The sequence below is a fragment of the Semicossyphus pulcher genome, unplaced genomic scaffold (assembly GCF_022749685.1).
Source record: "Semicossyphus pulcher isolate SPU_LCO1_2020_fin unplaced genomic scaffold, fSemPul1.0.p SCAF_12, whole genome shotgun sequence".
NCBI lineage: Eukaryota > Metazoa > Chordata > Actinopteri > Labriformes > Labridae > Semicossyphus > Semicossyphus pulcher.
Genome location: NW_027211626.1, coordinates 21,711,313 through 21,855,491, shown reverse-complemented (window position 1 = coordinate 21,855,491; position 144,179 = coordinate 21,711,313). Strand labels below are relative to the sequence as shown.

Below are 144,179 nucleotides of genomic sequence, written 5' to 3'. Positions count from 1 at the left end.
CACAAAGGAAGGTAACTCAAACCAGAGAAAGAGGGGTAACTCTAGCCTGTTTCACAGAGAGAGGTAACTTAAGCTCTCGGTCAGTTACCGTAGTAACAGACTCTATGAACCTAACCTGGTCGCGAGTTTTCTTCAGGAAACTCAGAGTTTCGCTCTGTCTCCTCCCTCTAGAATACAAAAAACCCTCATTCGACTTCCTCATTCATTCAGCCCGTCTCACGCGTGTGTTTAAGCGGTTACCGAATTAAAAGAAGAAACGTTGCGTCTCTGTGCTGCTCTGACCGCTTTGCAAAAGTCTTTTACATTTATGATAAAAAAAATCAAAAGACGAATCTGTGTCAAAGTCATCATTTTTAGATTTTCCACCACCACCGTCGAGAGCACTCAAATTAGACGCCGTAAGTTATTGGACCTTTTTTTTTTTTCAAACTAACACAATTCAGTTTAATCAACATGAATTATAATGTATGTGAAGTCAGCATCATGTTAGGGATAAAGCTAATGCACATTAAAACAGCCACTGAATGATGTTTCATTAGTTTAATATTTAAAATATGATTGAAGTGCTTCCATGTATGTTTTTTTCTCCTGCTGGATTGCTCCTAAATTAATATAAATTTTAGCTTCCGGTCGTGATTAAGTATTAAATAAATAGACCAGTTCAAACTTGCAAATTTACTCGAGCAGCAGTTTCTTCCCACACCGCTTCTCTCTCTTTTGCAGCTGCAGCCGTGCTACTTTATTTTTCTAAAATCACGCTCGTATTCGCTGAACGAACGTAGAGGATTTCGAGCTCCGCTGGTGTGACGTAGGAGGACCTCTTTTTGTGTACCGTTGCCATGGTGAATCGTGGTATCGGGGCTCCATTAATGCTGGCTTTTTACAGTCAGCGTGCACGCACTTAACTCCGGGTGAACCTACTCAGAGTTGATTGAACTAACTCTGATCAGCTGTTCTGGAACCGAAAACTCAGAGTTTCCTATCTCAGAGTAGATCAACTCAGAGTTCAGGGTTAGACTCAGAGTTTGTTGAACCTTCTTTGTGAAACGGACCCCTGTACAGAGATCCTACTTTACTAAATTTGCTATAATGCACACAAACTGTGTTGAAAATTCTTTATCATGAGTAAACCCTTGGGATGTGTCATCTCGTTTTCAAGGGGATCCATATATACAGAAATGAACAGTACAAGCAAAAGTAGACGGGACATTTAACAGAGGTCAAGACAAGAAACAACACAAAGAAAAAACAAAACAAAACGAACAAGACAAAACAAAAAATATCTGATCGTGATGAGGCATGAGAGATGAGGAGATCCTACTTAAGGCAAAGCATGAACTTGAACTGGACAGTAATAAGCACAGTAAAGGCAGAGATGTACCTGCCGCCACATGCTCCCTGCGTCTGCCTGACGCGCCGCCCGTGCACGCCCCAATAAAACAACACAACGCGAGATGCAGCACGCGTAAGAATGGCAGGGGCAACACCGAGGGGATGTGACGGGGCCAAACTGCAGGAGCATTTTGGTAATTGGAGGGAGGACGATGTGACCGACAGCTGCTCTGATCTGTGGCATTATTTATGGAAAGCTTAAATTATAGACTTCAGCATCTGCCTCAACAGGATTCAGGATTTACTCTCCGTTATTTACAACTAAAATTTTGCCCTTTTTTTCTTTATGAATGACATTTTGACAAAATCAAATTTAGTCAATCTGAAGTTTTCAATCATGTTTTTTCTTCAGTGTTTTTCAGTTACAGGAAACTATCAGTCTGTGAAAACCATTTCTCCTGATCCAGAGATAATGTTTTATCATGTAAAGATCATTAAATATTTACTCCATCATTGCATAAACAAGGCATGAGGAATAATTATCTCCGTGTTTTTGTAAATTAGTGATGGTACGTATATTTTCCTGGGCAGGATGGAGGCATTATTTCCGGTGCTCCACCAGGCAGCGTGCAGTACAGAGCATTAATATCACCATCTGCCCCGCGGGGATTTACTGCGGTTTACTGATCAGGATTTTACAAGCTGTTTTCAATAAACATATTCCAACATTTTCAAACAACACACCGCCAGCTCTTGGTTTTCTAATACGTCCTGTGAAATGCAACCTAATGCGTCTGCGGCCTGAACTGAAGGCTGGATGTTGGCGTGTTTTTGGCTGTAATTACAGTCGTGTTCCCAGTTCGATCGACTCTTGTTTCAAAGTGCTGCAGGAAGCAGAAGCAGCAGCTAAACGGCTGTAACAGAGGAAAGAGCGGCGCTGCAGATTACAGGCTGATCATGATCCATACGGCCCACAGTTTTACATATGTTGATACCTGTCAGCATAAAACCTTAAACTTCAGGTCACGTTTAAGAGCCAATTTATGATACATTATTAACACTCACCAGATGAACGCAGATCACTGGTGATGTTTTTCAGTTAAAATTTCAGAGATAAAGGGGCTCATTTTACGACAAGGCCTGCTGAATAGAAATCTTATTGTTTTTTCATAAAGTTGTGCAGATTTGAACTTTAACAGGGACTCCTTAAGTGATTTGTTTTGGCTTTCAGAAATATGAGATATATTTCTGCAGGTTTCTACTCTTGTCTTTCACTTCTGAGCCTGTAAACGCCTGAGACTGCAGCAGAGTACAGCCTGGTCACACCAGGAAGTGTCAAGCCTAATCGGTCTTTGATACAAAGTTGGTTCTAGCATCTTATTAGACGTAATGACTTTACTTGAATGGCTCAGTATATACCCTACTATATTTTCAAGCAGCAGTGCGCCACCAGAAGCATTGTTAATCGTTCAGCATGTTCACAGTTTTTCTTTTTCTTTCAAGATTCAGGAAAGTCTGTTTGTGTTGGCACTCAGGGGCAATGGTTAAACGAACACAGGATATTTCCTCCTGAGTAAAACCATCAGCGCTGATGTATTTTAGGTTACGTGTGAAGTGTCACTTACAGCAGGTATGTAATCTAACCCACATCTTGACTGACATTACGAGCATTCACATTTGCACCCGAAGCACAATCTTTTGTCTAAACTCAACCAAGCAGTTTTCTGCTCAACCCTAAACAAACTCCAACCATGTCATGTCAGAAAGACGCTTCAGCGGGTCTTCATAGAGGGCAGGAACATACAGGAACAGACACATCACCAGGCTTGGGGAGTAACGGAATACCAGTAACGGCGTTTTGTAATTAGGATACAAAACAAGGAAACTGTATTCTGTTACAGTTACATCCTTAAAAAAGAGGAAATTAGATTACAGATGCATTTATTAAAAATGGTGATTACTGGAAGGATTTTAAAACACATCTTAAAATGAAGACGATATAATACCAAAGATGCTCTGTAACATGTGGCGTCTCATTTTTGTCCGTCTTACCGTCTCTGATAATACAATGCACCTGCACGCACACATTACGACACTTCACGACACACAAGTCTCACAACACCGCTCCTCAAAGTTCATCAACAGTCACTGGTTGCCATCAACAGTCTGTGGTTGCCATGGCCTGTGGTGAATTTTTTTTTTAACTTCCGGCTGTCATCATCCAGGGACTCGACATCTAAATTAAAGAAACATTTACAGCTAAGACCAACCGCTAACGTTAGCTGCACAGAATTACAGCTAAAAATGTTACCTTTTTAACAGGTAATTAGTCACTGTATCGGAATACATTTTTAAAGTAATCCCAACACACATCCCTGCACATCACTTAGTGATCGTAAGGACTAGAGGATTGTCAAGTGCTTGACAATAAAGGTCTAAGAAACACTAGCATAGCTAACCACTTTAGCTTCTGCTTATTTCAGACGTATTGTTTAATAACATACACCGCAACCACACAGACAGGATGTGATTTAATGTACGTGAAGTTTGACTGATGAATAATTTCAGTATATTGCAGATAAATGTGTCTATTTATTGAACGCAGGCTGTGCTTTAATGTCCGCCCGGTAACTGATGAGTCATCAGAGGAAGAGGGAGCGTTCACTGATAATCAGGCATCTGGAAAGCATGACAATCAGAGAGCAGGAAGAGCTCAATCAATGAGACGAGACACAAACTAACGTGTATAACTACTGTACATGTGCACACCATAAAAAAAAACATAATCATATGCAGGAAGTACAAACATGGAAGCACACTAATGAAGACATCATGCTAACCCAGAAACAGACTTAATGACATTCAGTAAATATTCTGCTGATGTGTAAAACAGTATTACTGCAGATACACAGACGGCATGGAAACAGTGAAGTAGTTTCCTGTCGGTTAATAATCAGAACGAGCAGCAGGAGATCAGTTTCACAGGCCGGGTCACATGATCACAGACAAACCACTTCAACCACCAGTCACAGTGAACGCAGCGGAAACACGACTGTAAACGAGCAGATTCATCGTAAAGCTGCAGCTGTCAGAGAGAATCACTTCATCATCATCTCTGAGCGCAAACAGGAAAACACAGAGCACATTTTCCACAGATTGATATACCTGCGTGGAAACTTCAGCTCTCATCAGACCACATCACAACGAGTGATTTCTGTAACGACCGCTCCCCCACGTTCAGATCAATTAACTTTATTGATCCCAGAGGAAAGGAAGCCGAGCCCGAAGGAAAAAAGTTCCAGCAGAGGGATGGTGAAAAAAGTAGTCCAAGCTGTACCAATATAAAACATGATCAGTTTAATGTACGATTTTATTTAAAAATTAACAGTTGGATCAAAAGTAGGCAGACATAAGGAGATAGGGATGCAGTATTTTTTAAAGTCTAAATTTATGCTTTCATGATCGTTTACAAGACGAGACAAGCAAACAACTTTTAAATGTTTGTTTTTTCAGTGGAGTTTGGATCCACTTTTTTCTGATGCAATGACAGGATGACAGGAAAAGACCAATGCTGAAAGGGTTTCATGACTTCTTGCTTAAATTACAAAATTCACCTGCATATTTTAGTGAATTATGTCGCCTGGTGCAAATGTTGGTCTCTCAGTGTAAATACACATCTTTGCATTGACTTTAGATTAGTTTAGTTAAAGTTATAATCTTAAAGATTTCAGTTTTGTTCTCTCTGGCGGCACCTATTGTGAGAAACGGTGATTGTTGACTCTTGATTTTCCTCGCTGACGGTCGCTTTCCTTTTCAGATTGTTTGCTTTCATTTGAGCGTCAAATTTGTTTCTTTTTCTTTGTATTTTCACTTATTTTTGAAGTTGTATCTGTAGTCATCGATCTTTTCTTTGTTTGTTCAGCCATAGTAGATTACTGTTTACTCGCAACACATGCAGAGACCGGAAAAAAGGAGCCGCTTAGCTCCGCCTACCCTCTCTGGCAGATGGAAAATGCGTCACTAACTGGGCGCCGCTTGTGATTTTTCCAACTTAAGTCGCCACAGTCTGTAATACTGCAAAGGCTTTCATCAGTGGGCCATAGGCTCAATCACCATTATGTTACCTCATTCGGCGATCACTTTAATTGCACTACTTGCAAAATGTGCTTTCCATTGGGTCTGAACTCATATTTGATTGTACAGGCTTATGATCTATTTTTCTGTTGTGGCCTAACGTCTATGGAGACGTACAAAAAAATATTCAGGAATGAGTTTAATTTTAACAGCTGTTAACTTCCCAGTATGCACTGTGAAACACTGAGAAATATAAACATCAATGTGCCTAAAATATTTAGAACACCTTAAAGAGATAACTCTTACTGTCAACAAATCTCATGAAAAGACCAAATGATCGTATAAAGCTGATCGACCTCCACCTCTGTGCCATAGAGCTCCACTGATAACAACCCATCAGTGAGCCACCCTGCTGCACTGAGTGACATGCTCCCTCTGCACCACAAACACACACTGTAGTTAATTTTGACTCAATCCCACATACAGCATCCTGCTGCCCCAAATACTCACCAGAGCACCAAATGTGCATTAATCCACTGCTTAAAAAGTCCCAAACAAACGCACTACTTGCTCCTGTGTGTTTAATAAAAATTACAGCCAGCAGCTGTTTTGGGGAATGACTGAGCCTTTTGTACAAATGAAAATATATATGTGAGGCGAGCTGAGAGCATGCAGGGACAAAGCATCTCACTGATAATATAAAACCATACTTACTATCATACAACCTACATATTGTAGGTCAGTATCAGTCTGTTTACTGTGAATTTATCAATAGGACTTATGTCAGCACAAACATGTGGATAATATGGCTTTACTTCCATGAATAGTCTGTACAAAACAAAAAGCATAGTCAGAAAAAATAATGCACTTAGGATGGAGGAGTGCCACGCAAAAGGGTGATGATTCTAAAGGGGACCATTTAAACATGCTCTGAAGGGTTCATGGATAAGTCTGCTTCACGGTACCTCGAAAGTGATGCAAAAGGTAATCGCAGGCGTCTGTTAACTTTTTGTTAAATAAAAGTACACCCGTTCAGCTGCTCGTTAACGCAAATATCAAATCAGCCAATCACATGGCAGCAACTCAATGCATTTAGGCATGTAGACATGGTCAAGGCCGAGCATCAGAGTGTAGAAGGAAGGTGATTTAAGTGACTTTGAACGTGGCATGGTCGGTGGTGCCAGAGGGGCTGCTCTGAGTATCTCAGAAACTGCTGATCTGCTGAGATTTTCACGCACAACCATCTCTAGTGTTTACAGAGAATGGTCTGAAAAAGAGGAAAACAACTTCGGCGATGCCCGAGCCAGCTGTAAACGTCATCGGAATTTTTGCAAACTCACTACTGACTACTAACGTTAAAGGTGATATGTAACTTTCAGAAAATCCTCATTCCTAGCGACACGGTCGGCCGTTGAGGGAACTGCAGTCAACCTTCTTGTGTGGACATTGCACGCATCAACAAGCCAAAGATGCACGAAACTGAGCATGCTCAGTCTAGGAACTCACCAGCTCTGTTTATTTTCCACTGACGAGTCGTGTTCATAGACCCGTATGATGTTGACCGGCATCATGTTGTCCAAAATCAACACTGTTTGTCATAATACCTAAGTTATAATACCTTAGTATCATGTTAGCTGGCGGAGTTATTTGTCAAGCTAGACTGACAACACTGACATACACACTCGGGTAGTATTTTGGTAGTCATAACGTTAGCGAGCATGCTAAGGTTAGCCAACTAGCTCTAACATAAATACACTGCATTACTCCGGCATTGTGCTTCGTAACCAAACGGCAAATTACGCAGACGAAACAGCAAATCATCACAAATATCAGCTAACATTAGCCAGGCAGGGCAGGGTGGCTGGAGAGAGCTGGGATGAAGCACTTACTGTGAGAGAAAAAACGCTGCACCCAGTGAGAGAAAAAAGATGCACGCGGGTTTTGTTTCTATGACAACAATAAGTTGTGGGTCTGTTTTGATCCCCAAAAGCAATTGAAGGTCTCCATGATTCGCACGCCCTGCCGATGTTGACTTTAGTTTTCCCCCTGACGTCGATCACATTCCTGTTTGGTCAGACAGGCTTCACTAGATAAAACTTATTTTTGTTTTTTATTCTTGTGTGTACTTTGTGTTGGTGTTGTTGTTGTGCCATTATCCAGCTCCATTTCACAGCTTGCGTTGTCTCGTGCTGTAGAGGCGGAGAATGAGCTCTCAGCAGAGGGACTCGGGAACGTGCAGATACGTCACATCTTCTTGGTTTCCCGGAAAAACCGTCTCGAGTGCTTTACATAAAAATCAGCCCGCAGGTTGTTGGGGGCAATGGAGGAAGTTGGGGAAGGTTTCAATTTATCAGTTCCTCTACTGTCCCTTCACATATTGGCAATAAAAAATGATATTTGATTGATGAATGGATGTGAAATTTTACATATAGCCCCTTTAACGTTACCACTACTAATTACTACATTTCACGCTCATTTTCACTTCCGCTTCTTCTCGCACTGCTCTGACTACTACAATACTTTAACTGCTGTTAATACTGCTGCTGACAGCACTACAAAGCTTGTCACAACAGATCCTGCTGGTACTTTACTGCCCAGCTCAAGAGACACAGACTCCATCAACACTGAATTCTCAAGAACAGGAAGAGTTGGTTTGACGGACAAACGTGGTCTGAGTTACACAGTCTTAATGTACGCCTGGGAATGAGGACAAGTTTATCTGTCACACACACACACACACACACACACACACACAGATGTTCTGTATCTCAGCCTCAAGGGACGGAGACACATGCACGGTTGCTCATTTATGCGCACACGTTTGCACATGCTTACACACACACACACACCCATACACCCATTCATACACACGAGCGTAAAGGACGTCCGTACACATTCGCTTAGTCACACACACAAGAGTATGCACACAGTCACTCCGGGACGTGCAGTCATGCAGACAAACATGCACAAAGTCACAAATTTTACACACAGTCTTTAAAACTAATCTGTACATACACTGTCTCGCTCACACACACACACACACACACACACACACACGTCGTGATGACACACAGCATGTCTTATTTAAACAGCGGAAGATTTTTCGGGAGAGAAATAACAGATGAGTCCTGTAGGGCAAAAAACAGACCAACACCCGACACACAGCTAAAAATAACCACTGATAATACAACTGTTCACACTGCAACTACAGTGTAACATAACGACACTACGATCAATAGAAATGAAGCTAATTTCAAGCTCATTGTGAAGTCTGGTTAGCCTAGCTTAGCATTAAGAATGGAAGAAAGGGGAGTTACGTGGTTTAATTATGTTATGACCTGCAACATTCACCCACCCACCCGCCCACTCAGCACTTCTGTGGACCATTTGTGTCTGCACTGGTACAACTGCACAGAAGCTGCAAGCTCACGGTCATGACATGACTGCATATCGTCATGGCAGCGACAGTTGTTAGTGGACAGCAAGCAAGGACACAGCAGCAATGGTGAGATCGGCGTTATAACTGGATTAAATCACGGGTGCAAGGTTACTCCAAACACATTTTTCAGGTGAAGTTCCACTTTGGTGAACGCCAAATTTGCACCATTTATCTTAGACTGAGTAAAAACAATAGAGGAAGCTGATGTATTTAAATGGACCAACAAACGTCTATAAACCTGCTGAAACAGTCCTCATAAAAAAGGAAAGTGTTCACAGACAGAGAGTTAGACCATAACATGCCACGGGAGTAAAAACACCACTGTTGATAAAATATAGGAGGAGCTCAGAGAGCTGTTGTGACTGACATTAGCCTAGCTGTCTGTTAGCTTGCTAGCGTCAGCAGTTTAGTTCACTTGATTATTGGTTGTTCCAGTGCTGAAAACATGAAGCCAACTCCAAAGTTCCACAACTGCAGTTCCTTGATTGACCACTTGAGACGAGCTCCAAAAGTGAGCCCATGCCCATAGAGCCCCATGTTCAAATGACCAACTTTACAGCAGAAATAAACATGTTTACATGGTTTTAGTTTCTAAAGCTCATTCACAGGCATGACAACTCTGAGAGGTGAATTTTTACATAACTTGTTTGATTTCTAGTTTTCTTTATTCATATTAGCACTAATAAGCAGGTATTGGTGTCTGGTCTGCACTTAGCATGGCTGGCTTGTTAGCTTTTACTGTGTTTCTAAAAAGTAACATTGTTATTTGTGTCAGACCGTGCATGGGAGTCGTGCCTGCAGAGAAGATGACGGGAAGTGGTGATGAGAATATGAGATGATTTTAAGTTTCCAGTTTTGTTTCGTTCACTGGCTCTTCAAAATGATTTCTAAAACCTTTCTTACGTTTTTATGTGAAACAAATAACCATTTCAGTCTGCTACCACCAGAAATACAATAGGGTATTTAAGCTGTGACGGCTGAGGGACGGCTACAGCACCTGTGAAACAATCTAATGTCGCTAAGCAACGATTTGTTCCTGACTGCTGCTGGCAACGGATAACATGTCTATAACAAATAGGAAAAACTTTCAAATTAGCGGGTATCTATAACACATAAACTAGGGCTTTCAAAGTTCAAGCGATAGCGACTCGTTAACACACATTACCTTTAACGCCACTATTTATTTTGACGCGCGATTAACGCACACACATTCTATTATTATGATGCTCCGTCCGTCCCATAGTTTGTGAAATCAGGAAGCGATGCAGCCGTAACGTTGTGGATAGCAAGCAGAAACTAACCTCCGTGAGCAGAAATGGATAAAGAAAAGGGTCTTTTTAAATGACAAGTTCAGCCTCAAAGCCGTGTTAGATGGCTCTCTGGACAAAAGTTATATTTTATCAGTTGTATTTACTGTCGATGTGAACGGAGTTACCACCGGAGTACGTCCAGTCTTAAATACCACTGGCTGGCCAAGCACACAGCTGATGCAGAGAGCCCCAGGTTGTGACAAATGTCTTTAAGTGATTCAACTTTGACTAAAAGTATGTTATTTTTATCTCCTACTGCAGACTCAATGACTTATTACTGATGAATGTTACATTCAGGTCAATATGCCGTCTGTTGTTTGCCATGTTATGCTTTCAGCATATTTATTGAGCGTGCAGAACCTTTGAGGTTATTCTGTAGAATATTCTGGACAGTATTTGTCATTGTTTTGGAATGTTGTAGTAATAACAAACATACATTTGCATAAAGGAATCATATTTGTCCATTCCCATGTTGATAAGAGGATTAAAAACTTTTACAACAGGTAAAAAATGTGCGATTAATTTGTGATTAATCGCGAGTTAACTATGGACAACCATGCGATTAATCACGATTAAATATTTTAATCGATTGACAGCCCTAAAATATACAAATAATCCATACAACTACTGAAGGTAGAATCCAATATAAACAAAATGACAGTGTCAGATACGATAAAAAAGTTATAATTACCTGCTTAAACTCTGTACCGTTCTACTGACTACGGCAAACCAGTCTTTCTCCCGAAGTAGACAGCTGGGCTACAAGGACAGGAAGTGCGTAAAGTGGAACTTTATTTTTCCCAATGCCGTAGCCGTCCCTTCAACTGTCCCTAATCTTATTCTGTGAGGAACTCTGTGTTTTCAAATTAGCCTCTAATTTACATAGACTCTACAGCATATATAATGTAGCTTTTGCTAGCCCCTTGCTCTTCTCAAGCTCCATCCTCTCGTTCAAATATGGTCCCTTCTGGATCTAAAACAAAAAGAAGATGGCGACTGCTAAAATGTCAAATTTGAAGCTTCTGAATGGTTGTCAACGAGCCATTGGTTGGCATCACAGTGGCTCAGTTTACATTTAAAGACAGCCTATGAGTCATCCTCTGGAGAGCATGAAGGTCATCACCATCCATCTGAGAAACTGTGGACATTTTTAATAGTGGACCTTCAGACCGACACAAACACACTCAGAGAGACTCAAGGTCACGTTCACACAACTGTGTGAGTTCACACAACACAGAACTCACATTCTTACACCCAAGAATTAACTCTGCACACACACACACACACACACACAAACGCACACACATATGTAGACTTATGGCTCGTTGCCAGAGTTTCCAGTCCTACCAGCCGCTAATGACCAGTGAAGCGCTGACCACCAACGGACTGTTCATCAAATCAGAACTGACTCAAACAATAGACGACGCTGCTGCATACAACACCCCCAACACACACACACACACACACACAGAGTTAGACTCAGGTCTAATGAAACAAGATGGCCGCGGCTCTTGCATCAACAGAGAGGTCATCGGGTGTGTGGAAGCTGTTGGAAACAGTTGGGTTAAAAAAATGAAAAGAACAAAGAGAAAAGGAGCCTGTCGGGGTGAGAGGGGAGGAAAGGAATGAAACCGCACACACACACTTACGCACACACACATACACATACATACACATGTACGCACACACTCTCCTGCGGTGTGTTTATGGGCAGGTGTCGGCTCTTTTGCCAGCAGAAGAAAGCGAGGGTCGAGGTGGAGACACAAAGCTGCTTCCAGCCTGCACAAGTTTTTAGTTTTACAGCAGATAGACAAAAAACTGACACAAAATGGCCGCTTTGGTTGACGATGCATTATCGCCATGGTAACGCTGCTTGAGGTAGGTGAAACTGTAGCTGTCTGATATCTGTTTGTATTTATTTTGGATGGTGAAAGACGTCCTGCCTGCTGAGGTTCTGTGTTGTGTCGAGCCTGAGTGAAACGGTGTTCTGAGGTGCGTTCAGGGTCAACTTCATGTTGGACCGATCGCTTCCATCTTAATCGTCTTGCAGTGCAGGATTGACTGTTGCTCTCACAAGCAGTAATCAGCTGTCGACGTCTGGTTTTTGCGATGCATAAAAACAAAAACAAAATCTCGTAATTTAATTTCTTTCTCAGAAATAATAAAACATGATGAAAATCTGCGCTGCGATTTTGTCACTAACTGTCGCTAACTGTTGAGCTACGATGAGTCAACCATGTTACACGGTTATTATTGCTATATTGTGACATTGTGCAGGTTTAATGATGTTATATTGTTTATATAACAATTACAGCTAACAAGAATTACATGTATCAAATATTACTAATGAAATTTCTACACAATAGCAACACTGTTTACAGTCACTGTTGACTTTGATCTTTTAAACGTCATTGTTATTGTACTGTAAATATATTTATTTAACTCTCTCTATACACCAGGATTTTATTTCTACATTTTCAATCTGATTGGACAAGAAATTTTTTGATTTCTTGAATAAAATCTAAATTAAATATAAGATGTCTGTTTGTTGCTTTTCTGTTGTTTAAACAACGATCAAAAAATGTGGGAAATTATGTCAATGTGAAAAAATACTTAAAAGTAAAATTAGAAATTAATTTATACCATCATGTTTTTTAAATAGACCTTCACAGGTTTCACAATTACAATTAAAAATATTTAATCTGAATTATTTTTTTATTCTTATTTATAAATATCTAACGTACGACGATGTAGCTTCAAAATTACAGGAAATATTTAGAATATAGTTACAACTCTTAAACATCTCTGACGTGGATCTTTAAATTTGTAGTCATGCCTGTTATCATTTCAAAATTATTTTACATACATGTTAACAGGCTTATTTCTGTCAATAAAACACATTATATTTATGTATGTTATAAAGTATATATTCCACCTGTAATGGAAACAGACATGTAACTGTGTTGCCTTTAAAACACAAAATACACAGGCAGTGATGTTTGTTTTTTTAGGTCCTGAACTGTAAAGTATTTAATGATTTAAACATTTCAGCAGTAACAAGACAAATAAAATAATTTTTGCTTATAGAGCTAAAATGTTGTTTTTCCAGCAGAAATCATCACACATAACTAAAGTCTACGACAGGAGTCTGTTGTTTGCTCGGCCTGCAGACACTCAGCTGCAGAGCATCAGAGGAAACAGAACGGCACCAGAAATATCAAAAAACTGGGGCTGAAATTTTCTCCTTGGTGGAAAAAAAATGAGAGTCATGACATGATCTGCTGTGTAATGATAACGGCTTCTGACTGATTGCAAAACAAACTGCACTTGCACTAATAAGGGTGGCGTTTTCACAAAAAAATACATTCTTTTATTTTGACAAAAAAAAATTAAATGGGGTGCAGCGAAAATTTGAAATACAAAAATATATAACAGAGACAATCAGTCTTTATATATTAATTAATACATCTAGATTAATATTTGAGCCAGCAAAGGTAAAAATAAAAATCCTCTAAAGTCTTAAATTTACATAAAAAATAATAAGCACCTAAACATCTCACTGTGTTTGTGAAAGCTGCGTTTGACCAATCCGAACACTCGGCCGAATGCTGTCGTTGTTGTATAAACCTCTGTCAGGTTACATAAATTTGATTTTCGGGGAAGTCGGGGTTCTGTGATGCACTTCCTGGAGACCACCTGTCAATCAAAGGGAGTGGGCGGTCACTGTGACGTCATCCTCTTGTGGATGCAGCTGAGCGGCTGTTTTATGTCACAATCGTTTACATAAACAATTTTCTAGTTTAATACACTCATATAATGTTTTCTTATAATATGAAGCGTCGACATTTAAACATTAATTGTTTCATTTTATTCTTTAAATCCACACACTCTTACTTTTCCTGTCCTGCCCCAGAAGCAACAAACTAACTGCCGTCAATAATTTCAGTTGCAGTAAAAACTCAAGGCCTTAAAAAAGGATGCATGTGTCATTTTATAAACTTAAGTCAAACAAATATAAATCTTTTTTTAAATCTAAATCCTGCATATGTTAAAATTAAATATTGTCCAGGTGTGCAGACAGTTTGAACACATTCATTTGTCGTTTAGCAAACATTTATTTAAAGGCCTTATGACAATAAAACCTGATCCGTCTGTTTGTTTAAGAGCAGAGTTTTCTTTATTTTTTTTGGTTTTATCAGTCTGAATTTTGAGGCTGTAAAATGTGCATTTGTTTTTCTGTAAATGTGAAATGTAAAAACTCAAGTTAAACACACACAGAAAGCATCAGTGTGTGTCCTAAAGCTCTCTCCCTGCTGCCTCACGTCGCCCCCTGGATGTAAAAGAGAGAACACATCCTAATTTTGGCTCAGGAGGTGAAGGTTGTGCTCCTGTTTCTGTGCAGACGTCATGTCGTGTTTTAAATCTTATTCGAGGGAGGCTGTATAATAAATGTAACACAATAAAAATAATATCTTAACTGGCTTCACTGATAAAACTAAATCAGAATATTTGTTAATCTGTAACAAATAAGATTAATTTCTGCATCAAGAAGTCAGAGAGTGAAATGTCAGAAGAGTTTTTAAATGTGCGGCTGGGAGGAACGGAGGTTGTAAGAAGTACAGTTATTATTTGCCTGCAGTTGGTGTCTGTTTATCACTTGTTTGAGTCCCCAGCTCCTCCTGCTGAAGTGCTTCTTACCAACACACTGAGCAACAAACTGCTCACTGTGTGTGTGTGTGTTAGTGCTATCATTAAGGGAACTGCAATGAGTGTGATGTGATGGAATTTAGAGCTAATAAAATACGACACAAAAAGTATTGTCATTGCTGCATCTCGACTATTAAAATGCTGCCTACATGTAAATATGCTAATAATAATTAATCAGCACATATTACCAGCAAATTCAACACAAAGCATCAAAAGTAACTTTTGCTTGTTACATACGACGGCTTCCTGTCAGTGTATTATTAGTATTAGTAACATTACTGAGACCTCAATGTCCAAAAACATATTTTAAAATATTCAAATATGTTGTGCTTCACTTTAAAAATGTTTTAAATGAAGGTGTATTATAAATATAACTGAATGCAAACAATTGAGTTGAAAGCATGCTCTGCTATTTCACAGACTCTGGTGTGTTTCCACTTGTGCTGCCTGGTCATTCCGGCGTGTGCAGGCTGGATTAGTTTTGTTTTGGGACAAATTACGACTTCATAATTCTTATTAGCGACAGAATATAAATCCTAGCATAAGTTTGCACAACTCCAGCCTGATCTGGTCTAATCTGTTAATATTCCCCCGCTGAGATGAGGAGGAGGAGGAGGAGAAGCAGTACACACTGGAAACACTCCAGTTCAGTTTGGAGGTTTTTCTTGACTTTAGTGCCGTACTTTAATAATAATTGTGTGATTTCACGATCAGCCAGCCTCTGAGTGAGATTAAGAGAATATCACTCAGAGGTCAAACCTCTCGGCCGAAATACAAAGGATTCTGGGATCATGTGTGATGGATGTATAGGGTCTAATGTCATGCAGGCTCTTTAAATGTGCAGATTAATCCTGATTTTACGCGTGTAATCCAGGACGCAAACATCATCCAACTCTACAGAGGCCATATACACAGCCGAGGTGGATCTCCAAAAATGAGATTTACACCTTGACGAAGAGTGTGTGTGTGTGTGTGTGTGTGTGTGTGTGTGTGTGTGTGTGTGTGTGTGTGTTTTACAAATACAATAACGCTGCTTTTCCTCACTGTAATCCTTCTCCTCCTTAAATAATAAAACACAAAAATATGCTGAAACGACGGCGACGGCGCGATAAGCTCCTGTAATCTCGTTACAACAAAACCAAAGTCTGAAAACTGTTTTTCGCCCTCGGCGGGGATTTCACACTTGACCTGTTTTGACTCTGATTACTGTGCAAAGCTTTGAAAATGCATATTTCTAAGTTGTTTTCAGTGTAAGATATTAAACACAATCTACCATGAAGTCCAACGCACGACTCTGACAGCTTTAACAACAAAATGAGCTCGCACTAACTGTGTGTGGTGGTGTGGCGTGAACTTCCATCCTCAGACCAGCAGAGAGTCCAGCAGGGACTCTACTGCCCCCTGATGGATCCCACACTGAATAATTCACACGCACACACACACACACACACACACACACACACACACACACATTGATGTGGTCACTCGCAGATCAGAGTGTAAACACAGATTCACACTCCTGCTCTGCTGCATGAAACATTCCTCCCTTTATAAAGCCTCTAAACATCACAGAGATTCAGGTTATCAGTCGAAAAGCAAACAAAGCAGCAACTGACAGCTGATTACCACAATGAACTACAACCTGCAGCACTAATCAGCACCATAGAAGAAGAAATCAGTGCATAATGACTTAGATCAGTAGCATACATGTTAAGCTACTAAACAGAATGACAAAGTAATGTGATTATCTACAGATGAAACAGTTAGTTGATATCAATCAATAATAATGTGCAACAATTTAGATGAAATATAAAGTATTTTTGTGCACAAAATGACACAAGAATGAGCAGGTTTTTTCTACAATGGGATTTTTTCTTTTACATTTTAAATATAAACTGAAAATATATTTTTGTTGAATATTTTATTTTCACATTTTATAGGTTAAACCTTCAGTTAATTATTGGAGGTGACACAGAATTTGTCAGATTAATTTATAATGCAAAATAATTGTTAGACACAACCTTAAAATTGACCCTAAAGCATATTTGATTCACATAACAATATACAGCTGCATAATGATGTAAAATCAGAGTCAGCTGGTGCAGCTTGTTCTTGTGTCTAGATTTTCACATTAGACACTTGTTTTTACACAGTGAAGGCCTGAAGAGTCCTGCTGGGGAAACTCTGGGGGAGGTTTACAAAGTCTCGTTGTTTAAATTTAGAGACCTAATTTGTTTGTTTCATGGAAAGTTGAATTATGGGAAATGTAGGCGCAACAGGCTTCGGAGCTTGACTAGAGTCTACAAAATAAAAGAAGGACATATGAGAATTTTTGTAATGTCATAATGTGATTATCCTCAGGTATGGTCAGATGACTGCTTTAAAACTGCTTTATGGATGTATGTTCGTGTGTCTTTACACACTCACACTCACACACACACACACACACACACACACACACACACACACACACACACACACACACACACACACACACACACACACACACACACACACACACACACACACACACACACACACAAATCAGAGTAGATGTATTGATCTGTACAGTATTTAACCTCCTTACTGGACTCAAACGTCCTGTTACGGTTAATCCCATCAGCAACGCCAGGTGGAAGATGAGAGGCTATCACTTTGTACACACACACGCACACGCGTACACACACACACACGCACACGCGTACAGTACCTCACAGCCCTCGATGATGTAATCCAGTCACAATCTCTTCACTCGAACCTCCTAACCTTTTGAGGGTACTTGTAATCAAACGTGCTGCATACGTATATAAACGTGTATTAAATGTAAACATATCAATAAACTGCTGGCGTCTGATTTTCTGTCAACATAAACTCTTGTGTAATTTTTGACCTCTGTTTTGACACACATACACTTGTTGTCTGATCATGTTTCCTCCCATTAAGCAGCATCTAAAGACACACAGCTCTGCTATGTTGTGCTGCTGTCGGGCAGAAACCTCATATCTTCAAAACCACTACTTTTCAGGAAATATTAAAACATATTAAAATGATGAAATACGGAGATACGAGGTTTCTGCCCGACAGCACATATCCTCTTCACATGTATGTTTAATAAGAGCAAACCTCGGACGCTGCTCCTAAATGCTGCTTCTGGACTTAAAGTGAAGGAGTTTTTACAGCTAAGGCCCCTCAGCTCCTGGAGATCTCACTCTGCACAATCTGTTACTTTGAGCCATAAAACAATTTGAACCATGATAATTATTTTCTACATTTTAAACCAGTTTTATTTATACGTTCATTTATTTGTGTTTTTATATCTTATTGTATTTGATCATATCTTTATCACTTCCTGTAATTTATGTAGTCCTTTAATGTTTTGATTTAGAGTTTCAGTTTAAAACATTTTTACAGTGTAATTGTTATTTGTAATTTTTGTAATTTGTATTGTAATAATAATAATTGTAATTTTTAATTTAACATAAGTTCAGCTGCTAGTTACACATAGAGCTAATTTAATTTTGGATTTCAAATACTACTACTACTTAGTTAGTAGTAGTTAGTACTTATTAGTGTTATTATTATTGTTATGCTGTTATGCTGTTATGCTGTTATTATTGTTATTATTGTTTTTATTATTGTTATTATTATTGTTATTGTTGTTATCGCTCTTATTGTTGTTGTTTATTATTGTTATGTTAAGTATTAGTATTATTATTATGATAAAATGTCAACAGTTATTGTTATTGTTGTGATTATTAATGATACTATTATTCTTTTATATCCTTAGTTTTCTCTGAAGATTCCTTTTAGTTTACATACAGAATATTTAGTTTGGCTTAATTTAGTCGTTGGTGACATTAGTAAATCTAAGGTGCTGTGGTGGTGATCAAACTGTTTCAGCTCTGTTTGTGTTTCTGCAGACGAGCGTTCCCACTAAAGTATCACCTTCATGCTTTGTAAGGCCCTCCATGTTTAACAAGCTGATTGGTCGATCCAACTTCCTGTCGGGAGGTTAAAATTAAAACGCCCAAACAGTAGAACTGAAGCAGCCACACGCGTGGCAGTGCAGTGTGCATGTTAGCTTTGAAACACATGATCCAGCAGGATGTGAAACACCTGCTATAACCTGTTTGTTTCAAAATGGGCTCAGTTATAGTCATGTTCAGGTTAGCTAACTGCTATATGACCCAAAGCATCAGTGCTGTTGCTATGGTTATCTACAGGCTAATATGATAGTGGTCAAAATGTGGACCTGAGGTGTGAACAAATCAAAAATAAGGACTTAGTTTGTTGCAGTGGCATAGCTCAGTGTAGAAAACAATACCTACAATAAACATACACCTTGATTATCTATAAACTGGTAAAACTGTTCAACCCATCAGATCTGTTGTGAAGTCTGTCGCTGTGTATAAATCCTAATATGTATAATAAACTAATTCTTCAGCGCTGCAAAAACAGTATACTGCAAGAATAGAGTATAAAATACTACTAATTATAGAAAGAATAAACATGTCGTGTGCATCAACAACAAACTACAAAGAGCATTTTAGTTGCATCGTGATTTATTTGTATTTAAGTTTTTAGTTTTGTAACTTTAGCAGTGTGAAACCACAACCTACTGAGCACCTGCTGAGGGTGCTTTTTAAGTGTGTCCTTGTGTCTTACCTTAGTTAATCTGCATCTCTACCCCCGTGTGATGATGTATTTTCAGCTTCCTGTCGAACAGCCAATCAGAGAGAAGCTCCTGGTTTCCTCGTTCAGCTGGTGCAGCTCGGTCCATCAAATGATTCGGACGAAACTTCCTCCAGAGTGCTGCTGCTGCTGCTGCTGCTCCACCGGGACAGAGTGAAGACTCACAGCCAGGAAGTCCAAACACAGACACCCTGTGTCACACACACACACACACACACACGCACACACACAGTAAGGAGACCATAGGAATGTGTGTGCGGTGCAGGAAAAAAAAGAAAGAAAGAGGCCCAGGGATGAGAGAGTGCTGCAGCATGGAGAGGAATGTCTCAATGACTGTGTGTCTGTGTGTGTATCTAAACTCGCTGTCTGCCTCTAACTCTGTTAATTAATGCATTAAACAGAGTGTCTTTACTTCTTCAGGTCATAAATGATGTTTCCTCACTTTTCTGCCCCTACAGGCTGCAGTGTTCATTACACACAATTCTCCACTATCCTTTCTCCAAGGTGCACCTGAACGACTCAGATGAGAAATAAGCTTCAGTTATTTCACGTCAGCTGATATCTGTTTAACACAGTTGCTTAAAAAAATGAACTAAACTCATGTTTAATCTACCTGGCCTTACCTTAAAGGTTTGTGCCGGCTTACGTAAGGAGACAGCACTGATGCCTGTCCAGTTCCCGGCCTTGCTTTCATTTAAAGACACTGCACAACAAAAGCGAAGGTGCAATATTTAAGGACACATGAAGACAATTTATAACTTGATTTAAAGATATCTTCAGATACTTTTAGTTAAATACAGTTGGGGAAATTTCTTTTCTTTGGTGTAAAGTGAGAATATCACAATATGAAAAAGATCCCCGACAGACTTTGAGGGTTAACACCTGCAGACTGTTACGTCGTGTGTTCTCATGCAGGAAGGAGAAACCGCCACGTTAAGACCCGTCATATCCAGGAAACACGCTTTATTCTCGGAGCCAACCAGCGGTGGAGGTAAGCAGGTCAAGTTTTGTCCTCAGGGTGGCGCTCGAGGTAAGATTGTGAGGAAGTGAAAGGGTTCGTCCTCCGGGGAGCAGGAATCACAATGTGATGATTTCATCAGCTTATTTAACACAATCCTCCTGTTCCAAAGGAGGCTCGAGTCAGGATTCACCTCATGTGAAACCGACTTTACAAAATAAATGATTGTAATTAATACATACAATTATTATTGTATCATAATTTTTATTTTTACATATTATAAATATTAATTTAAGCTTTGAATTATTGTTGTAAATAGATTTTTCCTACATTTTGTCCCAAAAGCTCCTACATTTTTATTTTTACATTTTGTTGCATACATAAATCTGCAAATATTTTTTTTATCTTGTACAAAAAAACCCAGTTTACATTGTTTTCAGACTTTTTACACAAGCCAGGTGGTATAAACTCTAGTATAAACAATAGACTTTGTGCAAAGTTGATATGTTGCCAGATTTGGATAAATCAGAGTAAAATAGTCGAGTGAAGTTTAGACTGTTTGTACGGCAAAAACTGAGCAGATCTGTAAAATACACATTAGTAATAAAATACTAAATACACTGCAGAATCTAACTTTAATTTAAAAGAGCGGAAACTGAAACTTGTAGTTCAAGTTCAGTCAAAAAACTACAAAAAGTGAAAGTGAACTTGGCCTGTGTGTATAAATTAAACATTACATACACAAGTGTATATGTAGTTAAACACTTATTACTTACAGGAATGGATATTAGACAGAGTAACTCGGTACAGTATGAGTTTGTGTGTGTACATACATGGTTGTGGGTGTGTGTGTGTGTGTATGTGTGTGTGTGTGGAGGTGTTGGGAAAGAGGGGGCTCATCGTTGCCGGCCCCCAACCCGGCTATGGAGACAGTTTGGCGGGCGGCCAGGACTGACCGGGGCCCTGAGACGTCCCAGAGAGTGACCTGGAGACCCGGCTGTCGCGCCGCATGACCATCAAACATACACACACAGAAACACACACACAGAAACACACACACAGAGAGAAACACACACAGAGAGAAACACACACAGACACACGCTGCTACCAATGGGGTTAGTCAAGGGTGGCGATAAGTGTCTGTGTTTGTGTAGCTGGCCGAGTGTCTGAGAGCAGTTTCAAATGGGTAGGGAGAGTGTGTGCGTGTGTGTGTGTGTGTGTGTGTGTGTGTGTGTGTGTGTGTGTGTGTGTGAGTGCGTGTGTGTGTGTAGGGGCAGATGAAGGTAAAAGAGGCACTTTGAGGGTAACTGTCTTATTCTCACCCACTCTCTCTCTTGGCTCCCTCTCTTGGACCCGTCACAACATCACATATCTACAAGCTCATGTATTATACTTACACCTTGTCATTGATTAACTGGAGTTAAAAATAATAATAAACTAACTTAATTATGACTAAAATTTGGTAAATCAGTCCTCTCCAGGAGGCTCCACTTTGTAACATGTTTTATATCATCAGCGCCTGTTAAAGAGTGTGTGAGAGTCCATTCTCCATATAGCATTTACACAGTAAAACTTCTCATCAAACACTCTGATCAACACTGAACCGGACCTGCTGGAATGAAACTATTTTAGAAAGGTTTGAGTTGTTGTTAAATACAGCAAGGGGGTGCTGGTGGAGGCTCAGTGGGTAGAGCAAGCCAGGCGAAAGTCTTTGACGCAGCAGTGTTTGACTCCCGTCTAAGGTTTGACTCCCGCCCTCGGCCCTTTGACGCACGTCATCCCGACTCTCTTCTCCCCAAATGTCCTGCCTCTCTTCAGCTGTCCTATAAATAAAAGCGAAAATGGCCAAAAAAAGAATCTTACCAAGAAAATACAACAAGGTGTCCAATACCTAAAGACATGACCTGTGGAAATGTGAATTAATCTGGAGCCTCTCAGTTTACTTTAAAGTTCCAAGAGGCGCAGACCAGAATACCTCTGGAGAGTACAACCAGTCAATATGAAAAAACTAAGTGTGTTCTTGTTTTAGGGAGCCTATTTTGACATCTGGCCAGGGACTACAGCTGCAAACTAGCCTTTTGGCTGACTCCAGCATATTTACAGAAATGTTGATTAACCTCCTGAGACCAGAGCTTTTGTTTGGTATGCATTTTTAATTTCTCCTGCCTTTTGGGGATTAATAGGACCTAATAAGTATGAAACCTAAGAATTGTCTTTGTGTTACATTGAAAAAGTCCCAGTGTCCTCATGTGAGTACCTTGTCGTAACGGTGTTGTAGCTTGTTGCTATTAAAATTAGTCAAATTTGTCTGCCACATTAAGCTACAACTGTTAATACGCATTAAATAAACAAGTTTCAATCATAAAATCTGAAGAGGTTTTGTACCTGGTTGAGTTTTCTGTAGAGACCGACTGTAACACATTTTGGTCGGGATCACGGCCATCTTGAATGTACACCGATCACTGGAATTTGCTTGTGTGACCACAGGGTGGTGGACAAAGTGTCCATGAATGTTTCGCAGAATTACATATTATGGTGCTGTGAAGCCAAAATGTAATGTCCACGTGTGAGGATGCAGGGTCTCAGGAGGGTATCATGCATTGTACCTGTAAAATAAATATACAAAATAAAATAAAGTCCAGTTCATTAAGTACTGAAATGTAAGCAGATTCAGAATGTTCCACACAATGACTGTCTATATAGACGGACAACGCATCTTCATCTGCTCTGATTGTACGAAATCGATGCCAAAATACCCCCGAGGCGGGCACTGCCGTCTTGAGATGGTGATGTCATTTGGAGCCAGAGCCAGACGCCGGAGCCAGACGCCGTAGCCACTTCCGCTAACCGAAACACACTTAACTTGCTGAAAAAAAACCCCAGCTTCTTGTGTTGTTCTAAAGCAGACGTTCGCAGATATGGAAACGTCAATGACTACAGTGATTGTTTGAGTTACGTCTCCTCTCGCCGTTCCTCCTCTACTCTGCTAATCAGGAACAGATCGGCTGCAGGAGCCGGATTTGTCAAGACAGCTGTCAATCATCCTTTTTACAGCATCAAATAACTAATTAACCTAAACTTGTCAGAAAAATGAACACTTGATAAGAACTAACTATAATGGCAGAAACCATGTTTGAGAAAAATGTATACGAAAAAGACTCAACGGCGCTTAGACACTCCATATTAGATAAATGTCTGTGACGGCCCAACCTGGATCAGGCCTGAAGTGAGCGTGGTTCCCAGGCTAGAGGAGGAGTACAGCAGCCGTGTTTGGTCCGTGGCATTATTCTTGTAAAGATCGATGAGTTTTGGCTTCTTCACATACTTTGTCGCACACTCTCATTTCAAAGATCACTGCAGCAGGGAACACGATGAGCAGATAGGTGATCGACTCAAACGATTTTACAGGTGTAACCCTCCAGCCAGTCTACCTTAGAGGTTACAATGCACAGTGCACGACCAAGCATCGCGTCAACTTGCAGACCCTATGCAAGAGGTGCGATGGCGTCACATGTGGGACACACACCCGCCGGTGGACACACCGCATCAAGCATAAATAAAGCTTTAGACACTTGGAGCAGGCAAGTGTAAAATGGAGATTTGGCACACACAGAAGCAGCCATCTCATTTTTCACTAAAGTCCGACAAAGCCTTAATCACTTGAGGGTTCATCTGAGGACATTCTTTGAGTTGCTCTAAGTATAGTCCCTCGCTGAGACCACGTGGCCTTTGAGGACTTCACCAGGAGCTTTTGCCAACGACATCACAGCTCCCACTATCACACAAACCTCTACATCATTCAGCGTGTTGTCAAGTGTTTATTCGTTTTATTTGTACTGCTGGCTGTGATAGCCAGTTGATGGCTTGTGTGTGTCGTGTCTAGTCTTTGTAGGTTTTCATTTCCTTCCTGCTCTCCCAAACAGCCAGCCCGACCTTCAAACCAAGCAACATTCAGGTCACATTTGCTTCTCTGACCTCTAGGCCTTGTTTACCCCTCATCTCCATCCATGCTCTCTCTCTCTCTCTCTCTCTCTCTCTTTCACACAGTAACACACACAGACCCTCCCCCTCTCTCTCTGCCCTGTGGCTGTTTGCTGTTGTATGGAAACACGGCTAACCCTGCTGCCCTTTCAGTGTTCCTGCAAAACAAACCAACCCACCAACCCATCTGTCCATCCATCCATAGACAGTCGATACATCACCTAGTGTTGATTGGAGGGATGTATGCATGCACACGCACACACACACACACACACTGAACATGCAGACATGTACATCTCAACTAACCATTATTGACTTCCACTTGGTTTTTAAAGCGAGCTGCTCATTGCGTCGCTTTGCTTTAACAAACTGTTCCCATTGTCCTCCAGGCTGAAATTAAATGAGTTACGTTCCCTCCTATGTCACAGCGCTTCAGTACATTCAGCAGTTCATCACAGGGACTGAACCGGAGCGACACATCACTTTCAAACACACAACTCAGTGATGGCTGACATTTTCTTTTCATCTCTTTTAATGAGCAGTTTAAGCACTGATTCAACTTTTAACACTAAGTTAAAAAATTATTAAAATGTAAAATGAACAAGAGGATCTGAATGCAGCTAATAGCAGGATTTGATGCACACCTTAGATCCAGTCATGTGCAGTGAGTGTGTTTTGGTAGACATGTAGGAGGACAAGTCAGGTTGGCGGGCAGGATAAGGTGATTGAAGGGACTTATTACAAAACAGTGACAGCAGCAGATACAGGTTTTTTTGGATGTTAATTCGTCAGAGCATTTTATCTATTGTTTGCTCTCAAAGTGTAAAGAGAAATTCAATTAATACAACAAAAAAATACATTGCCCAACCTAGCTTTAAAACTGTATTTAACTGCATAAAATACCATCGCAGTCTAAGCCTATAGCAGCATAACTAGGGGCTGGTCCAAGCCTGAGCCAGCCCCATCTATAAGCTTTATGAAAAGGAAGTTTTACTCTTAATTAAAAAAGAAAATTAATAAAATAATTTGCACATGAATAATTGTTCTCTGTCATTAGAAAAGTCATATAACTGCAGACCTTTTTAATTTCTGCATGGACTAATAGTTAGTAAAAGAAGGTGTCTGAGGTTTGGTCTCATTTATTAATGTCTATTAAGAATGAAACATCACAGAATAACATTGTTCCTTCCAGGGCACAGACATTTTTGGGGGCAGGGACTCAAGCTAATAAAAGGGCCCCACCAACATGCACCAATTCACACCCTGATGCTGTCACACGCCGCCATGCAATGTAGACTAAAACTAAAACTATGAAAACCATGCACAACGTTACTTCCTGCTGAAAAATTAATTGCACATTTGTAAGTTGCCCTGCATGACAGAGGAAACGCTAGACTAGATCGATTGCTAGCGAGCACAGACTACAGAGGCTAATAATGAGGAAATCACAGCCAAGTCCTACTCACCCACTTTTTTTTAATGGATAACATAAAAAGTAAATGTTGTTTTGGTTGATTTCATAATTAAAATAGTGCCTACTGTAACCAGACTGGGGTGGGGCGAGTGATGGGTGCTTTTCAAGACACGTTAAAAAGTTAATTGATTGATTGAGACAAAATCATTTGGGAGGGGGTGGGGAATGGGGAGTGCTTTCTAAATTGATAAGGTATGTTTTTTTGTGGATACTACTTTACATGTCCGTCTTTATATTGGATAGGAAAAAAACTTTTTTAAAAGGGCACTTTTCGACTCCCGCCTTGGGTCCTATCCGTGCACGTGCCTGATTCCATCCTTTTTTTTTCTTCAACAAAGTGGGTTTATCGCATTTATTCACTTTATTTATGAGGTATCTAATTCTTTTTTAATTCATTCATTTTTGTCTGATGTGTTGTATCACCCATATTTTATTGTTGTGGATTATTTACACTTCCTGTGCCCAGACTTGTTGTGGTTTGTTCTCTAGTTATGATTTGTTGTACTGTGTTGCATAATTTGCAATGCATGAACAATCAATGACAAATGTGTTAGTGTGTGTGTATGTGTGTGTGTGTGTGTGTGTGTGTGGCATTAACAGTGGTTTTATTTAAAAAGCACTTTGTATTAAAATAAAATAACAACTGTAAATGTAATTAAGATACATTTACATGCATCGTTCAAACAAGAATGATTGAAAAACAGGAATTGGCTCAAATGCTGGAGTCAGTGTTCAAAAAGCCAAACTGTTTTGATCCCACACACACGCACACACACACACACACACACACTCTGTGTATGCATTGTTAATGGGAGTGAAGCACTCTGTTTGACTGTCAGTGAGCGAGGAGGCGGCGACACGTCAAACAGCATCAGCGTCAAACAAAGCCGAGTTCAAGTTCAGCTCGCTGTCGCCGCCCTGCTGCTGCAGCAGGGACACTGCAGCTCGTCTATCTGACTTCAGTCTAAATTTAGACCCTGTCTGTGACCTTTGACCTTTGACACAGAACATGCAGCTACTGCTGTTTGTCTGGAAAGCTCCCTGATAGGTTAGAGAACGAGTCAGAGGAGTTTAGATGAATTAATGAGGAGTTTGATGAGAAATCTTTAGTTTTCAGTTATTTTAAGTTTCTGCTTTCAGTTGATTTATGGAGTGATTTAAATTCAAAGTCTGTTTGAAAGATCTAGAAAGTTACAGTTGCAATATAAACACAATTTATTGATTTTGTGTTCAAAATAAAGTTTCACATGGAGGTAGTATACTCAAAGAGTCATTTAAAGGACAATAGCGTCCCTACACCGCCCCGCACACATCTGTTCTTCATCTGCTTACACTTTCTGTCTTGCACGCCTGTCTCCATTCCACTTTGTTGCATTTTGCTTCAATAAATACACCAAATTTTCCTACTAAGCCAAGCGTGAAAACATTTTCCAATATTGAGATCAATTTGAAAATTGAGATACATTTTTGTAATGCACAATTTGGAGGACTGTAGCCTCTGTATATGGGATGTGCAATGTAGGTGCTAGGCTACATCTACAACGTGCATTTCAACAGGTGAATGGACATACTGTATATGACAGCCAGCTTTCCTCTTAGTCTGCAATTGAAGGAACTAAAAACACTGATTTCGGGAAAGATCCTGTTTAAATCATAGGTGTAGCGCTGCTCGATCACACCTGATCCACGATCTGATTTTCTTTTTATCCAAGTGAGAAAATTCACAATTCATGAATGATGTTCAAGATTTAAGATCCAATTATTACTAAAGTGCATATCATGTTAAAACAAACAAACAAATGGAACGGTCAAAGTCGTCATATTGACATTTAAAGCCTTGTTTAATCAGCCTGCAGATAGTAACATGCAAGAAAACTTTCCACCTTAAAATCAGCTGTCGGTGCTCGCTACGGTATTTGAGCGGCTGCTAACGTCAACTTGTAAACCTGAAAAGGCAAGACGTCCAAAAAGTCAGTCTAACATTTTCTCATGTGGTTAGTTGCCTAATATATGTAAACCAGAGCTGTCGCGGGGGGGTTGCTGTGCGAACTTGACATGTAAGGCCCTGCTTATTGACATGCATGCACATTAATCACACAGACATAGATATTCCTAGTTCTACTGCACGTGTAATCTCAGAGGAAAACAGCACTACAGCATATTGTAAATAGGAGACGTGGTAGCAGCTTAGACCCGGAAACAGTTTAATGAGGAGGTGCTACGTCACCACTTAACCCCCGCCCACTCACATCCAAAAACAAAAAACTACTCAACGTGAACAGGTAAGTGTTTTAGCGAGCATGAAGTCGCTGAGCTTGGGGAAAACAATCACTCAAAACAGTTTTTTCCTCACAGGCTGCAAAATTGCACTCGTACAGTAGAGAAATGCTGCACGTGAGTGCTGCAAAATCGCTCGCAAAAATAATGTGTGTGTGTTTGACTAGCTTGCGCAACCCCTTTATATCTGCGCTCGCACATTTTGGCAGAGATTTGATGTCATCGTCAGGTCATACACAGCCTAGCCTACTGTAGTGCATGCTGTACTGTAAATGAGGTGGACTCTCCATACGCATAAATGAATTAAGTGAAAGTCACTTTCCTTGCTTTCTTTGCCGCTGACTCAGCAGTAAAATCTTCTTCATCCAGCTTGGATGCAACATGTTTTTCAATTGAAAGAATGACAAGCCCACATGGCCTGTTCTGCGACACTGAGGTGCGCAAATAGTTTTCGACTTTGAAAAGCTTCACTCACCCGATGCCTCTGTTATTGGGATGGTAAATAGGATCCTGAGCGCAGTCTCACAGTTAGGGAATGTTCCTTCAGTCCCTGTGAGGAAGCAAAGTGTCTGAAGCGCTGTTGTCATGTCCTGAGATTTGGACGTGCTCAGAGCATCATTCAGTCTTGTGCATTGTGTTTGCAGGTCAGTCTCCTCCATTTCACGCAGTTTGGTCAGATCAAAAATAAATCCAAACATGTTGCCAAACTCCTGGTCCACTATCACAATGAAGTCGTCCTTTACATCAGCTTGCTCTGGGTCTGGGGTATATTTATTTAGATTTTCATCCTGTTTGTGTTTCACTCGTAATGCTTTGAATGCATGTTCAATGCCCATATCAGGAGCAGTCTCTGTTGCAGTGGCTTTTGCAGACACAAGTCTGGTGTCTCTGTATTTTTGCATGTAGTCAAGTGTAATCATGAAGCACAGAAAAATATTTCGCTCTCTTTGTGTCATTAACAACAGAGTTTTTGATGTTTGTGGCCAGAAGAGAAACTATTTCATTCTGAATCTGAGCCCCGACACAATGTGCACGAGTGTCCTTATTTCTCATGCGCCTGACATGTTCTTGCATAGTGGGATCACATTTGGTAAGCATCTCTATTAACCACAAAAAGTTCCCGTTGTTCTCGTCATAAAGCTTTGCATTTGTTCCTCAAAATGCTCTCATTAGCAAGTTTGGGATGAGTTGTGCAGTTAAACTGTTTACAACCAAAGCAAAGCACAGAATCGGTTTTCTTTGAATAGACAAGTCGATCTCAACGAGCCTTTTCACCACTGGGCAACGTTCTTACATAGACTTTATTGTAAAAGTATCTTTTTCCTTTTTTCCTTGACAGGGCCTTTTCCCACGAGTAAATCAATAGGCCTAGCGTCAGGATGTACAGGCCATTTGCTGGGGTCGCTAAGGTCTCCAAGCTGCGCAGACAATTCTCTCTCACTGTCGGAGGAATGATCTTTATCGGTGGGCGATGGCGGGAACTCCTCTTCCAGCCCAGTCCCTAAAACAACGGGAATTGATTACGTAAACTTGTCATACTGAAACCAACCTGATTATGAATATTTGTCAACCACTTGGCTATTATCGCCGTCCCTCACCTTGGAATTCATCGTCATCCTCGGTGTCCTTGTTCCCGGCCTGGCTTACAAGCTTACTAGCCACACGTTAGTTAGCATTTTCACACCCGCTGGCTTCGCACACTTGCTCAGCCAGAACATCTCTGGAAGTGTTGACAAATTTATCCAGCGATCGTTGCAATGACTTATTAAATTCTTCCTTTTTTAAAATAATTTTTCTTTTCTCAGCATCAGACTGAGTGTATACGAAGTCTGTCGCGCTCTCGTGCGGCCGACATTGATTTCCCTCACAGAGGCAGAATGGTGAGGCAAAGTCGTTCCTCTGAGTCAGCATTGTAGGTAGTAACAGAGGCGAAACGGAGTCTGTGTAAAACAGCGGAGCCGGCAGGGCGGAACAGCACCGTGTGTGTGTGTGTGTGTGTGTTTGTTTACACCTCGCGCACGTTTTGCTTATGCGACCCTGGAATGCGTGCCGTAATGTGTGCACGCAGGTGCACGGTATTATCAGAGACAGTCAGATGGATGGTTTAGAAATGAGACGCCAGATGTTATAGAGCATCTTTGGTATTATATCGTCTTCATTTAAAAACGTAATCCTGCTAGTAAACCCCATTTTGTATGTATCTGTAATCTAATTACCTCGTTTTTAAACTGTAATAGAATACAGTTGGCTTGTTTTGTATCCTAATTACCTAACACCTTTATACTTGTGTTCAGTTACTCCCAAAGCCTGCTTGTGATAGAGACCATAAACTCATTAGGAAAACATACAGACTTCTTTTTGTGTCAGTAGTCGCCCCCTGCTGGTGATTATAGAGAATGCAGGTTTAAGGACTTCTGTGGTTTCAGTTTTGGGATCAGGAGGCCAAGTCCTCTGTGGCTCACACGCAAGAAAAACATTGAAACAGATGAAGGAATAAAATAACTCCGCAAAGGAGCGTGTGTTTGCATGTGTGTGTTTGCGTGTGTGTGTTTGCATGTAGCATGAGCAACAGATTACAGTTGTGTTACTCGCACAGAGAAAATGTAGATGTGGTTAATGTTTGTGTTCTTGATCAGATACACACACACACACCAGCTCCATGATTACAACTGTGACTTTAAGTGCTTCTATTTGAACTCTGTGGATTAGGTCAGAGACTTTAATGTTCCCGCTGGACTCTCAGTGTGTGTGTGTGTGTGTTTGTGTGTGTGTTGGATTAGTCTCTATTTGAAGTGTGAGGTCTCATCTAATCCGGAGGTTGCTGTAAACAGATGCAGTGATCCTGCCTGTCTGAACACAGTGTTCACTGCCAGCGTTACACAACAGACATACGCAAGTACGCACACACACACACACACACACGCACACGCACACGCACACGCACACGCACACGCACACACACAGTGACTTCATTCTGGTATACACGACTGCTTTCGATGCATGATGACGCAATAAAATACTTACATATTAAACATACCTCTGCGAGTCCATTGGATGATACAGTTGTCAGCGTCGTCACAGGCCGCGCCTCCTTTTCTTGTCTGCTCCAGTTTTCACTCGCTGTGACCTCACAAGACCTCTGACACCATTCATGCCATAATCTCACTGACACTTAAACAACAGTGCGTACTATCTGCAATATTTATATGCATAACATCTTAATGTGGACGTCTCATCAGTGTTGATGGTTAATGTAGTCGAGTGAATTATTAAAATCCTTAGTTTGTGCTTTATGGATGGAGAAAGCTGAGCTCTACTCATGGAGCCGTGCCAGCATTGCCTACATGTACCAGGATGCATTGCATGGAGCAGCTAAAGCCTGAACCTCGCATCATTTCTTCAGCGATACTGAATAAATACACTGAATATCTGGTCAGCTTAAGATGGTAGAATGTTATCCTCTGTGCTCGATGTCTGGTCTTGCTTCCAAATTGAAATAGCCTGTAGTTCCTTCAGCACCGTCAAAAGAAATTGCCGGTGCAGGAAGAACACTGCAGAGAAGATCTGCAGCCGTTGTTCCACCAGTACTCCTAACTCGGATAGATGAAGGTCAGGTTGGAAATCCTTTAATCATCAGATCTAAGACACATTTCGTTACACCTTTACAGTAATTTACACAATTAGTTCTGTATAACTGTAAGTATTATATTTATTTAAGCACAAGGATGCTGATTAATTTGTTTTTTGCAAACCTAAATATAAAACAATTTCTCCTCATTACAATTACAGTCTCTAGTTCATCTTGTAAAGGGGGCATTGCATGGGTGAAAAAATGAACTCACAATGCATTTGTCCTTCAAATATTAAAGATGGGGGGCGCTGCTTTAGCTCAGTCAGTACAGCAGGTGCCCCATGTACAGAGGCAAAGCCCTCGACGCCATTGGCCATTGGTTCGACTCTGACTCGTGGCCCTTTGGTGCATGCCATCCCCAGTCTCTCTTCCCCATACTTCCTGTCACTCTGTCCAATAAAGGCACAAAGGTCAACAAACACAATTTGAGTTGGTCCCAACAAGATGAATCAACTAAAGCAAACCCAAAGTATCCAGAGCACATGTACATGTAGGTGATTACTACAAAGACCCAGCAGTGCTTCTGCTCCTTTGTCTTCAATTAAGTGCGTAACATTCTTCTTGTTGAAATTTTGCATGTGATTTTTCAAAATGCTTTTTATAATAAAAACAAGATGACCAGTGTGTTCCACGTCAAATACCTCTTCTTCTTTTTTACTATAGCAGCGTATGTACTGCAGCCGCCCTTACAAAGTCAGCACTCTGCATGCAGTATGCAAAGAGTTTGGACACAGTACTTCCTCATAACATTGCGCCTTTAGCTTTGATTTACATTACATTACAGCCTGTAGCACATCTGTCCGTGCTCTCTCTGCTGCTCAGACGTTTGAGATATTTTGCGCTGAGCAAAGAATTGTGGGTCAGAAAAACATGCTGGCTTGCATACTGCAAAATGCGACCACGTTAGCGGACGTCCTGATATTTTTGACGTACTGCATACAAGTAATGGAACGCACAACATCTTTGCTAGTAGAGGAGTGGATAATGGAAGGTTGCACTCATTTATGGCTGGGTTTTAATACCGTTCAATTTGAAGACAGGTTAAGTGTTTTGCCTGAAATGGGCCAAGTTATCTTTGAGAATATGTCGATGAAACATGGCTAATGATAAAAAACAAACCATTCAATAAGATTTCTTGTTTTCACTGGAGGTTAGACGTCTTTTCTCCTGGCAGCTTTTTTCGGAGAGTAAAAATCTAGTAAATCTTCCATATTTCTTTTAGTAATAAAAAGCATTTTAGTATTTGTTTCATTTTGTGTGCTTTTTGTTCCAAACATCAGGCGAAATAGCTCGTATGGATGCTTCTGCTTCAGGCCATTAACAAAACAGGTCAGAACCCCGACCAGAACCCTGGAAGAGAACCCGTGTTTCCTCAGATGCTGCAGCTCGCCGCTCACCACGGGGCCTCATGTGTTGTTTTGAGGCGGCTGACAGGTCGAGTCAAAACACAGAGAGCGAGGTAGGAAGATGTTAGGAGGAGAGAGAGGACGAGGGCAATGCGCGCAGCTCGGAAAAACCCACTCATGAGGCAGTGAACACAGAGCTGCTATGGGGGTATTTGGGACAAACATGTTTTTATTTCTGAGTATAAATACATCTTAAAATACTCATCTTTTCTTCAGGTTGAGGTGACATGTGTCTCTGCTGCTCATGTGATGGTGTTTTGGTCTTTTGAAACAAAGAGTGAGTCCATTTCATCTGAGTGCCTGTGGGCCAGCAGGAAAAGCACTAATGAGCATGTGCAGTGTGCGGCACAACTAACAAGCAAACCTGGACAGTAGAACATGTTTAGCCTCATGTGCTTGCAGAGCCATTTTTTGTCATATGAATGGGCACCATTGTGGATTCTGGTATCTGGTTCAAAACAGCCATATGTTACCCTCTGACAATGACAGGCTGGATGTTTTCTCATGTTTCCTGTCTGTATGCAATGCTGAGGTCACCGACCACCACCTACAGAACAGATACATTAGACTGGTATCAGTCTGAACGTATCACTCTCCACAAGAATGATTTCCCGAATTGTCAAACAACAGGCTCAACATCTGAGGATGGTTCTTGTTCTTCACGATGGAGAGGAGACTTTTATGAGCCAGAGAACACAGAGGAGGTACTTTTACAGATGAGACCGGCCAACAGAGAGACGGGGGAGAACTTCTGTGGTTGTTGGATGAGTTCTTTCATTTGTTACATATATATAAATTTATATATATTTGTTTAGAGCTAGGGCTGCAGCGTTGTTGCCTCACAGCTAGAAGGTCACTGGTTCAAACCCTGGTTTGCATGTTCTCCTCGTGCATGCGTGGGTTCCCTCCGGGGTCTCCGGCTTCCTCCCACAGTCCAAAGACATGCTTGTAAGGTTAATTGGTGACTCTAAGTTGCCCATAGGTGTGGCTGTGAGCACAGGGTTGTCTATCTCTATGTGTCAGCCCTGTGATTGACTGGCGACCAGTCCAGGGTGTACCCCGCCCTTCGCCCAATGACAGCTGGGATAGGCTCCAGCCTCCCCGCGACCCTGAACAGGATAAGCGGTATAGATAATGGATGGATGTTTAGCGCTAGCTTTCCTGTCTAGCTGGATCATTCGGCGTTGGTTGTGAATATTCTTCAGAAAAATTACTGGTGCAGACGTGGAGCTGTCAGAGTGTTGATGTTTACATTTAGCGGCACTAGCCACCGCTATCTAATGCCATTATTACTCAACGGCACTCGGTGTAATCTATAAGGACGCTCTTTTTTTTTTAAACAGTCAGTCTGTGCTAGCCGCTGCACTTTCTGACACAAACAGCTGACATACGGCATAAAACACGTGAACGGCACTTCATCATTTCCGGCTTCTACCAGAGGCCGTGCTGACTGTCATCTACTGAACGTACACTTACGATTGATAAGTAGCTCATACAACCCCACTTACAAAAAACCTGAACTGTCCCTGTAAGAAAACAACTAGTCAAGTAAGTTACCACATAATTAACAGAATGAATGCTGGGATAAACACATTGTAACCTGTCTTTTGCGTCCTCTCACCAACACTTGTCAGGTCACCTGCTAAGGCCCGGGGGTTTTGAGCCGAGCCGTCCCCGCAGCAGGAACACGGTGACCCCGACAGTGTGAAGCGCCTGCGTCAGAATGACCCAGAAAGCCGCGAGGCAGCGGCACAGATCTCGTTCATTTTCCAGGGATTTTCAGCACAGATTACAAAGGCTCTATTCCCCTATTTGTTTTGTAACAAGCATGTGAAGTCAACACTAATACAAACACTGCAGCTCCGAACTCCAAAATGCCAGGGGACCTTTTTTAGAGGCTTAGGGCCGTTGAGCACATCCAACGCTCGGGGAGCAGAAGCCCCGCTAAGCTCCGAGGGCAAAGTACTTCTTTGATTGTTTGTTGAAAATCTCTTTGAAAAGCCAGCGAACAAAAACAGAGGAGGGATTATCCTCTTTGGAGAGGAAATGAAATTCTTCAGACGAGGCACTTAAACAGGTTTCAGGAAGAACGACGCAAGTGGCTGTTTGGGTGCCTCAGTGTGTGTTGGGGGGAAATATGACCTATGAGCATGCACTACTTGTTAGCTCCAACAGTTCTGAGAATCAAAAGGTTTTATCAACATATAATGAGACTAAAAATTCTGTTACCGTCCCACAAGGCTGTAAAGCTCATTACAGGGCAGAGAGCACAATGGTTTGATATTCTCACATCTGTTCCACTGGTGGGGAAAAACTGTAGTTTGTCCTGAGGGTGGTGCGAGAGTCTATGCTGTAACTACAGACTGTATAAAAAGATGGACGACATGACAGCTCCCTAAAGGTGAAGCCACAACATCTCTATTGGCCCCTGCTGACTGGCTGCAGTATAGGTCATAAAGCCCGCCTCCTCCATGTTAACAGATGAGTCAAACTATAAAATTAAAATACCCCTCAAATACATGTTTTTCAAAGGGACAGGAGGTGGAGATGCATCCTCCATCTTTATAAACAGTGATTGGATTTAACATACATTAAAAAGCACCTTTATACAACTTGTTTAATAAGGCTTAGTAATACACTACAAGGCCAGAAGTAGGCTTTTGTTTTCAGGCCTTCCCCCTGATTTTTTAACCCTGGCTGCAGAGATTTCGTCCAATTCAGCGGCAGCAGGACTGACAGGTGTATCAGACTGAGATCCCCTCTATGTTAAAACAAAGCCAGGCTGCACAGGGGGAACGTGTCGTTTCAGGTATCAGGAATTTAAATCAGAATGAGACTCTCCCCATTCTCAAGAAGTTAGCGTCGGGTTGGCAGGATTTACTAAATTTCCCCCCGGGGATTAATAAAGTACACCGCCTGGCCATTCATTTTTCGCCAAGATCTTGTATTGATGATGGGAGAGTTGGGCTGCTCCGTCTTCTCCAGCACATCCCAAAGATGCTCACCAAGGTTAAGGTCTGGACAGTTTGAGCCTGATGAATCGTGGCATTGTTATCTTGGAATATTCCCGTGCCATCAGGGAAGAAAAAAATCCATTGATGGAATAACGTGGTCAATTTATTGGGTACATAACGTTGCTGAACATCGACCTGACCAACTGAAGCAACCCCAGATCATAACACTGCCCCCACAGGCTTGTACGGTAGGCACGAGGCATGATGGGTGCGTTACCTCCTTTTTTACAATTTGATTTCATCTTATCACCAATCTTACCCACCTCAGGGTGCTGGAGGTGCTCAGGTCATGGAGGGACCATTCAACTTCTCTGCAGAGCCAATCATGTGCTGCAGTCTGCCCGTGTCCTTAGCAGTGGCAGCTGCTGGAGGAGCTGTAAATGGACTCAACAATGGTGATGTAGACGTGCACCATCATTGTCTTCGCCAGTTTCAGTATCCTCACAGGTAGTCCCGTTTGAGTGGCAGATCTAAAGTTTGAAAGCGTATCAGGCAAACAATGTTACACAGGAGTGAACAGACAGGACTGTACAACTATAACAGCAGATGTCCCCATTGAACAGTGAACTGAGCTGCATACGCAGAAACTTCACAGGGTAGCTTTAATTTGTTTAGCAGAAGGAGCCAGAGTTCAAGCGGTTTGTGAGTGAGCATCTCGTAATGTTTGGCACTTCCACAGCCGCTGCATGTAATCATGTTTTGGAACACAGCCCATAAACATCCACCTTGTGAACTGATTAAACTCCTGGGAAAGCTTCCCTCAGAGGGAACATGTGCCAGATCTTCTTCCCTTTGTTACACTTTAAACAAACCCAGTGATCAATGAGTACTGGTCCGGAAGAAAAGGGGAACTTGGGCCTATTAGTGTTTTTTGGAGACCAGGCGGGTCCGTCAGTAACGGGGTCAGGAGCCTTTTGGCCTCCTAACACATTGCGACTCTGCTGGACTCAAAGCTGTCTCCTCGCCTCAGCCTCACACTGCGGCCTGCAGCGTCGCTCATTCATTTGAATATTTTCCGGGCTGATAAGGATGAGCTCGGGCGACGAACTGCGGGCCAAAAGGGTAACATGATTACAGGGGACAAAATAATGACCAGACGCTGCAAAGTTGCTAAAGTGTGTCATACATTATTATGCAAGCGTGGCGGCGTGCGGCTGAAATACAAAACAAGGGACGGGACATTGCTGGGTTTATGCCACAAGAGTCTTCAATGCACTTCCTGTGTAAAGTCTGATGCAGCTTCCTTCATCGTCAATGGTTTGGTTACTTTTCTTTCTGTAAGAGTAAGTCTCACTCAAACCTATCAGCCATGTACATGTGGCATTAAGACAGGCAGCTTGCATCGGCTCTGAGCAGCTTCATGGTGAGGTTTAGTTCGATTTGTAAGAGACAAAATCTAAAAGTAGAAGGTAACGGTTAACTCCAGTTGTCGGATAAAAGCTTGGGAGTAAAAAAATAAAAGAACATGAAAATATTTCTCACACAACAGGAAGGCTGACGATTGTGAAACTTCTTTTGCGTTCATCACTCTATTCTCTGTATTCAAAGAAATCCCTGAGTCAGATCCAATTAGATTTTGAACTGCAGGTAAATAACGTTTATTGTCTTCTATTGTTGGTCTTTCATAAACAGAAGATTATGTAGCAAGTCAAGTCTTCTTTATTACAGCCCCTGCTTCATTTTATAATGTGACATCCCATTTAGAGTAAAATAAATTATATAGCATGGTATGCTTGAGGGCTGTGGTTTTCAGTGGGTCGTGGAGGTGTGCTTGAAAAAAAGTTAGCAAAAAGTTTTATGCTGTGCTTTTATTTTGAAGGATATGGGTTTCCTATGATGTGCTTGCAGTTGAATTGTAGTTAATTCAGTCTCCATGAATCCACTGATTGGCTAACCCCAGCTACAGTTACATTTACATTCTGGAAACCTGATAAGCCCTACAGTAGCTGCATTCATGTTACACTTTGAGTTTATTGAAGCTGAAGCTGACTGACGTTTCATTCAGTCTCAGGTGCAAACTGCATTATTTTAAAAAACTGTAATTTGAGTGGTTGAGAAATTTCACAAATCCGGGTCACGATTTGTCACTAAGGAGGTGGTCGTGGGTCCTGAGGCGAGCCCAGTTGAGAACCACTGCTGTAAGGGCATGTCTACCTTTTGATCGAACATGACACACATTTTGCTTCCTGTTCGATGGCTCTAAAAGACACTCTGAGGAGTCGGATGTTAACTCTTACAGAAAGTATATCTCTTTTTTTTTATGATACATTTTTTAAGATGACTTTTTGGGTGTTTTGCCTTCATATGATAGGACAGTGAATATGGACAGGAAATGTTGGGAGAAGAGAGTGGGGTTAGACTTGCACCTAAGGGCCGCAAGTCAAACCTACTGCCGCTGCTTCGAGAGCTTTGCCTTTGTACGGGAGCGCCTGCTCTACCAACTGAGCTACACTAGCCCCTCTGAAGACCGTGTTTTTGGCACCCAAAATTAGCATTCAAATTAATATCACCGTTACCGACAAATGCAGAAGTACCTTGCTAACCAAGCTTGCGTTAGCTGATAACTTGGCTGACCCATTACCCCGTTACAGCTCCACCCTCTCGTCCAAATATGGTCACTTCTTTCTCTAAAAAACACAACATGGCCAAAACCAAAATACTAACATTGAAGCTAAAGTATCCTTGATGTAAACAAAAAATATAAGATGTTGATTCAGAATATTTCCTAACAGTGTTTGTATGACTGCTGTTGAATAAGCGGAGAAATGTTGGCGTTGGAAATGATGGCGCCTTTTGTCGGTGTTACTTTCAAAGCATTGCCCGTTGATGTTTAGCTGTCGTATTTGGGAGATCTTTTAGACTTCACCTCTCTAGCCTGCAAGTCTAATTAAAGCACCAAACCCTTTACAGATATTTAGCCAAATGCCTGATCTGTAAACTGAAATTTATAGCACAAAATCTATTTAGAAGAAGTCATGTGAGTGTGGAGACTGCAACATATTTTGTTATTAATTCCCAAGAATAAAGAGGATCTCCACCTTTCATACAGTACCTGGTGTTGCTCTACTTACTTGCTCATGAGCTCTGTAAACAGAGATGGGAGTATCGCCTTCACAACAGATGCTGTGAGGTCAGGAGGTCAGCAGTTCATGTCAGGATCTGATGGGCAGGAGAGGTTTCCCATGAAGCCCTGAGGGAGCGAGCAGACTCATCACACACTGAGGAAGATGACTGTGACGACTGCAGAAGTAAAAGCGTTAGAGGGAGGCGACTGAGGAGCTGAAGGTTTCCCTGTGGAAAAAGAGACTTGGATCTTTGTATGGTTTTGTTAGCTCACGTTAGTTTGTTTGCAAACACGAATGAATGACTAATTAGCTTACATAACATCAGCTAATTCATCCAGATTCCTGGCCCTGATTAGGGTTGTAAATTTGCTAGTTTGCACTCATGTTGTGAAGCATCCAAAACCAGATCCATGCACTATGTAAGGCACAGCTAGCTTGCTAACCTTGTAGCTTGGATGCTTACTATCGTTATCAAAATACAAAGTGGATATGCAAGTTGGCTAAGCTTAAGTTTTATCAGTAAGAAACATTTTCTGCCAACTCCACATAGCAACTTAAGAGTTATTTAACACTTAATAAACATGTTGTTTCTGCTGATGACAAGTACTTTAACCTTTTAACTTTGCTGCAGTGACGTACAGGGGAACTGAAGGACTCTGTGACATCACTGCTGGGTGTGGGTACAGTAAAAAGCAACATTACATCCAGCATAAGTCAAACAGACAGTTTCTGACCTGATGACAAAAGAAATACAGCAGCTCAAATCAAATTAGACTGTTACACGCCTGTCAATCAGAAAATCAGACAGCTGTTTTTTTCCAGAAACCAGAACATGTCTTTTTTTAACTTAAGATCATGGTACAGGTTGAAAGATGAGGTGAGATACAACACAAGGAACAATAATTAAGACACTTTTAAATTAACACACATGCAAAATGTCTCGTCAGAGCTGAGTCTCATTCAAACTGTTTTCTCATTTCTCTGACATGTTACTGTACGCCTCTCTGCACTGCATTATACTGGTATGCATGTAGCATATGTATTTTCTACATGTAACAGGCTTTTAGATCCCCTCAACCTGTGACCTGTGGGAATGAATAACAAGGGAGAGATTGCAATGTGACACTCAACCCGAGTTCAGATTGAAAACTAAGGAGAAAAAAAAAATCCCATCACTCATTAACCCAACAACATCTCAGTCAAACGTTCACTCCAAGAAGAGCACAGGAAACTTTCTTAACCACAGTCTCCGAATTTTATCATGTCAAAAAACAAGTCACACAAATGTACTGTCATCAAATTTCCTTCACAAGCCTCGAAATGTGACAAGGACAAAGGCCAGGCCGGGCTGTCGGTGGAAAAGTAAAGATGTCTTCAGAGCTGCTGCTGCGATACAAGCACGCAATTTGTCAGTAGTCAACTGGAGGGAACAATTCTGATCACTGAGTAACTATTGATATACAATAAAAAAAATGCTTAAAACATTCTTGTTCCCGTTTCCTTTATTGTGCAGATTTTAAACTTTCCTGTGTAATGACGCTGAAGTGGACCTGAGGTTTAGGAGAGAAATGTAGAATCTGTGGGCAGGGAGGTGGATTTTTAGGGACGGCAACTGTTCTGGTTTCCGTTTGTAGGCCGAGTCATATTGACCAATCACGTATCAGCAGGCTGTGGCGTATGCAGGAAAAACAGTCCGTGTGGAGAGCGAAAGCAGGCGGAACGTAATGCGCCATAATACCAGCCAGGCTCCCATCAGCGGCTTTCCGACGACGATTTAGCTTCTTATTGATCTCTATAAACAGACATCGGCAGCAGAGCCGAGATTGAGGAAGCGTGAACTTTAAATTACAGAAATGCATATTTGTTTATATTGTGCTACAGTTATGGATGTTTTCTATTTGAGTTTCTAAGAGAGATATTCTGTTGTTTTTATACCTCTTTTTGTTCAAGGTGAGACGCTGAATAACTGTACTGAACGTGTTACTCATGCAGCAGCAGTTCTGCAGACAAAATGGTGAAATGTAATAATCAAGTAAACAATTTAAGAGCAGAGGAAAGACATGTAGTTTAATTCCAAAATTTGATTTGAATCTGGAGGGAAAAAAAGTCGAAATGCAACTAAAACAGAGGGCAGGGGAAACCGAATACATCCAAATGAAAACAGTTGGCATGTGTGGCCATACAAACACTCAGGACACTTTAAGGCAACACTGTGGAGCAGCTGTCTAAATGCTTTCAGCTGATTACAGAACATTTCACTGGGAATTTTAAATCACTTATTTTAACCGTTTTCCACTCAATTTGGTCCAAAAATCTGTGAAGTTCTTGGTAGGATAGCAGAATGTGACCTCTGACCCCGTCACTACTAGTTTCTTGCGATGCGTTTGTGATCGAGGAGATAAAACTAGTTCCACTGTGAAAAAAAAATTGCACTCTAGTCTCCTTTAAATGCCTGAAGGTGAAATTGTAACACTGAATTTACTTGTTGTATTTCCTCTCACCAGGAATGTTGCTTGCGATGTTTCCTCAATAAGTTTCCTTCAAGTGTTTCCTGTTACAAAAGTTACAATTATTATGGACACACTGTTGGTTTTCTAAGGTCCTGATAAAAATAACAGACTTAAACATACCTCACCCAACCAAAGTCCACCTCTTGGTCCCCTTGTCAGTAAAATAAATACCACAACACACCCACCATCGCTCCTCCACAGTCAGGAAACACTCAAGATTTTTACACCAAAACTTCAGGTGAGAATAAACTTTGTTCTCTGAAGTTTGCATCTTATTGTCACGCTGGGACGAACGTAGCGGTGAGTAAAAAATCTCAGAGTTCAGAGAACGTGGCCTCCATCATGAATGAACGTCTTTGTGAGGTTCTGAAGCAGAGCTCTATCCTGCCACAATCAGGGTCTGTATTGTCTGTACTGTGACTGTGGAGCCAGAGGGTTGCTGCTTCCAAACCGGAGTGGCGCCGTCGACCCTCCGTAGGCAGTCCTGTAGCTTTGAGAGGAAGGCACCCCGCCCACACCCAGTCCATACCCTGCCCCCAGACCCTGCGCACCAAGTCCAAGCCCACCGCCAGGCCGCACTAGGCCCTGATTCAGCATCCCCGCGTAGGGAGACGCTCCGTAAGTGAGTCCCAGGCCTCCGTACGGCCTGTGCGCGTGGTGTCCCGGAGTGGGGAGCACCACCGGCTGCGCGTTCCTCCCCGGTGTCTCGAAGGCAAACTCTGGAGGAGGGCTAGTGGGTTTGGAGGGTGTGGACGTCAGCGGGTCAAGCTCTCCCGCGGAGGAGTACATCAGAGGAGGCAGGGAGGAGGAGGAGAGGGTGGTGTAGCCGTCACTAACACCCAGAGGGGGGACAGAGGCGGAGGAGGAGAGGGTCCCGGTGAGGAGCGGTCTGGTCCAGTCGTCTTTAAAGATCTGGACGGTGAGCGTGGAGACGAGCGGCAGCAGCCGGTTGGTGACGTGAGCCAGGACAAGCTGCTCGTTAGCATCGCGTCGGATACGGACGTGGGCGGAGCCAGCCTGAAAGATACAGAGAGGAGGAGAGAGCAGGAAGAGGAGGGGGAGGGGGTGAAAGGTATTTAAGTAAGATGTGCTTTTACATTAAGATTCTTTTAAAGCAATAATTCCAACATTCTTAAAAAAGACGAAGATTGAGTCCTGGGCCTGTTAAGCGTCACCAACACTTCCTGTGAACACAGAGGGACTTAAAGGTTGAGTTTTACAGTACAGTGACATTGGGGACAGCAGAGGATGCATTCAGGCACAGCATTTAGTGTAGGTCACCTGTCTATTGGCAGCATTCAGAGCTTGAGACACAATCACTATAGTTACAGGGCTGGTAACTTAGATGCTAACAATCCTAACTTCTGTTTTCTAAGCACCTCAGACTGTTCAGTGATATTTGTCCTGCATCATTCAGCCATGATGCTGCTTCAATCAACACTACCTATAAAAAAAACAGCTGGTTAAATAAACATCAAATTGACTTGATGACCTTCATCACAGCATGTCTCACCTCAACATTCAGCCTCCAACTCTGAAATCTGACCTTAAAAAGATCAACTGTGCTCTTCTTTTTGTCCTTTTTTGCTAATTTTATCATCCTCATGGGAACATTCAGACCTTAAAAAGGACAGAGCGCACACACAAGTACAAACAAGCACAAACAGGCGCGCACACACACACACACACACACACACGCACACACACACACGCACACACAGAGTCCCCCCGTGAGGCAGAAGTGCAGTCAGGGGGTCAAATCAGTTTGGACAGCTGCTCTGTTAGCAGTGGGCCAACAACCAACAGTTGTGTAACTGCAGGAACATCAGAGACAACAACAGGAGCAGCAGCATCGCTAACAGACACACAAACAACGATAAACGTCAGGGCAAAGGTACACAGAGGACGCTGCTCCCCCTGCAGGCAGCACGGAGAACAACTGCTACTAACACACACACAAACACACACAACATGGAAGAGTGAATCACACTAACATCATTCATTTAACAAAAAGACAGAAGGATTTATTTGCTTACATTAGAACATTAGAAGTCTCTTTCATCTGCATGTTTGGTGTATTTTAATCGGTGTGCTCAAGCACGATATGAAAATGTCTATTGTACGTGTTTTTCTATATCGTCTCTGTCGTGACGTCTCAAAACCAGCTGCTTTACGGCAACTATTCTGTCACTTTGACAACGCTTTCTAACAGTTGACTAGTCACTTAATTACAGCTGGCTACTTTTTTCTATTGTTGAAGTAGTATCGACTAACAAGTTGCGTCCTGCTTGTCCTGTTCATGTTAGAAGCACTCGCCTCTGCTTTAAATCAGTACGGGCATGAGAGATGCCTGTCTCTCCATGTAAACCCCGCCCCTGCATGTGCGGAGTGCGCGAGTGTGGAGAAGGTGGGGGCGCTCAGCTGAGAGCAGACTTCAGTGTTTGCTAGATATTAGCAATAGGACTGAAGACAAGAAGAACAATTGCATTTTACTGCACAGAGAGCGATCATCGTCTTTACATGCTGCTTCAGAAAACACCGTTTTTTATTTGTCAAGTATTTAAAGTAACAATCTCGAACTTTTTCATGTAAATAAATGTCTTTTAAGTCACTCTCTATCGCTGAATGAGGTAACACAATGGTGATTGAGCCTATGGCCACTGATGAAAGCCTTTGCATTTGCAGTATATAATATTATTACAGACTGGCTGTCTGTGGCGTCATTTGCGGAAAAATCACAAGTGGCGCCCAATTAGTGATCGTTTTCCATCAGCCAGCAGTGGTTGGTCTGCCAGAGAAGGTAGGCGGAGCTAAGCGGCTGCTTTTCTGGTCTCTGCAAGTGTTGCGAGTAAACAGTAATCTACTATGGCTGAACAAACAAAGAAAAGATCGATGACTACAGATACAACTTCAAAAATAAGTGAAAATCCAAAGAAAAAGAAACTAACTCGACGCTCAGATGAAGGCAAACAGTCTGAAAACAGAAGTGAGGAAAATCAAGAGTTGAACCATGACAAAGGGAGCCAGCCGTAGATGTCTGGTTAAATCTGAAAGAGTGCTCATACAATTACCAATCATCACCAGTGGGAGGCAGTGTAGAGCACAAAACTTTAAATTGTCGAGATTGTTACTTTAATTCCCACAGGATTATCCAAAAATAGGCTTTACCATGTGGTTACTTCAAATAGACTAAAATTACCAGAAAAAAAGCTGTATCGTTATCGAGAGATGAAAAATCCTATATCGTGGAACAGGATTTTAGCCATATCGCCCAGGCCTATTTAGTTTTTACTGTAAAGCACTTTGTTTTAAAAGATTGTTTTAAAAGATTAAATGAAAAACAGTTGTGTGTGTGTGTGTGTGTATCTTTACACACTGTATGTGTCTGTGTGTTTGTTTCCAACGCTCTGTCGCCTTGAGAGCCAGCTGGGCTTGTTTGCCGTCGCTACTACACAGACGACGACAACGTAACATAGAAAGTGTACACTTATAAAACTGGAGAAAGAGGGAGAGGGAGAGAGAGCGAGAGAGAGAGAGAGAGAACATCTCCGCATGAATGACTTGTTCCTTCTTTTCGTCTGAGTGAACAAATGCGCCGCGGATCGTCACTCAGGACCGACGAATGACAGAGAGGGATGAACGAGATGAACGAGGGAGGGATGGAGGGAGAGAGAAATCGAGACACAAACAAAACAAACAAACAAAAGAGGAGGAAGAGAGAAACGAGGGGGAGAGAGGATAATGGTAGAGGAAAGGATGAAACAGAGAAGCTAGGATGGAGGGGAGTCAAAGAGTCAGACGGAGAAGGAGGTTATGTCACAAGACCCCGAACCTCTCTAAGCATGAAATCCTCCGCCTGACGGTGTGTCGGCTGTACGAGAATTAATTCATTAAAAGTTTGTTAAGGGATTATCTGCCCTCCTCCTGTCTTACTCTCACATCGACAGGGTGAATATATTTGAATGGTAACAGACACATAACACACCCTGGGGTTAGGTTGTTATTGTGAGGAGGACCGGCTGCTTTCTGCTTCTCCAGAGAGCAGATGAAGCTTCCTTGTGCACTGTGCTTGAAGTTTGGGGAAACAGTGTATTAACCTGATTCACAATGACAGCTACGTGTCAATACAATCCTGTTGTAACAATAATTGACTTGACAGCTCATCTGAAAACTTTACTGTATTCTGTCTGTTTGCATTGAGAGATGGAAACGTACCAGAGATCCAAAGCCCACAGTCCAGAAGTGCTCATTGCGAACCTCCAGCACTCCTTCCAGAGTCGACACCTGATTGGACACAAAGAGGAGCAAATAACCAATAAGAATCAACATGTCATAAACATCACATGCTGGTTGTCTCTTGACAGACAGCATACCTTTTCTGTTTTCTAACCCTCAAGTTCTCAAGTTTGCGTTTCGGACAGATTGACTTTGAATTAACTTTTCAGATTTAAATCAGTAAAGATTTTATCTTCTGAGGTTTTGTTTTTGCTTAAGTGGGATGCACACTACAAGATAATCGGGCCGTTTCTGGGCCCAGTTCCCTCCTTCCAACAATCTTAAGCAAAGTCCCGATTTTTTGATGGTTCTAAAGATTATCCTCCCAGATGTTCCTGTGGTGTGAGGGATGTTAAGAGTGATTTAACTTCACCCGATGTGCTCCAAAGGCCGTCGTGGCCGCAATGACATCAAATCGCAAATATTAACATGTTCAATATTTTTACGATCCGTTATCCTGTTGTGTGGGGGGAACCCCGATGACAGCCGAGCACGCACTCTGTGGATTGTCACGTGGAAACGATAGCCAATGGGGAAGCAAGCTGACTGAAGAAGTAAGCGCAATACTCATGGGCGCAACAAACTCTGGTTGTTGGTGAATTAATCTGTTGGTGTGTGGTGTGCTGTTTGGGCGTAATCGTTGCTCTCCACACAGTATAGCAGCAAAACTGTTAAATCTATGATCATTGGGCCAGGCATTACATGCAGCAGTCAATGATGACAAATGTGTGGCTCACCTCTCTGAGCAGTTTGTCCAGTTGTCCGATGATGTGTGAAGGCGTGGTCTGCGAATGAGAAGAGACCACAGTTGTTATCACGTGACCTTAAATGTCTTAATGTGTGACTGTGAATAGAAGACGCGTTGGCCGTACCTGCAGCAGCACTTTGCCGCTGTAGACGCTCATGGGATACATGGTGCCGAAGGTCATGAGAGCGATGGCGACTGCTGACGCCGTGTCCACAGCGTTATAGTTACTAAGAAAACAAACACAGCAAAGGAAAAAAATATCAGTTTAATGTGGACAAAACCAAAGTGTGTTGAGACTATGGAGTCACATAAAGGTCAAAAAGATTTTGAGCTTGCAAAATAATGTTTACAAATAATTTCACAGCCCGTAGTTGTATTTCATGTTTTGTGTGCATGTTAAAAAAATCTTAATTTGTGAATGCTCAAAAAAAAATTGTCCTCACACATTCAAGTTTGTGCACACAGATAAGATTTGCAAATGTGTAAAAAGTTTTTGTAGCAGCAGAAACTATTAGTGTGTGTATTTAGAATTTGTGCCACAATATTTTCAATTTAGAGATTTCACAAAGTCTGAGTTACAAGCTACGAGTTACAAGCACAAATTTTGACCGTTTCTTCATGCCTCAGCTAACCAGCCAATCAGCTCGCCCCACGTTGTCCACTGAACATCCAATTAGAGCAAGCTAAACTGTCCAATCAGAGCACAACTGATGTAGCTAGACTGATTGAATGAGACACAAATAAGACAGAATTGCCAAAAAACACTATATAAGTTGATCTGTCGCTACTATGACAGCTACCTTGGATTTTTAAGTCGGGGTTTCTGGGGTTTTGATCAACAAAATCCAGCATGACAGTATTTAATTTGATCTTTAAGAAAACTAGTGACCCTCACGTTCTGTTTATCAGCTGTTCTGGAAGCTTTTGATCACATCACATGATGTTACTCAAAAAGGTGATTAAACTGTGGACCTTCAACAAAAACTTAACGATGTTGATGACATGTTGTTTTTAATGATCAGGAATAAACTTTGAACCTGAGCCATCAAGTCCAAGAAATTTGTAGTTTTAGCACTTTCATTTGAACTTGAGGAAATTGGTCAATGATGGTGTTGCTTTGTGATATCCTTCAGTAGATATGTGTTCCCACATAGTTATGTGATGTATATTTCGTTGTTTTCCATAATCTGTGTTTATGAAAGCACCTTAATCAAGCACCAAATAAACTCTTGGTGAACTCCCTCATTTTCATAATCAAACTAAAAGATTCAGGAAACAAGTCACAACCCTTTTGCCACCAATTTAAAAAGTCTCATTTTCTGTCCCAGTCTGCACTTTCTTTTCCCACTGGGATGTCTAACATGGGGACGCATTTAAAGTTCACTGTAGGTGAAGACCAGGACAGTTTAAAGTAGTGACAGAAAATGTTAAATCATCCAACCAAAGAAAGACGCCGTGGTCTCAAAATGATTGTTACCAGTGATGGATGCTCGTCGTTTACAGAGAGAGATGAATTCTTACTTGATCTCTATGAGCATGTAGGTGATGCAGAGGGAAAGAGCTCCCGCCATGTTGATCAGGACGAATGGGTTCATACGAGGCAGCAGCACGCTGCTCAGACCTGGAACGATGCCACACAAACTGTACACACAAACACAAACACAAAGAAACCAAAACAGGATTAGTGCACATGATCACCTCCAAATATTCCCAATAAATAAACTCCAGCTCCGAGAAAGAGAAAACAACAACACAGTATTAAATAATCTCATCATGAAGACCTCTCTGCTGTAGACAAATCTGAAATAACTAAGAAACATAACTCACTTCAACTTTAAATGTTAAGCTAAGCTGTGACTTGAAGCATTAACACTTGAGTTTTACATTTTCTGCACATTTGCTGGTTTCAGCTTCTTATATCGGTCTGAAGAAGAAGTTGACAGCAGGATAGAAGAAGAAGACGAAAATGAAGGAGAAAAAGAAAAGACAGCGGGATGATGTCAGACAGCGGTAAAAAGAAGTTAAGAGGTGCACCAGCCACTTTCCAATCCTAAGTACTAATTTGTTTCTACAGTTGTTCTTTAGTTCTGTAAATGTTATTTATAGACTAAAAACTCAGTTCGTGTCAAATTCTGTGAAACTGACATCAAACTGCAGTGAATAAATACATGAATCCTGCACTTTGTATTCTTCAGTTAATCCGATATCGTGATGTATCCTTATGATTGTCCTGCAATATATCAATGATGATATCGTGATATTATCGTTATCATGGGCCACATATTGGGTAACATATACCATGAGTTACTCTGAGATTCTCACCCCTACTAAGAAAGGTTGCTATGTTTTAAATCTCATTTTACATCATGGTAAAGGAGCCCAACAACATATGCATTCAATCTGAGTAAACAAAACGTTTAATACACCAGAAGATGGGATCTGCATTTATAGTTACCGGTATCTCCGTCACGGTAATCCAGGAACACTTTGTGTTCAATTTGATTCAAATAATTAACTTTTGTCTTTGTCAGTTACAAATTAAATCCTCACATGTTGCATTTAAATAATCTATCAAAAACAGAATACATGAAGACAGATACAGATTCTTACACTGCTTTACAGGAAAGAATCGTTTGTGTGTGTGTGTGGCATTATGATCCTTTTCAACTCTTCACATTAAAACACTGTTGCCAGTTTATCTATAATTGCACCTGTTTGAAGATGTGTTGGTCCAACTGTATTTAACTCTCCAGTCTGTAATTTGCAGAACGGTTGGATTCCTTTAAATTTAAATAGACATAATACAGTGGTTGCTACGTGTTTCTCCAAGTTCCCACTAAAATACATGTTTTATATATTTGGGGGTAAAAATACACTGTAATATGTTTGTCCTTTTGTGAGTCATGTTTGTTTCTCATAACTCTGTTTTCATTTGGCGACAGCAAATCCAAAAGTAGATGTGGTAAATAGTCTCTATTAAACCCTACTCGAGTCAAGTGACCCCGAAACAAAATACCAAAATAATAACGGAGGTTGATTCATATTTAAACTGAACAAACCGGCGTCTCCATCTGTTCCCTCGGCCTCTGGAGGATGAGTCGGTTTCCTCCTCCTGCTCTCTAATCTGCAGCTTCCTCGTGTTTATGTTTGTCTTTGGGATTAGGCCTTGAACCCGATCACACCATCGTAATTGACTTGACTTGAACTGGAGTTGATTGGATCATTCTTTTTTGTTTCATTCTAAGCTCCAAGCAAACCTCCTCTGCATACACCATGTTTCAGGAACAGTGACAGACCCTTTACCCTTCACTTTAACTTTACTGCTAATTTAAGAGAAGAAAGTTGGATCGAGAATTTGAACCAGAGAAGATTTTTAAGTACCACCGATTAGGCTCATTCTGTAGCATCTGATGAACATGCTCGTCGTCTCGTCAGCTGTTAATCTAATATTCTTAGGTATAACATTTTTATTTGCCATTGATCAGTCTATAAACTTTTAAAAAATTGTCAAAATGTGCATCACAGTTTGAAATAATAAGAGGTGATTTCTTTCTATTGCCTGGACAGGATTGACTTAAACAGTCTTTGGTATTTTTTCTGGACATTAAACCTATAACGCGGTGTAATGTGATTTGACAACATGAGGTGATGCAGCAGGACGCGGCACATGAAGACGTGACGTGTGGTGGAGTCCTGATGGAGGGTCACGTGATGCTGGAGGTTTAACCAACAGCTGGATGTCTGAGAAGCAGATTTAATCAGCGGGACTTGACTGCTGTTAGTTTAATTGAACGAGGTCACTGAGGACACACATCGATGACTCCTCCTCCTTCTACTGGGAAGAAACAAAGCCTGTAAAATGATTTCTAAAAACAGGCATTATTATTATTTAACGAGCTGCTGAAAGAGGAGTTGATTTGAGAGTAAAAATTCCTCTGATTAATGAATTTACCTTCTGTGCTTCTGGGAAAGCTTTGTGATAATTACTCAAGTGATCACTTTCGGAAGCTTAGCACGGGCCTGAAACCGTAAGTCTGAGTTCAGGGTGTTCAGCAGTGGCATGAGGGAAAAGTGTTGGATTTTTGGAGCTGAAAGCATACTTATGACTGAATGACGACACAAACCAGCAGTGCATTGGAACAAAGACAGCGGCGTATCCTGCGTGGCTTCGACATATCACAATACAAAACTAATCTACCTACCAGCATACACCCTCATCAACCTGCCAGGAGAGGAGCAGCTTTATCACACTAACTACCTCAGGACATCACAGTGACTGCTTCAGTTTCTGTATTCTGTATTAAGGCCAAAAGGATTTTACATGCAAGATTATTGTTCTAAAGATGTTTGTTTGCAGTAGCTAAATTAACACTTTCATGTTTTGGTCTTAAATGCACTACTTTTCTTCTAAGATTGAAGAAGCCTTTTGGATGAGAGGTGAAACGTCTTCAATAACTCCAACCAAGTCCAGGTGCCTTTTGGATTAAGCTTAGAACTATTTGTGATATATTTACACATAGTGTCCTCACTTCTCTGTTATTTAAGGGCCCCTGAAACAGAGACGTTTGGAAATCGTACTGACCACGTTTTACTTTGAAAACTTTGCTGTTGTGTTTTAGTGTGTACCGGCAGAAACAAAGACTTTGAGGAAAGATGACGCAGGCACCTAAACTCATGTGCTTATTGGGTCTCACACATATTCTAAATTTGAATATACTACCGCAGCTGTCTCGTGAGCTCTCATCCTTGCGCGCACTCTCTTGGTTGCGGAGCATCTTTGAATGCATCACAACGTCACTTCATACGTTAATACTGTAAATTCTCAAATAGTGGGCGGGGCCTTTATTTACCTCAGCTGCAGAGGGTACCAGGCTTTTATATGGAGCAGGCTTATGTTAGAGACAGGCCATCATTTCTAATTCCCTCTGTACATGTGGTCATATTTTAGTACGAGGCCTCATTGTTCCATGATCTGCTCTGTTTGCGCTGCTTTTACAGCACCTGATTGTTTTTGGATCAAAGTTAAAGCTCTAAGCTAGATTCAAATTCAACTTGAGATAAATTCCCTTGACGCTGTGTCACGAAAGCCGCTCAGCGTTCACATTTCCCTACTTCCTACTCAGACCTCCGTTCAACAAACGAGCATTTTAAAAGTAGTTTTCTTCTCCTCTCGAGGACAGACCTGACAAAGCTTTACGGCAAAGTTAAGACCCGCTAATTAAAGTCAATCACAAGAAAAACATGTATTTTTCTGTAACAATGCAGCACGTGGAACAGAAAGTCTTGACTGGAAGTCGTATATCGCTAACCGCTCCGGTTAGATTGCACCTGCAGTGACTAAAACAGTCCTCTTAGATGAGTAATCCACAACAACAAAGTGTTGATTTGTAAAAAGTGACATGATTGTATGATTATTGGTTCATATTTGTAAATAAAAAGATAATAATAATTCAAAAATACATTTATGATTTGATTTGACTTTATTTGTCCTTGTCGACCACGCCCCCGGCTATTTATCGAGAGCTGGTTTTAATTTGACTACCGGCTGTTATTTGAGAATTTACAATAATTACCTTTACTCTAGCTGAAACAAGCTAACAACATCCATGTGCCGTGTGGTCATGATGGCGGAGAATTCAAATCCCAGCCCGGTTGGAGGTAGAGAGAGATTCTCAGCCGCAGCATAACAGACAGGTATAGGTATGTTGATTTAAAAGGCATGTTTATGTTTAAATAAATATACCTGACACAGCACAGCTCGCTCGGAGCGCTGAATGTGCGCTTCAGTGTAACCTAATTGTTTGTTTGTTTATTGAGTAAGGTGTAGGAAGCCTATGTTGATCTTTTAAAAGGCATGTTTATGTTTCAATAAATATATCTTTGCACGTAAGTTTGTCTCTCGGTGTATTGGTGTGTCCTCTTGAGGACATACTGTGCAAAAATAGATATTCGAATAGTTCGAACATCTGTGTGTTTTTTAATAATCAAACTTCATTTTCGGCCAACTCTGACAGCACTATTTTACACAAAACAATAGCCTTACCTAACTCAGCATGAATAATAAATGAAAGGCAGTGCTGAGCTTGTTTTTTAGCAGCTATTGTGTCGTTACATTTTAGATTTCATAATGTTACTACTGCCTTTGAGTACAGGAGGCGGGTTATTTCAGGGATTTGTGACAATACCTGTGTCCCGTGCTGCTGTTTGGATGAGAGAACCAGTGCACGTTGTGTGTGTGTGTGTGTGTGTGTGTGTGTGTGTGTGTGACTGGTCAGGTTATACGATTTGTCGGTTGGAAATCTGTTTGAAACTTTTGGAAATTGCTTGTTTGAATGGAGAATGAGAATGGAGAATGAGAGACGGTATTAAAGCGTGGATGTAGCAAAACATTTTTTTGCAGTTTTGTTTGTGTTTTTTTGTTTATATTCGGAAGAGAAAATATCCTAAAATCTAAAAATAAACCGGAATCTATAATTTAAGTTTCAATTAAAACTGAGTCAAAGAATCTTCCTTGAGCTGCCCTCCCTGCATAATAAATGGCAGGGCTGACACGAGTTAGCACTCTGAGCCTAAGTGCAGCTCTCTGCTGGTCTGCTTCCCTCTGCCAACTTTTAGGTGATTCCCAAAAACAGATCAGAACCCGCACACACTCTCTGTAACACATCCGGCTCAGTGTTCCCGGAACAAATTATCGGGTCAATGAATGCACATCCAGGCGGATCGTTCCTGCGCTGATGTCAGATTGAATTTCCAATATGTCAAAGGCCAGCGCTCTGAAGCTGCCGTGGCCTATAGCATCGAGCGCTGTCACAAACATGAGGAGGAGCGCGGTGGCTGCGTGACGCAAGGTGAGCGTCATTAGATAATACTAAAAAAGCTAAATCAGTGAGAGGGATATCAACACGGAATTAATGTTGATGTGATGTGTTCAACAAAAGGAGAGAAAAGGGGAAAGAGACTAAATTCTGGCTCAGATCTGAGAGTGAATGTGACATCTGAAGACTCGTTATGCAGAGACAGACAGTGATGATGTCATTATAGACAGAACGGACAGCCGCTCTTCAGACGGTGAATAATGAAGGACGGCTGGGACCGTGTGACAGCAGCCGCGCTGACGGGGTGTATGAGCACAGGTTGTGATTCACTGCTGGACGCTCTGTGTTCACATACATCCACAGAGCCAGTCAAACACACACACACTCTGTCACACACACATGTGGGCCAGTGGGTTCCCCTCAGCAGATTTAGGATGCTCTCACTTTTTTCCCCCTGAAGACATTGAGATACATCAGTGATGTTGCTAGTTACGCGTCCTGCATCTCTGATGCAACAAAGTCTAAAAGGACCCAGTAAACTTAGTATCCATGCATCCTAGGGACGCGCCTCATCTTTCCCATACAGAATGACACATTGTGAACAACTGTGTTAAAATCACAGTGATCAGTAGGTCAGGCAGATCTGACAGATGTTTTCTACTAAACTTTTCAGATTTGGAATTTTATTCTTTCAATTACAGAAACATTTTGAATATATATTTGTTAATTATAACCATATCAGACCTTACCAATAACCATACACAAGTTTAACACTACAGTTTCTCTAAGACTCCCAGAAACATGCAGGTCTGCTGAAACACTCACTTCTTTTAAATCAAGCCTGAAGACTCACCTGTTCACAGCTGCCTTTTATTAAACTATTTTAATACTTTTATTTTAATAACTATTCTAAATTATTTATATCTGCACTGTAGCTTTTACTCTAATTTTTTTTTTTTTTTTAATATTTTAGCTGTTTTTCTTTACTTTGCTTTTTAATGTCCTGTTTTATGATGTGTTTCTTTTCCTTTGTTGTTCTATGTAATGCACTTTGAATTGTCTTGTTGCTGAAATGTGCTATATAAATAAACTTGCCTTGCCTAAGATGTAATCGGGGACCCACTCAAATGACCACGACGTTCTGAGGACTCACTGCATTGAAAAACCATCAACATCACTGATGCATGCAGAAAAAAGGTTCCATGTTTGGTTCTCTAAGAAACATGTCGATCACATTTAAATCTACAGTGGTAATTTAATGATCTTATGATTTGTGTTATAAATGTATTTAGCACAGACATGTAACACCTTATCTCTTCACTTTGGTCTTTAACTTTAAATAGACTAGGATTTTATTTTCCTTACATTATGAATTGCAACTATAGTTTTCATATTTTCTTCTATTTTTAAAGGTTATGATTTTGGCCTTTTGCCTTTATTTCATAGGACAGTGGATAGAGACAGAAATATGGGGAGAGAGAGTTGGATGACATGCAGCAGAGGGCCAAGAGGGTGGGAGTCGAACCTGGGACCTGCTGCATCGAGGACTGAGCCTCTGTACATGAGACACATTGTTTAACCACCAAGCTAAACCGGCGCCCCTCTGTCCCCGTTTTTTGTATCACTGTGACATCATTTGAAGTCAACTAATTAATCTAAAAGCCTCCAACTGTATCCGAAGCACCTCACGGTGACCTCAGTGCAGATATTATTTACACAAGCATGGGAATAAAACTGTGCAGAGAAACAATGAGAGGAACAGGCAGGAAAATAAATGAAGGGAGAGATGATGAGACAAAAAGAAAGAGAGACAGAGAGAGTGGAGAGTTGAGATTGACAATCTCAGCGATCCTGTAATCCCTCTTGAAGCATTGATATAATTTGACATGTGACCTCATGTGTGTATGTGTGTGTTAATCCAAACATGTTGCAGACAGAGAGCGGCGGATTAAAGCCGAGGGAAAAACAAACATTGTACACTCCGTTTGTCTGTTGGCTCCACACTCGACTGTACGATGAACAGAGAACAAAGAAGTCACATCCGAACATCAAACTTACTGTTGGTTAGACTTCATCATGTATTTTATTTAGAAAGAATGTTTGTACAGCTATGCATGAAACATTTTGCTCTGGGGCCAACTTCTGCAACGATCACTGTCACACTGCCCTAGTGCCCCTAAAGACTGCAAGCATGTGGACACACCTGATTACCCATTAGCGACATCCCTTCACTTACACACATGTAACTACAGTACATGTCACAAGCAAGGTCACGTGACTTTCCTGCATTATCTGCATATAAGATGTGGACGTGACCTCCGGATCTGAAAACTTGAATCCTTCCTAATGGTCAGCAGGGGGCGACTACACTGAAGACTGAGACTAATACTATGTGGATTTAATACATTGGTAATCCATTTTCTTCATGTCTAAATATCTATTTGCAATACAGCATGATTATCATTTGGTAAATGATGCTCCTATTTTGGGTCAAATAAAAAAATAAAGCATGTTTGTTAGAAAACATGGCATTCTTGAGAATGAAAGTCGTAACCATGGTGACCTGAAAAAACGCATTGTTCAGCGTTTCTTTGTACTAATAACCAACCAAGTTAGCTGTAGTGGGATGACAGCGTAAAGACTTTTAGGCTACGTTCACACTGCAGGCAGATGTGTCCCAAATACATGAAACTGTAAACGCTGACTTTCATTGCACACGTTTGTTTACGCACGACAGCGTGCTGCACAAAGGCATGCGGGTAAATACAGGGCAATCTGATATTGGCCACATTTTAAAAGTAATGTGAAGAGCCAAAGAAGAAAATCCCTATCTAAATGGGAATTGAGCACTAAGGCTTGTAGTGTGAAGGTGGCCTTAGGCTATCATCTAACACAAGGGTTATGCGACAGCAACGCGTTCTTGCAAGTATTTACACCCACATCAACATGACTTTTTCCTGATGTGAATATTCAGATACAGAAGTTTGTTTAACAAGATGGAAGCGGGCTCTTATTTGCCTTTAAAATAAAGGAAATCCTAAAAATAAATATTGTTATCGTAAATATTTATCATGGATCCCAAATCTGCCAAAAATTAGCCTAAAACACACTTTCATAAACTCCGATATTTCAGTTTCTTTAAAAAAAAAAGAGATTTGATTATTTAGTAAATAAATAAATAAAAAACGGCTGTCCTTTCTCTCTCTCTCTCTCTCTCTCTCTCTCTCACACACACACACACACACACACACACGTACGTACGTACGTACGTCTCGGGCCTATGGCTGGTGAGGCTGACAGAGCAGCAGGCTTTATATAACCCAGTTGGCCCGCAGACCCTGCTGGGGTTAAGTAGGGACAAGCTATTACCACACAGACAGAAACACACACAAACAGAAACACACACAGACACATTACAGGCAGACAGGCTTCCACACACACATGCACACACATGCACGCACGCGCTGGAAACTAGGCTGGGACGTCCTGTTCATTTCTACCCACGCAGCCAATCACAGCTCAGTTCTGCAGCAGAACTCTCCGGGCTGTCGGCCCGAGTAACCTGTGCACACTGAGCTGCTGATGTGAGCGTGTGTGCGCGTTTGTGTGTGCATGCATACTTTCTGATCTAGATGTGGGAATTCACAGTTTGATGTAATATTCATCACAACAGTTGACACTGAGCATCAGTCTGCTTTGGAGTCAGTCTATTGCGTATATGGCAATAAAAAGGAAGAGGTGAAGGCATCCCGAGGGGGGAAAAGTGAATGATTTTCTTCTTTCCGTTGACTTCATGTTGTCCTCTATGGTAGCAGATGTTTGCTAGACTGTTAATAAACTTGTTACAGGACTCACGATTTACTAATATTGTATGTTTTGTTGGCCTGGGGGATAAAACGAGATGCTCCAGGGATCAGTTGTACCATCAACATGTGACACAACAACAGAAACAGTGCAGAGTGAGAAAATGTGAACTATTGATATTGACTGAAATTAAACATGTTATTGTGATAAAGCGCGCAGCTATATCACAACACACTGTTTAATTACATGGTATAGGGTGTGTTATTGTAAAAAAAAACATAGTACACAGATAAAAGCTGTTGTTCCAAACTACAGACTGTAAACCAAAGAAAATATCTCTTATGTCGTGGGATTTTTCTTGATGCAGTAAAGTTTGTAGATTTGACAAAAAATGGTGCAACAACATAAAGTGAGAGTCCCTTTGGTGTGTATTAATGTTTGGCGTTCAGTTCAAATTAGTTGCCAATAAATTCAATCGTCGATAATTAGTTGGTTACGTCATAATGTGTATTTTCCATGCTGTTTCCAGAGCAGAGTTGTTGAGGGGTGAGCCACCTCGCCTCCTTACTGTCTTGACTGAGAGTTGCGCAACAAAACAGTGACCGGGAAGCGACAGTAAAAAAACATAACAAAAATGGCGATGGCCGATGCAACACCATTCAACCTAAAACTTCTAAAGTCTGGGAGCATTTCACCCTCAACCAAAAAAATGGATACTTGATGTATTTTTAATCTCAGCATTTTTTCTGTCCTTTGGTTTTTAACGGGAAAGTTACAGTAGTAGTAGCCAAATTAGCAGCAAAGTTTAATAAAAGACTATTTATGAAGGTCTTTTCAGGCGGGGGTGGGGGTGGGGGTGGGGGTGGGGGGCCTACGAGCCTACGACGAGCCTATTCATTCATTTTCAATGAGAGGTGAGCGGGCAGGTAGGGAAGCCCGGGCAATCTGACAGGCTGAGCGACTTGTAACGCGCAGTACGTAGTCACCACAAAAAGCCTGCGTAGAGCGCCTGGCGTTTACTGGCGCTTGTCTGCTTGTATATTCACATGAATACTCCGCGGGTACGCAGGCGGAGTGTCGCCCCCCCCATCTGAAAAGACCTTTCTTGTTAGTTCGCACATGCTTCAAAGAACCTCCAACTAAGTATTAAAGCTGATCGCTAAATAAGAGCCGTTAAGTCATTGTGAAATTCATTATCTGATTAGTCGACTAATCGTCTCGATTAACGATGACTTACTGACTATCAAATAGTCGTTAGTTGCAGCCCTACAATGTTTCAGTGGTGTAGGTTGGTGGTGATGGAGTGATAGTGTGGAGAAGACGTGTTCATCTAAAAATGGTACAGGACACAGAGTTCTGTCTCTGTATCTGACTGCATAATAAAAACAATAAATAGCCTGTACCCACACACACACACGCACACACACACACACACACACACGGGACGTCGGGGTAAAAAGCTGAACTTGTGGCGTAATAATTTTTTGTTTATCCGATGTGTCACAGCGGAAGAAAAATGATTGTGCCCTGAAGACGCCTCACATGCCCCGATGGAAAGATAAACATGTCAGAATATCTTTGTCCTCTCTTGCCGTCTTTAACAACATCCTGATGCTTTAAATATAGACTGATTAACATGTCGGATCAGGGAAGTCCGTCTCTGGCGACTCAGTTTTACAGTTAGCAGGTTGTGAAACCGGCAAGCTATGACTGATAGCGGGACATTTAACATGTGAACAATAATAAACATACCAATGCTCTCCAGTGGACAAGTGGAGAAGTTTCTAAAAGTCCTTAAACATTTGAGCGGTATTTGGGAATTTCAGTTTCTGGGAGCATTTTGGATGTTGATAATATTATATAAGTTAAAAAAGAGGTTTACTGAACCTATAAAGACTCAAACCCCTTTCCTATGTGTTTTATTCCCTGACTGGCTTGAAATTCAGCAGAAACCAGAGAATGACAGATTTCAGCGATATTCAATTCTGGTGCAAAGTATCAGCTTGCTTCTAAACACAAATATCAGGTGTCCAGAAACTGCCAATAGTCAGAGTTTTAGGTCCCTGCATACAGAAACACTTCACAGTCTCACATCTGCAAGAAGCAATCAGAGAGGACAACACAGAACACAGCTCTATGAAATGTAAAGCAAATAAGGTACAAATGTGTTTAATTTCCACAAGACAGTTAAGATCATCCGCTACAACATTCACTTTAATAACCCATGAAGAGGTTTAAGATGAATATTCTGTGTTCAATTGTTCTCACACTTCATTTAATTTAGTAAATTCAGTAAATCAGAGTAAGTTCAGATTGAGTAAGTTCACAATCAGATCATAGTTTTCATTTTCATGTTGAGTAGAAAAGTGTCATCTAGATGCTTTTTGCATTATGTGCCTGATATTACACACGTCCCCAAAACTCTAGCGGTCATGTTTGTGATCATGACTAAAAGAAAAAATAATTATCTGTAGGCTTAAATACAGTTTGTCACTTGGACAAAGTTAAAATATAAGTTCAAAATGATTGATTGATTATTTTAGAGCAGGGGTCTCAGGGGATTGATAATGAGCGAAACATTTGAATCAGGTGTGTTGGAGTGCGGAGAAACCTAAAACATGCAGGAAGGTAGCTCTCCAGGAGCAGGGTTGGAGAGCCCTGTTTTAGAGGAAGACCAAACCAACAATTATCCTATTTGTTGAGTGATGTGCTGATCAATTTCTGAATTAATCATTTATTAAATTAAATATTTATTTGAGCTATGAACCTCAGGGAAAAAAAACTTAATATAGATGTGTATATATTAGATGTTTGCATCTGCTCATATTTTTTCAAACAAAATCACAACTTTTATTTCTAAATAAAATTCGGAGATGTAATTTTCCAGCACAGTACAGTTTGACTTTGACTGAAATGTTTTATTTTGTCAGTCTAAAATATTTAGTTTATTTTTATTTAACACGACTTAAACCAGCTTATAATCACATATATCAGAAAAACTGAGAGAAGCTCAAATGATTACTGTATAAATTGCAGGAAATGTGCAGAATGGGTTTGATTTAAATTACTGCAGACAGAAACAAGGCCCAAGTATTGCCCAGTGTAGCACTGATACAGTTTACTGTAGATTGTTTAAAGGAGTCAGAAAAAGCTAAAAACCTGCGTCTTGTTCTGAACAAGAAAACTGTCTGTCTTTAAAACAACTCTGCCCTAAACAACAAGACACACACATGGGCACACACACACTTGAGAGGTGATCAGTCAGCTATGGATAAAGTGTAGTTTTACCAGAAGATCACTGTGATAACAGTGACCTGTGACCTTTGACTGTCGAACCCAGGTCAAGGAGAAGCTTGGCAGATGAGTCTGTGTGTGTTCTCATGTCAAGTAATGGGCTTAGGTAAAACACAGCGGGGTAAATACGGTCATTTTTAAATCCACATTAGCAGAAACATTCACAGCACTAACAGTAATCCAAAAGCATCAGACAACATAGTTAAACACGTTACATGTTACCGCTTTATATACATTTAGTTTTTATATTAAAATACTTTTACTGAGTTAAGGTTTTGAATTCAGGATGGTATAAGTAGGATGAGAATACTTCATCCATCTCTACTCTAGTAAAGTTTTTTTTAAGGCTCAATCAATGAGCCAATCTGTTAGCCTGCAGCAGCACTTAGGCCCCGCCCACCGCAACCCCTTGACCCTGTGACCCCATACCACTGAGCTGACCAAGGGTAACCCTTGACCTCAGAGGAAGGCCATATGTTCCTGAGTATACACACACACCAGGACACAGATTCATACTGTAAGCAGAGATACACAGGATGAGCGCTTTTGTGTGTGTGTGTGTGTGTGTGTGTGTGCGTTGGTGTGTGTGCGTGTGTGTGTGTTGAGTCAGTGTAAGTAGATCCTTCCTGTTCCTACCTGAGAGTGAAATCTGCTGATGTTAGTTAGTAGAGAGAGAGAGAGAGAGAGAGAGAGCGGGAGCAGAAGACTGAAAAACAGAGAGAGCAGAGGGATGACAGAAAGAGATGAGCAGAGAGAAAAAATGATGAACCGAAGACGTTTCTTACCTTCGACTCAGATCTGCCACATGCTCCTGAAGCCAACTGCTGCTGGCCGCTGGAGGGAAAGACAGAGAGGGGCCTTTACATTTCTGCAGTTATTGATTTCATAATTTTATTTTCCCCCTCCAAATGCAGTACATTTCTGAGGCCTCTCATTTTTACTGGTATATTTATTAAGTCATGCATTTTCCATTCACTCAATACAGACTCTTTCTGAAGACCTGTCGTTCTGAATTTGCAGTTTAAAAAGAATTAATTCATGAATTTAGTGAGTTAGGCTGCCCCTTAAAGTCGGTGATTTGAATCGTCAGTCGAGAAGACCTCAGTTCAACTCACATTTCACGTCATTAAAGAAAAGAAACATGAACATACACGTCGTAAAAGACTCAAATGTAAGTACACCATCCACTCACATTTGACCTACTAGATGAGCCTACTGTACACATGAGGCAATCAGACTACTCCAGCTAGCCGTCAACTTAAATGGTATTATTTGATGGCGATTGTAAGGTTAGCTAGCACAATGGCTGACGAGGGGAGGTTTATCCTCATCGTGATACTGATAGAAATGCACAAGGCAGATTTTCCTCATATTAGGAAAGGCATTGTGATGTCTGAGGGAGCGTCATAGAGGGGAGATACATTCCCTCCCGGTGGCTGCAACAACGACTACAACCCATCATGGCATCCGCTAAAACACTACAAAGCCCATGGTTAGCTGGGCAGTCAGGACAATGGTTGCTGCCCAGCTGAACGATATTAGCTGATTACTCTAGTGAGGGAGAAACAAGTGAAAGGGAAACAGTGTAGAGAGAAGATGGAGAATGACTGAGGTTGAGTTAAATCCCTGTTTTGATTTTGTCTGCAAGAATTAAATTACCCGTACGATGAGACTGAAAACACTGTCTTTCTGTTCTGCACACACATCAAAAGCTCCAAGACAAAAGCCCCCGACCTCTCAAGACACAACCTATAATATGTCAGACAATAGTGAGATGTCTGATAATTTTAACTGAACATCCAAACCTCAAAGGTATTTTATAGACAATGAAATACAATGAAATATGAGTACAGTCTTGGTCAACTACTCGATTAATCAACCAGTTCTTTCAGCTCTAGTTCAGATAACTTCTAATACAGCAGACTTAAATTAGACTTCGATGCATGCAGAGAATCATGCTTCATTGTTTTTCATGTTCATGTCAGACGCCACAAACCTCCCTGGAGTATAAATGTTCCATAGTCTAACAATGAGCCGAGGAGCAGAGCAGAGAGCTTTACAGTTTCAGATGGAGACGAGAACAGAAACATATTTGTAGTTCAATGCGGCGTGAAACATTTAGACACACAGCTGCTTCACTTCACAGCCGACTCCTCCGACTCCTGTCCTATGGATTTAAGCATCATGTGCACGGCTGCAGCTCTACATCAAACTGCCTCTTACACACTGCAGCGTAACAATGTCATCCTGACCGCCATGATTCGGGATAAAAATAGTTTTTGGACGGGGGGGACAAAGGGGGAGGGACGAGGGGATCACCCACCCCTCTTTAAAAATAGATAAGCGCTCTCGCTCCACCGCGCTGTCTCACCTTTAATGTTTGGCGGCACTGTCGAGCCCGAAGGCTCAGCGGCAGGTCAAAGGCCCTTCAAATCTCATCCTGCTCAGCCCTGTGTGTGTGTGTTTGTGTGTGTGTGTGTGTTTGTGTGTGGGTGGGTGGGGGCGGGGCGTTGTTTGTTTTGCTTGGAGGGTGAGTCAGTCTAAACAAACATTTTAATGGAGTGACTTATTTATGATCTGTGTGTACAAGGAGAGCTTACTATGTTTCTGAGAGTGTGTGTGTGTGTGTGTGTGTGTGTGTGCGTGCGTGTGCGTGTGCATGTGCGTGTGCGTGTGTGTGTGTGTGGGCGTGGGCGTGTGTGCGAGTGTGCGAGTGTGTACGCATATCTCTCTGCCCGCCTGGCCCTCTGGCACACTACATTACCACTGTCTGGAACATGGTTGCGTAATGCACTTTCAGTCTCGCTCCATCAGAGTGTGTGTGCGTGTGTGTGTGTGTGTGTGTGTGTGTGTGTGTGTGTGTGTGTGTGTGTAATGAGTGAGAGATATTGTGTGTTTTGGCAAAGTAAAGTGCCCGTGTGTGTTTATGTGTGTGTAGTTTCATCCCCCTCCCATCCCAAAATGTCAGATGTTAAGTGATGTTGAGACTGCTCTGAACACAACAGCAGACAGCTGACACACAGACACACACACACGCAGACAGACACAGACACACACACACACACACACACACACTTACTCACAAGTACAAACACACAGACAGGCACACACTGACCTCATTCATCAGTAGACTGCTCATACAGATAGTGACTCAGCCACAGGACAGGAGAGGAGGAGAGGAGAGGATATGGGAAAAAGGGAGAGGAGAGGAGGAAGGGACCAAATAGAAGAGGAGAGATTGAAAGGTTTGAGAGGAGGAGAGAAGGGCGGAAGAAAGAAGAGGGGAGGGGAGAGAAGAAAACAGAGGACAGGAGGGGACGGGAAAAGAGATCGTGAAACAGGGAAGAGCAGAGGAGAGGATGAAACAGGGAGAAGATAGGAGAGGAGTAGGACAGGGTGGCAAGGAAAGGAAATAAGGAAATCTGGGAGTGGAGAGGAGACAGCAAGACAGGAGAATAGGAGAAGAGATGGAGAATAAAATAAGGGAGAGGAAAAGAGAGGAGGAGGAGAAACAAGTGGGGAGAGGAGGGGAGGAAATTGAGGAGAGGAAGGACGGGATGGGATGAATTATGGGAGAAAAGGAAGTGGGGAGAGAAGAAGAGAGAAGTGAGGATGAAATAGCGTGGAAGAGGGGGGGTAAAACAGGTGAAAGGAGGAGACAACAAATGAGGCAAGAGGAAAGTAGAGGAGGAAGAGGAGGATAGGAGAGGGCCAAAGAGAGGACAGAAGGAAAGCAATGAGAGAGGAGGAGGAAACAGAGGAGTTCCTCTTTGTTGTCTAAGTTTCTGTGTGTGTCTGTATGCATGTTCATCCGTACGTGTCTGTGTGCACGTTCGTTAAAAAAAAGAGAGTCTCAGCCTCAGTCTGTAAATACGTGAGTGTGTGTGTGCCTATGACTGAACCCAGAGCCTGTATATGTGTGTGTTGATGTTCCTCTCCGTCTGTATTAGCAGTAGACGGAGATGCAGTGAGGTTAATATGTCCCGGGGTCACCACTGGCCTTGCATGGCCTCCTAGTCTGTCTGTGTGCGTCTGTGTTCGTCTGTGTGTGTGTGTGTGTGTGTGTGTGACCTATAACTTGTTCACCTCCACTGTGTTACATCTCCATGATGTGTGTTTTTGTGTTTTCATAGGATGTCTATGTGTTCATGCAGGTGTATTCAACATGTTTGTGTGTTTGTGCTCCTTCACTTGTGCTATATTTGTGAGGAAGGGGGATGGTTTTGTAAAGTGAGGACATTGTGTTCTAACGGAGCGGATGGGAAACTCTCATTTTGTATTTCAACTTAAAGTCAGAATGAATGTTCCATTGATCAATCTGTGACATAACCTTATCTGAGTCTCCATGTTTATATATTGTGCTTAAGGCTGTGAAGTTCTGCTCCTGCTCCTGATCTACTTATCTATACACACTGGGGGGTTTGGCGTGTTGCTTCAGTATCTGTTCATTTGGCCTGTTTACCAATTTGTGTTAAACGTCTTTCAATATGGACAGGTGGTTCATTACAAGAAAAAGCTTATTTGCATGTATCTGACAATTATAATGCCCGGAATTGAGAAGAAACACAAGGGTTGCTTAAGTAAAGAGTGTAAAAAACACAAAATTATTGATCACCATTATCCCAATTTCTTAAGCAGTTAAGCGTTTTTAAAAAGCCTTTTTTTCTTCAAGTCGATTAATCAATAAATATAAGATTCATGTGCAACAGTTTATTTTGAAGGGGGGGTATTATTTCAAGCTTCATATTTCACTCTGTGATACCTGTCGAGGAGCTTAGCATAATTTACACTTAAAAAAAACTCCTTTTTCTCACTCTGGTGCTCTATGCAGGCCTTCATACAGCCTCTGTCTGAAACGACTCAGTCAGCTCTGTCCCTTTAAGACACCCCGTCCCTACAAGTCAGCTGTCTTCTGATTGGCCAGCTCTCTGTGACATCACAAAGAGCAGCGTGTAGAAAGAACTGTGTGAAACCTGGCGTTCACAGCAGCCTGCAGACTGAGCTGAAAAGCCTGGGTATTACTCCAACATACTTTTACCAACAGATTTGAAACTTCACCGACGTTAAGTGTGGACATCCAACATTGAAACATTATATAAATATATATCTTATGTCTTAAAATGTGAAACAGAATAATACCCCCTCTTTAACAAATACAAACATTCTGTGCTTTGTTTCATTTTAAAGATGAAACAATCAAAAACAGACAGAAATTTAATCAATCATGCAACAAATCATTAGTTGCATCCCTGATATAGAAGTAAAAATCAGTACGGTAGCTGTGTGGATGTGCTGTCATATAGCACGTATGCTTTAAAACCACTCCACATGCGTTGATGCATGTCGGCTCATACGTCTGTCATCTTCCTCTGCACCAAAACAATCATTTGAAAATAATCTGCAAACCAAATATTATCATATTGTAAGACCAAACAATTGTGTTTGGTTTTATAACTTACTGATTTCTGCAATTAGAGAGGGACTAACCTTTGATCCCACTGCTGCCTTTTGTGATTTATTTCTGGACATAATAGTGAGCAAGCGTTTCATTTCACTTCGGTAATCCCCGAAAATATAACAAAAGCCAAATTGTCCCCGCTCTCAAGTGACGGCCAGGATTACCAAACCCTAACCGTCCAGAGTGGAAAACCCAAAAGACACAAAAATAACTAAATCCAGTCTGCATCTATAAAAACACTGTTAAGAACAGGATAAAGTGGTTTAACTGGGAGGGGAGGGGCTGACTGTACCTTCAGAGACGTAAGCGAAGGGTTTGTTCCTGACGGACAGCAGAGTCAGCAGGTTGAAGAAGAGAGCGACGAAGGTCCCGACCAACAGACGACCCCTGCGGAGAGACACAGAGAGCAAAATTATGCTAACATCTTTAACCACTGAATAATATTAAACATACGGTATTAGCAAGGTAAGCTAACAATAAGCGGATCAAACCACAAGAACAAGGTTTTTTGAATCTTAAAATTAATTTCATTACCAATTAGTGGTTTGGTACCGAGCCCCTGAACAAGGTGATCATCTTTATCTTGTGTGCAGATAATAATGCATGAACAAGTAATTATCTTGTGCATACAAGTTATTATCTTGTGAACATAACATAATAACTATTAACTTAACTAAACTGACAATTAGTTTCGTCCTTGTGGGCGCCACCTGATGGCGATATATGGTTATGGCGGGAGGACACTTTGCTATTTAAACAGACGTCCACGGTTGGCTCTGGTTGTAACTCTTGTTTTTTCCTCACTGACGGTCGCTTTCCTTTTCAGACTGTTTGCCTTCATCTGAGCGTCGAATTTGTTTCTTTTTCTTTGGATTTTCATTTATCTTTGAAGTTGTATCTGTAGTCATCGACCTTTCCTTTGTTTGTTCAGCCATAGTAGATTACTGTTTACTCGCAACACTAGCATACAACGGAAAATCATCTGCTTAGCTCCGCCTACCCTCTCTGGCAGACCAACCACTGCTGGCTGATGGAAACTCGTCACTAACTGGGCGCCGCTTGTGATTTTTTCCGTGAATGTCGCACCAGACACCCAGTCTGTAATATTACTATATACTGGAAATGCAAAGGCTTTCATCAGTGGGCCATAGGCTCCATCACCGATGTGTTACCTCATGCAGCGATAGATAGTGACTCAACAGATATTTATCGACATGAAAATCTTGTGTGCTATTATTATCTTGTACCCACACGATAATAATTATATCTTGTGGGAACAAGTTACATTGTATGCTCTTGTGCGCACATTATCTTGTTCCCACAAGTTTTTTTCCTGTTCCAACAAGATAGTAACTTGTTTGTGCGCACAAATTATCACCTTACGGGACTTATGGGCTCTGTAGTTTGGTCTATGAAATGTCAGGAAATTGAAAAAATTGTTGATAAGTGTTTCCCAAGGCCCAAGTAACGTCCTTAAATATCTTGCTTTGTCCACAACACAAAGGTTTTCAGTATACTGTCATAAAATAATTAAGAAACCAGGAAGTATTCACATTCAAGAAGGTGGAATGTGTTGAGAAATTATGTTATACACACATTGGCGGCCTTTTTAAATTTAATTATTAATGAACGGTGGAGAAAGTACGGAGGCGAAATGGTGGGGTGAAGTCGTACCACCGTTAAGCCAGCAGTGATGCTTTATTCTCTCTCCCCCAACATCTCAGAAACTCTCCCTCACTCCCATCCTTCAAAAGCACACTCACAACCCACTGATTTAAATCTGCTTTTGATCTATGATCTCTTATTATTTCTTAACTTTCTCTTACCTTTATATACATATTTTATTTAACTGTAAGTCTTGGACTTTGATTGTTTTTCATTGTACATGTTCTTAATGTCTTTGCTATTGTTTCCCTCAGTTTATGAGAAGGGGTGCAGACATCAAAAGAGTTGAGAAGCTACTGCAGAGTGGTGGGATATAAATATGAGTTTACAGTAAAAAAAAAATTTCCGAATCAAGAGAGAAACAAACAAAACATATTCCTCAGTCATGATGTCATTTCCATTTATCTTATATTTAAATAAAGCTTACAGATATTTAAAGATCTGAGAACTGTACTGGCAAGCAAAATCCCACACACACACACACACACACACACACACACACACACACACACGGCTGAACTCCTCAATACACTAATCACATGGGACAATCCATTTAAGAGCCTAAAAATTGTTCCAAACAATCAGCGGGAGGCAAAGGGCTGCCCGACACTGAGCCACAATAACTGGATGATAACCCCCCCCCCCCCCCCCCCTCCCCCCCTCTCCCTGTAAGAACAGATTAAAGAGAGCGAGAATGTGTGTGTCTGTCTCTCCACCCAGCAGACACCTGTCCCTCTGGTTAGCGTCTGACTCTCATGCCGTCCAATCACATCCACTCAGAGAAGAGAGAGAGGGAGAGAGAGGAGGGGAGTGAAGTGAGGGGGGGGGGCAGAAACGAGGGGGGGGGGTAATCTCGTCACAGGAGACAGGTTTAAGTCGTGCTATGTTTAAGGTTATAAAAGCCGCTACTAATCTGTTTTATCATGGAGAGATGATGGAGGGAGAGAGGTAGACTGTCTGATGATGGCGCTGGGTGAGAGAAGGAAAAAAGACAGAAAGAGAGAGAAGGGGGGGGTTTGATCAAAGATTAAGTAGCCTGATCTGGTTGGTTGGAAACAAGATGTAGTTGAAGACGTCTCTTTGAGCTCTGGACAATTGTGATGTGCAATTTTTACTTTTTTCCCCCATTTTATTGACTAAATAATTCATCAATTAGTCGTCTGTGTAGTCATATATGTTCCACAAAATGTCTGCGCAGACCCTCATGATGTGGTGAACACTAAATATAATTTGAGTTTGAGGAGAGCGTGAAAACTTTGAGGTAAAACTAAAATCTTTCAGAACTGAGTCTCTTAAATCATCAACATTTAGACTAATTCTGCTCCTCCTCATTTTGTTTCGCTGGCAGTGTTGATGTGAGCCTGAGCAGAGCGTGTGCATGTGCTCAATTAACTCTGCTGCTGTGGACACGAATACACCATAGCCCCTTTTACACTGCCAGCTCAAGGCGGGATTATTACGCCTCCCTTACGCCTCGTCGGCGATGTGAAACGCACAGAGGTGGAACGATGGTGCGAAATCGATCCACTTCTGAGCCGGCATCGGAGGTGGTAACAGAGGGAAACGGCGTCAGTGTCGACGGCAGAGCCGGCAGGGCGGAACAGCTTCGTGTGTGTATGTGAAGCAAGCGCTGTTTGTTTACCTCGCACGCGTTCTGCTTCCGCAATGCCAGACGTTAAGCTTGGTCTAATGTAAAATGTCAAAGGCGGCATAACGGCCGAGCTTCGTTATGGCATTGTGACGGAATTACAACGTAAAATAGCTTATGTCATTGTAGGAGATTTACTTTGAACAATGGCGTCAGTCAGTCACTCAGATTCTTGGAATCTCTGACTGTGTCATTCAGTCTGTCTGTCTGACCCACATGTTTGGGATGTTCTGTTCCAACAACAGCTGGCATCCTCTGTGTGTGCGTGTGTGTGTGTGTGTGTGTGTGGCTGAAATATGTTCTGTCTGCTGTAATTAAGATGTGATAGGGGAATTTGTGTGTGTGTGTGTGTGTGTGTGTGTGTGTGTGTGTGTGTGTGTGTGTGTGTAGGGGTAATACTTACGTGTGGACCTCAGGCTGCTCCATGAAGCGCTCCACACTGACAAAACAGAAACAAACACAGTCAACAAAAGTGGCCAGGTGGGACTACTCTAACTGAGTGTACGTGTGTGCGTGTGTGTGTGTGTGTTTGTGAGTGCACGATTGTGTGTGTGTGCGAGCTAGGGAGAGAGTGATCGAGATTTTAAATGTGTTAGGGGAGATAAGGAGCGAACAAACAGAGAGAGAGAAAACAGGGAATGTATTTACAGACAATAATAGGTATTCACTCAAACGCGCACACACACACACACACACAGACACACACACACACACACACACACACACACACACACACACACACACACACACACACACACACACACACTAAGTCCTGTGTTTCTCGTCTCTTCCTCTCTGCTGCTGCACTAAAGAGCCATTCAAGACAAGAATTGTTCCGTACGGGTTGGCATCTTTACTCACGTGTGTGTGTGTGTGTGTGTGTGTGTGTGTGTGTGTGTGTGTGTGTCTCCCTCATTCAGAGAAACCTCAAACACAGACAAGAGCACACGTACACTGTTAAACTTGAACAGTTTAAAGGGGCTGTGCAGGCTTCATCACTAAGATTTAAGACTTTTCACTTTAATACCATCTTAATGGTCATAACAGTCAAAGTGTGAAAAGCAGCAATGATGAAGCCGAGGATTATTGACTACATTAAGTAGTTTCACTTTTCATCTCTGCTTTAATAAAGCCCTATTTCCTCATGATAGAATTATCTAAAACATTTAAAGAGAAAGGGACATTTAATGAAGCAGATGTCTACATTATAGGATAAATCATCACATTTCACAGGACATGCCAATTATGTTCTGATGCCATTTTTTCCATCCTGATACACGATTACCTAGATTTGAGTATCGGCCGAGCCCCATACCGAGTATCCCTTTGTTACCATTGTAAAAAAAACCCATCAAACTCTCTGTTAGCAGCACACCGTCGTTGTTATTGTCACATGATAATTTACGTCATGTAAATGGTCCTGGATCGGTGTATTTACAACAAGCTTGCCAAAACTCAACTCCACATTTTAGGCCGTATCTCAGGTTGATATCGATACCAGTATCAGGACAACCCACAGCCTATTGAACACACTTTCTACTGATATCATGGGGCATTATATTTTCAGTTAAAACCTGAAACTGATCTTTTTTGGCTTTGTACCTATGCAGAGCCGCACTTTTTGCTTGATTTTACGATATCTATTTTTTCCATCTTATATCCCGTTACTGTTGCTTTCTGTCCCTGTTCTTTATTCTATTTATATTTCCACGTAAAGAACTTGATGCATGTATTTCCTCATAGTTAGGGACTGTGAGCTCTACTTCTTGTATTAAAGGTTCTGTTCAAACATCGTTGCTTATTAGTATGACAATTTTATTAATATCAAGAATTGCTCAATTAAATTGTAACATTGTAACATTGTAACAAAGGGAAGCTGTGTTTAAATCCTTCAGGGTTTAAATGTGTTTCAGTCAGTTTAAGGCCAGAGTGAAGTCTCACTACTGTTGCTGGCTTAACCTACATTTTAACAGACCTTGAGTTATTATTTAACTCTTATTTAACTGTTGATCTGAACTACGTTTGGCAGCGTTTCTCACCTGCAGCTTTATGAAGTAAAATAAACACATTTATAATCAATGAAGTTTCTGCAAGTTTTCAGTTGAGTAGATAAGCATACACACACACACACACACACACACACACTATGTGTCTGCATATGAAAGTGTTCGCAGGCAGATTGCCAGCTGCTTGACCTGCATTTGTGTGTGTGTGTGTGTGTGTGTGTGTGTGTGTGTGTGTGTGTGTTGCAATACTGGAAATTACCCCTCCCTTGCCTGAGAACTGACCGCAAGACAACCCCACACAGGACGCCTGAGGTAACTGGGTGTGTGTGTGTGTGTGTGTGTGTGTGTGTGTGTGTATAGCCAGGCAGTGACATTCCCACAGCCCTAAAAAATTCAGAAGTTCACGCACACACACACACACATGCGCGAATACTCCTTTCCTTTAATAGTAAATCCATGACCACCCCTTTAAAGCGCGTGTGTGTTCTCAGATGGTGCAGACAGTGTTGTCAACAGATTCGACAGAAAATCAGGACAGATCTTTGTTTGTTTTTACATTAAATAATTTCATGATATCAGGTTAAAATCTGTTCTATTCAGTTTTGTTTTAAATGTCTTAATGACTTCAAAAGCAATTTAGCGAGAGCAGTTATTCTTTATAGGCTCTTATCTATAAAGAATATTAGATGTTATGAATGCAGTGTATTGCTTCTTTTTACATTCGGTCCATTACAAAACATGAACGATCTGGGAAGATAGATCACATTAAAAGGTTTTTGGTAGATCAGTTAATGGACACATTAAACGATCGACTCAGGCGGCTGTGGCTCAGTGGTAGTCGGTCGTCTCTCAATCGGAAGGTTGGGGGTTCGATCCCTGACTGCAACAGCCACATGTTGAAGGGTCCTTGGGCAAGACACTAAACCCCAAATTGTTCCCAATGGCATATGAACGGGCATAGATCTGACTGGAGATTGGCACTTAGGCCTTTGCCATCAGTGTGTGAAAGGGTGAATTTGACATGTAGTGTAAAAGCTGCCTTGAGTGGTCGGAAGACGAGAAAAGTGCTATATAAGTACAGTCAGACAATTCAACATAACAAATTTGATTCAAAATGAAAAAAATATATAGGCTACAAAACTATCTGGGTACTATGAAGCTGTATTCAAAGACAACATCCTGGCATGAAAACTGTTGTTGAATAATCTGAATGAGAAAAGTTATAAACCTTTTGTTGTTACATAAAAAGCGGCAGATGTGAACAGAATATCCTGGGGTCCAATTACTGCATTTTTTCCTTTGTTAGAAAGCCAAGTAGAGCTGAGAAGGGACACAAAACATGCACCCCGAGTCGAGAAGAGAAAGAAACAATTGGAAATATTTTGTGTATCGCTCTGGAAAAATTAATTCAGTAGTTGCGCCGAGTCATGTGAAGAGAATAATTGAAATTTTAATCAAGAAAGACGTGAGTGAGACAAAGATGGAAAACAAGGACAGGGACAAAGATACTGACATGGGATCTTAATCTGGCTCCACATCCTGACTAAGTCTTATTTTTACATCCTTGTCTCCTTTAAAGTTTCATGTACTTTGTGTGAGTATGAGCAAGTGAGAAACACACACCTCTCCTTCAGGATGAACAAGGCTCCCAGCTGGATGAGAACAGTGGAGGCAAAAACTGCCAGAACCTCCAACCTTTCAAACCTGGAGAGAAAAAGAGAGGAAGGCAACAGGAGACAGTGTTATCCACAGTCAGCAAACCATCTGCACAAACTCCTGACCACAAATCACTTATTTATTTAAAGAGCAGCCATGCCTGGTCCAAGATCAACAGGACCACAACAAGCGGGCAGAGACTCTGGGTGATTGGTTGTAAATGCAGAGATGTACAAACATAAGAAGTGCATTGAATTAATAACACAAGACACAACATCACTGGCAATGAAACATGGCACGATTATAATGGATGGATTCTCTGGGTTCCTAATTATTGGAAGGCATAATCGTAATTGAAAATAAACTTGATTAATCTCGATGAGCTACTTCAAATTCATATTTTATTCATTCAGGGAAAATGGCAGTTTGTGTGTGTGTGTGTGTGTGTGTGTGTGTGTGTGTGTGTGTACAAGCAAGTCTGTCTGTTAGCCTTTCAACACTGTGCCACTTTAGCTTCCAAACACAAGTCGCTGTCACATACATACAAATCCAGACAATCTTAGTACAGTCGGGTCCCTGCAGTGTTTGGCCTTGCCCTTTCACACAAGTTTCACTCAGCAGGAGATATTCCATGTGAGACACATGCTGACAACTGGATGCTGTTTGATATAGGTGTGTGTGTGTGTGTGTGTGTGTGTGTGTGTGTGTGTGTGTGTGTGTGTGGGGTGGGGGGGGGGGGTGTCTTTGAATAACGTGCAGGATGATGAAATAGAGGAGAATGCTGACTGTTTCTGTGTTAATATCACTATAACAAATCTTTAATAGCCCTTTTTACACTGCCAGTTCAAGTCGGGGTTATTACGCCTCTGTTACGTTCTGTAAAATGCATTGAGGCTGAATGGTGGGGTGAAGTCAATCCGCCTCTGAGCCAGCATCAGAGGTAGCAACAAAGGCGAAACAGCATCAATGTAAAAAACTTCCGCAACACCGGAACACTGTGTAAAATCAAACACTAGGCGTTACGTGGTCCGACAAAGGCTGCATGACGGCGGAGCTTCGTTACGGCGCAGAGGCAGAACCGCAGTGTAAAAGCAGCTAATGTGTAGGTAAAGGGATTCTGTGTCATTTTTCAGAAGTGCAATGCATGTGTTAGAGGGGCGACAGACAGACACCTGCAGGAGGCTTCCACAGTTTAAGGAAGCCTCTCAGATGGTTAGAAAAAGAGCGCAACTCTTACTCTCTTATTGAACTTTTAGAGGCACGACTGTCTCTCTCTATTTAAAAGAGACGACGATAACATATCCAGGCACGACTTCCAGAAAACTCTGTAGACTGAAAGCAAACAAGTTAGTGTCAAACTGTCTGTGACACTTGTAAAAAACCAGGGGGGGAAATCTTCTATTAACCACAAATCTTCACGTTAGATAAACGCCCCTCAGAATCTCCCTTCTTCCAGGCTAAAATTAACTACTAAGTTTCAAGCTTAAGGAGATATTTGTTCAACCTAAATGCTCACACACAGGATCTTAGCCTAATGTGACTTTTACATTACTGATCAAAATTATGATGATGTCGTCAACTTGGTAAAAGCAGCCCTGCATGTTCTCAACTACATTAATTAATATGAGACAAGTCCTTTTATTTAATCCATAATAATCCAAACACCATCCATTCAAAGCTTTGCAATCACTTAAGTCCAAACATGTTGTGCCACATTCACATGCAGACCAATTAAATTTAATGAAATCTAAAGATAAACAAATTTTATCATAACTTTATTATGTCATCTTATATTGTTAAGAATGCCTGCATGCTGAAATCTACGTGTCTAAATTCTAAATAGTATTTGGATTAATTTATCTTTAAGAGTTAATAAAGAAAAGCTTTAGCTGCTGCTTAATCTAACCATTAATTAGTGTAGCAGAGGGTGTTTTCTTATCCCCTCAGTATTTATAACAAACTTGTTCATGAATTTCAACAGTCCACAGTATCTACATACATCTTATATAACACACGCCACAAGCAGACACCACTAACAGAGCGCCAGTATACAGTTGTAACAGTTGTAACAGTTGCCGACCTCGTGACCTCATCACAAGGTCGGGGGGTCGACCTTGTCTCAGTCTGCCCTGGATGAGCCGCTTTGTCTCAGTGAGCGGTCTGCTGAGCTGATGGGGGTTAAACCTGACGCTGACTGTCAGTGATCTCATGCTCTGTGTCTCTGCAGCAGCAGGGAAACAACTAAACTGAGAGCGGCTGTGCAAGATAAGAGAATTTATACAAGACGTATCACCACATATATGCAGAGGGTGAGGAGGGTGAGGAGGGTGAGGAGGGGAGCGTAAGGATACATTCATTTTTTAAGAGAGCCGTCAGATCTACATACAGTGAGCTCTGTGTGGCAATGATTTTTTTCTTCTTCATACAACCTTTAATGGTTACAAAAATTAACCACCTCTCGGTTAGTTCAGGGTTGCATTATTAATATTTTACAACACCAATTTACAGTATGCCCAAACATTTTCAGAACTAATGAAGTTATTGCTGTGTCGTTTAAAGACGCCCAATTTATTCAACAAATACAACAATGCTTTTATATTATTACATAACACCTATGATAAACCCTCCCTCAACATGTCAGCTGTTATAAGCCTGAGCAAAGGTTGAAACACACCACCATCTACAATATTGCGTGTGTGTGTGTGTGTGTCTGCGTGTGCGTAAGTGTTAAAAGCTTGTTAAGGCATGGTCCCAGTTTCTTGTGTGTGACTGCAAGAGAGACGATTTGTCCAACCGATGACCCAATGAGCAGACACCTATAGGTTAATAGGTTGTCTATGTTTACTGGGGATGGAGGATGAACACACACACACACACACATATACTCTCTCTTCCAACACTTAGTGCCCGCTGTTTGGCCTGATCGCCTCTGTGCTGCTGGGTCAAAGGTCAAGCTCTGTACTACCAACAGGCAGCGGATAATCTAAATGGGCGCCACAGAGGAAACCTGCCGTCTGCTGGGTACTGACTCATTGCAAGGTGATGGTGGTCCATTATTACTGCCTCTACTAATTTCTGTAAAAAAAATAAAACTTTAATAAATCTTTAAACCTCCTCAAAATATGAGCAGAAGAACGACTTCACATATGTAATATAATCAGGGTCTGTTCAGTTCGGCTCAAGACATGGACGTAATCCATCAATCGCCTTGTACATTTGGTTCGCGCTCACTGATCACATTATCCTGATTATTTTTTTATTTCAAAACACTGATTAATGGTTTAACTGTCTTACAACAGATTTTGGTCATGGTGTAAGTTGTTTATTTGAAAGCAGATAGAGCCATTAAATTGCTCTCATAACTGCCACCAGAGTTCATGGGAAAAACAGTCATTTTACCTTGCAGAACACAGGTGTTGCTGGTCTGCCTCTGCCTCAATCCATTACTTTGTTGTTACTTTGTGTTATTGTGTGTACACATATACTGTGTTGGATCACAACCATTAAAGACACCAGTGTCACAACATAACAAACAGCCTGACTTATCCAGGCAGCATTAGACCAGTAATCCCTGTATTCTGCAAGGTAAAATCACTGTGATTGTTAATGTAGCCTGGTGGTTTTTGATGGAGCAATGTAGCGACTGTTTCCGGTTTAAAAAAAGGTTTTATTTTTTGACAAAGGGTCTACCTCTGTAGTGATCCTTTCTGTAATCTCGTCAAACAATAGGAAAAACAATCGGAGCTTGCCAGTGGCAAACACAAGCACTTTTAGTTGATGATCGGGTGTATTTCAGCCCTTTTACTCGTAGTAATTTATGCAGAGAGAACACAGATTTCTCATTAAATTTGGCCCGAAACAGATTTGACAACTTGCAACTCTGAACAACACAAGAGAAAAAAGTTGAGGTGGAAGAGGATCCGACTAATTCCAGGACAGCCTGGCTAGTTAAACAGCAAAATCTGCTGCTGAGCTGTCGCTCTGTTACTTGCAGGCAATTAACTCAAAACACACACAAGCACCAACATTAAACACAAGTGAACACACATGCATGCAAAGATGCCCCCCCCCACACACACACACACAGGCATTATGAGAGCTAAGTGAAGCTGAAAAGCAGATTTCCACTTGATCACCACTCTTCCACACCTCAAGGTCAGAGGTCACCTGTCAGCTGCAAATACGCTGTAAGGTCTGTTGACTCACACACACACACAAACACAGACACACAGTATGAGTCGGGCAGATGATCTAGACAACAGTAACGGAAGCTTTTCTGTCGCTGCTACATCTGTGTTTACAGTGTTTCTGTGTGTGTGTGTGTGTGTGTGTGTGTGTGTGTGTGTGTGTGTGTGTGGTAACTGGACAGCAGGCAATGAGAGCACATAAACAAACACAGATGGAGCTTTGACTGAAAGCTTGTGATACTGATATCTAAATATATACAGTATCTGTCAGTACAGAATGGATTAATGGCACCATCGACGATGTAACTCTATAAGGTCACCTAAGATCAAAGCTGTGGTACCATTTTCCAACATGCACAGGCATTAAATGATGAGACATTCAGTTTGGACTTTCTATTCTGATTAGTTCAGGATATTTTTCAAAATCACAACTCTGACCGCAGAATCATTTGTGGTTATTTCCTGTTGGTTAAACACAAACCATGAATACTGTCCCTCCCTGAAATCCCAGAAAACCAAACACTGCTACGTCTGGGTTCTTATCGTCGCCTGGAGGCGCGCACACACAGCTAATTGAATTTCACCTTCTTCTCCAGGAACTGTGTCTGGATTAATTTACTACACCTTTCACCTGGTGGAGGTTAATCACTGGTTAATCCAGTGTGATGACCTGTTAGCTAGGATCAGTTCCAGGATTTCTTAGATGGAAACCAGCAATTAGCGTTCAGTGTCAGCTGCAGGGCACCTGCCCAGCTCAGGGTTTTTCCTGGCTCAGAATGGGCCTTTGGGGGGTTTGCGACGCATAACAGCATAATCGATTTGCGTACAATAAAGGCAATAAGTCTGTTACTTTATTTGACAGATATCTGAGCATTTTCCTGTTATTTCTGATCATTTGCAAAAAATGACTATTATGCTTGAGTACATTTACAGTAGTAAATGAAAACCCAATTTAAAAAACTGGTTAAAAAAATTAATGACATACAACATTTGAAGAGGAGGAGGGAAGAGGGATGTGGAGTTTGGAGAAGGGAGACAGTCAGTGGCGGAAACGTACATTAACTCAAGTTACACTTTTTATTTTATACATTTTATGCAACTTCTACTCAGCAACATTTCAGACCGAGATATATAACTTCTTATTACATCGATAACATTACTAGTAACTTTGCATATTAAGATTTTTCCTCAGAAAATGTACGAGTTAAGCTGAAACTATAAGTCAATCGATTGACAGAGAATGTGTTGGCAACTACAGTGTATTGATAATTAACTTTTCAAATAGGCGTGATGGTGCCGCTGCTGACGCTTTCATGCAGCAACAGTTTGAGTGGTGACCTGTTGTCGGTCTTCCAAAAAAGTTTGCTAGCTTACAATGTCCGGAGAATCAGGTCGGAACAATTTTCAGAGTTGGCCTTTTACAATAATAGCATGCAAGAGGAGATTATCCTGTCAGAAGCGTTCTTGCCTTATGGAATGTTTAGTCAAATGTTTCAGTCAAAACAATGCAGCGTCAGCCGCATGTGTGAAATACTGTATAGTGGCTGTGGATGAGTTGACGACTAGAAGTCAAAGACACGTTCTTTTAGTTTACGTTCTGTTTGTCCAACAGTTTGATGTAGCCTACTGCAGAATCAGATGCAGAGACGATTTGACTTTTTTTCCCCTCAATTCTCAATTCTTATGATTTTAGTGCTTGTGATTTTCCTTTGGCTTAAACCTCTTTGGGGGGGGCGACAAAAAATCCTCAATGCGGGAAAACCCCCGCCATCTGTCTCAGGTTGGTAGCAGTTTCACTGTATCTAATTCAAACAGTGACTGAAGGCTTACTACAGCAGTGTGAACATAAAATAAAAGGTTTTGCTGTGTGGGTACAATGAACAGGGTGTATGGTTTGCCCAAAGTATGACATTATGTTGAGATGTGTAAAAAAATGAATACCATTCTTTTTTTCAGGTCTGTCCACAAGACAGAGCATGCTGACACCTTTTAAAAAGACTCTGATGCGATCTCAGGACATCAGGACAATTTCAACGCTTATAGGCTTTCATGACGTCATGAACACTTCTCACTGCAGTGGTTGGCTTGGTCCTGACATTTGTGCCTTTGCATTGACTTAGTGTGGAATTGTGCAGAAGATCCACTTTGTTTTCACCCTAAGTTTCTTGTCAGGAAAATCTGAACATTGAGACTTTTACAACAGTGTCAGGCAAATTCTAAAATCAAACTCAAGGTGAATGTTGAATCTACGGCATTTAGTTCACACTTGTTGTGTTCAAGTTAATAAAAGTGTGACTGGTAATAGGATTGCCGTCAGATTTATGGAAAGGGTCTATACTTCCTGGCTGATGTGTCGTGTGTACTTGAATCAAAGTAAGACAGTCAAGTGTTTGTCTCAGAGACTGATCAGTACGTTGTAGTATGCAGATGAACTTACCCGAAGGAGTAGACTTGACTGGGTTTCTTCATGGTCACCCAGGAACTGATGAGACAGGTGATCAAACTGTGAGGGGGGAGGAGGGAAGAAGGGAGGACAGACAACAGGGAAGGAGCAAAATCAGTTACATAAGATGGTAAGGAGACACAGAGTCAGTGAGAGGCTGGTGGTAGAACATTTAAATAAGAGAGGTCAGCTAGAGTTCACTTCTTGCTTAATTTATTTATTATTCATAATAATCCAGGATTAATTTTTCAGAAAGCAGCGGCCCGGCTGAGCAGCCTGAGTGTTAATCACATCTGACTGTGATTTTTTCACAGTCAAAAATTTGCCATCATATCTTTAAAGTTTTACAAACACAATACAAGAGGATGAAACCAGCTGTGTTTTGTTGCTTGAAAAACACGTAAATAATAATTCAAAATTAGAATATCTATGTTTTTTTAACGCTTGAACATTAGTGCGAGTTTCTTTAGAGCAGAACAGACTCACCTGAAGAGGTCGAAGATGGTGAGGTACGTGTAGGCAGTTAAGGCTGAAATGAGAAAGCAGAAAACAAAAACCATCACAACTCAAATTTTAGATCTTATCTTTGTAAAGACATCGCCACGCAAAGAACCGGGTTAGATATTTGATCAGTAAGCTCCTCATCAAGATGGTGTAAAATCATTTTAACTACACAGATTTTGCACACTGGAGGAAAAACTAAGGTTTTATAAATGTTGATAAGGATGACCATTAAGAAATGCCACACTTGAATATGCAGGAAATGCTGACAAAATATTAAGACAGATTTCCACAACAAATGTCAAACATTATTTGAGTCATAAATTGATCAGATCTGAGGACACAGACATGATAGACATACTTTTAGATTCTTTTTAATATACGCTTCCTCATTTAACTCTATAAATCTGCTTAGAAATAAAAAGAAAAGACAAAAAAACGAGCTAAAAACAAGTTTCAGAAGGTGACATCAGAGGGCTGGGGAGGCTAAGCTATCTATATTGTGTCTGAGAGGGATCAGTGTTACACTTTAAATGATTGTACTTTCATTGTAAATCATTTACAATCTGCTTTTGCAATAGTGCACACATAGCAAATGACCAGATGAACAGATCTACTTCATAAGTCATTAAGTGGAGGAGTCATCGAGTGAGCCGGCAGGTCGTCAGCCGAGCTTTCACTGAGTCAAAAAACCTGGACAGAGACCTGGCTAACAGCCAATCAGCCAGCAGGCAACCAGGTAAGCTGAGGGGTCAGTTAGCCACTTAGTAGGCCAATTAGTCAGTCAGGCGACAAGCCAATAAACTCACTGCAGACCTCCCTGTCTAACTGTCTGTCCGTCTTACTGCCTGTCTGTCTGTCAGCCTGCCGACCGGCTTTCTGTAATCAGGCTGTGCTGTGGGGGATGAGGAGAGCGGATTAGGGCGGCTTTGTGCTCAGAGGAACATTTTGTTTCCCCACCACTGGCGTCCATGTTGGCCAACCTGACGCCGTGTAATCCTGACAGAGAGACCCACGGCGACAACCCCGAGAGACAGACAGACAGAGAGAGAGAGAGAGAGTAAAAGAGAGACGGGCAGCGGGACTGAGGCTGAGTGACAGAGCGACAGGCAGGGGGAGAGAGAGAGGGAGAGACTACGAGGAAGAGAGATGGGTGAACTGAGAGATCAAGGCAGATAGACGGGTTGAGAGAGAGAGAGTTCAGAAGACAGATAGACAGGGTGGCAGACATGTACGCAGACGAGCAGACAGAGAGAGAGAGAGAGAGAGAGAGAGAGAGAGAGAGACAATCCCTTACATTGGTGACAGAGGAACAGATAGTGTAAGAGGAAGATGTCTGAGAAAAGAAGAGATTAAAGAGAACAGGTAGATTTAAAAACAAAAAGGACTTTCGCATATCTGTAGGAGACATGGCCACGTAGTATGTGACTTGCATTAGGGGGAGATGGGATTAACTGACTCAGCGCCACTCAGCGTAGCATGGTGAGAGAACAGCGCTGCTAGTCTGGGCTCGACCAGTTGATCTCAGACGTTCTGTGTCTCTGCTGGGAGGACTGAGGAGCGTGGCGGAGCTTTGTCACTCACTAGAAGCACATTCGTGTCCCTTTCAGAGAGTCTTTGTAAAAGGTGCTAGTGTTGTAGCTACCCGGGCTGCTCCACTATGTGTGAAAGAATGTCAATACAAAGCCTCAGGCCAGCTGATTGTCAGAGTTGATGCTACTGTCAGGCAGTCAGGTCAGGTCAACATACTGTATGTGCCACATCTTAAGAGCACTGTATATAAGCAGCAACTATATGATCTGGGCTTGGACAACATGATATCTACCGTAAAATTCATCTAAAAGTGGGATGAGTCCTTTATACTGGTGCCAGTATAAAATGCAGAGAGGTATTTTATTGTGTTACGCTATGTTAAAGAGTTTCTGGGTCCGAGCCGCAGTGCTGCTGTGTGTTTTCCTCGCTGTTTTAAGTGAGGAAAACTAACTTGATGCACCGTCATGATCGCCACTGCTGCCTCCATCCACAGAACTATAAACGTTACCGTAGGCTGCCAGCTACCACTAGCTACAGCACCGGTAGCTAGCAGGATTGCAAACACGACATGGTGAAAACAATTGGTAGGCTGTAATTTGTGTGTGTTTTGGTGTGTTTTTTAAAGAGAATGAATTATAATAGTGTTGAAATAACTTGTATACACGTTTTTATTCATAAATAGTAGAGATAGACCGATATGTTTTTTTCAGGGCCGCTACCGATACCGATTATTAGTAGTCAAGGAGGCCGATAACCGATATTTGAAGCCGATATTCATTTGCAGTAAAAGTGAAAATATTGTTGTCAAACTTTTGAATAATACAAACTACAACACTTCACTTTGTTTAAATGCCTTTAAGCATATGCATCAGAGCCAAAATAACCCAGTTTTAAATTGTTCTCTTAACGGCCGTCGGATTAAAAAATAAATAAATACAAATTTTAAAACATTTTTAAAAAATGGCCGATGCCGATATGCGTCAAAATGCCGAATATCGGCCCGGCCGATTACCGAAAACCTTTTTCCCTTATATTGCGGTGCAACTTATATTCCAGATTTTGCGGTATATCAAGTAAAATAGATGTCAGATCAACATTTAAATCAAACTGAATGTTATCAGCAGCCTAACATGAAGAACCAGAGCAAACAGGAGCAGATGTGGATGAAAGGGCAACAAGTCACTCTGCTAGTGTAGAGGAAAAGTCTTGCTAACATGTTTTCACTTCTATCTCATTAAACATTTTCAGCAGTTTTCATGCTGTTGCTTGACAGTCATTAAAGGGATTGTTCAACACTTTCCAACCATATATACCCCAGTTTGGTATATAGTGGGGAAAATGCCTGCAGTTGTTGCCTCTGCAGTTCTCTCTGTGTCTCTGCAGCTGCAAAATCTGTTGTTTTTCCTGCACCAGCTCTGTCATGGGACATAGTTGTTTGTCAGTAAGAACTTCAGGCTATTTCTTCTTGGATTTCTAGTCTCAACCTCGGTGTTTTGCAATCTAGCTGGAAAACTACAAACAGAGAAGGGTGAGAAAGGTGCAGAGGACACTATGGAAGAGGAGGCATCTCACAGTGTTTTGGCTGACTGATTATCGATAATGCAGGTTTGGACCCTTTAGTTAAAACTATCTTCAGTATTAGTATTAGTTGTTACATTACTAGACGGATTGTTGAGAAATTAGGTTAAACCTTTTAAAAACTTTGTGTTACTCTTCTGACTTCTCATAAAGTGCTAACTCGGGTTAAAACAATACTTTGTCCAGTTTTTTGGTTTATGACAAATAAGTGCAACACCAACAGCACCCGCATTATCCTCAGTTCAGGACGCACTTCGTGCTTTGTGCTAATTGAAAACACCAACATGCTCAAACACAGATGATGGACACAGTAGATTTTGAGAAGAAGAAGAATAAAATGTGGATTTTAGACACATGCAGAGAAGGAAAAGCCAGATTTATAAAGGTTAAACAATACTGTTATCTTGTTGTAGCAATGTGTTTTATCTACAACTTTCTACTGTTTAAAGTCAACGTCCTTTAGCTATATCCTGCTGTTATTTTGATATGCAGCGGGTCATCTTCCCATAGAGATCAATGAGGTTTGATGTCGTCTTGTTGTGTTGAATCAAAAGCTGCAGACAAAAACAGCAATAATAAAACAAACGCTGACATCACAGTGACCCTGAAACAGGCCCGGGCCAAATCAATGCCTGGGCTGAAATTTCCCCTCGCTGTGCTCGGATAGGTTTACATACAACACAGCGCGCACACACACACACACACACACACACACACACACACACACACACACACACACACACACACACACACACACACACACACACACACACACACACACACACACACACACACACACACACACACACACACAAAGGTTCAACTCCTTTATAAATCTCCTGCTTACAAACACTGACACCCAGAGGACGTGTGGATGTGATACCAGAGCAACAAACAGAAGACAGGACATTACTCTTGTCAAACACACACACACACACTCACAGCATGAACAGAATATGATGCTCGCCTTAAACAAAACACACAAAAAATGAACACAAAACACAAATGAAACACAGATATTAGGACACACACGGTTGCCCTACAGGCCCTGAACTCAACACCCAAAAGACAATGAAGGATTAAAATCCCTGTTTGCTTTAATATCGAAAGAGGGAATAGAAGAGAGGACAAAAGAGGAAGTTTGTCAAATCTCTCAGTCTTCCCCTTCTGGTTAGACGAAGAGGTTGATAAAGGAGAAAAGGAAGGGGGGAAGGAAGAAAGGAAAGTTGAAGGATTCATAAAGGAAGGAAGGGGGAGGAAGAAGGCAAGGAAGAAAGGAGGCGAAGGGTGGATGGACAGATGAGAGAGAGAAATACGAGCAGGTGGATGAATATTTAATGCTGTCTGCAGAGGAGCAGCCATAACACACACACACACACACACAAAGTATGAGTACATTGTACATCACTCTAATTGTGCACACGAGACATATAAATATTCATCAGCATATTAATAATGTGTGTATTTAATGTATTGCTGTTAATCATGTGAGTGAAATAACCAGAGAGACTGAAGGTGTGTTCTAAAAGTTGCCGTTGACGTAATGAAAGGAGGTCATTCATTGCGAATATTTGAATAGTCATTAATTGCGCATAGTGAGATTCGGAAACTTATAGTCAAATAGTTCCCAATCAATATCAAATAGTATTTTTGATTGAAATACCCATGCCTAGAAAAAGAGCGACAGAGTCCGTTTTAGGTTGCCAGTCAGGGAGGTTGAATGGGTCATACAAACACAAGACTTTACCCAGGAGTCTGCATTTACAGTCCGTGTAAAAACCAAAAATCAAGGTTGACTTCTCTTAAGTTATGTGTCTGACAAATCTTATGTCAAGTAGGTAGCGCAACCCACATATGTAAATAAACTGATGTAGTGTCCTTATTGTAACACAAACAACTTTTTCAAAACTGGGGCTGTGTTGCTTGCCATCTCTAGGGTCCCAGATTTAGGAGCTGGGCGTGTGTGTGTGTGTTATCATAGAAGAGGAAAAAAGGACCTCTGTGGTGATGGGTTAAAAGACTAAACAGAACTGATGTCGGCATATGTGTTTTTGGTCAGGCTTGTTTGACCTCGCATCAGCTGCTAATATGACTTTAGAGGGAACTGAAGAAGTGAAATATGGCACCCAAAGCTTGATCAAATTCTTAAATGTGTAACACTTAGCAGCAGTAATATAACATCCACGCCACACACGACATGCAGGAGGAGTGGCTGATTGTCAGACTAGATGTAGTCAGAGAGCAACCCATGACTTTTCTAAGGCACCTATTGGTTTAAATAACTACTTGTGGGATTTTGTGCTTGGTTTGGGTGAAGATATAAAGTCAGATTCAGATTCTTGTGGAAAACACACTCTCTCTTTCTGTCTCTCTCTCCCTCACACACACAGAAAAAGACACACATACAAAAGATTAAGTGAGCTGGATGTGCTAACCACAGCAAACAGCAGCTTAGTGTCATTGGTTCCGGTAAACAGAAAAGTGAGACCCAGAACACACACACACCGAAGACACACACACACACACACACACACACACACAGTGGATCATGGTGTCACGTCAGCTCTCGTGTGCTGCAGATGTAAACTAAAAGCTTCTATCGAACGCCTCAACTGCTGCGGTGAGGAGGCTCCCCAGGGAGGAGGAGGAGGAACGGATGAAGCAGCGAGAGAAGGATGAAGGATGGAGTGATATAAGAGGGAGACAAGAAAGGAGACAGCAGTGGAACAGTGCCGAGTGCTGACACTACTGACCAGACCAGTGAGGGAGAAACATGAGACTGAACCCGAGGGCTACACACACACACAAAAATAACACACCTGACAGACGTACACACACACACACTCACTAAAGAGATGTACACAAAACAAGAGATCACAACAGTGTTTGCTAATATTAACATGCAACACACATAAATGCACACAAACACACAGTGTGATACCAACATCATCCATAAGCGCACTGGGAAAAAGACTCAGTACGACTACAAACGGTTAAGACACACCCACACACACACACACACACACACACACCCACACACACCCACACACACCCACACACCCACACACCCACACACACCCACACCCACACCCACACCCACACACACACACACACACACCGTGCTAGTCGTGGCCCACACAGGCAGCTTCATTCTCAAATATGACAAGAAGCTTCTGTCGATATGAAACCGGACCGAAGTCAAATGGGTTCTCGTGTCTCCACGTGGGATTTGGGAGGCAGCTGGCAGTGATATGTTAAACCAGAAACACTGCTACTCAGCCCGTCTAATGCCCCCTGTGCCCTGACCCTGTACCCTACAACCCCCCTGCTGATGATAATCAATGTAACATCATCTGTTAAAACAAAACGGCCATTAGGAAAACTAAGTGCTGGTATGTTAAGGTCTCTTCTGCTGACCTGGGGGATCTCTATTTATCAAGCAGCAAACAGTCTCATATTTATGCAGACAGCGTTCTGGGCTTTAAGAATAAAAGCTTGTTTTAAATCATCTTTTTCATCCTGAGAAATGACTCCCATCTCTGTCAGGGTGAGAACAGCAGATGGCCATAGAGTTAGACCGTAGTTTCATAGCTGGAAATTTGGCTTCTATTTTTAAGGCTTATCACTCATTCCAAATCAGGAGGATTGCCTGGCTGCAAGCCTGCAGAACAGGGCAGGTATTAAGTGAACATCCAATCTCATCCACCCTGGGTCAATTGTTATTGGATGCAAGCTGTGAGCGTTCAACCAGTGATGGTTGGTGTATGGAGAACAACGCCACAACCCGCTTTAAATGAATGTTGCATTCACAACAATAAGCTTACTGACACCAATAGACTGAAAAAGAAATGTGGAGTTATGTGGCCTATAGCGAGAACTAGCTAAATAGATCTGTGAAGCTAACGATGCTAGCTCAAAACTGCTAAACTGCTACTTTCATGATTATTATATGTTTAATAATGAGTGAAACAACATCTAATATCAAAATGATCCCTTTATGGGGCGCTGGTTTAGCTCAGTTGGTAGAGCAGGCGTATTTCCCCCCCGGGGATCAATAAAAGATTATCTTATCATATACAGAGGCTACAGTCCTCGTTGCACTGATTGCAGGTTCGACTCCCGCTCTGCTGATCATTTGGTGCATGTCATCCCCCACTCTCTACTCCCAACATTTCCTGTCTCTCAGCTGTCCTATCGATTCAAGGCAAAATTTAGTTCATCGCTGTTCCCTGCTGATTCAGGTACAAAGTTAAAACACACAACTGGAGAATAATGAAATACAAAAGAACAGTTTGGCATAGCTAACTAACCAGTTAGTGATTTTCATAGTCTGCCTGTGTTGTTTAAGCCTGCCCAAATTCAAGCCCATGAATTCAACCATAATTGGACATTTAAAGCGATCCAATCACTGTGGGTGTGATGTTACATTTGACCCCGCCCCTCTCTGCAAGCTGCAGCCAGATGTGTTTGTAGGTCAAAGAATCAAGAAACCTGAAACTTTGAACCAGAGAGGGCAGTGAAAAGACGCTTTAAACCTGAGAAGATGTTTTGTTTCCCATTAGTTTCATATTTTATATTAAAAAAAACAAGTGGTTTGTGCTTAAAGCCGAAGTGCTTTAAAGGGGATTGTCTCTTTACAATGTGGGAGCAGATCCACAGACCGCTTCAGTATGATGAGGTGATCCAACACTGAGAGTTAAGCAGATGTGGTGGCTGTTTAGGGAGTAAGAGGAGCTGATGACAAACACACACACAGATATATATCCATACACAGGGTTACTGTGAGTGTGTGTTGGCTGAACTCAAGGCCCTGTGGGATGCACTGCTTCACCAGCTGTGTTCTGACACGGGAACATCAAGGGCCTAGGGACTACACACACACATTTATACACACCCACACACACAGCTCTGATCATACGGGCACACTCAACCTACAAACAAACAAACTTAAGGATATATACACAAACACTGCATTGACGAATAAAAACAAAACAAAAATCAAACAAAGCCGTATTCATTTTTTAAATTAAAAGTCTGACCGTTTTTTTGTATTCAGATATTATCTTGAAATTTGAGCGCAACAAACGACTGTCTTTTATTCCTAACCGTCCACCGTCTGTTCTCATGTCCAGATGAGCAACAATAAAGACGTTCCTTCTTCTATCTCTGACATGGATGACAAGGAGCGAAGTGAAGAGGAGAACAGAGAGGAGAGAGAAGAGGAGGAGGAGATGGGTTCCTTGGTCTGTGGCGCAGACACTTGACCTGGTTTCTCTGCGCTGCTCTGGGACGAAAAACAGCTGGAGACACACACACACACACACACACACACAACAGATACACTCATTCAGAGGGACTCACACGTACACACGGGCAGTCACCTCAACAAAAAATACACTTTGTAAAAGCACTAGAGCTGTATAAGAAATCAGTACACCTTTACTTCACACTGTTTAATTCTGCACATTCCAGCTTTTTCATTCTAAAAATTAACATGCAGCATTTCTATTTTTCTATTGTAAATATCTCTATTCAATACTTATTTTTCTTGCATTTTTTAGTACTTGCTTTTATCCTTTTATTTTCTCTTTGGTTATGTTGCAAATAATAATTCATCATATTCACACAATGGTCCTTTTGTCTCTGCCATCACGCTCTGGACAGGAAGCTTAAATGCTGTTATGAAAGGATCAAGTCGCACTGCTTTGTTATTGGTAAAAGCAATATAAACGTAAAGAATCTGACTAATCATTATAACTTCCTTTATTCCCTATCGATCCGATACTTAGGAATACCCGATCAGACAGAGCGCGTCCACCGAATCATTAGCTATCATTAACCTAACCGTTATTGTGTAAACTGACAGAAGGCCCGCCTCTACATTCATCCGACTGGACAATGAGAAAAAACGCCAATGATGTCGGGCACTTTTCTGCTTTGAGTTGAAGTTTTTTCAACTCAAGGCATTCAGAGCATTTCCCCAAAAACACGAGGCGCACAGCAACGCAAAGCAGCATGCAAAGCACATTGAAAACAACTACAACAAAGCTGCCCCCGGCTGCTAAAACACGCTCTGTCTGATCGGGACCTTAGAAAAGAATAGATGGTGAAAATCCAGAGTGGCTTTGGGACATATTTTTCAAGTGAAACATATTTGACAACAAATTAGGAAAAAGGGAAGGGCAAGTTTTTACAATATTCAAGTACTCGCAGTAAATTATCATACTCTATGAAGGAGGCCCTGGTTTGTCAGCACCGACTCACCGACACAAGCTTTAACTTTGCACTAAGGCTAAGTTCCTTAGCGGCTGCTCTGTGGTCGTTCTCTGTGCTATGTGTTGTGTGCTGGTCATCAGACCTGCCTGTCTGAAGGCCAGCAGTCTATAACTTGTAGTTCTGAGTGAAATTGTAAGTGATAGTTATGACACTGTAATAGAGTTACCCACGAGTCTGTAGGCATAGCTACCTTGTCTGCACTTTGCAAATCTACAAAAATCCTCTCCACATGGTTCTTTGCCTGCGATGGCAGCCTGTTATCTGGATAGACAAATGATATTAGCTCACAGAAGCCTCGAGCTCCTGCTAACTATACATCACGCAAATGTCATTTACTTTACCAAGATACTTTTAAAACTTAATCTTGTGCCAAAAAAAAACCTAGAGACACACACTGATCTGTGGAAATCCTGGTCTTCCCCTCAAAGCCCAACCATCACACGAAGACTTAAATGTACACAGACACACGCGGAGGCTGTGGAGATGGAGGACAGCCCGTCCATCTATCAGCTGGGAGGAGAAGACAGGAGGGGGGGTTCAGGTGGACGAGTGATGGGAGACAGAGTAGAGAGACGGGAGAGAGGGAGACAGGAGAGAGAGGTGAGTTAAGGTGAAAAGCAGCTGAGGGGTATGTGTGGGTTTAAGTGACACAGAGAGGTGGGCTGTCTGTGTGCTGGAGTGGAAAAAAAGGAAGCAGACAGACTGACGGAAAGACACGTCGATGCTTAAACTGCTACTGGGTGTGTGTGTGTGTGTGTGTGTGTGTGTGTGTGTGTGTGTGTGTGTGTGTGTGTGTGTAGGTGTGTGTGTGTGTGTGTGTGTGTGTGTGTGGTCAGGTAAGACAAAAAGCTGATGTCTTTACTTTGTCAAAGGGTTGAAAGCTGATCCAGTTGTCCACTGCACAATTTGATACGGGAGGACTAGCTTGACTACACACACACACACATACACACACACACAGAGACACACACACAGTTCTGTAGACTCATCATCAGCTTATGTTTCAGCTACAGTGCAACAACGACTCTGCTTAAACAGCATTAAACACACATGGACACAAAACCCAACGTTCATGTGCACAAACTAGAGTGAAAAAGAGGAGAGGCGCACAGATTAAATAAAATACACTGTATATTTAAAGTAGGATGGGTCATCAATTTTGAATATTTGAATAATCATTCATTCATTAAAAAATAAAATAAAAGTTCAGACGAGGATTATCTCATCTCAAAAATATATTTTTTCCATTATTTTACTGGCGCCTGGTTGTAATGCGGTACTACCACCAGACGGTGGTTGTAGCACGTCTAAAAGCTGTTGACTAACCGCCATTAAATAACAAGAGAAGAAGAGAGCATTAGCGCCAGGTGCCGGTAGAACAGGTACAGCGCTGCGGGATTCGGAACCAGAGAAAAATTCTTCTGCAGCCATCAAAGAGTTGTGTGATGTCATTTAGGTCAAGTGCAAACTTTACAGGTAAAACTAGCGTATAATAAGAGGCTGCTACATAAGGTGGGATTCACTGCCTCACCCAAGGACACTTCAACATGTAGTCTGAGGGAGCTGGGGATCGAACCACCAACCATCCGACTGAAAGACAGCCGACTGAACCTCTTAGCCACAGCCGCCTGTATTATATAGTGAAGATGCAAAGTGATTTATAGGAGTTTGTGCGGTACACACTTTGACATGAAAATAAAACCAACAGAGATGTGAAAGTATGTGTAAGTGTGTTTGCGCGCACGGGGTGGGTGGATCTTCGAATGATTGCCAAATAGTAGCCAGAAAATACCGAGTAGTATTTTTGCTTGACATGCCCATCCCTAATTTAAAGAGGAACTGAATGCAGTACAGTGTTGTGTGAATTTCCAAGAACCTAGGAAGCTCTCAAGGAAGTCATAATCCTATGTACTCTGCAAGCTGGGTTGGCAAAAGTGTTGATACTTTTTCTTAATACGATACAATCCTGATAATTGTATATTGGATAGTATCGAAAAGCTTTCACATAAACGATCACATGTTCAACCCAAAGCTTCCGCAAGCAAAGGAAAGAGAGAGCAGTAGTTGTCGAGCTACCTAGAGGAGAAGTGTGGAGAGCAAGAAGTGTTTTTGTAAACAAAGTGGTGACTCACAGAAATAAAAATTATTTTCTGATTGTTTCTCAGCAGTTACACTATAAAAGAACAAGTAAACCGGCTCACACCTTCTGCACAACCACGAGGGACTGGCAGGATTTAGGTAGTACGCATGTGTGGGACTGTTTGTGTAAAAGGTAAAGAACTTGCAAGCGGAGGCGGGCTTGTAAATCACGACATTAAGCGTACATGTATCAAAGCTAGTTAATAATAAATCAATGATTCTTCCCCATTTGTTGACAAACGATCACATTCATAGAATGGTTTATCAATGCCTTCTTTTTATAGTCACGCTAATCAATATATTTATACGGGCAAAGGATCAAATGACTATTATATAAGGGGTGTTGCTTTCAGTAATCTAACACACAGTGTAAATTAGCCCCACGTTATATTTGTACAGCACATTTACTGTTGGGCTTTGGGCGCTCTTAGCAATCCTGACATCAGTAGCAGGAGCAGGAGCAGGAGCAGGAGCAGGAGCAGGAGCAGGAGCAAGTAAAACGCTCTTTTATTCCAACTTAACACCTCCTGCCACAGTTAGAGACTAGCTGGTGAAAAATGCATTTAGCTTCTTAAAAGCCTGCTTTCTGTTTGCTGGATTACTAAATAAGCAACTTTTCCTGCACCGACTTATCCAGTATGAATAAGCCTTCAAAGCACATGTATTTGTATAAGAAAGAAAATGTTATGATTGGTCAATACACGCCCTGCTTCTTGTTCAAAGTAGGATTAGGTAGGGCCGGTCACACAGTCTTCCTACTTGTAAGACATTATTAGTTTAACACTAACCCGCATACTGCAATCTGTCCCATGATCTCACTAACATACACACTAACACACACACACACACACACACACAGGGCCGGACGTCAAGACCAGCAGGTCTGCATAAGCTGCACGCTGATTATCTCTTTCAGCATCTTCAGAGGTCGACTAAGGGTTAACCGTCTCAGCGACAGCAAGGCATGTATGGAGTCCATACCGCTGTGTGTGCGTGTGTGTGTGTGTGTGTGTGTGTGTTTGCAAACATGCTGACAGCCAAGAAGAGAACATGGGAACAGATTGCTGTGTGTGTGTGTGTATGGTATAGTGTGTGCATTAACTCGTCTGTTAAGCCGTTAGCCATGATCTAATGGGGGCACAGCAGAGTGTGTGTGTGTGTGTGTGTGTGTGTGTGTGTGTGTGTGTGTGTGTGTGTGTGTGTGTGTGTGTGTGTGTGTGTGTGTCTCTTCGCATGAGTTCCCACAGCATGAGCAGGAACATGTACAGTATGTATATATGAGTCTTTGTCCGCTTCTGTGTGGCCGTTGGTCTGGAACCTAGTGTAACTGAAAAGCGGGGGTCACAGGGACATACATGTGTACGTGTGTGTCTTTGTGTGTGTGTGCGTGTGTGTGGGGTTGGGGGGGGGGTGCAGACTTTTATATAGGTTATTGTTCAATTAATCTAACGGCAGAAATAAATCATAGGCGTCTGATGTACGCATCATTCTGAACACACAACTGACCGACCTGCATGGGAGACAATAAAACAACAAAACTCTGTCTGGATCTAAACAGCACTGACATTGCACGAACCTGTCGCCTGCAGTGTCACAAAGAAAGACCCCATCTCTGCTAAATGGGTCAAACTTTATCTAAAAGATGAAAGTTTTTAACCAAGACTATTGTTCATATGGAGCCTCTCTCAAACTGGACCCTACCCACTCACCTACTCCCTCACAGGTTGTAACAGCTGAATGAAGCACTGTGATTCAGGACAAGCTTCTCTCTCTCCAGCAGAAACAGGAACTGTTCTTATCGCAGCACTATCAGGATTCGAGATAGACCGATATGGCTTTTTCAGGGCCGATACCGATCATTAGTAGTCAAGCAGGCCGATAACCGATATTTGGAGCCGATATTCATTTGCAGTTAAAGTTAAAATATTGGCGTCAAAATTTTGAATAATACAAACTCCAACACTTAACTTTGTTTAAATGCCTTTAAGCATATGTTTATTAAACAAACAAACAAAAAGCGCAGGGAGTTCCCAGGGTCAGCAGCATCTCTTATAAAGTTAACTGAAAATTTTAATAAATAAATAAATAACTTCCTGAAGTTTTATTAAGTAAATAAAACAAAGAAATGAACTCTTATCGGCCGTCAGGTTTATATAAAAAAAAAAAAGGCCGATGCCGATATGCGTCAAAATGCCGAATATCGGCGCCGATAATCAGTCTATCCCTAATCAGGATACATAAGATATAGTGAGGGGCAGTGGGGTGGCAGACTCTTTACATTCACTCCAGTGGCCTCATATGGAGGGATAAAAAAGACTCCAAAGCCAATTTAGTAAAATTTATTTTTACTCAAAATCTATTTTTTGTTTTATAAGCTTCATGGTTTGTGCATCAGTCCCTGAAATACACATACAATTCGCAAGTTTGCCAACTCTGTTTGACCTCCCTCCATCACGACAACGTAAAACTAAAATCTAAACTACAAACAGGGTTGAATAACGTTAGACTGGGTAGTGTTGACTATAATGGTGCAGACACTTTAAGCAGATGTACAGCTTTTGGTCCATATGCGTTCATGTACAGAGCACATTTGTGTGAGGTATAGAAATATAAACACACAGCAGCACGTATAAATGTGTGTGTTGCCTTTGACTAATGAGGTGGAAGACAAACACTGAGAGCTCTACATCATGAAGGCTCACAAACAGCTGAGGGCATGAAGAGATCTCATTGGCCCTGACAAGTGACACACACACACACAAACACACAAACAGCAATAATGTAGTGATGGAAAAACACAGACCGTGTTCATACTCTCAGTTTCAGTGTGAGGTATCGACGGCTGAGAGGGAATGAGAATAATGAACCTCAGTTCAAGTCTGTTTATGTGTCATCAATATGTGTCATGATAAACATACACTTTAACAGTGGTATATAATATGTATTACCTAGGGATGCACGATATTATTGGCACGTTATCAGTATCGGCCGATATTGGCTTAAAAATGAACTATCGGATATCGGCCAACACGCCGATATCCGCCGATATAATTAACCGATAAAATAATGGGCTGCTGCATACTTGATTAAATGCCCGACCTCGGTGCAATGTCCCCGGCGCGAAGCAGACTTGCGCTGCGCGGCGCAGCGTGATGACGTCACGTGTGTCGACCTGCATGAGAGAGTTAGAAGCCAAAATGTCAAAAGTTTTTCAAAGTGTCCGAAATAGATCGCAAAACTGCTATTTGCAATGACTGCTCAGCTTCGGTGATGCGAGGAGGAGCCAAGGCAAAGTCTTTCAACACTACAAACTTGATTAACCTTCTCAAGACCCGTCACCCCGACCGTTGTAACAAATGTGATAAGAGTATCACCATTATACTGTACGCTAATTCCAATACAGAAGAGAGTTGATGATCTCTGCAATTAGGTGTGCGGGAAAAAAATATCGGTATCGGTAATCGGCTAAATGAGTTGTAAAATATCGGCATATCGGATATCGGCAAAAAATCCAATATCGTGCATCCCTAGTATTACCACAAACTATACAGTAGTAAACTAAGTTGGCCACTACCTCTACAGTTTTTTTAGCTTTGTTTCCCTAAAATTGTGCTGTAAAAATCTTTTGCTCATTTTGAAAAAAGTTTGCATCAACTGATTTGTGGAGGATGAACTGGTTAAACCTGAATGTGTAAAGCAACCTGTGCGTCCAGCTGTCAGATAAGTGTCCACAATGAAGGTACTTGAGTAAAGTAGCAGATGGTTTGAGTCTGAAGGTGTGCGAGCTGCAGTGTTTGCAGATCCTGTGAGTGGAGAAGACTCTACATGAGGAGGAATCTAACTGACAGTATTGAGACCGGGCCGCTGTCTGCTCCTGTTCTTCTCATCGGAGCCTAGTATTGACGAGGGTGTCGCCTTCCTCCGTGTGTTCGATACCTCCGTCCTCAGCTTCCTGTCTGCGCGACACCCGACGCCACCGCTGTGTGTGTGTGTGTGTGTGAGGCTTATGCTGCAGTATTTGCAGGCAGAGCGGGTGAGCAGGGATAAGGTTGCATGTTGCTCTTTTCATTGCAGCATTTTCCTGACTGATGGAATCCCTGAGAGGATTTAATGTTGGTGGCAGACACGAGCCTCGCTGACCATAAACACTGCGTCTTACTGCACAGCTGTCTTACTGCTTTGGAGGAGAGGGCTAAACACACCCTAAATCACTACTGATCCTACACTGACCTATCCATCCACACGTTTACATGTGAGCTAACATACATGGCTATTGTAGGAAAAGTGTTAAAGCTGGACAGCGGTACACGGTCAAACAAAACAACGACTAGGCAAAGAGCGTAGTGAACTAACTGCAACTGACTGTCTTGCCCAAAGACGCTTCGACATGTAGTACTGTATCAGTCAGGCATCGAACCGTAAACCTTCCAATCAAGAGACGACCAACTCTACTAATGAGCCACAGACGCCCCTAATTTTTACTTTACAGTCCTTCTTTTACATCCTCTTTAACCTCAACATCTGCACAGCATGCAAGCACTGCTCCCTGTATGATGCTTTGGATGTGTGTGTGTGTGTGTGTGTGTGTGTGTGTGTGTGCCTCCTCAATAAAAGCTTGTCACACTGCCCAGAGAGAAGCCAGTGGACAGCTCAGCTGAAGCAGAGAAATGGTTTTAAGTGCTTCTGCTGTGCTCAAACAGTCCTCTAGATACCACAAACACTCTTACAGTTCACACCAACACTGAGATTTAGGAAGCTGCTGACAACTAATGTTTCATGCATGTATTCAAAATCTTTAAACCCCAACTCTCAGTACTTCAGGATCCCAGGGCGGAAGGGAATTTCCTGAAGCAGATGAATGAGTCATAAACTGCAGCAATGGGGGCTCAATGAGGGGCTTTATGTGGTCACAGATCTGTCATCGGACTTAACTTTGTTTACATTTGTTCTGTAACTGTAAGATATTGTGGTGGTTGATCAATACAGGACATGTAAGAAGTGTATATTAACCAAGTGTTTTAGTTTTCATGGAACGAGCACAAAACATTCACTGTAATGGATGAGTGTGGATTGTTACTAATTTTATTTCGTACTATTTCTTTAACACAGTTAGGGCCTGTGTCCACTAACGGCGCTATATGCTCTGGCAGCGCCTGTTTTCTATACAAAAACAATTCAGTGTTTTTCGCGATCAGCGTCCTCAGCGCAAGAACGCCCTCTGTGTCAGCTGTTTTTTGTTGCGGCGCTTTCAGTTGAAAACAACTTTTGGAACACCGCCACGCTCGTCAATGTCACATCTCCCTCACAGACCAAACAAAATCAAGAAGGGGCGGGACTTCAGATATCAACTTTGTCAACAACAATGGCGAATGAGGAGCTTATCTTTTCGTTTTTTCGAGGGTACAATTTCCAGGTCTAGAGCTGCTGCTAATGGCAGGACACGATTCCTTTACGTTGTCTTTGTTTTCTTTATAAAATGTCCTTGAATAAAAGCAAACATTAAGCATACAGAGCGATTATACAGACTTAACGGTCCCTACCAAGGGGAGCGTAATGAAGGTTGTGGGCAGTGCAAAAAGTGCCGTTAGTGGACACAGGCCCTTACAACAGTGTTACCATAATCATTAGCAATAAGAAAAGTATTGTGCAGATGTGTGTGTGTGGCGCATGCAGGGGGCGGTGGACTCTCCAGTTCCCACATTTGCAATTTGAAAGAGCTTGTTGCAAAAAATAATTATATTGGTTTTGAATATGACACAACCAGCAGGCAAAAGGACCTTAATGACTTACACAACTCTGCTATTAAATAATCAGCCTGCACAACTGCATAGAGAGATATTGTTATAGTACTCAAATATGATTTGTGAATTGACGTTGGTTTTCAGCACCGCTCGATTGGAACCACTAAAGATGGTTTAATCGCTGTTAGTCACTGTCCAGTTATGGCCCGGCTCAGAAGAAAAGGAGGAGGGTCTGAGTATACAGCTATCCTTCATTTTCTCTACTAGATAAGTTAGTCTAAACATTTGATTTCCCACACAGAGTTTAAGATAATTATCACTTTTAGAAATGACAAAAATATTGATCGTTGTAAATCCTAAATACCCTTTGCACACATTAAAGCTGTTTGCACGATGGTGGACGCGGCCGCGCTCCGCTGTAGCTCTAAAAAAAAAATAACATGGTGACAATGTGACAAATGTGTTCTCTGTGTTGTAGCACCAGAGGGTAAAAACAGACGCTGTGAACGATTCTGTTTCTTCAACATGCCCTTTCAAGTGCCATATTTTGACTGAGGTGACCCCCCCCATCACGCACACATAAGCTGTGTACAGACACACAGCACAGGCAGTAGTAGCAGGATCCGTCTGAACCCCTCTGGTGAGACGACCCTGCTAACACACTTTAAAAGACTTGTTCACAGTGTGTGCTTGCAGCTGCACACGCACACGCTCCTGTGTGCATGTGTGTAAGACTGTGGAACTGTCAATCAGAGTTTGCTGTGTGTAGACAGGTATCTCCGCCTGTTAGTGTCTGTGTCCATGTCTCAAAGTGTGTTTTTTTTCCTGTGTGTGTTTCTGTCAACCTGTGTTCATCCGTGTGTGTGTGTGTGTGTGTGTGTGTGTGTGTGTGTGTGAGCGAGCGAGAGAGTCCGTTTGTATGTGACTATCTGCATCTCCTCTGTCAGTGTGTTTCTTTCATGTGTGTGGAGAGTGTGTGTGTTTGTGTGCTCACCCATGCTGTTGGTGGAGCTGCACCACATCAGCAGACAGCCGGTGCACAGCAGGTTGAGAGCCCCGAACAGCAGGATCCTCCACGACTGAAAACAACAACAAACAAACAAAATAAAAGTTTAAGACAAAAATCAAAAGTATCAGAGTGGCTCAACCTCTGGGTCCGGGCCCAACCAGGGTTACTTATTATGCACAAGGGGGGATGGGATTAACAATTATTTTGTACTTACTGAAAAACTAAATCATGTCATATTCAAGTGCCAACAGCTGAATACATTTCATACAGTTGGTCAAACAAAAAGTTTATTACCAGTCAATAGTGTCCACTAAGATACTGTATACTGTAAGGTATATATATATATATAAGGGTATGTCACCCTTTGTATTTAAATAAAAATTTAATTTAGAAGATTCGTCTGGTCTGAATCAAACAACCAATCAGAATTAGCTTTCCACGTAACTACCCAATCACAGCGTCTCCGTACAAACTAGCGTCATCCAGCTTCGACGTGACTTGTGTCAGCAGCGTGCAAGCAGAGGTTGTGTCAGTCAGGAGCTATGGCAACTTGCGGTGAATTTCCTGTACCTCCTTTGCCGACAGCATCTACTGCTAGAGAGAACGTCAGCAACAACTGCAGACGTTTACCTAACTTGTATGGACAGAGATAAACTTGTGAAAGATGCTTTACTTCCATAACCATAGCAGAGATTTAGATAACTGGACCTGAGAAATGAGAACGAATCATTGACTGTCACTCCAATCATTCTCTGGATCAAGCCCCTGAAGTGTGAAATATTTCTGCTTTTCTCTGTTTTACATCCCTGTCAACGGAATATCTTTAAACAATAGAGCTTCGACTATTAGTCGATAAATCATATTGAGAGAAAGGACCATTTGCTGATTGAACAATGTGTAGATTTGTTGCTTTTCTCTTTGGGTTTTGGACTGTTGTTTGGACAAAAGAAGGGATTTGATTAGCATTTTTTACATGTTATAGTCTAAACCATAATGCAATAATTGGAAAATAACCAGCAGATTAAAAGCTAATGAAAATAATCTTTAGTTGCAGCACGATTGAACAAAACACTGGAACACTGCACTTAGTGTCAGAAATTCTGCATTTCTTTGTTTGACATTTTATTGATCAAATGATCAACTCCTGCATGAGCCAAGCTCTGAAAATATTATTTCCTTGACTTCCCATCATGCATATCAAAGCATCACACTCCCCTCTTCCTGTTTTTGATTGATGGTTCAAGTCCAATTTGTCCACAAACTCAGACAGCAGTGATCGCACACAGCTCCTGCAGCGCCACAGGAGATATTATACCACTGTGCTTACAGGCTGAGCTCTCCTGAACAGGGTTCCCCCGTCTGTCAGCTTCCTCTGGCAGGTGACCAGCCACCTTGTTAGCTCAATCCAAACCTACAAACCGACTGGGAGCTACTGATGAACAGTGAGTTAGCTGCCCTGTGGTCGACTGCTGCGTCAGGGCTTTGTGTGAATTCTCATGTGCGGCCGAACATGTTCGCTACAGTCTGAATCACAGAGTTGTCAGTTCAGAGGAAGGTCGCTTTCCGAGGACGTGACATTCTAAGCTATATTCTAAAATATCTATCAAAACAATAAAATAAATTCCATACTGTCTAATGTGTGCCTCTCAAAATAACCCATGAGCCTATACCTATTAAATATGTAAAACAAAGGTTGTATCTAGATTTATAAATCCCAGATTTAAAGGGCCAGTTCGCCAATGTTCAACGTCAGTCCTATCATGCTGTTATTGGGAGCTAATGCCATTATGGCAGGAAAAAAAATACAATTTGGCTCTGTGCCTTTGGAGGACGCTATCCGCTTCTCCAATGAACCATGGAAAACCTCCACCAGACTACGTAAAATGCATCACCTGGCGGAGGCCAGGGAGCTCGCTAAACTACACTTCCTCAATCTAGGACGCCGCCTCTGATGTCATGTCTCATTCAAAATGGTCAGGTTTGAAATGTAGACTAAAGACCTGAAGATTTTTTAGACGATCCACAGGTATATTCTTGTCGTATTTCAGATTCTGTACCGCTCTGACTCATTGCCTGCAGAGAAACAGTAGTATTTCACTCTAGTATCTCTCGCTGGGCCGTTCCTTTCAGAGGGAGGGGCGCAATGCACGCTGGGTGTTGTAGGAATGTAGAATGGGCGAAACCACGAGCTGTTTGTACAACTTTCTCCACAGCTATGGCGCCAATTTCAAATATGATTGCTTCTATCGATGACAGAGAACACCAGCTTTGACTGACAGTGGCTTTTTCCAGGGGCCAATTTCTCTTTTAACGCACCACATGCTGAGTGACCCAAAGTCAACATATTAGCATTCAGGTCAACAGATGCATGATGGGTCTGGCTAAATGTAATCTCTATATGAAGAAATCTGCACATGAATACAGAATCTGTAAGTGGGGAACAAGTTTTTGGATTTGGAAGTTTTGTGGTTTCCGTTTGAGAACAAGTAGTTCTGCACATTTGGTACACTTTGTATAAAGGAAAACATTCAATGCGGAGAGCAAAAGAGGCTGAATGCATTGGCTGTCAAGTAATCCCAGAACCCGTCAGCTATAACAAGAAGATAATTTAGCTCTTCTTAATCTATATAAAAACAATCTGGTCGCAGACGTCTTCTCACAACTTCAACTCAACTTCAGTTCTCAGATCTCAAGTTGCTGGTCGGACTGTAGTGCATGGCTAAATCATTGTGTGACAGTGACTGATGGTTTCTGAGATTGGGGTAAAATGCTAATGCTAATTTTGTACAAAATGTGCCAGCTTTCCATTTGATACGCTCACAGGCTGTAACTGATTTGGTTTTTAAATTGGTCACTGACAGTATTTATGCACTGACTGTGTGCTATTCTGATGTTGACTGTATTGACAGTGTTGGCAAGCATTTGCTTTACATATTTATGCATGTTGCCACGAGTGACCATATCCTATTTTTCTTTTGTATAATTGCACGGCTGATTGGGCTGCTAATAAAGCTATCCGAAGAAGTTGTTGCATATTTAAAGGTGATGGAGATGTTGTTGTCCGTCTAGAGACAGAATTTTGTTTGGACATAATGTCAGCAAAGAACTTTTTCTAAATAGAGAAATTAGTAGAAAAGGGAAAAAAATCAGTCAAAAAAACAAGTAAAGTCCTGCACAAATCATTTATTTTCTGCAAGTTGGACGGTGTGTGGGAGTTTACTGCCAGTAGAATTTTGGTTAGCTTTGGGCAACCAAAACGTTTTGGTTGAAGTTAGGAGAAGCTTGTTTTCATGGCTTAAAGCAACAAACCCTGAGTGTATCAGGAAACTGTAAGTGAACTGTGGTTTCCAGTATTAAAGTCGACAATGAATGCCATCCTAAGAAGCTTTTAACATCGTCCTCAGTGTTTGAATAACGACCATGTGTCATGTGTCAGGTGTAAAACACATTCAATGATCAGTGCTGTTTTTTAACGTCGAGGACATTTGCAGAATTTTAATGAGGAAAAAATAAAACCATGAGTTTAAACCTGCCCTCTGAGCAGAAAGAGAGAGGGCGCTTGTGTGTGATTGAACAGAGACAAGAAAAGGAACAAGGGAACATGTACACACGTGTGTGTGTGTGTGTGTGTGTGTGTGTGTGTGTGTGTGTGTGTGTGTCCTGGCCTGTCAGTTCGTGTTGGAGTCATATGCTGTGTTGGGGAGCGCCGAGTGCTGTGAAATCTACAATTACTGTGGTGTGCTGTGTTATGACAGCACTGGGGCGTCTGGTGACAGCACTAGCCAGCGACAGGCATGGGAGACCCACGGTGTGTGTGTGTGTGCGCGTCCATGTGTGTGTGCATGCATGCGTGCACGTGTCTGTGTGTGCAAACAGAGAGACAGCACTTGGCCCCTAACATTCCCAGCCCCCCCTTCACGTACGCAGGGCGCCTGGAGGAGAGTGCACGTTGTAAAATCCTTGATGCTCTGCTGCCCTCGTCTGTCGGTCAGCGGCCTCGCCCGGCTGTCCGGCGGCGTCACTGTGAGCCAACATATTGAGGTTACATGTGACATCGAAGTGACAGAGCTGCAGCGCCCGTAGAGCGGCTCAGTCACCAGGTACTGTAATAAATAAGGGGCCTCTGCTGATGCCAGGCTGGATTACATCACTGCTGAGGGCCGTGCCATGCTGCAGCATCATCAGGCAGCGCCAAGCAAATGTGTGTCACGGTGCTGAGCAGAGGCGTGACTCATATTAGCCTCTGAAGAACAGAGGGACAGCAGGAAGGGGAGGTCAATTTCATTCAGACGGGCTGGGAGTGTGTGCGGGGGGGGGGATTTCTGGAACTTTTGGATCAAACTGAAACCTGCAGCGTGCCGTAGCCACATCCTGCCGGGGCTCCCTTCCAGCGGCAGTGAAAACACAAAAAAAACGTCCTCTCCCGTTCTTTGTCTGCTCAGATCAGAGCCGCCAGGACTCCGTGTCTCCAGGGCGGCTGTGTTCTCCTCTCAAAATAAACCTACTTATATAATGAATCGGGGCGGCGGTGGCAGCGGCGTGTTAACAGGGGACAACGGAGTTTTCTGAATCAGTTTCAGCAGCGGAAACGAGATGACGCCTGGTCCTCTCACTCTGCTGTCCTGCAGCCACATCTTTCCTCTGCCGACAGCCTGATGTCCCTGCTCCAGTTTCATCAGGACATTGTGTTACTGCAGGAGAGGCTGATTAACTCCAGCAGTATGAACATGTACTGTACAAGAGTCTAACTCTCTGTTAGAGTCTGAAAATATGTTTTACTGTCGATTCATTTGATAGATATAAAACCTTCTGTGACTTACTTCCACTTAAAACTTACCTAATATTTTATAAGACTGACTACATTTAAGTTGTATTTTAGAAAACGTTGACTATTTGTGAGTCTTTATAAAGAGGATCAGCATGGATTTTACACATTAAGTCCTCCTCATTCTGTGAAAAGCAGTTGTATAATATCTTTACTGGCTCTGGGGGAAGACAAGTCAATTCAAGCGGGGTCTAATGAAGGGAATCTTGAGTTGCATTGTGGGAGAAGTAGTTTTTAGTAGTTTCAGTTACACAAGGAATTTAAAAAATCAGGGTGCTTTTGCCTCAATTAATTTTTAAAGATCTTTCTTACAAGTTTTGGGAAAATCAATACTTAATGACTACGGTCTGCTGTTAAAGGAGCAATTCTCCCCTGGAAAAAGCCTCTGTCAGTCAAAGCTGGTTTTCTCTGATCAATAGATGCAACATTTGAAATTAGCGCCATAGCTGTGGAGAAAGTTGTACAAACAGCTCGTGGTTTCGCCCATTCTACATTCCTACAACACCCAGCATGCATTGTGCCCCTCCGTCTGAAAGGAACGGCCCAACGAGAGACGCTGGAGTTAAATACTACTGTTTCGCTGCAGGCGATGGCTCAGAGCGGTACAGAATCTAAAATACGACGAGAATATACCGGTGGATCGTCTAAAAAACTTTCAGGTCTGCAGTCTACATTTGAAACCTGATGATTTTGAACGAGAGGATATCAGAGGCGGGCTTCCTAGATTAGGAAGTGTAGTTTAGTGAGCCCCCTGGCCTCCACCAGATGGCGCATTTTACTTAGTCTGGCAGAGGTTTGTGGAGAAATAGATAGCGTCCCCCAAAGGCACAGAGTGAAATTGCATTCTTTCCTACCATAAAGGCATTAGCTCCCCGTAATAGCATGATAGGACTGAGGATGAAAATCGGCAAACTGGCCCTTTAAGAGCCCTGCATATCTTTAAGTAAAGTTAGCTCTATACACAAGTATTTACATCATTCAATATGTGATATCTGACTTTGACTATACCGTTCAAAAACACAACTTTATAACGACATGGATGAACTATTTTCTGTTTTTTTCCATATGATGTCCTCTGCCTGAACTTATTGTGATTCCCTGTGCTTCCTTACAGACAGGTTGCTTATTTGTTACTGTTAGCTAATTTGCTCAGTAAGCTTTGAGACTGGACAGTGAAGCACCAGAGGAGTTTTAGAGTTTATACCACACGTACCAAAGCTTTGGGAAGCTGAGAGGAGTTATTTAGACCGTAGGGGGCAACAGGTAATGCTGTTAGGGAGCAGCGCCAGAATCTGCATCAGAACTGCGCTCAGCCTCCCTGTGTATACAGCAGGACAAAGGCAGACAGGACAGTTTGACGGCAGGGAATACAATGCAAAGTTAAAAGAGGCATAAAGAAGGAGGCCAGGCATCAATCACTGCGGGATGAGGAAGCTACAGAGCGCTAAACCAACAGGACATCCATCTCCGTACTGTAAAATCATCCACCTAAACTTCTGTTAGATTAAGTGCAGGTTTGCTTGAACGGCAGTCTGTATGCAATGGTAATCGATGATGCAGACGCTTGTCAGATCATAAGTTTGGGCTGTTTTGCCTGACGCAGCCTCCTCAATGGTTTCAAAATGTTAACATTTAAAGAAAACAGATTTCAGCACAAAATCTCTTCCATCAGCCACCCTGGTGTAAAATAAACTGCTTTATCAGCCTGTAAAAACTCCTGTATCAGTCAAACTGTACCTGAAATTAAATAGGTTATATTTCCCAACACAAACAATAACAGGAAACATGAGCCGAGGACGATGAGGTGCTGAGGAAGAACATCTCAACTTTCGCCCGTTTGAACTATGTTTGGCCCCTAAGCCGTGTACGACACCGTGTAATCCAATCCAAGGCTCTTTGGAGAAGCAGGACCCCCTGCCAGCATTAGGTCAAAGTGGATTATAGTACAATAACGCTGATACACACACACACGTGCGCGCGCACAAACACACACACAATCATGTTTAAGATCCTTTCAGGTTTGTTATCAGCAGGATTCAGTAACATTTTTCGCTTTGACTGTACATCTGTCCCTGTTTTGATGTGACCACAGTGTTCTAATACTTGATACTTGTCTTTAAATGTATCTTAAGAAAAAAAACTCAAATTATTTGGACTAAACATGTTTTTTAAAGTGGGAAAACTAGGACAAACTCTGTTGTTGTTTAGTGCTGTTGCTGAAGTGGAATATTTAATGTATGTTTATCAGGAAGATCACAGCCTGCAGTAAGACAAGTTCCTTTGCTGGCATTTAAATCAGCAGTACAGCTGGAAAAGTGGGAAAACAATCCCCCCCACCAAATGCAAAACAAGCACGCTCAACATGCTCAACTTTACAAATGGACTGTGATATTTCCTCTTTATGCGTGTTGGAAGACAAAAAGGCCCCCCAGTGCAACTGCGGGGGTCAAACTTTCTAATTCAACCGACTAAAGGTTTTCTCTGAATGCCTCAAAGATGTACAGATAGTTCTGGTAAAGATAGTTTTGTGCATTAAGTATATGTTGTGCTCAAGACCACCAAAACTGAGAGTCGTGACCAAGACCAGATTGCTTCAAGACCAAGACAAGGCTTCGATGGATTAAGATCGAGTCAAGACCATGAAAAAGAAGATCGAAATTCCCCCAAAAAAACCTACATTCACTTACTTCATTGCCACATACAGTATTAGGGGCGGAACAAAATATCAATAAGGCAACATATCGTCGTCCTGACTCGCGCAATATAATTATCAATAGGCTGGGGCCAAATATTGACATTTTAATCTACAAATATACGGCACTCTAAACAGATTTCCCTGCCATTTTGGCTGCGGTGGTGCTTATGACATAAATGAGGAGAACATGAACAGGAATTAATTGACTGAAGAAAAAGTTGGCAGCAGGATAAAAGAAGAAAACATTAGTGTCAAGCTCTGTGAAACTGACACCAGATTGAAATGAATAATACATTAATCCTGCTTGTCACCTTTGTAGGCATTTTGTATTCAGTTAATCAGATATGGTGATGTATCATAACATGATCGTCTTGCAGTATATGAATTATCACAGAAACATTTATCACAGTGTCCTGATATTCTATCGTGGGCCACGTTTCATGAGTTACCCTGCAATTTCCACCCCTGTACAATATGTGTGAATTAACAAATGTACCATGAGAATTGTCTTGATAAAAAAAAAACGTTTTTGTTTTCTGAGCAAACGCATACAAATAAATACGAACAAACGCTATCTGAAATCATCCTAAAAATCATTTAGAAACACTCCTTTTTCCAGGTTTCTGTCCACCTACACCTGTTAATTGTCTTACTGTATAAATGACATAAGATCATCCATAGAGTTAAGGAACTTGCACAGAAAGGGGTGGATGACAATGAGTCCTCTTTGTTTGATACTGGAAAAAGTCTGAGTGAAAATATTCATGTCTAAGTTCAGATGTTCAAAAAGTTTTCTTAAAACCAATCTGGACACCAAGAACAACCTCCAATAAAACAACACAGTCCCTACGTTTTTTTTTACATCAGGCCCTGATTATGCCATTGACAGAAATGTCTTACTTTTAGGAAAACAAGGGAGCAGAAATGCTTTTAAAATATGATTTCTATACGATACAATTTCCACGCTCAGTTGTGAAGGACGTAGGATCACTACAGGAGAAGCATCCTGAGCAGATACATGGAAAACTATGTAGAAACTAAGGTGGCAGTTTTAAGCTACACATTATGACAGGTCATCCAAAGTGGACCAGCTTTCAGCTCGTGGCTGATGGTATTTTACTCTGCTGCTTTCACTGGAACATGGTGACCTGCTCGGCAAACAGGATTACTGCTAGGTGTTTGGGTTTGGCTGGGTATGAGACACAGAATCCGAACAGCTTAAAGCAAAATGGGATTATAAAGGGAGGATTCTCTAGATGCTAACTACTCAGTGAAACTCAGTGGTTTGGATGATGTGGACCAGGAAGATTTAGTTTGTTGATGATGAAAAATATTGAGCCAAAATCTACCAGAGATGACACAAACATTACATATTGATTTTTAAGGCTGAAACATGTGAACATTTTAAGGCTGCATTTCATCGCACATACACTTACCCGTCTATCTGAAGAGACCAGCCTGAACTCCTGCACAAGTTTCCCAAAGATGGATCTGTGCGTCCTCCTGAATGGATGGATGGTTCCCTGCAAATTAAAACATATCAATAATAATTATCACAACTTACTTGAGCTTATTTTGATGAGGGTTTGCAGGATAAAAAAATGGAGACTCAAATTATTCAGTAAAGGTTGCTTAGAATTAAATCAAGATTAATTTGAGAACAGTCAAGTCCATCAGGACTGTGACAGTAAAGCAGAGTTAGGGGCAAAGTGTGACCTACACTGACACCAAGTGGTGAGTCAGTGTATCACAACTAAATATGATCCTGCAGAGGACCTTTCTGCAAAACTGTGACTGAAACAGGAAGTTGTGGATGACGAAGCTAACAGGGAAAAACACAAACAACAATCCAAGATATCTGCAGGTGATGATCATCTCAAAACTGAGTCACCTTACATTAGACAGACGATTTTTTGTCCAGTACAGCGGTTAATGATGTCCCTAATTGTTTAAAGTAAAGACATTCCAATCAATTAGCAATCAATCTCTTTCAAACCCCAGTCAGAAAGTTACACAACTTCAAACTGTCAAATCAAATGCAACACACTGCAATCTATTTACTTTCGTCATTTCCCCTATTTTCTGTAGAATATAGGCCTAGATGATACGAAGATGATAACAGTTAGAAGCTAAGAGACAAAGAAGTTAGCTAATTCAGGGACAGTAAAGGAAGATAATTATTGTTTAGAGAGCAATGTTGCTGCCCAACTCTAGCAACTGTAGGCGTGTCACACCTGGTAGCGCCTCTTTTGCTCCCGGTAAACAAACATGCTAATTAAAAAATCACACGTGGGCAGCAATATACCAGTGTTATTTTGGTCAACTGAATAAGCAAAGCTGGCAAATTGACGGGCCTTCTTTATGGTTTAATGGCCATACCTCTGTTTAAAAAGGGTTACGAACTTCTGTCAACAAATTATAAAGTTTTGTCAGACTTTACTAAAAGCTACATTCAGATTCTTACTTGCTACTACTATCTAAACTGTCCTAACTGTTGCTAAAGAAAATGCATGCCATGAGTCAAAGTGTAAGACCATTCTTACAACCTGTTCTAACAAAATTTCCACCTACCATTAATACTGAAAATCACTGAAACAGCACAATAGTCTAGTCTGTAGTAAGCCCTCTTAAGTTTAAGTCCTGTTTGAGGTTGCTTTTTAAGGACTAATTAATTGCAAATAAATACTAATAAAAGTGATTTGAGTACTCTCCTCGAACCCATGTAATTGATAAAACCAACAGAGACACTCACCAAGACATAGGTGTCATGTTCATGCTTCTTCCTGTGCAAGTGGACATCTGTGGAAGAAAACAGGTACCACCATCAATATGTTAACAACAAAATATAAGCGAAGGATAACGAAAACAGGAAACTAATATCCAAGAAGTCAGACAGACGGGCAGAATATGATACAGTTTCAGTGTTTTGGTGTAAATGACTATCATCAGTGTTTTTGTCATTATTTTTATGTTTCCGCTATTTTCTCATTCAGTAAATACGTCTCTTTTTCTCTGTGATAAACAGATATTCTCTATGTGTCATAAAGCAAAGGACACCTTTGCTGAGTGAGACAGGATCTGAAATCACCACGACGATGCTTCAGCTGACTGACAGTGAGCTCACTGCTGACTGGATTAGTAGTGGACAAACGTTAACTCAACAAACAGGAAACACGGACTCAAACGGACACACGGAGCACTACACAGTCGGTTAAGGATAACGCTGATATCCGAACGATAGTTAAATCCCGCCAAAGGCTGAATAAACGGATAATACTTCACTGACGTCCACAGATCAACTCAGTATCAGCTGTTAGCTTTGTTAGCATAGCCGCCTGTTTGATTACGTGTTGTTAGCAGTTAGCCTGTTAGCATAACAAACCTGAATCATTGATGTTAATGACATCCACCGACACCATGTCAGGTTTATCCAGCGGACCCACTTTCCTCTCGGTCACCCCGGACGGCACCACGTCCGGCTTCGGGCCGAACTTTCGGGGGTAAAAGTCCCCGGCATTGTGGTACGACAGACCCGAGGACGTGGACATCATTCCGTCCATCGCCATTTTGGACTTCCTGTACCCATAAGCCTCTTGCATTTGGCTACGCGGCGCATGCGCCATCCACAGATCTGTATATCACCGTACAAACTATGGCGAGACGTTCCACTTACTATGGAGATCGTGTTTTTCTTTTTCTAATTTGGAGCCAAAGTACCGACCGAAGACTGTATGAAATGGTCCCAAATACGGGAAACTATCTCGAACAGGAAAACAATACATACATACAATTGTAATTATGAAAAATAAAAACAAACATGGGCAGATTATGAGACACAGAGTATTTCCAGATCCACAGGATTTCAAATTTTATTCATGTATTCATGTAAAAAATACAAGAGAAAAGAAGGGGAAGCATGACAGATTCAACCGTGGAAATGTGTGTATTCTGTCCCCAAAGACCTCTGTTCGTGTGTGTGTGTGTGTGAATGTCGGTCAAAGTTGAGGGTGTGTATGCGAAATATGTAGTTGCTCATTCCTACAGTGCTGAATGGAGATTTTTGTGCGCAGCAGCCTGTCAGGTTACACTTTGAGGCCCCAGAGCCGAGTGGGGCCGTGGGCGATCAACACTTAAATGTATAGAAAGAAAGGGGGGGGGGGGGGGGGGGGTCAGGATGGAGAAAAGACAGATGGGATGGGTGAGAAAGAAAGAAAAGAGTGATATCAGAGGCCAAAGAATGGAAGAATGAGACAAAAGAAGAGAAGACCATGAAATTGTAATCTTCTGCATGAGGGAAAGGACAAGAGGCATAGAAAAGGAGTGAGAGAGAGAGAGTCAGACACACTGATTTATTTTTAATTTGTGCAGGAAGTGTTTCAGACTGAACTGTAACGATACAGTAATGCACTTTCTGCTGCTGGCTTCCAGCCCCGGACAATCTCTGGATCTGTTTCCTGCCACATTTGTTCCCGCTCATGATAAATGCCGCTGTGCAACATGAGAATTTCCAAACACTCTGCTGGTGATTACTGCACAGCACAGCTTTCATGTGTGGGAAAAACATGCAGCTTTTAAATGTGCCAACAACATCTGGCTCTGTCGGGGGCCCTCCTTGTCTACATTTGTGAAATAATAATGCTTCACTGTGCAGCAGGCAGGCTCTGAACGGAGAAATAAATGAGTGCAGCTGCCTGTGCTGTGTATTTGTGTGTGTATGTTTGTGTTCAGATAGAAAAACTTTGGATCAGCCTGATGAGATTTATATATTTCCAGATGGTGTAACACAGTTATACACACAGTAAGGTCTTCCAGTAGCAGCACCACAAGCTCTCTTAAAATGTTTCTGTTGTTAATGAAAGGGTTGCAGCATCTGCATTCTCTTAAAACTTACTTTTCAACAACTTTATACTTTTTATGAAAATTGCCTAAAAACAGGATTTTAAATTGTTGGCATGTTTTAGTGCAAAAACAGACACTTCTTTGGGGATCTCAGCTGATTTCTTTGCAATAATGGAGGTCAGATAAACAGTATGGACAGTACCTTTTACTGCTCCCAAATCTCAAATCCATATATAAAGGAGAACAATGAATGACCTTTTGGCAAACCTAAGCAATATATAATATACTATAGTGTATATGCTTCAAAGAAGTGTGATAAAATTTGTCTTTGGTGCAGAAGACAAACATTCAGAAAGGAAAGTTAAAAAGCTAAGGAGGCAAATATTCAGAAGCTTTTATTCAGATGTCAGTCTCAATGCAAATTCAAGCAAGCTGAGTAACAAGAGGGTTACATCATGAGGGTTACACCCAAAGAAATGTTTTGTCACCATGAGGTAGCCATACACACAAGGTTTTTACTTTTTGCTGGAAGAGGGCCTGCACTTTTAACAACAATACTTGATGGTAGTTTCTGTGTTTTGTCACAAATTGTGAATGTTTAAGTATTTGTACAGAACTTACAGAAGGGCAGAAAATAATGTAGACTTTCATCTAAGTGTCATAAAAGTGTGCCAATAAACTGTAATGTAAAATCACATTCATTTATCTGCGTCTCTTCAGAGTAATTGTTTTGCTGATAATAAAGAGATAAAATATCACCAGCATTGTCTTCTAACATTATCACCGCAAACAAGATTGTTTTTCTTGTTTTAAGAAAGAGGCCACTTGCACAACTAATGATTCATCTTAAAGTAAGTTCTAGGGGCAGTGGAGTAGCTCAGTTGGTAGAGCAGGTGTCCCATGTACATAAGCCACAGTCATCGTCGCACTGATCGCGGCTTTGACACTGGGTCTGACGATCATTTTGTGCATGTCATCCGCCACTCTCTTCTCCCCACATGCCCTGTCTCTCTTCAGCTGTCATATCAAATAAAGCCAAGTATAAGTGTAACAGTACACGTATTCATATTGAACCGTTTTGGTATAGAAGTTTCGGTACGGTGCAGATGTGTACCAAATGCAATCTTAAACAGTGGGCTTGTTCTGCATGCGGAACATATTTCAAATCCGAGTTCTCATACGGACTGGGAGTTTGTTTAGCCTCTGCCTCATGCTCCGCCTCGCACTGTGAGTGCACCACACACAGATCACGCTTATCCCAGCCGAGCCTCTGGCTAACGTCATGGCCAATGTAAACGAGAAGCCAGAGCTTGAAGACCCTCCCCTTTCATTAAGGTCTCCCATTTGGGAACACTTCGGATTCCCAGTGAAATACAACAACGGACAAAGGCAAGTGGATCAGACCAAAGCAATGTGCCAACATTGTTCAGTAGAGATCGTTCATGTTACTGACAACACGTCAAACTTGTTAACTCATTTGAAACAGCACCACGCAAACTTAAGTATCACTGCTGCAAGGAAAAAGACGAGCGTAGTACAAACACAGCTCCCTTTGGCATTTAAACAGCCTTTGGCTGGCAATTCAGATCAGGCCTAAGCAATAACAAAGGCCATTGGTGTTTTTGTAGCAGCGGATGTACGACCATACTCACTTGTTGGGAACACAGGTTTTAAACACATGTTGAAGGTGAAGACAGGCGCAGGTGCCATGCAAAGGCTGTAGGTTGAGACGTGGGTTGCAGCTTTTGGCACACAATATTCTCGAACACGCACAGACACCTAGCGCCAAGTAAAGGCTGAAAGTGAAAATGTGGGTTGCAGCTATCTGGACAAAATCTGCTTGGACATGCGTAGGTGCCTAGCAGAGGCTCCAAGTAAAAAGGTGGGTTGCAACTCTCTGCACAAAATGTGCTTGGTCAGGTACAGGCGCCTAGCGGAGGCTGTCAGTGGAAATGAGGGTAACAAAGGTCAAAGGTTATTTCACCTTATATTATGTGAAGATCAAATGTCAAACATATGGCAGGAATTATAAACTAAGTTGAAGTAGGCTACTTCATAGTTTTATCTATGGCTACACTTAAATAACTGCTATCAACATCAATTTGTATTAATCACATGTCCATTAGGTATGAATGAACTACGTCAGAATCCAGGGGTTGTTCAGCCGTCACAGCCAGAGCCGCACAGCCGAAGTACCTGGGCATGGGCAGTCTTCTTTTTTCTTCTTCTGTGGTGAATGTTCTCCTGAATGTCTCTGAATCTTCTTTTTAACATCACACAGCCCTTAAAGCGCTGTGTCTGTGATTGTTGTACAAAAAATAAAATTTGTTAAACTTACGTCTTTGTGTTGACAGGATTTCACACACCACTGCAAAACGATTTTTGAGAAATGCCGTTACAATCATCACTTTTGTCACCCCTTCATTGCTATGATGAACAAATTATCAAAATGATGAGACAAAAAAGGTTTTTCTAACACGTTAATGTCGTAACCGTCTTAGATGTTCAAAACTGATTTCATCCTGATCAGCCAAATGTCAATGTTGAAATCCCGGTTGGTGCTCACTGGGTATTAGACACCAAAGAATCTGCTAATGCTATTTCGCCTGATGGTCTACAAACAGGCTACACGTAGCCTGTCTAATTCAGAGCTGAATCGTGGCTATACATAAACCATGACAAAGAAATGAAACTAAAAACCTTGTAATCTCTGCTAACTTTGCTTACATGATGGGATTTCATACATCTTGCAAGTTGCGAGAGCAAAAACTTGAATCTATTTTATTAAAATTTGTGCCGAAATAGGCTACACATAGATCAAGGGTATCAAGCCCACACGTTTAAAAGACGGCTTTTGCTTGCTGGGATATTATTTGAAGATCAAATGTCACACAGAGCCTATATCAGGAATTATAAACTAAGTTGAAGTAGCCTACTACATAATTTTATCGACACTTAATAGCTAACAACATCAATATGTATTGTCACGGCAAACAGAATCCTGGGAAAGGATAGGCCTACAGCTCTGGTCTCGGGCTTCCAGGACTCTGTTGCCCGTGCTTATCTTGGTGTTAACAACAGGTGGGCCAATTTCACTTACCTTTAGATTGGCAGCCACATGAGTCCCCGCCCGACGCTTCTCTGATGCTCTTCTATCTCGCTCTCCGTGCGCCGACATGTCCTCCCAGCAGTGCTTCTGTTCACAGGTCATTTTTAATATAATATAATATAATAATAACAAAACTCGATAACTCCTCTTCTCCCTAAGTCCCTAATCACTTCAGCCACAGGGAGACTGACTAGCTGCCCACTAGCCTTACAGCCATAAAGGACAGCCAATAGTGAGACAGTGTGCCGTGACTGTATGCACACTTAAGTTTGTTGATTTCTCATAAGTTATTTATTTGATTTAGCCTTTTTAATGATTAAATTATTACTTTATCTTATTCTTTAAAGCAGCCTTTTTAATGAAAAGAAGAATAAAAAAGATAAAAGACAAATGCGGTAGGCTACTATTGTAAAGTTCTGACAGCATGCATCATTACACCAAAGATCGTCAAAGTGTTCAAATCTCACATTTCCCATGTTGGTAGTTTGCTGTGTCGCTGTCGTCAGTCTCTGAGTCTTTAGTCCTCGTCCGGATTTGTCCTCAGTAGATGCGAAAATGTGTGGAGTGAAACATTTCATCCAATCAGCCTGTCAAAGGTCCGAGATCATAACGGTGAAGACAAACATCTGACTGCATCCTCATTTGGGCTACTGTGTCTTAAGGTAAGTTTGGTTGGGAAGAATTTAACTGACTGATTTACAGGTTCAGCTGTCACATAATGCTGGAATTTACAGTTATCCACATATGCTACTGATCTAGTGATCCAAAATAAACATTACAAAGGTTTTACACATTAACACATACTTAACACATTGAGACCATGTAATGCTAGAAGAAATGTTTAAACTATCTGCTGAGTAATTGACTGACTGAGAGTTGGCACACCATTGCCAAACGACTCCTCTTGTGTCCACAGGTCAAGTACAAGATGATGTGAAACAATATCTTTATTGATAAAAACATACATAAGCACATGCATCTATCAAAGATGTATGCAGAAGAAAACAGGAGGCATGGAATCGAAATACACTGTACAAGTGGAGTTTTAACGACATCATTCATCCGTTCACATAATCCACCTCCTTAGCTCTGTTATTGAGGGCTATACTTATATTTCCCTAGATGCCTCTGTCTTACATCATATGAGCTATGTCAGTGCTCTCAAGAAAACTGATGAGAGGACTCCAGATCTTGTGAAAGACTGATTACCCCTGATAGAAAATGGAATTTATTCTAACGGTAGAGTCGTAGACACCCATTTACCCACACTGGGCCTATCGACATTTTTCCTTGATTGAGCAATAACTCTTTTGGCCTATAACAACAGGACAAGAGCAGGGAGCCACTTACACAACAGGAAGGCACGCTGCTGAAATGAGGAATAAGATTAATGTCCGTTCATTCTGAAAGGTTTCTGTTACATCACCCAGCTGTTTGAGGACGGGGAATCAGGCCCAAATGTGATCCTCTCTGGAGTTTTTTTCACTTGCCTTCTTTGGGGATCTTGGGGCTGCTTGGCATCCGCTGCTGAATGAGCTGTGCAAAGAAAACGTAAAAAGGGTCTGTAGTGCATGCACCGAGAGAGTGTGTGTTAAGGTTTGTGTGTTTGTGAAGGAAGTCTTCAGTCAATCTGTCAGCACGCACCTCCCATCTGGTGAACATTGCACAGGCATCAGACACACCTCCACGAACACACACATTTCCCTGCATGTGTGTGTTTGTGTGTGTGTGTGTGTGTGGTAACAGAAGGAGGAGACACCCTGCAGCTCCTCCTCTGTTACTACTACACACACACCATTTCTCTCTCTCATTCAGGGATTGCAGGGCAGCAGTGGATGAACGCTCCACTAAACAGGAAGCAGCTTATTGTTTCTGGTTAACTTGTCTGTGTGTGTGTTTTTTTTATAAAAAGCTGTAATTATTTTCATCGTAAGTTTCTGATTTGTGCAGCTGTGAAGCACAATGAGCTCAGACAACTTCTCCTCCAAAGCGCAGTCCAGGATGCAGATGGCAAAGGACATGAAGGACGAGGATAAGTTGTACAGATACAAGGGGGTGTTGTACCCGGGGGTTATGTGCCCTGAGGATCACCTGAAGGCTCTGGTGAACCTGGAGGCCAGAGAGGAGGACCTCATGCTTGTGGCATATCCAAAATGTGGTGAGTAACTGTGGCTCAAAATGTCTTAATGAACTGAAGCTGTTCTCCATGAAAGGGACGTGTTTAATGAAATACATTTGCATGAATTATTTAAACATTTCTGTTGTGACCTCTGACCTCCTTACTTGTTTGTTAACGATAGTAACGCTGGCAAAAGTGTAGCTTGTTTTTATTTGTATCTGTAAATAACTACAGATTTAACCGCAAGTGGATACAATTGGAGTTAATCTGCAGTTACCAATCCAAACTGAAAAGTATTTTTAGCTCTAAACAACATCATAAATTGTCAGAATTTTTTTATATTTCTACATTTGGATTCCACTAAGCAGCCAAGGGAGCAGTCGCACTGTTGAATACAAGTCAAGGATAATGTACAGCGAGTGTGGTTTATTTACGCAATAATGACCCACTCACTGCTCATTATAAACTTACAAAGTAAATCAATAATTTGGCACCAAAATGCTGTTATATGATAACATTGATTTAAAAGTTTTTATTAATTAAACAAAATAAAAAATCAGGTTGAAAGATCTGTTATGCAAAGCAGTGGTATGTGATACAGAAATAACCACAGACTGCTCTTATTGACCAATCAGAATCAAATATTCAACAAAACTGTGTTATAACAAAAGATATAAGATAAAACAAGACATATAGCACATGTACAAAAGTATCAAAAGACCTGGTCTTTCACAAATATAATGATTAATACTCTTACTCATTGATAAATCTCCTTGTCAGTAGAATTAGAAACTTTAAATCTTAATTTCTCCTGCAGTCTTTCCCACATTAAAATATCGCTTTAAATCACTTGATAAAGTTTTAAAAGACAACAAAAAAGCCCTGTTAAGATTGTTTCACATTCTTATCCTGGTGGAAGTTTACAAGAAGCAAACAGACAATGAAGCGCAAGCAGAAAAGGCTTTTGGCCACAGCTGCCCTTGATCTAAACCATGACGCTAGCTGGGTTAGCATTAGGAGCTAACAGGCCGCTCGTGAAACCGCCCTCTTTTATCGCAACTTTTGAGGTTTGATTTTATCGGTACATGAAGCTTGCACTGAAATTGGTGTCTGGGTTCAGATATCTTTATTAAATTTACATTGAATTTACATTATTATAAAAAGAGCCTAAAGAGCATCATGTGCCCCCTTTACCCTTCTCCTGCTGAAGCCTTAACAACCTTTTCACCTACACCACTTTACAGGAACTATGGGTAATGTATTGAATGACTTAGCACTAATGCCTGAGTGAATGTGGTGATGATTTATGCATATATAACAGCACCATATGACACCACCTGAAATCTCTGTCTCTTAGCAACACAAAGCGCTCGCAGTGGGTTTTTTACAGGAAGAAAAGCTGCTGTCACCATGGTGCGTTTGAGGAATGTGACGTGTTTTCTTTTCCGGACGTGTTTACTTTCGCACAGAAGCTCGCTGGTGGAGAAACGACATGAAGACGGACGAGTTAACCGTCTTTGGAGGAATGTTAGATTACAAACAAACCCATGCCACATCTACATGTATATAGGGGCCAGTCTGGACTGGGGCCCGCACAGGCTAACTGAGCTTTTTATCTACAGGGCTGTGATTTCACATGCCCTTAGTCCATCCAGCCAATGTGAGCCTCTTTTAAATGGCTGAACGTCCCATTTGAAGTTCAAGGCGGTTAAGTCCTTGTTATACAGCAGACGGCTGCAGATAGTGGCTTCCAGGCCTCTCAGTGATTTATTGAGGTGATAAAGGAATAAACCAGCCTTCACCTGAAGAGTCATAAATGTACAATGTGCTGCCGTTTATTGGCCTGTAATATTTTCTCCTGTCACTGATTTGTGTGCCTGTTGTACTACGTGTTTGTAAAGGTGGTTTTCTGATCAATTTCTGTCTCTGTGTGTCCATTATTAGATCATGAAAGTATTAGTAGTTACTCCAGGAAGAAGCTAGGTGTAATTTTCAATGCAAGGAAATTAAAGAGCTGTATTTAGCTAAAGTGTCAGTCAATCCAAATAGCAAAAATAAACGTTCAACATATAATTTTTCTAACTTTTCACTCGATGTCTTTTACTTTTTTGATTAAGCAAAATATTTTGGAAGCATTTTTATGATGAATATCATCTTGCAGGTAGTATGTAAGAAACTTTTTTTTTTCACACAGGGACGAAAATACAGGTTGTTTTTTTTTAAATAGGAAGGAAAATAAAACTTCAAAAAACTTACAAAAAGTGTAGAAAGAGATAAAGAAGTAATGAGAAACACCTGAAGACAAGATACTTTTTCCTCTTTAACCAGACAAGTCGTAAACTGACCCCATAAACACCTCACGCAGACTGATGTGTCCTCACCTGTTATGAGTGAAGCAGAGTTACTACTTAACAGCAGGATCTGTCAGGGAAACAAGATTATCCTGCCAGTGAAGCTGGAGAGGAATTCACTGCTCACTGCCAAAATTAAAGAAGAGAGACAAATACTTCATGTATGATGTTGCTTTCCTTGTCTGGAATTAAGACTGGAGGGGAGGTTGAAGAATGCTGGACTCAAAAATATTTGAATCATGCTGTCTGTCTGTGTGTCCGTGCAGGTTTTAACTGGATGGTGGGGGTGGTAAGGAAGATAATTACTGAGGCCATCGGGATAACAGTTGAAACCAAGATGCCGCCACTGATCGAGTTTATGGGACCAAAGGTTTTAGAGGTACTCTTGGATGTGTGTGTGTGTGTGCCTCGCAGACTGTGTTTAAAAAGTAGATGACTAATTGGTTGTTTTCAAGCCTCGAGTTTGGCATTTTGGCCATCACCATTTTGCGTGGTTTTTGAACCAGAAGTGATCATATTTGGTTGAGAGGGTGGAGAGGAGCGAGGGGTTAGCAAACACTAAAGCATAAGCTAATGCTGGCGCTAGCTTGGTTAGCAAGGTCACTTCATAACTCATGGTAAGTGTGATGTTGATTGGGGTGTTCTGGCTAAATCAACAGCCAATTCCTCAAGTGTCTTTAAGTACAACTGAAGACATATTTCAGGTATTAAATTGTCAATCACAGGGCACCAGTTTAGCTCAGCAGTGAAAGTACACTTCCCATGTACTGAGGCTCAGTCCTGGATGTGGCGGCTCAGGGTTTGAATCCCACTCTCGGACCTTTGCCATGTGTCGTCCCCACTCAGTCTTCCCCTGTTTCCGTCACAATCCACCATGCGTTTTCTCAATAAAGGCATAAAAGGCCAATAAAATTATCTTACAAAATTGTCAATCACATGGTAGCCACTCCCTAAAGTATATAAAGATTTATTATCTATTTTATTCTAAACAGAATCCTAATTTACAAACTGAGCATGATGCTCTGTTGATGAAGACTTGACACCAGTTATTGAGACTATAACCTCATTAGTAAAATGGTCTCAATATGATAGAGAACGCTTGGTTACATTGTAACCTTGGCTCTCTGAGTGAAGAGACTATCTCTAAACTCCATACATATTCCATATGTACGGGGAAGCTGGAGAGATAGTCTCTATATGATAGGGAACACGTATTACAGTGCTCTTCAAAATGCCACATTTTCAGATCTGGAACTATTAAAAAACAAAATTGTTTTCAAATTGGAAAAGTTTAGGAAGGGATATCAACCTTGACTGCTGTTTTCTGTGTCCAACATTTTGATTGTTGGGAGGTCAGCCTCAAAACAACCCTTAAATGTTCCACAAACAACTTGTGCCAGACTAAGAAAAGATAATATATATTAAAGATAATATTCCATATGGACAATTTCAAAGGTTAAAAAGGACTTAAAACTCCACTTATCCACATTTGTAGTTTACCGCCTCATTTGCTCATGTTAAAGTCGAGCTGAAACGGCATTTGGAGAGTATCTAGCTTCTGTATCGTGACGTATTTCTGAGTGAAACAGGACGTGCAGGCGGGACATATCATTAGAGAGATTTGATTTGATTTTTGAGAAGTGGGCGTAGACAGACGTTACGCGCAGTAGCTAGCTAACTGACCGAGCGTTCTTGGTGCTCTGCGGCTAAATGTTTCAGATTGATTGGTTGAAGTTGTTTGGTGCTAACTTACGTAAGCACGCGTGAAATTCGACTCGATGTGAGTGTGCCTGAAGAGAGTCAAGTGGCCTACCTCCCTCGACAGCCCTAAAAGGTTTCTGCATTTTCCACCTAAAACTGGTTTAACATCCACTCAAAACCAGATTAGGTTTCTGTCCAACCAGAATCCTTTTTACTGCTGTTGAAGAGCCATTACATAAGACAGCAGCTTTGCTCTTGTATGATCCTTTCTCATCTTTGATAATTGACTATTACTTCATATTATAGGTGTGTGTTTAACATTGTAATCCACCGATATAATTTCTCCTCCCTCCTCTTTTGCCTGCAATCAAAGCGGAACCAAACTTCATTAATTAAACTGATAGTTTGGGCGTACCTGTTGACTCTCAAAGGTCAAACAAAGTAGAACGTCTTTGTTGTTTGTTGCTGAAGTCCGACACGAATAATGGGCCTGACTCTGCGTGGGTGTTTCAGCTTTTGAGACAGCTTTAATGTGAGACGGATGTTTACTCAAACAGCACACGCCCCATTTATGTAACAGACACTAAAAAGAGGAATTCAACTGAAGCCCAAATGTTCATTGCATTTTAGAGGATTCTTCAACAGCTCATTGTGTGGTCAGACATGACTTGGCTTATTCAATTAGTTCAGTCAGAAACAGGGTTGGGTTTGTAGTAGTAGTTGTTTGTGAGGTTTCTCGCCTTTAAAGTTCTGGAAGATCTTAAGGACTGTTTCCAGCAGGAAGTCAACCTTGACTGCTCGTAATCACGTTCATATGCCACTAATCTCTACTCCGGACCTTGCATATTAGTTGGGTTTAGGCTACAAAAACACCTGTCCATAAAGCCAATAACGTAGGTAGTAATGTAGGTCTGATCTTGGATTGTACATGAAGAGTGGCTACGTCCACTCTTCATGTACAATCTAGGATCACTCTATACAGCAACAATTAAATGTCTAACAGAACATTAGACTTTGACATTGGAGACCAATACTTGCATTTTGTTTGAAACGAACAGTCTATTAAAAAAAAATAGCACCTTTCAATCACATAAACCAAGTACATTTAGCTGCCTAAGCTTAAGTAAACTTTTACCATAGATCAGATCAGTCGTTTTGGGTTCCTTGGAGGGAACTGACAATGAGGATGTGAAAAAATGTTAAAGTTAATGTTATCTTTAAAAAGTTAGAAAAATATTACTCTGGTTGAATTATTACAAATATTTATTTATTCATACAGTAAATTGTAATATATCTGAAGTTGACTCCCTGTCCTTCTTTCCCCTCAGGCCTTGAAGGAGGCTCTATCTCCGAGGTTTATGGGGACTCACCTGCACCCTGATAACATCCCCGCCTCCTTCCATGCAAAGAAACCCAAAGTAAGTTTCAAAAATCTTTCTTAAACGTTCAAGTGACTTTCATAAACTGTGTAAAAAGAGTTCAAAAGGTCAAAGTGTCCAGTCAAACCTTTCTACCTTTGAATCTCAGGTGAAACTAAGCCAGTTTGAGTTTTGTGGCGGTGGAAAGAAAAAAACGAGTATAATAAAGTGTATATAGTGTATTTGGATTTCATAATGGCCTCGGGATAGGCAATGGGGGCCAGCTGCAGTGCAATTACTGTGGGTTGCAAAGGCGTGCTGATCCCCAGCATTGCTAACTGCATTTTTGGACCGTTGGACTTCACCTCTCTGGTGGGGATAAAACCAGGGCTTGTGCTCCTGGAGAGACAGGACTTTCCTTTCCTGTTGTTGCTCAGGGATAAAGGGATTCTCCTGGAGAATGAGATGGTTTCCAGAACAGCAGTTCAGAACACGCAGCCTTCTTGGTTCCTCTCAGTTAAAACAAAGGAGCAGAGCTGTCAACTGTCAACATGGTAAATGGACTGTACTTATATAGCGCTTTTCTAGTCTTTGCGACCACTCAAAGCTGCTTTTACACCTGCTGCTTCACCCATTCACACACTGATGGCAGAGGCTGCTACGTAAATCAGTTACCACATTCATACCCGTTGGGTATGCCACCGGGAGCAATTTGGGGTTCAGTGTCTTGCCCAAGGACACTTTGACATGTAGCCCGACAGAGCTGGGGATTGAACCTCCGACCTTCCGATTGAAGGACGACCGACTCTACCACTAAGCCACATGGGGGCTGCTGGACAGACCTGGTGAAGTTTGATGTGAGGCTGAACTGGGAATGCCTGGCTGTGGCCCCCTGTATGCAAGGTCTTTAATCAAGACGAGTAGTACGGCCAGGAGCTAAGGACACGAGCACAAATGGTTAAAGGTAGGGATGCACCATATTAGATTTTTTGCCGATATCTGATATGCCGATATTTTCACGTTTTTCTTCCACCTAATTGCAGAGAACATCAAGTCTCCCCTGTAGTAGAATTGATATAATGCCTACTCTTATTGTAGTGGCCAAAAACTGCCATACCGCAGACATCTTGCACCCTTCTTCGCTTGACGTTTTGTGGACTTGGAGAAGGCCTGATCGTCTTCCCTGAGGAGTCCTGTGAGGGGTACCGTGGGAATATGGGGTACTGGGCCCCCTGCTCGAGCCTGTATAACCAAAGTGGGAACTGTCTGTCTGCGTATCCTCTGCAAGAAACAAACACACTCACGCTGGGTGTTGGCCTTGGACAGGACTGTCTCTTGCTGCAAAATCTGTTTGTTATCGGATGGACCTTGATGGAGGAGGTGTAGAGCATTCAGGATGAGACTCAGCACCTCCAAGTCTGAGGCCATGGTTTTCTGATGGAAAGCTTGATCCTTAAGAGTTCAATGTATTGAGGGATTAACAGACGGGTTGATGCAGTATCAGCAGTGATGCAATTGTTGTAGTGAGGAGGGAGCTGACCAGGAAGGTGAAGCTTCTGATTCACCTGTGGATTTAAATTCCTACAGTCATGATCTTTTGATCGTTGAAACAAGCAAATGAAATTAGTTTCCTCCGCAGGGTGGATGGGTTCATCCCTCAAGATAGGGTAAGGAGCTCAGACATCTGGCAGAAGCTCAAAGCAGATCCTCTTCTCCTTTGCATCGAAAGAAGCCAGCTGAGGTGGTTGGGGTATTTGATTCTGACGCCTCCTGAGTATGTCCCTTTGGAGATTTTCTTGGCATGTCCAACTGGGAGGAGACTTCTAGGTAGATGGGGTTTACACGTATATCTTACTGGCCAGGGAACACCTTTGGACCCCAATGGGAGAAGCTGGAAAACATTGACATTGAAGCCATGACATGAAACCTGTTTTTTCTCTATTTCACTTTTATATCTCCATTTGTTTATTCTTTTTTTATTTCTAGTAAATAATGTTTTATGTCTTGTTTACAATGCTTTGATTTTCTTCTTCCTTTGCTGTCTTTTTACTCCTCCCCCTTTGCTTCTCTGTAAAACACTTAATTAATGGCTTTTTCTTATTATTTATTGTGTTGTAAAGATGCTGGTGATCTTTAGGAACCCCAAAGACACTCTGGTCTCCTTCTATCACTTCACCAACAACAACCCAGTCCTCCCCTCTGTAAAGTCTTGGGACTCCTTCTTCTCTGACTTCATGAGTGGGGACGGTAAGAAAAATACTTACTTCCAACCTACAGTAGCCAAAGACAATTAGAGTAGCATTTAATAGATACCACATTACTAAATAAGTGCTTACTAAATTGGTAGATGCGACCTTTGAACAAATAAAATGCCAATTTGCTGACGACACAGTTCTTTATCTGTAAGGAAGTCTGTGAGATCGATCTAATATCAGATGATGTTTGGTCAGACTAACCCTCCCTTGATATCTATCGCCTTCCACAGTCTGACTTTATGGTCCCTCTCAGCTGTGTTTATGGTGTCATAAACAGTGTGTACAGCCGACTCAGCAGGGTCACTGTCCAACCAAATGTTGGATGCATTTGACTGCTGGAACTCTAAAACAAGCCAAAAAAGAGAAGTAAAACTATAAGAGTGTTTTTGTTGGTGGTGTTGTTGTGAGTTAATGTGTGCGTGTTTTTGTGTAGTTCCCTGGGGGTCATACTTTGAACATGCTTTGGCCTGGGAGAAGAGGATGGATGACCCCAACGTCATGCTTGTTACCTATGAAGAGCTGAAACAGGTAGATCACATAAGGTGGCTTTAAAAGTCTATAACTGTATATATCTGTGGACTATTTTTTTAGTTCTGCGATCACTGTTTGAGCGGATTTGCTTCCTTCCAGGTGGCTGCTGGTTAACTAACACTTACTGCGCAGAGTTTATCTATCACAGTCAACATTCAATCTGCTAGAAACATTTGTTTGTAACGGCCTGTTCTTGTTTCCTGTCCTGAAGGACTTGAGTGAGGGCATCCGTCAGATCAGCACCTTCTTTGGCTTCAGCCTGACAGAGAGTCAGGTCCAGCAGATCACAGAGGGGAGCACCTTCAACGCCATGAAGATGAGCTCCGCCAACGCCCACACTCTGGGAAACATCATCTTCAGGAAAGGTGCCAGAGATACTTTAAATCATTTCAAATGATAACAAGACAACTTCAGGGAGTTTAGTTTTTTTTAGCAAACACATTTGATGGATGAAACAGTTACAAAACATTATATTCATCATATTTTTTGTCCCTGGGCAGGCGAGGTCGGGGACTGGAAGAACCACTTTACACCCGAACAGAGCAGAGAAATGGACGACGCCTTCAACAAACACCTTGCAGGAACCAGGCTGGGAGCCAAACTCAACTACCAAATGCACTGTCAATAGGAGGCAAGGGAGGAAGAAAAGGGGGGGAAAGTTTGAAGAAAAAGAGCTTAGGGGACCTCTCTGCTCTGGGCTGAGTCAGACAGACCTCCCCCGTCAGGCAAGATCTGCACAAATCTCTATTTCGCCTGGTTTGGACTTTAACCCAAAGCCATCAACCCTCAAGTGTCTTTAAGGAGGTTGTTGGAGGCAGTAATGTGAAAGTAAAAACTGGCTGGGAGGCTCAGTTCAGGGACAAAAGTCTCTTATAATGAGCTAAAAGAAAGAAATGTAGAAATAGAGGATGCAAGAAGGGGACAAGTATGTATGATGGGTTATTTTTAAATGAACATGTTGGCTGGCTTTTGTAGCTGTACACGTTTCAGAGAAATCATTAAAGGAGCAGTTTAACAATTTGGAAGATCAATGCAACCTTTTTAATGTCAATTTCTTCAATTTGTGGGTTTTCACAATGCAATTTGATTTCTTGCCATTTAGTCCACAATAACTTATTTTTTGTAGAAGCAGCATGCCATTTTAGCCAAAATGTCATAGAGAAAAATTGTCAGATGACTATAAAGAGTCCACACATAGAGGAGGTCAGGGTGGATGAATGGTCCTAGCAAACACAAAGACACCCAGAAGACCGCTGTTTGATTACTCTGTAAAAACTTAAAGGCATCACTGACTTTTTACAACTTCAAGTTTTTTTTTTTACCATCACGGTGATAGCCTTATTGATTGACTTAAATAGCATACACCTCTTGAAGAATCGACATCTTCGAAGGATTTAAACCTTGGCGCTCCCAAGTGTTAAACATGTTAAACAAACAATCAAGTTGATTTCAGTTTGCTTTGAGCAAATTCAGGTGTGTATTTAGCCACCACAGACTTTATCAGATTTACTTTTTTACTATGTGAATTTGATTTTATACCTAATCTAATGCTAAGCATTGTTTGACAGTCCCAGGTTGTTTTATGTACTGATGTTTGACACATGTTATACCACACAACTGTCCATTTATCCCCAAACTGGCAGCTACTCATTATTTCTCTCTGGTTGATTCTTATAAATTACCGACAGTACACCACTACAGTACTGTACATGATAATAATGAATGATAAAAATAATTTGATCTACAACTGTTGGGCTCTTGTCTTGTTGTCTTGTTGGGTATTATTCCTTCTCAGAGATGTCCTGTCAATCAAAGGGACTCAAACAGGAATTTTAAGATGGATTTGTGCTTGAAGCAACAAGTGCCACCAGCGGACTGCACGTTAAACAGGTATAACCTGTAGGCCCTTTGTAAGTAATACTTAGACACCATACACAAAAGGAACATGTATAAGGAAAGGTGATATGGTAACTTTGACAGGTTATAAAAAATATATTTTAGCAAATCATCGTCATTGATAAATAAACTTGGAAATTGCACTAAGTGCCTCATAATAAAAAATGTGTACATGTAACATACATAGATAGATAGATAGATAGATAGATCTATAGATAGACTACTCTAATACACATTAGCTATACTGTATGTAATATACAAATGCAATGAGCTAGGTAAGAGTAAAGCAATTAGAGTATAAGCAGTAAAAATTATAGAATGTATTCAATATTGAAACAGTACAAATGTTTTGAATCTAAATTGTTTCAATGCAGTAAAAAATGGAAAGGAAACAACATATACAGGAAAAATCATAGGAAAAAAAAGTGCACCCAACAAAATCCTTACCGGATGTAACGTTCACATTGAATTATCTGATTTTATTTTGAAAGATGTAACCGGATGTTTTGTTATTACTCAGCCGTGGCTAACTTGATGGCGATGCTCTCCGTCTCTCCTGAATGAATGACATCATGCGGGCTTCTGTCTGTCTCCATCTGCGACATGACACCGTCGGACAGTAACGGTCACAGGTTTATTTACAAATCTGGCGTTACACTGCACGCGGTAAGAGCAGCACGTTACCGGTTTCCTGTTTAATAATGATTCAGCGATTGTTTCTGTTAGCTAGCTAACGTTAGCCTGTGCTGTACGGAGCAGAGCAGCAAGCAGGTAGAGCTGACGTTACAGCTGGATAATAATGCAAAGGATTATGTGAGGAATTAATTGACCTGTTACGCAGTTTATTAAATGAACAGTGAAGGGAATAAACAATGTCCCGCTTTTTTTTTTGTCTGGAGAATAAAGCCGCTGTTAGCTGCTTTGGTCAACTGCTGTCATACAGTCTGTCCTCTTTATTTAATGTTGGCTCAGTGGGACACATTTTCAACGCAAATCAATGTTTTATCATGCTGCTACATAATGTTAAATTTCTCTTCACAAATTTAAAGAGAGAACACGCGAATTCGTGTCTTTTTTGCTATGTTTGCTGGTATATTGTTTCACTCTTGGAGAAGACTTAGAACCATTTCATCCAGCCTGATTAAAATTGAATTAAGTTGAACTGGAAAATTGCAACAAAAAAAAGTATATTCACTCAAATGTTGTAGTTTTACAAAAGTGTTTCCATTTTAAGGTACTTAATACAGTACCTTGAGTCCAAATCTTAACAGCTACTTTACAGGCTTACATCATTTAAATAAATTAATTCACCAATACATTTTATCTTATATTTTTTATGGATTGTGCAATACAGCATAATAAAGAATATATACATTAGTTCCATCTTTGCCAGCTGCTGCATTATGGGGGGTTAACACATAAATGCATCACTAATTATAATCCAGTGATTGCATTATTCCTGATAAGTAGTCATTTTTGGTACTTTTCATGTTCATACTTATGTACTTAGGTAACATTTGACATGTTTTGTTTGATAAAAGACTTAAAGGGTTAACTGACAAAATAAATGATAAACTATGTCTTAGCTGTGAATTTGTCTGTTATTTCCTGATTTATTGATTGAATCATTGATTGAAAAATCCTCACAGTTCAGAGGATAGAACCTGAGATTTTGTGGCGCTTGCACTTGACTAGTTATCATTTCACAAAATCGTTTATGACTTTCTTTATTAATTGTTTCAGCCCTGATTGCCTCCATGTTTTTCTCTGTTCCAGGTGTAGAGTGATGCAGCAGAAGTTTTGCTCCAGAGGTTCTGGGTCTTTCCTCTTGGAGAGGAACGGGCAGGCCTGTGGCGCCATCACCGTCACTTCCTGCGACCTCCCCTTCCGCTGCCCCCGCTGTGGTGAGCAGGAGCGCTTCTGCAGCCTGGCCTCGCTCCGCGCCCACCTGGAGTTCCGACACTCGTACCGATCACCAGACGTGACCACCAGCGGCTTCAGCATTACCGGCAAACTCCCCGACCCGCTGACTGCTGCGATCCCCTGGCACGACATGAGCCTCCCGACCCGCAGAGGGCAGCACAGCACGGGGCGGCCGCCTCACGCCCGCTCCCTCAGTGACAGCAGAGACAGCGGATACCTCCACTCCTACAGATCTGTGAGGAGACGCACACAGAGTGTCGGGGTGGGGACACAGGCTGATGAAGAGGAGGATGATGAAGACGAAGAGGAAGGAGGGACAGAGGATGAAGATGTAGGAGAAGAGGAGGAGGATGATGAAGGTGAAGAGAGAGATGGAGGTAGAAATGAAGAGGATATGAAAATGTCCACAAGAAAGTCAGAGGCAGGCCACCATCACCTGAACCATCATCACCTCCCATTCCCTCCTCCAGCTCCTCTCGGTCCCTCTCTAGACCCGGACCTGGACCTAGACCTGGGCCTGGTCGGTGCGTTCAGACTTACATCCTTACTCACATTCTTACTTTCCAAATTCAAGGGTTGACTAGGCAAATGGAGGAAAGTTCTTATTGGCAAAGATTTTGGTATGAAGTCACAAGCAGTCTGATGATCAGACAGGTGGGATTTAAAGATATAATCTCGAAGATTTCAGTTTCGTTCTCTTTGGCGGCACTGTATGGCGATAAAAGGCAATGGCGGGCGCATGCATCCCAAATAACCAGACGTCCACGTTTGGCTCCGGTTGTAACTCTTGATTTTCCTCGCTGGTGGTCGCTTTTCCTTTTTAGACTGCCTTCATCTGAGCGTTGTATTTGTTTCTTTTTCTTTGGATTATCACTAATTTTTGAAGTTGTATCTGTAGTCATCGATCTTTTCTTTGTTTGTTCAGCCATAGTAGATTACTGTTTACTCGCAACACTTGCAGAGGCCGGAAAAGCAGCAGCTTAGCTCCGCCTACCCTCTCTGGCAGACCAACCACCGCTAGGTGATGGAAAATGCGTCACTGACCGGGAGCTGCTTGTAATTTTTTCCATGAATGTTGCCAACGACATCCAGTCCATAATAATATGATATACTTCAAATGCAAAGGCTTTCATCAGTGGGCCATAGGCTCAATCACCATTGTGTTACCTCATTCGGTGATAGATAGTGACTTAACAGACATTTATTGATATGAAAATTTGGGAGATTATTACTTACAACATTATTGATAGAGCAGAACTTAAAACTTTGTTCATTTATTATTCAGATCATTAGAATAAATATTTTAGTGAACGAAGCGAGAATTTATAAAATAATAGAGACAAATCAGAAAATGAAGTATCAATGCCTTTTAGAATGAATAGGTCCTGAAGTGCGTTAAGACACACAAAGTACATTGATCTGACCTTGAGGAGAGAGCTCAGTAAGCATGATCGCAACAAGTTTACAAGTCGCTATTTTTAGTTCTTTTCTTGGCCTTTTTGAAAGCAACAGTTGAGAGATGACGGGACGTTAAAAAGAAAGAGATGGCGAATGACAAGAGTAGGGCTGCAACTAATGATTATTTTTGCTGTCGACTAATCTATGGATTACTTTTTTAGTCACAATTATTTGGCGCACCTATTTTGGACTCCCATTTTACCTCACCTGATTCAGTCTGCACACAAATTCTACCTGTTGTCAGTATCTGACAACAAAAGTTTCCAAAGCAAATTAAAATAACGACACATAAAACATGCACTTGTAACATAGTAAATATATTTTTAAGACAATATATCATTGTCATCGCAATGAAGAAATAAATTAAATAATACAAACTTAAAGTGCAAGTAGTCTTTACACAAAGAATATGTGCAAATAAGTCACTCAAAATAGCAGCTGTTAACCTGCCTTGCAGTTAAAACCAACTAAAGGATGGCTTTCCTTAAAGTAAGTTATGTTCATAAAAGTAAAAAAACAAATAGCCCATCCTATTTGAAGTCTTGGCGGGTCTTGAAGTCCAAAAGGTTAAATAAAGCTTAATGTAAACAATCAATAAAACACTTCCAGCCCAAATGACTGAACAAGTTTACGATTTCTTTAAATTGCAGTGCAGGAACGTAAGCATGTCAACACGTTCAGGTGTGAGGCTGGCTCTCTTTTTTGAGGCTATGTTTCCAGCTGCCGAGAAGAGACCCTCAGATGGTGTAGAAGTAGCTGGAATGCACAAGAATGACTCGGCTAGTGATGCAAGTGTTGGATATTTTGCCTCATTTGACTTCCACCAAGATAGGGGACTCTCTGTCTTTGAGAGAGGCAGCTCTCCAAAGCACATCAGATGAAAATTAGCCATGTGACTAAGTCTGGCATGTTACAATTACTTTCACATGTTAAATAACAAGCACTATTCTTATTCAATATATATTAATATTATAAACATGACCTCATTTGTGATGGCTTGGTTGTCAGAATCCTGTACTTTGTTCTCACTGTCACTGTCTGTTGAGGAGTCACACCCGAGCAGTGTATCAGTGGCTGAAACAGTTCTCTCAGCTGAGGGAATGGCTTTGTCATTCTCACTGCCATGTTTTTTTCCTTATAGTGCCTTGCATGGACTGTCGTGCCAGAGCTTGGACTTTATTCTGAACATTGAACCTCTCCTCAGGTGTCAGGAATTTCAGTTTCCTAAATCGTGGATCTAATGCAGCTGCGATGATCTGTCTGCTTGGATTATCACTTGTGACTGTGACCTCTTTAGACCAGCGTGCAGTGCTCTCCTCTGAAGCAACTGCCTGAAAGGCCTGAACAGGAGCTGCATCATATGTGGTGTGAGTGGACTTCAAAAGCCCTCTGACCAGAGGAGGCAGGGCAGATACAGTCACGTAGCTTTCACCACTCAAGTAGAGACAGTGGCACGTTCAAAGGCCTGAAGAGCTTTAGCCAGTTCCTCTAGCAGGGCCCTCTGATCTGCTTTCAGGTCGAGGCATTGTTTCCCACTCTTTGTTACTGTGGGGTCAGACAGTGTCGCAGTCAGCGGCCATGTCTGTTCAAGCAGACGAGTCATCGTGTAAAAGGTGCTGTTCCACCTAGTAGAGACATCTTGAATAAGTTTATGTTGGGTCCCCATCTGTTGCTGTTTGTTTTTCAGTGTGCTTGAAGTGCTCCACGAGACACCCCGCTGCTCCAAGTGTTTTAGTGATCTGAGGGTGTTTCAGAGCATGACTGATCACCAATTGCAAAGTGTGTCCTGCGCAGCGGATTGACACCCACCCATGCTTTTCTTGCAACATGGTTGCAGCCAGGACAATATTGGAGCCACTGTCATGGACAACCGCCACAATCGTGCTTGCAGAGATCTCAAACTTTGCTACGGCCTGCTCAATCCATGCAGCAATGTTGGATCCAGTGTGTCGTTCTTCCGGCGGCATGGTTGTGAGGCAGAGTTCTCGTGAGCTCCCACTCATCACTTATAAAGATATGCCTCTGTGGCAACACTGTTCCAGGCATCAGCTGTCAGGGCAATCTTGTTGTTAGTTAATTTAAGAGCATCTTTAATGTTACCCACAATAGTTTCATATTTTGACTCCATGAGTTTTGTGAAATGAGTTCTGGATGGCAAGGTGTAGCCTGGATGGAAGGTCTGGATCATCTGCTTGAAGCCATCATCCTCAACCATGGATAGTGCTCTCATGTCCATGACTATCATGTTGAGGATGCTCTCTGTCAAGACCTCAGCCATTTGAGGGGTGCATGAGCCTCTCCTCATGACAAACTCATCCACACGCCTTTGCTTAGCACTACTAAAATAGAGAGAACAAAATAGAGAGGTGTATTATTTTACAATGTAAAGGCTATGTATCATGTTTTATCACAGTGCAAAACCTAATACAAATTATCACTGATTTCTTACTGATTAAATATATTACAAATTAATTATTAATGTGCTCCAAAACACAGAATTAGTTGTTATTAAGTGGAGAAGGTTTACAATTCAGAAAATGCTAGTCTTAACAGGAACAGGAAATGTATACGTCATGGCAAGCTTCGCCAAAATTCACTAACTACAGCAAATTAGGCACTTAATGACATTACGGTATTATATATTTAGCATTTAATTTAAAGGCTGCTGGCTAAAGCACAAAGTGGTCGGTAATTGAAAATAAAAGACACCAGGGCTCCAGGGTGTTTGCGTTTAAGACGTTCGTGCATCGCCGTAGTGCTGCCATGAAATGAGAGTTGGACTTTGCAGAGTTTGCACTTAACGTGTTTCGGTGTTTTGTTTTCAATGAAATGTTCCCAAACTTTGGAAACTTTGGGTGGGGTTTTACGAGCCTCGTCCTCTGCGCTTTCTTCCATAGTTCATGTGTTCTTCTCCTCTGTTTCCGTGAAGAATGTAAACAGTGGGGGCGATACTGCCCCTGCACTTTATGTAGTGCACTGCAGTTAGAAATGTGATTTTACCATAATACAACAACAATGTACAACAGTAATATGACGCATCGACGCTAAAATTCCGCGTCGACGGTAATCAATTATGTCGACTAATCGTTGCAGCCCTAGACAAGAGATGCTGTGGTTCATGGTCGGACTCGGCTCCATGACATTTCAGACACTAGGATGTTTTGAACTTGCAGCAGGGCAAATACAGGAACCTACACTACGATGACCTCAGTTTTAGCCGACTGCTTTTACTCATGCAGCAGAACTTTTAACGCGTAGTGAAAGAAAAAACTTTTTTGGAAGAGAAAAAAATGGTTGATGAAAATAGAAATTCTTCCTACCAGACAGTCATGCTTACAGCCACAGTAACTCCTGTCTCCTGTACCCACCAGAGCAGAACTCGTACTCCGGTTTGGAGACGGCAGCAGCCTCGGCTGCAGTTCGACGGCGGCTGGCCAGCATCCTGCGGGCGGCCGACAGCACCATGCAGCGCCGGCTGGCCAAGGTGAGCACGGAGCTCGCACAGACTGACACTGAGCTACTGTGCGAGCGCGCTCACTCGCAGCACCTGGCCCAGGAGAGACAGGAAGTGGCCGACAGGGAGAGGTCACTGAGCCGGCAGGTGGATGTGGCTGTCATGGTGATCGCCGCGCTGAGGGAGCAGCTCAATGCCTCCGAGAACGAGCTGGAGCGTAGAGAGAGGTAAACGTGCAGCAGGTTAGACTGATGTGGGCTTCTGAAAGATTTAAAGGGAAACTCGGTGTCCTCAAGTGATGTCATTTGAGTCAGCTTAGGTTGGGTGTGTAGATTGCAAGTTTGAAAGTTGATTAATCTGTTGGTATGGAGGTAGGCTTACAGGAAAAAGTTAGGCAGGCAGGAGAGATAAAATCATACAGCCTAAAATATCTCAAAGCAGAACAGTTACTGGCAAACTAACACCATCAAGGATCCAGAGTATTTTTGGTGAGGCTGAGACCGCTGAGCTGAAGGGGCTGATCAGAGAAGTGGGAACAGGTGAGCAGATGGTTGGGCTGGGTGGGAAGAAAAGAGGGAAAGTCCAAGGACCTCTCGGGGGTGGATGGAAATAGAAAATCTGGCTGGAGAGGAGGAACAGGAGGACAGACTGAAACATCACAAGTCTGACATTAACAGACTCTTTGCTCTTAATGTAACCCCTTTAGCTGTGACGCTGCTGACTTAGTGAGATACTCCAGAGATTTAGTGTTTAAGTTCTGTAAAGTTTAGGGACTCGCGAGAGACAAAACTGCAGCAGCAGAGGCTGAGATAACCTTTTAGTCTCTTGTGTAGGTCAAACTGCAAAATCATTGTACCCCACAATGCCGACTCAATAACTCAATAATGTTGTCTGTTAGAACTTTCCTGCCTCCTCTTCTTAAAACTACATATTAAGGGTTATTTTACAGACCTTGAAAAGCTCCTTCAGAGACATTAAGCAGCTCTTTCACACACTGAGCAGGTGTGAGTAAAATGACTGATTTCTAAAATGTGTGAAATAGACCTTTAAAGCCAGGGGCACTGGTTTCCTTGTTTGCATTAACAGTATTATTTATTCCAGTGCTGTTGTTGAGTATCATTGTCGTCTTTCAGGGAGGTGATAACCATCCAGAAGTTTCTAGAAGCGGCAGCTCGACAGGAGACGTGCGGGAAAGTTAGAATCCAGCAATTCATCGAGAACCTGCTGAGACGCATCGCTCTGGCCGAGAGACTGGTGGAGTATTACCAGGTCAACGGCAGCCCGCAGCAGTGCAGCCACTACAAGGTACAATGACATACTGAGTCTCAGGGCAGGAAAGGACCTGAGTATATTTACTTTAGGGTGGAACTTGTACAGTAACTTAAAGCCCCCCTCCAGTGAAAATCAAGTGTTTAACCTTGTAAACATCTCCATGTGGTGTTCTTCATGTGCTTCAAGACATATCAGGGACAACATAAGCAGTCATCTCCATGGCTGGGCCTGTCTGCTTTTAAACTGCAGTGTACCAAGGACAGGCTGAACAACACGTTTTCAGATTGGCAGGTTTGAGACGTCACAAACCTAAGGAGCCAATCATGTTAATGGACGGGGTGACGCTATGCATATCATTATGTGTAACCTATGGCAACCACTTCGGTGATGTGCGAGCCAGCTGTAACCGCCATCGTAATTTTTGACTACTAATGTTAACATTACTACTACTAATTACTACATTTCAAGCTAGCTAAGTTTCAACAAGTTGCCACTAAACGATGGCAGAGACGTGTTTTGTTTTTGGCTGTAATTTTAAGAAAGGAAAAACGTAGCACATAGTGCGGGCACTATGCAGATTTAATGAGGGAGAAGGAGGAGATGCCGTGGGAGGAAGATAATTAAACATATTTAGCAGAAAAAGCATATCAAACACAATTTATTATTTCAAGCAGAGCATTTTATGTCTCAAAACATGACTGGAGCTGCTCTTCAAAAGATGAAGTCTGCATACCAACACAGGTGTTTTCAATCACCCTGTCTGATTACCATCAAGCTCTATGTAGTAATGAGAATGCTCACAGTAATTGTTCTGACCTTTGACCTTTTCTGTGTTCCCTTTAGTACCACCAGCCAACTGATAATGGACCTCACAGAATCACTAAAAGCAGGTGAGTCGTCACTTTCTTGGTTGTTTTACAACCTTGTAACTCAAACATGAGTCAAATGCGGATTTGTTTTTAAATTATCAAACACAATCTAATCCACACAGCTCGGGCAACATCACACCAGGCAGGCAAATTCTTTGGAAGTGTTCAAAGATGGATAAATTATTAAATGGTGCCAAAAAATAAATTGACAGACAGACAAACGGATAACAGACTCTGCCATGTTTGGCTTGAAAAATCAGTTTAAAAAGTAGCAGGATTCGACATTTAAAAACACTGAACTGAGTTTAGACATTCTATCAGATTCCTTTTACAGCTCTGTTTTTATATTCACTATTGTTTTTAATCGTACCATTTAACCAGATGCATGATTGCAGTCAGCTAGTTGGCTGAAGTTAGTGGCAGCAGGGCTCTCAGGCCCCGGTGGCTTTTGCCTTTATTCGATTGGATAGCTGAAGATAGGAAATATGGGGAGTAGAGAGTAGGGGATGCACCAAATGATCGGCAGACCTGGAGTCAAGCCTGAGATCAGTACGTCGAGGACTGTAGCATATATACACGGGGCGCCTGCTCTACCAACTGAGCTCAACCTGCGCCACCATGATCCGGTTGTTTTAAGGAGGGGGGATCTTCTGTTCATTCCTAAAATATATAAATATAGGGCCAAGGTTTAAAAATACAGGAATGCTCCTTTAATCACTAACCACACAGTAAAAAGGCCTGTTGGTCAGCAGGAGTCCTCCTCTAACAGCGCAGGTAAACTGCTGCTCCAGTCTGCTGTTCCTCTGAATCAAAGCCAAAAGGTGACAGAGTGGCTGCTAAATCATTCATGAGGTCTCTTGGTGTCGTCTGTCGGGTTTCCATGTTGCCGTCATGTTTCATTACTTGCTAACATGTGAAACTTTGTCCTTCCACTCAGTCACTGGAGCGGGACTAGCTGCCTGCCTGTGTGCTGATGAAAGTGTGTTTGCGTGAGTCACCTGTGCATCATGATCACCAGCATTCTGTTGAGTCAGAGTCACACTTTTACTTGTGCTACAGGGACTGATTTGTTACATGCTGGCATTTGTCTCCTATGTTAAAGCTGAACTTTTGACTTTATGTATCCACAGTTTGGTGTTATTTACATATCCAGCAGTTACAGAGCAACATGATGAGTGGTGTTTGTGTCCACCTGATGAATGTAAGTCCAGTATTCTCTCTCTTTTAGCTCCTTTTTGGTCTCCACCAGCTCCTGAGGGAAATAACTGGCTCTTTACAGGCTCCATTATGTTCGCAAGCTAGTCTCTAACCCTGCCTGTATGCTGTTTGCTGCTGAGCATTAGTGTACTTTAGCTTTTTCCCTGAAAACAACTCTATGACAGCACGGAGAGTAAACCACAACAGTAGACTTATTGTTGTGGGCAAGCTGCAGAAACACTGTAGGGATCAGATATGTGGGTTTTCTTCGTTTTTTATTGTTTGAGGTATGTTTAAGCTCTTTTAATTATGGCGTCCTCTTGTGTACGTGCCAGGAGAATTTGCATAACCAACAGTTAACCTTTGCCTTCCTATATTCAGAAAATGGTAGTGGATTTTGCTATTTTGCCAGATTTTTGGAAATTCTGTCATAATTTAGACTCAATTTAGATCCAAACTTTGTTACAATGTAATTTCAGACGCTTTTGTCCAAAGCGACGTACATCTGAGAGTTACAGAACAGACACAACAGAAGCAACGATCAAGACAGGAGGGAACAACGTCAGTAAGTGCCAACAAACAGCTTCAAGTGCGATCGGACACAGGCGCCGACAGGTGGTGCACAGGGCAACTTCAACATGATCAATATAGTCACCATCATCATGAATATCCTTATCAACAACAACATCCTCAATGACATCATCATCAATAGCATCAAGTTTGGAGGTGTTCAGAAAGAGCAAGAGGTGACAGTGACTCGACGGACCGAATGGAGTTTGGTAGCTTGTTCCAACACCGGGGACTACAGAGGAGAAGAGTCTAGTTAGCGACTTAGGGCCCTGTTGTGATGGGAGTACCAGGTACCTTTTGTAGGCAGTGCGTAGTGGGCGGGAGGGAGTGCAGACCTTAGATGAGGGAGTTCAGGTAGGCAGGAGCCGTTTTTGTTGCTGTTTTGTAAGTGAGCAACAGGGTTTTGAATTTGATACGAGCAGCAACTGGGAGCCAGTGGAGGGATATGAGCAGTGGAGTGACGTGCTGTTTTGGGTTGATTGAAGACCAGTCACGCTGCTGTGTTCTGGGTCATCTGCAGAGGTTTGAATGCACATGCAGGAAGGCCTGCCAGTAGGGAGTTGCACTAGTCAATGCGTGATATCATGAGAGCCTGTACCAGCAGTTGTGTTACATGCTCTGAAAGGTAGGGTCTGATCTTCCTGATGTTGTACAGGACAAATCGACACGACCGAGCAATCAAGGCGACATGAACCATGAAGGTTAGCTGGTCGTCAATCATGACAACCAGGTTGTGGGCAGACATAAGAAAGGTCTTATGTAACTTTGATAACAGCTTTCATTTGTAAAAGCTGGTGTGGTTTAAATCCTCTTTGTGTGTTCATTGTTCATGTTCTTGTATCAATACCAGGTCGGCAGGAGGTCAGCTGTCCTCGTCTGGTTTCCATGATAACAGAACCCACTCTTCCTCCCAGTTTGGCGGCCGTCACGCATTCTCGAAAGTGGGAGGGGAACGAGACCGGGAGCGGGAGCACCGAGAGCGGCTGGCGCAGTCGTCCAGGCTGTTCTGCAGACCCGAACACAGAGACGACATCTGGAACCACCAGCGGCGCCGCTCTGCCGGGTACGAGGCGTAGAACTGTAGAGAAAATACCAGAGGAGAGGAGGAGTCAGCTAAAACTTTATCATCAGTGACTTTATTCCAGTGTGTTAAACTGTGGAAAAGTACTATCAGGTCACATTCACAACAAGCTTCTTTTGAGCACTTCATCTCAACTCTGACTCTGGGATTCCTGTCTTTAGTCTGAAAGAAAATACTCCAGTAATCCCATAAAAACTGGACAAGAAGAGTACAGACGGTCCTTTATGATTAAACAGCTTCGACTGAAATCTCTCAAATGACAGGACAGCAATAAACAAGTGATTTCTAAGTCATGGCGACATTTTTTAAATGGCATATTTACATTGTTTGCTAGGCGATGACTTCAGCAGAAATAGGAACTTAAACAGATAATTATATAATCTTATTTTGGAATGGATTGCACCTCTGCTAAATTTAAATAGTGTTAGTGACTTTCCTGCATTTTACAGGATGTTTAAACACATCTACACTAAATTGGGACTTAATTGAACACAATTTTAACTTAAAGCTTTTGTCACTTACCCCCAGAAACATTTTCACTAAGTGAAGTTTCTTTAGCAACTTTGATTTTTATAAATCATAAAAATAATATGCTAAGATTAAATAAAAATATAAATCAGTCTTTTATCTTTTACTGCGTCTCGGCTTCGGGCAGTAAGAGAATAAATAACACATCACATAAAACAGCAACTACAACTGCATAACAGGGTTAAAGAACAAAATGCAATAATATATATTACTGCATGTTCACATTGTCGCTGTATTCAAGTACAAAAAAAGTGTATTGTGAAGGTTTTTTATAGATTGCATATAAAGTACTTTTCCACAGATTATTACATTAAACTTCTGAGTATCCAAACATGTAAAATGAACAACAGCCTGCAGTCTTTTGTCTAATTTCTCAGCACAAATCATGATACATATTAGAATATAACATCTCAGTCCTCAGTGATGAACACGTTCTGATTCCTCTCCTCTGTATTTTAGAGAAACTTCAGGTAAATATCTGCTTTTATATTCATCTACTTATTTGAGATTTAAGTACTGTTGAGGTTAAATCATGGGAATTTTTTCTGAATCCAGTGGAATGAGGAGGAACAGATCCCAGTGAAGTTGTTGACACGTCCTCTCCTCTGGTTGAACCTTTACTTATTGGTATGGTTCCCCCCAAAAACACTCCCAAGCAGTCCACTTATCTCCTCTCTGTCTGTGCTTTGACAGCCAAATGTCTGTGAGCATTACCTTTGATCATCTTCATAGTTGACCGTTCACAAAACCCTGGAGTAGAGCAGTGTGCTTGTCTTCTCAAATGTAAGCTACAACAGTTAGCATGTACAGCTAGCTACCACCACTACCTACTCTCAACTGTTTTCTTAAACCTGCATTCTCTGCTATGGCCAGTAGGGGGCATCTCTGTTGGTTGCATAAATCATCCAGCTGTATTTCTCTATGAGAAAATGAGCCTACTTATCACTTGATTTATTGCCTCTGTGAAAATAATTTCTAATGAGTATTTGGTCTCAATTACTAGTTTTATGTCTTCTTTAATACAGCATGATGTCTATAATGATGAATCCCATTAGCAGTTAGTTTCCTCAAAGACACTCTGAGTAGTCGACTGTTCATTTGTTCAGTATGTCAATTTTATTTAAAGCCTGTTTTTCGCTAGCCAAAATTAGCACCCCAATTTATACCACAGTTGAATATTAATTATTGATAGAGCTAGCACTAGCGTTGCCTGTTAGCATTTGCTAAGCCCTCACTCCTCTCGAGCTCCACCATCTCATCCAAATGCGGTCACTTTTGTCTCCAATATACTAAGATAGCTACCTTTAAATGCCAAACTCCAGGCTTCTGAACAGCAGCCCACACACCTCTTGGTGAAGCCACCGTGGCTTTGTCCACTTCTTATATACAGTCTCTGTCAGAGGTTGGGTTAACATTTAATATAAACGGCCACATAGACCACAAGCACATCGCCTGTGTATTATATCTCCAGTGTGTGGGAGCCGGTCTTGGATGTTAGTTTGAGCTAACGTTAGCAGCTGTTTAATGGATTTGGAATAGATTACACTCCAGCAACTTCAACCAAGATAGTGTTCAGTCCCCAAAACAAGTGAGTTTGTCCTGCAAGCTCTCGTAATGTTACAGGTCAGAAGATACAGTTTGACAGTAAGAGTGATTAGCTAGCTAACAACAATGCTGTTACTTGACTTCTTGTGTTTAACATAGATCTTTACCTGGTGAGGATGCTGACTTTTTACCTGCGTGGTATTATTAGTGTGGCCTTCAAGCCCATATATATGACCCATTTACAGAATTTTAATTACTAAAAAATTCAGTTTAAAACATTAGCTCAGAGTCTTCAACCAATTCATGGAGTTAGCTTAAAAGCTTGCTAACTACAACCGCTCACAAGAGCCTCATTTTAGTCGACAAAAATTACGTTAAAAAAAAGAATCTGGTTCTTTCCACATCTATCTGAAATCAACAAGGCTTTGTTTGAAATGTATCAGAATTTTTGAACATTAAAAATGCCCCTTTTAATCATTATAAACTCCTTATGCGCTGTGTGAGAAAAGCTTCATTAAATGAAGCTCATTCTAACATCCAACCTGCACCACCACCAGCATCACGACTCCCTCCAGAATCAGAGAAATAGCCCTGATAATGGGGTTAACTTATAACAGGGTTTAAACTGAAATATAATACACACTTTATCAGCCACACTTAATATCTTTGTAATATCTGTCTAGTCTTTTCTTCTTTCACCAGCAGCTTCCTCTTACAGGGTCAGACAGATGCTTCTGTCACCAGGAGAGTCTCTTATAAGACTCCTTATTGCTAAAATGGAGCATTCATTTCAGTAATATAGTTTATTTTAAGTCATATTGTCACATGATAAAAAACATAAGAAGCTCTTATTGATATCTGTAAATAAAATGGTGGTTTATAATCTAATCTAAATAGGAACAAATATGTCATTGACACGTTGTCTCGTGGCGCCCTTGCAGCGTGGCGCCCTCGCAGCTCTGACTTGGTTTGTAAAGCACAGACAGGAGTTTGATGACACCAGACCTGGGTCAAATAATCTGCATGTCATTCTCGGCTTTTGTTCAAAAAGGCTTCAAGGTTCACTTCGTAAGGACTTTTTTTTTTCACATGCTGTCTCGGAATTGTACATAAAAAAACGTTCGGTGTGTTGACTTGGAAATACTATGTTTTTATTTTTATTTCCTCTGGCAGTCGTGCTCCTATGAAGAAAGTCAGTGAATAATCTGCTACCAAGATTAAACCAGGGATGTAGTGGAGAGTAAACACTGACTGACCAGTATCATCTTTGTACTAATCAGTAGAGAAGACGGATATCAGCTACATCTCTGTGGGTCCACTTCGTGTTAGCCTAGCTTAGCACAAAGAGTAGACGCACAGAGAAGCTGCAAGTGAAAACAAACACCTTCAAACAACTGCAAAGTAATCTGAACTAAGCCCCATATAATAACAGCTTTTCAATCAGTTTTGTTGTTAAAACATGCATACATAAATAGATAGAGTCTGGTCATATTCTATGTTTTTCTTATTGTCAACAAATCCGACGTGCAGATTGATGCGTCTTTAGAAAACATGTATTTTGTGGTTTCCTGCTGTTAGATATAGTCGCTGCTGAATATAATCCCAAACAAATGCACTATTTCTTATGTTTGATTGTTAAAAACTACATTATAAAATAACTGAGCCTTTTAAAGAACTGAAACGATGTATTTCGGGGTTGTTTTTTAAGACTTAAGTCTTCACGAGGAGCAGATGGGTTTAGAGTTGAGAGCCACAGACGGAAAGAAAGGAAGTAATTATAGGCGGACTAACACAGTGTTGGTTTTGTTGTTTTTATGAGATTTGCTGACAATAACAAACAAACAGAATAATGTCAGACTTTGTTATTAATTGAGCTGGAAGGTCACTCAGAGAGCATGGACCTCTACTATAATGTGAAATCTGCACATGCAGGCAACGTATGTGTCTGGATTTATCTCCAAAACATGACTTTGAAAAGAAAAGTGGAGCAAGGCAGTTTTCCCTGCTTCAGTCAGCTGACAGCATTAGTATCTTTACTCTCCACTACATCGCCTGATAAAAACAAGCCTTGTTCATGCAGGTCCCGTTTGACCCAGGTGTGGAGGACACCACACAAATAACGAATGTACACTGAGTTAACGTATAGCTCACTCTGAAGAGATGCCATGTTGGAAGAGCTCGTTGTTCCGGCTCAGACTGGCGCTCATTCACACAGAAACGGGTGGAGATTCTCCGATCACAAATGAATGACGTCGTATCAACGCTTTCATCCAAAGTGACTTACAGTGCCGTGAATGCAAAACAGTTCACTTGCAGTATTCTAAACAGCTCATGGCGGCTTGTTTAACAGAGTCATTCCTTTTCTCTGCATCATCCTGTACGATATGTTTACACGTCATTTTTGCACTCATCCAATGATAAGAATGTAAATGTGAAAGACGGTATTCGGTGTAAAATGTATCTTTGCTGTCGTTGGTTTAGGTTTTGTTGACAGTGTTGATAGATATTTTGTATACAAAGCTAATATGTGTCGTCGAGTGGAAGTAGTAGTCCTACAGTACTTTAACTTGGCAGAACATTTATCTGGGTCGCACACAAGTCAGATCTTTTTTTATGTCTCGACAGGGTGTCTGCAGGTCCTGGAAAGCTCTTAAAACCCTGAATTGTGTCGTACAAATTCTCCTTAAACACACATCACGGTGTACTGTTTCTCTTCTGATGGGTCACCTTGATTATATTCCTTCTTTTCTAGCTGTTTCAAGTAAGTAGATCTTTTTAATTGGCGTCATAAAACGTCTTCGATATTTGTGAATAGAGCCTGCAGGCACCCTTTTCAAAGACCTGACCAGCAGTTGTGTCACTCATGAGTTGCTCCAAATTTACTGGAAGTTGCCAATTTGTTAAGCCAAATGTTGCTCTGTATTTTCTGTCAACACATTATAACTGATGTATAACACTTTCAGTAATACCTGATATTACACTACATGGGATATATCTTCTGCTCCATGGTCTAAAAAGCATCTTCATTACTATTTTTAATGGCTTCACGAGCCGTCAAACACTGAGGGTAAATTTGAATTTTACTCAAGTTTACTCTCCACTACTTCTTACCACACAAACACCTGATCCAGATGAATTTGGGTTTGGATAATTTAGCACTTTGTGATTTTAGGCACTGATGACCAAGGCTCAAGTATTACTGCTGCTGTCAGCTAAAAACCCCATTTCTCCCTGCTTCGAACAAAAAAAGAAGCTTTATATGTTCGTAACAACACCGTGAAAGATTTGATGTGTTAACTTCAAATCATCTACTTAAAATAGTAAATGACAAGAATTTTCAAGATCTCTGTTTTGTTCTCTTTGGCGGCACCTATGGCGATAAACGGTAATTGCAGGAGAACACTTCCCAGATATCTAGACAGTGTCGCATGTGTGACGTCCACTGTTGGCTCCGGTTGTAACTCTTGATTTTCCTGGCTGACGGTCGCTTTCCTTTTAAGACTGTTTGCCTTCATCTGAGCATCGAGTTTGTTTCTTCAAGATTATTACTTTAAAGATTATTAAAAAATCTTCAAGATTATTACTTTAAAGAGATAAAAATGTCCACGTAAACACAGTGGATTTGACATATGTTTATGTTTACATACCTGTCCCGGCAAGTTTGTCAGTTTAAGTTTTTTTCTTACACTGGAAGGAATTATTTAAATAAGTAGGAGAATGTGTCAATCTGCCGTCATTTGTCATGCACCATGCCACTTATACAAAGCCGACAAGAAACCAGCTTTCAGTATACATGGTTAAATTAAATATATTCATAAGTATCATTGCGGCTGTTATTCAGTCGTAGGCACGAGGCCTCATGCCATAGATAACTACAGCTTTGCTGATATTCAGTACAACGTCAAAACCTTGAGTGTGATATTGCTTTTATACAACAGTTATACAAGCAGCAAATAG

The 144,179-nt window shown here is 41.5% G+C and overlaps 3 protein-coding genes across 3 annotated transcripts; 2 read left to right on the top strand and 1 right to left on the bottom strand.

Moving 5' to 3' along the window:
* Positions 1 to 41,400: 41,400 nt before the first annotated feature.
* On the bottom strand, positions 41,401 to 109,732 carry slc30a6 (solute carrier family 30 member 6). Its single transcript, XM_069658517.1, has 15 exons — positions 109,549 to 109,732; positions 108,919 to 108,965; positions 107,603 to 107,689; positions 98,632 to 98,716; positions 80,356 to 80,398; positions 79,864 to 79,929; positions 73,207 to 73,287; positions 69,981 to 70,016; positions 66,557 to 66,651; positions 61,592 to 61,640; positions 48,415 to 48,534; positions 47,018 to 47,120; positions 46,883 to 46,930; positions 46,086 to 46,154; positions 41,401 to 42,887 (listed from the first exon to the last, which is right to left on the bottom strand). The coding sequence occupies exons 1-15, from the start codon at positions 109,730 to 109,732 to the stop codon at positions 42,264 to 42,266; spliced, it is 1,737 nt and encodes a 578-aa protein (XP_069514618.1). The 3' UTR covers positions 41,401 to 42,263.
* Positions 109,733 to 115,950: 6,218 nt separating this feature from the next.
* sult6b1 (sulfotransferase family, cytosolic, 6b, member 1) lies at positions 115,951 to 126,135 on the top strand. Its single transcript, XM_069658890.1, has 7 exons — positions 115,951 to 116,272; positions 118,851 to 118,963; positions 121,614 to 121,703; positions 123,764 to 123,890; positions 124,332 to 124,426; positions 124,641 to 124,794; positions 124,930 to 126,135. Exons 1-7 carry the CDS (start codon positions 116,077 to 116,079, stop codon positions 125,055 to 125,057), a joined length of 903 nt encoding a protein of 300 aa, XP_069514991.1. The 5' UTR covers positions 115,951 to 116,076; the 3' UTR covers positions 125,058 to 126,135.
* A 758-nt stretch (positions 126,136 to 126,893) lies between these two features.
* znf365 (zinc finger protein 365) lies at positions 126,894 to 138,928 on the top strand. Its single transcript, XM_069659182.1, has 6 exons — positions 126,894 to 126,991; positions 128,102 to 128,772; positions 133,078 to 133,387; positions 134,294 to 134,465; positions 135,276 to 135,322; positions 137,919 to 138,928. The coding sequence occupies exons 2-6, from the start codon at positions 128,112 to 128,114 to the stop codon at positions 138,142 to 138,144; spliced, it is 1,416 nt and encodes a 471-aa protein (XP_069515283.1). The 5' UTR covers positions 126,894 to 126,991; positions 128,102 to 128,111; the 3' UTR covers positions 138,145 to 138,928.
* Positions 138,929 to 144,179: the final 5,251 nt, after the last annotated feature.

Excerpts from the sequence above, each read along its gene's own strand:
- slc30a6 (XM_069658517.1), bottom strand. The coding sequence starts at position 109,732 with ATGGCGATGGACGGAATGATGTCCACGTCCTCGGGTCTGTCGTACCAC. Across the intron at positions 46,931-47,017 it reads GCGGCAAAGTGCTGCTGCAG|ACCACGCCTTCACACATCAT; the intron begins GTACGGCCAACG and ends TCTCATTCGCAG. Across the intron at positions 42,888-46,085 it reads CTGTGGGCTTTGGATCTCTG|GCTGGCTCCGCCCACGTCCG; the intron begins GTACGTTTCCAT and ends TGTATCTTTCAG.
- sult6b1 (XM_069658890.1), top strand. The coding sequence starts at position 116,077 with ATGAGCTCAGACAACTTCTCCTCCAAAGCGCAGTCCAGGATGCAGATG. Across the intron at positions 118,964-121,613 it reads TGGGACCAAAGGTTTTAGAG|GCCTTGAAGGAGGCTCTATC; the intron begins GTACTCTTGGAT and ends CTTTCCCCTCAG. Across the intron at positions 124,427-124,640 it reads CCTATGAAGAGCTGAAACAG|GACTTGAGTGAGGGCATCCG; the intron begins GTAGATCACATA and ends CCTGTCCTGAAG.
- znf365 (XM_069659182.1), top strand. The coding sequence starts at position 128,112 with ATGCAGCAGAAGTTTTGCTCCAGAGGTTCTGGGTCTTTCCTCTTGGAG. Across the intron at positions 133,388-134,293 it reads GAGCTGGAGCGTAGAGAGAG|GGAGGTGATAACCATCCAGA; the intron begins GTAAACGTGCAG and ends GTCGTCTTTCAG. Across the intron at positions 134,466-135,275 it reads AGCAGTGCAGCCACTACAAG|TACCACCAGCCAACTGATAA; the intron begins GTACAATGACAT and ends TGTTCCCTTTAG.